The 144,179-nt window shown below is 40.9% G+C and overlaps 4 protein-coding genes across 6 annotated transcripts; 1 reads left to right on the top strand and 3 right to left on the bottom strand.

The window, feature by feature from the left end:
• Positions 1 to 39,186: 39,186 nt before the first annotated feature.
• On the bottom strand, positions 39,187 to 55,421 carry Mat2b (methionine adenosyltransferase 2B). 2 transcript variants are annotated; one of them, XM_005071942.4, is made up of 7 exons: positions 55,229 to 55,421; positions 48,692 to 48,886; positions 46,508 to 46,622; positions 45,446 to 45,598; positions 42,724 to 42,917; positions 40,686 to 40,799; positions 39,187 to 40,076 (listed from the first exon to the last, which is right to left on the bottom strand). In XM_005071942.4, the coding sequence occupies exons 1-7, from the start codon at positions 55,256 to 55,258 to the stop codon at positions 39,906 to 39,908; spliced, it is 972 nt and encodes a 323-aa protein (XP_005071999.1). In that variant the 5' UTR covers positions 55,259 to 55,421; the 3' UTR covers positions 39,187 to 39,905. The 2 variants fall into 2 exon arrangements, with proteins under 2 accessions (XP_005071999.1, XP_005071998.1); XM_005071941.4 differs by lacking the exon at positions 55,229 to 55,421 and adding an exon at positions 53,004 to 53,181.
• Positions 55,422 to 59,440: 4,019 nt separating this feature from the next.
• Positions 59,441 to 84,840, bottom strand: Hmmr (hyaluronan mediated motility receptor). 2 transcript variants are annotated; one of them, XM_005071983.4, is made up of 18 exons: positions 84,664 to 84,829; positions 81,076 to 81,174; positions 80,396 to 80,475; positions 79,113 to 79,160; positions 77,313 to 77,501; positions 75,516 to 75,602; positions 75,325 to 75,425; positions 73,510 to 73,584; positions 72,882 to 73,057; positions 72,279 to 72,427; positions 70,311 to 70,525; positions 68,805 to 68,921; positions 66,814 to 66,960; positions 66,349 to 66,501; positions 66,141 to 66,240; positions 63,976 to 64,152; positions 61,806 to 61,968; positions 59,441 to 60,922 (listed from the first exon to the last, which is right to left on the bottom strand). In XM_005071983.4, the coding sequence occupies exons 1-18, from the start codon at positions 84,707 to 84,709 to the stop codon at positions 60,903 to 60,905; spliced, it is 2,142 nt and encodes a 713-aa protein (XP_005072040.1). In that variant the 5' UTR covers positions 84,710 to 84,829; the 3' UTR covers positions 59,441 to 60,902. The 2 variants fall into 2 exon arrangements, with proteins under 2 accessions (XP_005072040.1, XP_021083963.1); XM_021228304.2 differs by lacking the exon at positions 79,113 to 79,160 and having other exon boundaries at positions 84,664 to 84,840.
• A 171-nt stretch (positions 84,841 to 85,011) lies between these two features.
• Positions 85,012 to 92,390, top strand: Nudcd2 (NudC domain containing 2). Its single transcript, XM_005071940.4, has 4 exons — positions 85,012 to 85,518; positions 87,501 to 87,549; positions 87,764 to 87,915; positions 91,568 to 92,390. The coding sequence occupies exons 1-4, from the start codon at positions 85,330 to 85,332 to the stop codon at positions 91,649 to 91,651; spliced, it is 474 nt and encodes a 157-aa protein (XP_005071997.1). The 5' UTR covers positions 85,012 to 85,329; the 3' UTR covers positions 91,652 to 92,390.
• A 10,748-nt stretch (positions 92,391 to 103,138) lies between these two features.
• Ccng1 (cyclin G1) lies at positions 103,139 to 110,012 on the bottom strand. Its single transcript, XM_005071939.4, has 6 exons — positions 109,744 to 110,012; positions 108,567 to 108,827; positions 106,775 to 107,028; positions 106,209 to 106,287; positions 106,030 to 106,128; positions 103,139 to 105,838 (listed from the first exon to the last, which is right to left on the bottom strand). The coding sequence occupies exons 2-6, from the start codon at positions 108,825 to 108,827 to the stop codon at positions 105,647 to 105,649; spliced, it is 885 nt and encodes a 294-aa protein (XP_005071996.1). The 5' UTR covers positions 109,744 to 110,012; the 3' UTR covers positions 103,139 to 105,646.
• Positions 110,013 to 144,179: the final 34,167 nt, after the last annotated feature.

Here is a 144,179-nt window from a genome sequence, read left to right on the forward strand (position 1 = left end):
GATCTCTGTGAGTTCGAGACCAGCCTGGTCTACGGAGCGAGTTCCAGGACAGCCTCCAAAGCCACAGAGAAACCCTGTCTCGAAAAACCAAAACAAAATGTACTACATAGATATACCAATGAAGTCTGTGTGGTTTACCACAGAGATAAAAACCATAAATCAGTGGCAGAGAATTCAGAGTTTAGAAGTCAGTTACTTTTTTAATAAGTGCACCAAGCTAATTTAATATGGAAATGGTCTTTTTAACAAATAATTCTGAGACAACCAAATATCTATACACAAAAATTAACTCAGTCTGAATCAAAGACCTAGCTGAAAAAACAAAGCTATAAAACACCTAGAAGAAAACATGTAAATCTTTGTCACACTGCATTACGCAATGAATGCTGAGATGTGACATGAAGAAAAAAAAACACAAACAAGAAATATATATGTGTGTGTATGTATATATATCATGAAACTCAGTAGTATAACAGTTGCCTAACATGAATGAGACCCTAAACTCTATAGTCCACAAAAATATAAAACCAAAAAATGAAAGTAGAGGGACAGCTCAGCAGTTAAAAGCATGGGTTGTTTTTCCAGAAGTCCCCGAGTTCAATCCCCAGCACCAACATGGCACCTCATAACCATCTACAACTATAGTCCCATAGAATCCAATGCCCTCCTCTGGTGTGCATACATACACTCATGCACACAAAGTACCCACACACATAAGCAGGTAGTATATTTTTAAATTGAAAAACTACATAAATTTGACTTCATCAAAATTATTTTGCCATAGTTTATTCTCTTGGAGTATCTACTCAAACTATCGTGGTCTGACCCAGAAACACAGCTGAATGTGTGCTGGCCCTGTCACTACTTGAAAGACAATAAGCTTCATTAAGTTGTAGTAAGAGACCTTTCTTGACTGGATTATTCAGATCCAAAACTGTCAACCCAAGAGAAAGACTGTGCTAGCCTTTGTAAATGAAAAATTTTAAATGCAAAATCTTTAAAATTATTTAAATTTTGTGCAGAAAATGATTCTATTCATCAAAAAAATAGAAAAATAGACTATATGTTGGGTGGTGGTGCACATCTTTAATCCTAGAACTTGGGAGACAGGGGCAGGTGGATCTACGTGAGTTGAAGCCAGCCTGGTCTACAGAGTGAGTTTCCAGGTAGCCAAGGCTACACAGAAAATTTCTGTCTCAAAAATCCAAAAGAAAAAGATAAGAAAAATAGACCATAGACTAGGAGACTATAGTTAAATAAACAAGGGCTAGTATATAGAATAAATAAAGATCTTTTAAAACACAACAGCAAAAAAGGCAAACTACCCATTCTAAAAATGATCATAAGACTGAAAAGGTATTTCTCAAAAATATATAGAAATGATGAACAAAAATATAAAAACATGTCGTCACTATTAACCATATACCATTTCATTTCACATGAATAATCATAAATGTTTACTTCATTCCTATAGATGGTTATAATGACAAATGCAGTACCAGACTTGCCAAGGATGTACAAAATTAGAACCAACATCCAGTGCTGACAGGGATGAAAATAGAGGTAGCAACTGTGGACAACAATTTAGCAAACTTAAATGCTGACCACAAACTTGCCACATGACCCAGTAGTTCTACTGCACAGTATAGATCAAATAGAATTGAAAACACATGACCATACAAAAGTCATACATGGGTGTTCAAAGGGGCTTTTAAGTAGAAATAGCCCAAACGCCAGCATACATTCAACTGTTTTTCTGGGTCAAACGGTGATAGTTTGAGTAGATACTCCAAGAGAATAGACTATGGCTAAATTTTCAAGGGTGATCCCCATATGCTGCTGATAGCCATCTTCTCTTCAGACATCAAATGTGAGTAAAGAAATTTTAAAGAATTTTAATGAAGTCAAATTTATCTACTTTTCATTTAATTAATAAATAAACAAAATGTCCTATGTTCCTGCAATGGAAGATGACTCAGTCCATAAGACCCAATGAAATACTAAGACATGCCACAACATGGATGAACCTTGAAGAAATTTTATAACATAAGAGAAACCAAGCAAGGAAGATTTCACTTGTATGAAATGTCCAAAGGGAGAGAAATTCAGAGACATAACCTAGAGCAGGTGCTATGGCAGATGAGGGAATAAAATATAGTGCTAAAGGATATAGGATTTTTTTCTGGATCTGGTGAAAATATTTTGGTTCAATAGTTAGGCTCATGGCACAACTCTGCAAGGATGCGCTGTATGGGTAAGCTCAAGTAGGCATAAAACCAGTATCTCACCTCTGAGACTCAATTGAAACAATGTGAAGCACATGAAAAGCTGTGGTAGGTGCATCCCTTGCTGGTAACCTAACTACAAGCCTACGCCCAAAGTCTGCTCTGCAGTGCTCCTCATGGGAGTTCATGCCACACTGGAGAAGGACTGGAAGGCAGGAAGCATACTCTGCCTCCTATCTTTTTCTATCTCTTACTTGCTTGTTGCTCTTGTCAGCTTCAAGGTAACAATGGCCTAGGCCCCACATCTGCAGTTGGCTTTACCCTCAGCCTCCAGCTTCTTAGCACTCCCTAAGGTTCCTGTAGTGCTCTTTTAGAAAGGACAGCAAAACCAGACAGTACTACCTCCCCAGGGGCCTGCCCTCCTCTGAGGCAGTGATAAACTCTAACCAAATCTGTTGCTTCTCTTTCTGAAGCAAGAGCACTACTTTCCACAGTGAATGACCCCTTGACACCTCAGCGATTCCTTCTTTTTGTGTGTGCTCTAACCTTATAAGCATATTTCCATGCTAAATGCCCTATATTGAAATATTTTGTTTCTGTTTCCTTAATTGCATTATAATAAAAACCCATCACATATGTTACAGTCTTTTAACATTCTATAACTCATATGGTAAATTATCTACTATTTTTCTTAATACCATGACATTTTATGCATAACATAAACTGTTTTATATTATGGACCTCTTTATCAGTATATTTTCACATTATTTTGTATACAACCAATATATCCTTTTTATGGTAATTGGATCCATTCCATCTTCCTGCATAATGGTGTTCATTGCTCTAAATTTGTCTGAAGTACACTAGTCTTCTGAGAAACTTTAATTGTCTGGATTCTAATTGAAGTCATTTATTTATCGAGTACGTATTCTCTGAAAACATTATACTGGATATTTTAGGAATGCAATAGGGTAGCCTGGGCCTTGCACTGAAAGAGCTGAAATTTAGTAGGGAGACAAAACAAAGCAAGGTTATGCAACTTGATTTTCCTAGTCATTTTCAGTTTCAAATAGCCTGACTTTTCCCTTCTGAAGGTCTCTGGCTCAAGGTTTTATTTGTGAGGTCAACATCACAGTAAACACAGACCTCCCATTCCTTGTTCTTAGGCAACTCTTTATCCTGTGCTTATCTGCACCAGAAGGACAGGACTTCTAATCATAGTCCAATAATGATTTTGAGATAGGAAGAAATCCTGAGAGCACATCTGAACTTAATTGTTTCCACCTAGGATAGTCATGGTTCTAAGGGGATAAAAGATTTATCCAGCTACAAAACAAATAGTAATAAAATTATACCCAATATTATACTAGTATTCAGAGAATTATGTGAACTAGATTCAACTTTGACTCTATTGCAACATCAATAGACTTCCACTGGGGCTCCAAAAGACATTTTTGTAGACATCCTAACAAGGTCATTTTTCTTGGTGAACATTTTACTCAAGGGTGAGATACCAATCCTACATTTCATTTACAAATGGGAGAAGCCCAGAGGCCCAGAACAATTTATTAAGGACATTTTCTTTAAATAAGTTCTCTTCATAAGCCCATAATATATTCGAAAGGGGGAAAAAGGGAAGTTGGGAATTAAATAAACTCATTGGTCATTGCTGAAGAGCACCAACTCATTACTCTGAAATTTGATAATGAAAAAGAAAGGGTAGGAAGGTCAGCATGTATTATGACTTTCTGGGTAAATAAATCTCAATGCAAAGCAAATAGCCTTAGTGGGAGAAAAAAAAGTTCTTCTGTTGAAAGAATTCTAGCTGGTAAGTGTAGAAAAATAAATATAATTCAGAAACCACCAAGTCTGAGTCTTCAAAGAGATAACCATAGCAGACAATGGTCTTTTAGTTTCCTGGTACTGGTATTACAAATTACTTCAAACTTGGATTGCTCAAAGAAAAAAAGAAACAGAAGCAAGTGTCCTAGGGTCAAGGTGACCACAGGGCTGTTTCTTCTGCAACTCTCAATGGAATCCTTCTTTGCATCTTTCTCCCTTCTGGCTGGACCATCTATCCATGATTGGTATTTCTGCTGTGTCATTCCAACATTCGACCCTCTCATCAGCTGGTGTTCTCCCTGTGTGTCTCTAGAGTCACATGACATCTTTTGTTGTAGAGATGAAGCCATACAGCATTTAGGTCCACCTGACTGACCTCACTTGAACTTCACCATATGAATTAAGACCTTACTTCCAGGGAGGGTTGCATGCACAGACATCAGGATTTAGAATCTCTACGTAAATTTTTGGAAGGGCGAAATTCACCTCAAAACATTCGTTAATAGATTTTTTTGGGGGGGGAGAGGTTCGAGACAGGGTTTCTCTGTGGCTTTGGACGCTCAGGCACTTGAATGCTTGGTCCTCTGTTTGGGGAGGTTTGGGAAGAGCAGCCTTGCTGGGGGAATTACATCACTGGGGGAAGTACATCACTCGGAGTGGGCTTTGAGAGTTTAAGGCCTCGTCCTATTTCCAGATCACAATTCAAGATGTGAACTCTCAGCTTACTTCTCCAACTACCAAGCTTCCTTAACATAATGAACTCTTATCCTTCTGGAATCATAAGTCTAAATAAACTCTTCCTTCCATAAGCTGCTTTGGTCACGATGTTTTATCATAGCAACAGAAAATTAACTAATACAGCTGCAGTTGTTAACAATTACTCACAATGCAGCCCAGTATGACTCTGACTGCCCAAGTGCTGCTATTACAGGATGCACCACTAAACCTACTTAGTAAATTCATCACAGAAACTAGCTCCAAGGATTAACAGATAGGACAACATGAAAAAAAAAATGATTGTACAGAAAGAGAGAGAGAGAACTACTAGGAGAGAAGACAGACCACAAAGTGGGAGAAAGTTTTCACAAGCTGTACTAGACAGGCAGCTAATACCCAGAATTTACAAATAACAGTGGGAATTAAATAAATACCAAGGAAATTAAATTGTCAATCAACCAATAGGCTAAAGAAGTGAACATGCAGTTCTCAAAAGAAGAAACACAAGTATCCGATAACATTTTAAAACATGTTCAGCATCCTTGGCCATCAATGAAATGCAAATCAAAAGTACTCTGAGATACCACCTCACCCAGGTCATTATTGTCAAAAATCTGACAAAAGGTCTCTCTCCTCTAGCTGAGCAAGATGTCCAAAGGAAAGAAAGCTAAGGGAAAGAGGGTTGTTCTGTCCCACTCCCACCCCACCAGTCATCATGAAGAAACAAGAGGCCAAAAAGGTGTTGCAATCCTTTAAAAAAAGAACTTAGCATTGGGGAGGACATCAAACCCAAAAGAGATCTCACATGCAGCATCAAATAGTCCCACTACATCAGGCTGCAGTGGCAAAAGGCAACCATCATAAACGGCTCAAAGCACCACCTGAGATTAGCCAGTTCCCCTGGCCCTAGACCAGAAGCAGCTATCCAACTGCTTAAGCTTATCTGCAAGTACAGGCCAGAGACAAAGCAGGAGAACAAACAAAAGCTATTGACCCATGCTGAGAAGGAAGCATCTGGCAAAGGGGAAGTCCCAACTAAGAGACCTCCTGTTCTTCGAATAGGGGTCATACAGTCATCACCTTGGTGGAGAACAAGAAGGCTCAGCTGGTGATGATTGTCCACGATGTAGACCCCCATTGAGCTGATGGTCTTCCTGCCTGCCCTGTATCACAAGATGGAGGTCTCCTACTGCATCATCAAGGGAAAAGCTAGGCTGGGGCAGTTGGTACACAAGAAGACATGCACCGCTCTTGCCTTCACACAGGGAAGACAAGTGTACTCTGGTTAAGCTGGTTCAAGCTATTAAGATGAGTTTCAATGAGAAATACAATGAGAAGTTCCACCACTGGGGAGGCAATATCATGGTTCCTAAATCGGTGGCTCACATTCCCAAGCTGGAAAAAGCAAAGGCAAAGAACTCACCTCTAAACTGGGTTAAATGTACACTGTTAAGTTTTCTGTACATAAATATAATTACAAAAGTTTTTTTTTAACCCAGAGGTGATGGTGCATGCCTTTAATCCCAGCACTTGGGAGGCAGAGGCTGGAGGATTTCTGAGTTTGAGGCCAACCTACAGAGCAAGTTCCAGGACAGTCAGAACTACGTAGAGAAACTTGTCTTGGAAAAAAAGAAAAAGTTAAAAAAAGAAAAATCTGACATCAAAGGTTGGAAAGGATGTAGGGAAAGAGGAGCTCTTATCCATTGCTGGTAGGAGTACAAATTAATACGGCCATTATGGACATCGATTTGGAGTTTCCACAAAAAAATAAAATGAAAATTACCATATGACCCAGGTATTCCATTCCAGGATCGACACGCAAAGAATTCCATATCATACCATAGAGATATTTCCATATCCATTTTTATTGTTTCTCTTTTCTTTTTTACCATAGCAAAGCAATAGAACCAACACAGATCCCAGTCAACAGATAATGGATAGCAAAAATGTGGCACATATACAAAATGGAATATTATCCAACTTCAAAGAAAAACAAAATCATGAAATTTGCAGGACAAAAAAAGTATGAACTTAAAATATATAATGTATATTATGAGTTGACCTAAACTCAGAAAGAAAAACCTACGTGTTCTCCCTTATGTACAGACCTTAGTCTTTAAGTATACGTGCAAATAGCTCTAAGTGTGGGCATAGTAAAATGGTTAGAAAGGTCAAGAGAAGATAATATTAGGTGATAGGGAAGGCAGAATGAAAGCAAAAGGAAACATGCAGTGTGAAGGAGTGTATAAAGCTAATTGTTTCTCTAGTTCCAATTCGGTTATGTTTTTTTTCTTTTTTATTTTTTGATGGATAAATCTCTAAGATTATAATTTATAGTGGAAAGATGTAAGCCAAGCTTCATAGCTTATGAATCATCATTGTGACTGTGTCTAAGTTCACATAGATCCATACATAGCATTTGATACTAAGCAAGTGTTTTAGTTGCTACATTAATCTTGTTTTGTGATGATTTATCTTGAGTTCATTAGAATAAAGTAACTTGTATTTAAAAAACAATAATCAGACAAAATTTAAAAATCAAGGCAATAAAAAGACCATTGTTTATATTTAACAAATTATAATCAAAGCAATTTGAATATGCATAGGAGATTCTCAAGTATTTCGTTATGTTTGATAAGACATGTATTAGATTTTAAATGCTTCCCACAGTAGGCATTTGTGCTTGTTTGAATGAGAATGACCCTCACAGACTCACATATATGAATATTTGGTTCTCAGTTGGTAGACTGTTGAGGAAAGATTAGTAGGTGTGGCCTTCTCTGAAGAGGTGTGTCACTGGGGGTGGGCTTTGAGCTTTTGAAAGCCCAAATCTAGCTGTGAAGTGGTGGCACATGCCTCCCACTCAGTAGGCAGAGGCAGGCAGAGCTCTGTGAGTTCGAGGCCAGCCTGGTCTGCAAGAGCTAGTTCCAGGACAGCCTCCAAAACTACACAGGGACACCCTGTCTCAAAGAAAAAAAAAAAAAAAGAATGAAAGCCCAAATCTCTCTGTCTCTCTGTTTCTGTTTCTGTTTCTGTTTCTGTTTCTCTCTCTCTCTCTCTCTCTCTCTCTCTCTCTCTCTCTCTCTCTCTCTCTCTCTCTCTCTCTCTCTCTCTCTCTGTGTGTGTGTGTGTGTGTGTGTGTGTGTGTGTGTGTGTGTGTCTGTCTGTCTGTCTGTCTATCTGCCTGCCTGTCTGCCTGCCTGCCTGCCTGCCTGCTGCCTGCTGCCTGTCTGAAATTTGCAGGTCATGTAAGCTCTTAGCCTCTTAGCTCACACTCTGAGACTGTAAGCAAGACCCCAATTAAATGTTTCTTTTATGTCCCCTTTGTCATAGTGTCTCTTCACAGCAATAGAATGACAACTAAGACAGTATTCTTCATTGCATGAAGGAATGAATAATAGCTGCAGTGTCCCTCACCTGTAGATTGTCTCATCTTGCTCTGGATGTCAAAGAACTATATTCAGGTGAGACCTAAATATTCCTTTTTATGGAAAGCCACAGCTCCCAAACAGTCTTAATTCCTAGAGTGTGATAGCCCTGTTGACCATTTGAGTCAGTATCTTCATTTGGAAAGATGAAGAGCATAAGGCTGAAAGCAGCCATTTTCTGACCACCTACTTTGTGATCAATACCACACATAGCCAATAATCCCTACATCTCAGCCAATCCTGAAACATTAATATCAAACTAGTACCTCTTCAAATCCCCATTCCACAGGTAAAGAAAGTGTAGATTGGAGAGACTGTGGTGACCATGTGGACAGATCATTACTGGAATACAAATCCATCTCTCTTTCAAACTTGTAAGAATCCTGAAGAAATATAGATGGAAAATGGAGGCAGAGGAAATTCTTCACATAGAATAAGACATTATCACAAAGAACTTCATCAGACAGAGCACATATGTCCTCTTCCTGGCAAAACCTAATTTTTTCAAGAGTAAAGAAATTTTGAAAGAAAATGAAGATAAAATTTTAGAATCTGGAAAACCAATTAACTAGTAATTGAGGTCTGGGAGTATGGCTAAGTTAGCAGAGTACTTATCTAGCATGCATGAAGCCCTGGGTTCGACCTCCAATACTGAATAAGCCAGGTATCATGGCAAAAAACAAAACAAAACAAAATAAAATAACTATACTATTGGCAACTAGGAGGTAAAGGCAAGAAAACCAAAGATTCAAAGTTATCTTTAGCTTCATGAGGAACTTGAGACCAACATGAGCTACCTAAGACCCTGTCAAAAATTGAATCAAATTAAATCAAAACTAACACCCCAGACACTAAAGAGATTTCTCAGTGTTAAAAGGCAGTTATTGCTTTTATAAGAGACCTGTCTTTGATTACTGGTACCCTCATGGTGGTTCATAATCATCTAGTTGCTGGGGATCCAGTGCCACCTTCTGATTTTCATGGACTACAAGCATGAGTAGGGCACACAAATATACATCACACAGAACACCCACACATAAAATGTAAAATGCATAAATTTAATTTAAAAATTAAAAACAAATGATCAAAAAATTCAGTACTAGTTATCTAGCAAACCTGAGAAAACAAAAATCCTAAAGATGCGATAGAAACATCCAGGAAGCAACTATCAGAGCCCAAACTCATATAGTCTATAGCAATAAATACCTTAGGTAGCATTGAATAAGAAAGGAACAAAAATGAAATTGTCAGAATCTGTTTCATAGTCACTTAGATACTCAGTCTTATTCCCTCTACACAGAGGGCCATTGAGAGCAACACAGTATCTGAAGCAGGAATTCTCTATCAAAAATGGGAGAACCCAGATTCTTGGCACCTTAACCATATCTTCTGGGAAGAACACCACCAAAGACTTTTCTAGGGACTCTGACTATTCAGGGGAAAAGCCTCATGATACTAATATTTGGAATAGATGAATGAAACAATCAAGTCACCTTGAATAACACTCACAGTTGACAATCTCCATTCTCTATGTGTTTTCAGACTTTTTTGTATTGTGTTCTTAAAATTTGAAATGACTTGGGGCAAGAGAAAATGGCTCATCACGTGCTGCTGTTGCAGAAGACCCAAGTTTGGGTCACAGTACCTATCTGGTGGTTCACAACTCTTATAGCTGCAGTTGTGTGGCGATCATCAAGATTACTGAGAACACGGTATCTTTTTGCAGAAGATATTGAAAAATACCTCCCAAAAACAATACTTGAAAAATACGGTACATAATTGGTCACGCAGTCACTGATAGCAAATAGACTTATTAATTACATTACTTCCATGTTAACCAGGATGATGAGGAGGATTAAAACTCATTCTTTTCTGTGAATCCAGAAATTTAGTAACAGCACAAAAGAATATAGATGACATGAAAAAGAGATGGGATATGCTCAGGTTAAAGATTAAGTGCAGATGGTGGCTTCAAAAAAGGTGAGGGCAGAGGGTGAGTTAGTCAAAGCTCCAGACACATGAAAAAGCTGTAAGGCACCACACATGGGTAGATAATGCTACCCCAGAATACATGGATTATTAAATGAAAATATCAGTGCTAGGCACAAATTACTCTCCCTACAAGTTATTGGTCAGGAAGGTCCCAGAGGTACCCAAAACTACACAGACTGTGTCAGTACTTCTAGCTGCCTTCAATGAGTAGATGATAATTTCCTATTACTTAAGGTAATAGGTATAGCTAAGGTAATAGCTATTAACTTAGTTTGGATAAAGGACAGAAAAATCAACCTTGAACTCTCCCTGCAACCTAGCATACATTGTGCTAGAAAGCTCAGTGTCGGGTGGTGGAGAAAAAAGAGTCAATGGTCTTACCCAATGCTTGATAATTCATGCTACATGGTGGCATGAAAATTGTGGGAATAACCAATTGATTTTCTGGTTAGATATAAGGTCTACTTCATAGAAGGGAATCATATCTAGTACTAAAAACCTGGCTAAAGACCCAGGACTGGGGAGGTCATAGGCCCATGGTCATACCATCAAAGTGTATTCTAAATATTTATGTTTATAACCATATATTTAAGCTGTTCTCAGAAAAGCCTCTTTTGCAGAAAGGAATGGTTAACGCAGACACTGGTCAAAATACCAACTATAAATAATTGAGTGGATGGGTCGTCTATACCAATCCTGACTATTCAAGGCACAGTGAAATTTGCGGGAATAATGTTAGAGCCAGTGGGCTTGGGGGAGAGCTGTGAAATGCTGAGTTCTGAACATCACATAACTGGTATTAGTCACCTGGAACCCTACCCTCATACAGGCAACACTAACTGGACATAAACCTGGGAGGAGCTGGGTTGGTGGGCACTAGGAAATTTAAGGAGGTGGTAATGGATGAAAACGATCAATATACACCATATGAACATATAAAATTTTCAAAGACTTTAAGAAAAAGTTTGCAGCCAGGTGGTAGTAACACATGCCTTTAATGCCAGCATTTGGGAAACAGAAGCAGGTGGATCTTTGTGAGTCTGGGGCCAGCCTGGTCTACAGAGCAAGTCCCAGGACAGTCAGGACTACACAGAGAAACCCTGTTTAAAATAATTAAATAAACAATAAAATACATAAACTCTTGAAGGCAAAAAGCCTCACCAAATAGAAGGCATATCGAGTCAGGCACAGTGGCAATGCCTGTAGTCCTGCACTTGGGTGGTGGAGTAGAAGTTAAAGTAGAAGAGTACATGCCATTATCTACTAAGCCTTCTGAACTAGCTCACGAGAGGCAGTTCAAGGCCATCCCAGGCTACAAGAACACAAGCAAAGTTTAAAAGAAAGAAAGAAAGAAAGAAAGAAAGAAAGAAAGAAAGAAAGACATGCATAGACTGGAAGAGACATATGCTTGTGCATATACATTTGTATATAGTTGTATACACACATATATGCACTAAAAGTTCTAAAAGAGCATAAGAAAGACAGCTTGAAACCTTGCAGAAGTCAGCCAGAAGCTATGCACTAAATCCTCAGTTCAGAACATATGTGGAACATACCTTGACTGGAAATTACCACAAAGGAAAGAGGTACGGTTGTTCAAACACGTGTTTTGTACCTTAAATACTGAAGAATACTGGTTGTGTAACCCCCTCAGGTTCAAAATCTGTCCACCTCACCTTCTAGACTGAAAAGGTACCAACTAGCTCCTGAGCAGGGCTGTGTGTTCTGTGCCAGCACTGATGAATAGCAGGTCTGAAAGGCAAGCTTCTGAAACATCTGTCTCTGCCTATAATTGCCCTCTCTGCATGTTGAAAGAATAGAGGCTAGAAATTTTTTTTGTACTTCAGACAATTTCTTCCAGAAAATTTCTACACAAAAATTTTCAGAACTGATCCAACAACTTTTGTGAAACAGAATGGTCCACATAACCAAGTTTGGGCATGGTACTTCCTCATCTGTGCCATGGATAGGGCTGAAAAGATGCTGTCCTCGAATTGGGGTTATCCTGACAGTTCTCACCTTATTCTGACTTTACCCTGCCTAAGAGATGATTATATATAATCTGAATAGCTCTTCCAGCATCTTTGGGCAGTGGGTGACGTCAAAGCAGACAGAACCATCAGTCATCAAAGTGCTGAGAATAACTGACTGCTGAGTGCCCCACCACAAATGGGATACCTATGTCCCCCACTCTGAAGCCAAAGTGACATGTCAGAAAAGGAAGCAGGAAGGATGCAAGAGCTCCAGCACAGGGAAGGACTCTGCAAAATGCTGTCTTCTGAATATGACACTGACATTGCCATCAAGAACACACCACAGCTGTAACCACTTGCACAAGACTTGCACACTCTATAAATGGAGTTCTTAGTTGGTCTAGATAACAAAAAGCCAGAGTCAGATATAGATGGAAATTCTGAGAGATCAGAGAGAAGGAGAAAGCCACAGTACACCTAACATCCTAAACGTTTCCGCTGAGAAGAGCACGATTTCCTGTTTCTCCCTGCTTATATCCTGTTCCTGCCCAGCTATGTCACTTCCTGTCTGTCTGTACAGACCTCCAGACCTCTATGGTTAGCTAGTGGCAAGTTCCATTCTCTGATTCCCCCAGACAGGCTTTATTTGTGTAAGAAAGATATCACCACAACACACTTGAAAAAAGATATAAAGACTTGAAAGTAGAAGGGGAACTTGTTGGGAATAAGAAGGAGTCAACAGGTGTTATTCCCAGGACGCAGGACCCCTGAACAGGACCACTACAGAGCCAAGTACCGATGCAAACGCTGTTAATAAACAGTGGGGTTTATTAATAATGAATCGGGCCATCCAACAGCACTCTGATGCAGTGGGTAAGAGGACTGAGGAGCAGACCAGAACAAGCAGAAGAGTGGTTTTATAAAGAGAAAAACCGTAAGCTAGGAGAATGAGAGCCTTGGCATTTTCTGATGGGTTCAGTGGGGGGAGATGCTTCCTGGGTCGATTGACCCTGGGGTTAGTAAGCATTTGGAAATTTCCATTAGAGCATCTGGTGACCTACTAGGATATCTGGTGACCATGATAAGATGTCTTGTGTCCTTGGCGTCAGGTTAATTCAGCGGGATATGGGGGTCCTGGAGTGACTTTTAGCTGTTTGGTCTTTTTCTGGGAACTGGGTTCAGGGTCCAGACAGCAGCTTCTCAAGATGGTGTCCAGCCTAAAATGGCATTAGTCTTGCCTGCTGGTGCCTGGCCTCTCACAGGAGTGATGGGTGTGGGGAATATGACCATAGTATCTTGCATGCAAATAAGAGACTGACATGAAATTAAATTAAGAAATAACTTCTTTTGATTAGCCAAATAGATGTGGAGAGTGTAATAAAAAATATGCAAAATCACATTTATATGACCCGCACAAGACACAGGGAACATTGCAGACTGGGAGGTAAAAAGAATGTAAGAAGCAGATCTCTGTAAGTTCAAAGCCAGCCTGCTCTACAAAGTGAGTTCCAGGACAACCAGAACTGTTTCACAGAGAAACCCTGTCTCAAAAAAAAAAAAAGAAAAGAAAAGAAAAGAAAAGAAGAACACATTAAATGCTAGAGGATGGGAGGAGCACTGTGAAATGTTGTCTTCTTACATGGCATGGCTGCTGCATTCATGAACTCACTGAAGCTCTGGTTACCTGCTCAAGACCTCAGCAAAATCAAAGCAGTCAATAACCCTAGCATGGATGGGAGGGACTCACTCATGAGGTTCCACCTGTGGCTACTTGACGATTGCTGGGAGGAGTCATATTTCTTTGGGAGTGTAGCTACTGGTGCATTGCCTAAGTTCATGCAGACAGCATTGATTGGACTCTGAGTTATTTTAAAAGAAAAAGAAGAGGTCCTGAAGGTGAGAGGGGCATTAGTGTAGAAGCACTGTAGGACATAAGAAAGTAGAATTGGCAGTGGATACGGTCAAGATGCATTTCATATGTGTATAACGTTGTTAAAAATGAAAAATATATTAAACGAAAATATCCAAAATATACATGAGTCAATCTTAGGATAACATTCCTCTTATTCCCTTTATGCTTGCATTAGTTTCTATCAGAAAAAAAAAATGACGAGAAAATTCCCTACAGTGTTTATTCATGAAGATTTTTGTCTCTAGCAGTCACAGATAAGAATTTCCATTAGAAAATAAAAATGCTTCAGTATTTCTAAAATGACCCAAAGTCACTCTAAAATTTACTTCTGCGAAAACATCAGAGTTTCTCTGACCTAACCTGAGTCAGAGGTCTGGTTAATTTGATGCTCATGTGTGAAGTGGCATGGGAAAGTCTAGCAAGAACCTACAGTTACTTTTTCGTCCAGTTTCTCTCTGCCTGTTATCCACAGTGCAGATAGTATTGGGGGTCTGTCTCTTGGCCTTGAGACACCAAGGTCAAGACCTTCTGCCACACTATGCACACAGTGAACCTGAGCCTACTCAAGGGCGGGCTTTTGTTGGCCTCTTTTATTGATTTGTTTGACCCCAGGAGCACACAGTAAATAGCTCTCTGTTCAGCTTGAAAAGAGAAACTAGACACTGAACACTGCCTAGACCAATATGAACTCTTCATTGATTTAAAAACAAAGGAGAGAAGAGGTAATGTGGAAACAATAGGCATCAAATCAAAGCCAGAGTAAACAGGATGATGGGCTTCAGAAAAAGACAGTGTTCAATGATGAATGCAAAAATTGTCATGCATCAGACTATAATCAGTCTCTTTATGTGCTAGGTTATTAGTAACTAAACACTAGGAGTTCAGAATACCTGGAACCATCATGCTTAGACTACCTAGTGTGACCTCAACTAGCTGCCTTATGTTTTTAATATGACAGTTGCCCTTCATACTGAGTTCTAAGCCTAGATCTATGTAAGTGATTCTAGCCTTTACTTAGTATTATATGCTTACTTCTTTCTACCTGTGTATTCGCCCAGAGCTTCTACAGGGTAAATGCCAGGGAAAACAGTACTTGGAATCCACCCACCACCTTCATCTTAATATATCCTGATAAATTAATGATGAATGAATTTCCAGGGTTGAGATAGTTACATTTGCTTTCATCTAGGCTATGAAATAAAGACAGGAGTGACCCAAAGAAAGGGAAATGGGATAAGTCCTGTACTGGCAAGGACCAGGAAAAGCTATTCAGAAATCTTATTGGAAATCTTGTAAAGACACTACGTCATCAATTACTTTATTTGGGAGCTATAACATCAACGCAATGGGAGACTGTATGCTGTATGTTTGCATGAAAAGTTCTTGTGTAACCCAGCACTACATACAATGATATACACTAATAAAAATAAAGTATTATTTATCAGAGGCTAGGTAGATGTCTCATTGGGTAAAGTTATGTAGGCACTGGGACCTGAATTCAGATCCCCAACACCCATATTGAAAATTGGATGTGTTATCTCCCGTTTGCCCCGGGCACTATCCCCCCACCTAACCTGCCTGTGTCCATGGCAAACCCTCTACATCCTAACATGCCTAACATGCCAGCAACCACCACCATGCCATCTTCCTAGCCTCTCCGGCCGGGGCTCGGATCCACAGCAGCCCAGAGCCCTGCCGTTGTGGCAGCTGTTCAGGGCAACCTCCTGTCCAGTGCCAGTCACTGCCAGATCCAGCCACCCCCTGCCTCCAGACCCCACAGCTCCGATCCCAGGCACAGTCACCCCTGTGCCACCTCCACAGTGAGGAGCCAGCCAGCCATCTCTCGCCCTCACTCCCTATGGAGATCACAGTTCAGAGTTCGGCACTACTGTAAGGAAAGCTCTTCCTGCCCCTTCACCGCCCCCACCATGCCCAGCAGAGGTGTGCAGTTTTATATCTAGTTCTTACCCATGAACTTCTGACTAAAAGATGTTTCTAAGGCCTGGGAGAGAGGATAGGATGGAGATGGTGCCCTCAAAGGAAAGGCTAGGGAAAGATGTTTATACGAGGTCCTACTAATATAGGGAAAATGGACCAGTCAAAGAAACACCCTGAGCAGAGCCAATGAAACACACTTTGGCCCAGAACCAAAGAAATGCACCCTGACTCTGAAACCAGTGCCAAAGAAACACACTTTGTCCCTGGAATCGGAGTCAGTGAAAGAAATACACCCTGGTCCTAAAACTAGAGCCAAAAGGCAAAAAAAAAAAAAAAGGACCAGAGAAAAAAAACACACTTTGACCCTAAAACCAGAGCCAAATTTGACCCTAACCCTGTGCAGAAAATTAACCAATCCTCAAGCAGGAGCTCTAGCCAATGTGAGCTCAGCATTGAAATCTGACCAATCGCCACCCTGAAAGCCCTATATAAACCCTGTGTCTATTCAACTCCTGGCTGTTCATACTACAACCCTGTGTAGAAAACTAACCAATCCTCAAGCAGGAGCTCTAGCCAATGTAAGCTCAGCATTGAAATCTGACCAATCGCTACCCTGAAAGCCCTATATAAACCCTGTGTCTGTTCAACTCCTGGCTGTTCATACTACCAGGCTGTTCTCTCCTGCTGTGGCAGAGGGCAGCCCATCTCCTGGATTCTTTCCTCCCAATAAACCCCTTGGATGAGCTTTGGGTGAAGGCCTTCTTTTGCACCGGAGCAGAGACGACCCTGGGCAGAGCAGAGTGAGCAGGGCTGTAACACTTTTGCTACGGAAAAAGGCAGGGCTGTAAGCTGCTCCGCTTACTGTGGCCTGTGTTAGTCCTTGGCTCCTGAGCTCCAGGATACCTTTCCATTTGAGCTGTGTAACACTTAGTATTCTGTGACACCTGAGTGCCAGAATACCTATCCCAACGGATCTGCCTGAAATGCCTACACTACTAACCACCTCTGAGGGCGTACCCCCTTCACATTTACTGCATTCTTGAAAAGGATAACATGAAAATGAAGCCTTTTAAAGGGGAGGTTTTAAAGCCACATTGGAGCCCACAAAAAATATATAAAATAAATGATAATAATGATAATAACTTTTTTGAGGGGAAAGGCCAGGTTTTAAGAGGAGTTAAGGTTTGGGGGTGAGCTGTGGGCATGGAATAGGGTACCAAGCCTGTCTCCTCAGCCCCTTGGTAGAAAGAGTAGGCCCCTCCTCACCCATTCCAGTCCACGCTAATCCCTCCTGCTGCTTCATCACTGTTACTGTTTTAGGCCACCCCAGCTCAGCCAAGGACTTTTCCCTCTGAATGTCAGCTTTGTGTTTGTTTTTAAAAAGTCACCTGCTTAGTTGATGTCAGCGTATGTGTATTTGGTGGGGAAATGTATGTTGGGGTGTTCTGTGGTAGGTCATAGAGGAAGAGAGGGCCGCAGTGTGGGCTGTTCTTCCGGCTTTTTCTGCTTGTTTCTGGGTGTTTAGAAGGCATGGAAACCATCGGGAGCTCTAAGAGGATGGGGAGTCTGCAAGTCCTGGAAATTTGAAAAGCACTTAAGCACCTACTTTTGACAGTGGGACGGACACTCCGCTAACTTCTGCCCTCTTCCGTCAAATCTGCCGGAACTTCACTGATAGCTAGGAATCCCCGTGAGGACAGAGAACCTCACTGATAGCCAGGAGTCCCCGTGAGGACAGAGAGCCTCACTGATAGCCAGGAGTCCCCATGAGGACAGGGATTTGGGAGCAGCCTGCCCAGCATAGCTCGGCTCTCTGGCCATCAGTGCCTCTCCACTCCAGCCTTCCTCCTCATCCTCCTTGTGAGGCAGACAGGATTCCAGGCTCTACACCAGTGCTTGGTCCTCCCATCAGGCCCTTTGTTTCTCCTGTCCGTGTTTCTTTTCCTCTACATCTTGACACCTTTCTTCTGTTCAAAGTTTTCTGTAAAATTTTCTTTTCTTTCCTTTTTTTTTAATAAATTAATTTGCTTTCAAAAAAATTGGATGTGGTGACACACCAGTGGTTGGGGGAATTTAGACAGGTGGATTCCGGGAACTCACTGGCCAGCCAGTATAAATAATCAATGATCCCCAGGTTCCGTGAGAGATCCTACCTCAAACAATAAGGTGGAGAGAGATGCAGGAAGATGCTCAACATCGGAGGGGGGAGTGTGTACACACGTATGCATGTATGCATACTCCTCCCACCCCCAACACACAAATTTGGTGAGTCATCCCCCACTCCCTCTGGGCCCTGGCATAGCTTTACTGCCTAGGCAAGTCAAGGCAGCTACAGCATCCTGGCATGCTTCCCCGGCACTCAGAAAAAAGTCAGGTCATTATTAGCAAGCACACTGAACAGGTTTCTAAGGTAATTCTACGAATGGTGCACTGCTCCCAATCTGAGACAGTACTTTCAAAGTTTATGTAATTACGCAAAGCCACTGGCAAGGTCTAAGTTTATGTAATTGCATAATGACGACAGGGAGGTCTGTGTTTTTTCTCCTTCTATGCTTGAACTCAAGTCGGCAGTTTCGGCTGCAGCTGGTTGTAAAAGAGTTGAAGTGACAAAGCAGTTCTCCTCAGCGTTTGGGATTTAAATCCCAATGTCTCTTTGTAGGGACGGGACTTCAATCTCACCTGGGAACTTCAGGCGCTGCTATTTTACATTTACAGTTTGTTTTGCTCAGTAATTATTCGCAAAGTGCCTTATAGGGTCTATTTGGTCTCCTCAGCTTGCTCTTAAACTCCTGAGGTAGTTAGAAAGCTTTTGAAAATTAAAGGAACCTGGAGAGAAATTTTGCTCAGCACAGTGTTGATGGCTTAGTTAAGTTTTCTATTGCTGTGAAGAAACCCATGACCAAAGAGAAAGTTTGCGGAGGAAAGGATTTATTTGGCTTACACTTCCACATTGCTGTTCATCATTGAAGGCAACCAGGACAGGAACTCAAACAGGGCAGAACCTGAGAAGGGAGCTGATGCGGAGGCCATGGAGGGGTGCTGCTTACTGACTTGCTCCCCATGGCTCGCTCAGCCTGCTTTCTAGAAGAACCCAGGAACCAGATCAGGGATAGAACCACCCACAAGGGCTGGACCCTCCCCCATCAGCAACTAATTAGGAAAGTGCCTTATAGGTAGATCTTAGGAAGGCATCTTCTCAATTAAGGTTCCCTCCTTTCAGTATGCCTGTCAAGTTGATATAAGAGTAGCCAGAACAGTTGGTTACAGATTTGCATCAAGGTCGTGGATAAAGGTTTCCTGCTAACTCATCCAGCTCTAATCTGGAAAGCAGCTCCCTAAATTGCCACCACTAGTAGGAATTTGAATCATAAGATATTAACTTTATTTTTTCTTTTAAGAAAGCAGGTTAGGGACTGGAGAGATGACTCAGAGGTTAAGAACACTGGCTACTCTTCCAGAGGTCCTGAGTTCAATTCCCAACAACCACATGGTAGCTCACAACCATCTGCAATAAAGCCTGGTGCCCTCTTCTGGCCTGCAGGCATACATGCAGGCAGAATATTGTATACATAGTAAGTAAATCTTTAAAGAAAAAGAACAAAAACAGGTTAGACTGGATAGCTCAGTGGTTAAGGGCAATTATTGCTCTTGCAGAGAACAAGGTTCAATTCCCAGCATGCCCACTGGTGGCTCACAACCATCTGTACCTCCAGTTCCAGAGGACTTAATGCCCTCTTCTGAATTCTGAAGGTACAGACATGTATATAGTGTACATACATATATGCAGGCAAAACTCTCATACACATAAAACTAACAAACCTTTAAAAATATTAAAGCTACCATTAATCAATATGTATATTCTTCTTGCTAAAGGAAAAAAAAACACTAGTTGTAAAGTATCAGGCATGCCTTAAATGTGAACACATTCCCTCATATATTTATATAAACCAAAGAAAAGCTGCCCAAAATTAATAAAAAGAAAATTCTCGGCATTTTCTAAAGTGCTTTGTCTCTTTCATCTCACAGAGTCTTCTAAGTTCCCTTGGATAAAGAGGAAGCGTGCCATCCTTCTGCTTTTCAGCAGGAGATACTGAGCTCAGAGCTGGCCTGGAAAGTCACATAGGTACCAAGACCTGCCTTCATTCCGTGTTCTTTTCCCACCCCCAAGGAACATTGCCTTCTCGTATGAAAGCAGGTTAATCCCTCTGTTCTCCTCACTCAGCTTTCCAACGATCCGGGTCAGTGTTAGCTCACAAGGGCTCCTTGCTAGTGTGTTTGGTGTCGGTAGGCCCTTTTTTACACTCGCAAATGAACAGCTTGTCCTCATATCATCCAGATGGATGGCTGCACCTGGTTAATTGAAGCTGCAAGATACATAAATAGATTAAAGAGTGCAGTGGCTGGAGAGCTCACTGCTGGCCAGACATAATTAAGAAAGGGGGAGTCTGCAGGGTCTGCTGGGGCATCAGTAAGAGAAGGACCCAGCTGACCAATTTCCTAAAAAATGCTTCAGTTGCTAAGTTGTGAGCTGCATTTGCTACTGCTTCATGGGCAGAGCATTGACATTGCCTTGCTGACAGGGTGCACACTCTGCTCTTTGTCTAGAATGCTCATTTAAAGCAATGTTGCTCAGGATCCATCCATCAGTCACCTGTCTCAGAAACATCTGGGTGTTTATTAAAAATTCAGATCGCTTAATCTCTTCCAGGACCCACTCACTGATTTCTTAGATGCTGGCGACTCCGCAGTATCTAGCAGTCTTTCTTGAAAATTGCACTATTGACTTGCTATCCTTTAATATGTGGGATTTCTGACATCGCCTTTTAAAAAACTGCATGAGCCTGAACTTTCTGAAACAGCTCTAGTAACATCTTTGCCTATCATCAATCAAATCTCCAAAACTACAAAATCCTAGATTTGATGTCACAAGTCAAGAGATTTTGTCTCAGAAGGCCCCTGAAATACTTCTTTGGGATGCAAATTCTCGGCCTCACACAGAGACTCCCTAGGGTGCTTTCCCCAGGAGTCAGGTGCACCCTGAAACTCAAGGACCACTGCTCCAAACTCATACTGCTCAAACTTCACTGAGAATTTGAGAGGAGCTTGAAAAACTGTAAATTGTAAATTTAGGAACTGTAGTACCCTGTGTCATATTGATGCTGCTGATTTGTAGACCATGCTTTGAGTAGCCCATCCCTGGGTCTTCTCTTTTTATCTAACATCATGGTGGAAAAATCTCATACTTGCAAATGAGAGCAGGGAGGTGGTTTAGTGGGTAATAAACACTCGCTGTGAAAGCAAAAGGACCTGAGTTCAAATCCCCAGCATTTAAATGAAAAGCTAAGGATGGTTCTATGTGCCTATAATTTGGAACTGGTGGGCAGAAATAAGCAGACACAAAGAACTCATTGGCCTGTCAATCTAGTCCAAATGATAAGATCCAGAGTCAGTGATGGACCCTGTCTAACTAATGAGAATAGTAAGAGAGGAATACTTCGTGCATTCCTCTGCTGACTTGTACATGCTCTTACATTAGTATGTACATCCACACCTGCCCCCAACACACACACATACCACCAAAAAAAAAAGCATTGAGGAGGGGAATGAATGTAACAATAATTAAAGAAAAAGAGGTGGTAAATTTGAGATGGCATTGTGGGGAATACAGGAGGAATATGGGAAGATGGAGGAGGAGGGGTGGAAATAATTCCAATACAGGTATAAAATTCTAAAAATAATAATTAAAAATGAAAAAGAGTATGAAAGGGCTTCTAAGCCTGGTGTGATGGTCATTCTTTACAGTCAGCTTGAATGGATTTAGAGTCATATGGACGCACACATACACGTTGATGTATCTGTGAAGGTATTTCCAGAAAGGTCTGACCACAGGGGAAAGGCTCATCACTTGTGAGCATGTGAGCAGCAATATTCAAGGGACTGAGGTTCCATAATGAATAAAAGGGGTAAAGTCAGTTGAGCATGAGCATCCAGCACTCTCTGGGTAGTGGCTGCAGGTGTCATGTGACCAGCTGCCTCCTGCTCCTCCTACCATGCTGAACTATATATATCATGGTGAACTATACCTTCTCTAAGCCAAAATAAACCTTTTGTCAGGTATCTGTTCAGAGCTATGTGAAAAATAACTAATGCACTTGGACAGAAATGGTTGGCTGTAGGATGTAGACCTAGAAAGTGTGGCTGCTAAAATGCATCAGGTAGAGGGGTGTGGTGTGTTCTTGTGCAAGTTTGCATAAGAAGTTTGGAAGCCCTAACAAGGGAAACCAGCATAGGACTGACCCAGACTCCCTGAACATGGCTGTCAGCTAGGAGGCCTGGGCAATCTATGGAGCCTCTGGCAATGGATCAGTATTTATCCCTAGTACATAAATGGACTTTGGGAGCCCATTCAACATAGAGAGATGCTCTCTCAGCCTAGAGGAGGGCCTAGGCCCTGCTCCAAATGATATGACAGACTCTGAAGATCCCCATGGAAGGCCGTACCCTCCCTGGGAAGCAGAAAGGGGATGGGATAGAGGGTTGGTGGGGGAAGGAGGGGAGGGAGAAGGAACTGGGATTGACATGTAAAACAAGACTGTTTCTAATTTAAATTTTAAAAAGAGAGGAGAAAAAAAGAAGTTGACATTGGCATGTGTCTTTTTCAATCGATCCTCTACCTTTTATTTTTTGAAGCATTAAACCTAGAGCTTGTTAATTGGCTAGACTGGCTAGTAGCAAGTCCCAGGGATCTCTACCTCCCCCTGCTACCACAACACTGAGCTTTTAACATGGATACTGGCTATCTGAGCTCCAGTTCTCATGCTTGCAAAGCAAGCCCTTTACCGACTGACTGGCCTGTTTCCCCAGCCCCCATCAGTTGACTTCTAGTTTTAAGAATCAACGATGTGAGCCGGGCGTTGGTGGTGCACGCCTTTAATCCCAGCACTCGGGAGGCAGAAGCAGGCGGATCTCTGTGAGTTCGAGGCCAGCCTGGTTTACAGAGCCAGTTCCAGGACAGCCTCCAAAGCCACAGAGAAACCCTGTCTCGAAAAACCAAAAAAAAAAAAAAAAAAAAAAGAATCAACGATGTGTTGGCCGGCTCCTGCCCAGAACCATGTCTGGGTTTATGGTCCTACTGCAGCTGGGGTCTGTGTTGATGTCTATGACCTGTGTTCCCACCAAAGGCCACAAGAATGACTAGGTTCTGGGCCACCACCTGTGTCCAAGTAGGGGGTCAAGGGACATGCCTCTGCTGAGACCAAGCCCATCTGAGTGGTCTGTGCTGCCACCCACCGGGCCATGGTGTTATCTAGGCCCAAGTTGCTGCCAAGTGCCATGTCTTTCTGTAGCCAGGGTTTATGGCTCCTGTTACCACTGAAGTCTGAGCAGATGCCAGGGGGCCTAGGTCAACTCCTGAGGCCACATTGTTCCCGGAGGGTCATACTGCTGCTGGAGCTGTACAGATTGGGGTGGCCTGTACGGCCATCTGGGACTATGGTGACGTCCAGGTCCAAGCTATGGCCTGAGGCATATATCTGGGTCTGTGGTCCTGCTGCAGCTGGGGTCTGTATCGGTGTCCCTTTCCCCTGTTACCACAGGTGCCCGTGTGGACCAAGTGCGGAACAATGTGCTGAAGTACAGGGCGGTGCCTAACTGGACCCGCCCCTCAATGGCCCAGCCAGAGGCACTCCTGGCCCCTCGCCCCGCCCCCCTCAGCTGACCCCACCCTCACTGCCCTGGGATAACTTACCCCAATGGTCCTGGCACAGGAGGGTTGGTCTCACTCTCCAGAATAGAGACCCCCCCCCCCACACACACACACACAGACTCCAACTTGGGAGATCTGTCTCACCTTAAAGGAGCAATCCTAGCAGCCAGGCAGACCAACTCAGCCACCAACCAGGCACACATCCAGGGCTTTGAACTGGCGCTCCCCAGCATCCTACAGTACCACAGCGACAGGATAGAACCACAGCGGCAGGATCTCCATCACTCCCTAGGGGCAACAGCAGGATATCCAGGAGGAGTTTCAGTGAGGCTCCCATTGATGGTGTACCAACAGCCAGAGACCTCGAAGCTGACCAACAACGCACTGCACAATGAACATTTTCAAGTGACAAAAGAATATACTGCATGATCCCACTGAGACTAAGGAAGAGGCCGTGGCGAGGCGGGAAAGACAGAGGAGCAAAGTGTGCTTTGTTGTTTTCTTTTTTCATTTGTTTTTAATTAATATTGTTATCAGTATTATTTTTATTTTCATTATTTCTTTTTTAAGTTTTCTTTTGGCTGGGTGCTAAGAGAGTGAAGAGCAGATACAGAGGGACTGGGAAATGAGTGAGATTGGGGTACGTGATGTGAAATTCCCAAAGTATCAATAAGAGTTTGTGTTTAAAAGAAAAAGAACTAAGGATCTGTTTACTTTACCTGATCCTTACCACCATCCTCCAAATCCCTGATTTCTAAGATCATAAACTTTAACGTGCCTGGGGAAGGAAACCAAAAATGGCTCAACAGGGATCAAACTTTGTCTTTTTGCCCGGCACAAAGAAACAGGGTACCACTTAGTTGAAGGAGTCTGATAAATTGACCACCTCTGTCTATAGAGAGACAGTGTGTTCCGTGTACGACTCTGGTCTAGGGCTCAGGGAGTCTTACTTCTCCCAACACTGCCGACTACAATGTTGACTGAGACCACCTCACACGGCATCATTTCACCAGGACTCTGATAAGTCGTGATCCCTCATTCTGCTTGGTCCTTGGTGTGATCACACACTTGGTATTGCATCTGGTGCCTGACGAAAGCCTCTCCTGCCCTCTGCATTCACGAGTAGGTGAAAGCTCCAGAGCTCTGCTCCTCCGAGTCAACTTCTGTTGCTGACTCGAGGATCACAAGCCTTGGTGACACGTGTAGGAATTTAGATGCTACATGCTTCCTGAGTTGTACTTTCCACCTTTACCTTGATGTGTTTTAAATTATTCATCCTTGATGTTCCGGCTCACCAAAATTACTAATTTGAAATATGGTCACATAACAGATTAGTTTGCCCGGCTGTCAAGGGTTTACTAAGTAGCTCACATCCACTGAGATGAGGTATGTATAAATTAGAGAGTGAGGATTTGTTCGTAATCGGGACCTTCCAGAATAATTTGTGCAATAAAGACTTTGAATAGCTAGTAGGTTTATAGAATTTCTCTAGTGTAATTAGGAGAGGCATTGTTTTGTAATGAAGAAAATTAATTAGAACTAAATGTTTAGGGAATGTGTGGCTAGGTAACCAAAGGCATATTTGCAGCCTAATTGTTTCTTGGCAGCTGGAGGCATTTTACACCCTTTCAGAATGTTTAGTTAATGGATATTTTAACATGACCTACTGTTTGCTTTCCCTTAAACCATTTCACTATGGAAAAACAGTTCATCAAAGACTTAATCCCAGTATATATCCCATTGGAAAAAATGCCTTTTATCTAGTTTATTTGATCATCCTCTCTGTCAAGTGTTAATTATTTCTAAAAGTCCAAATGGAGGCTAATTGGCATGGCCCTCTGCACCATGCAATTATGGAGTTCTTCTGTATGCTTGCAAGACGTAAACACTGAAATGGTTTCTAATGCTTTGCCACCATTTCACCTTACCTACAGCTCACTTTTAAGTGTTCTGCTTTGAGTCCTTTATGGAGTCAGGTAGGGTTTTGAAAAACATGATTAAGAGGCTGGAAAGACGGCTTGGTGGTAAGACGTCTGTAACTCCAGTCCCAAGGGGACCAATACCCTCTTCTGGCCTTCTCAGATACCAGCCATCCACATGGTGAACAGACATACATGAAGGCAAAAAAATAACATTTTTAAAGGTTTTTTTTTTCATTTCAAAAGCAGGGTTGGTTCCGCAGGTAAAGGACTTACTACCAGCAGGTAAAGGACTTGCTACCAAGCCTGAGAACCTGAACCTGAGTTCTATCTCCAAAATCCATGTGGTAGAAAGAGAGAATCAACTCCTACACTGTCCTCTGACCTCTCAAGTATGTTGTGACATACACACATACACACACATATACACACATGTATACACATACACACATGTATACACACACACACACACACACAAAGTAAGAGGGATTACTTATCAAGTCACCTGATTTTTTTTATCTTATTAATAATATTTTGAAGGCAGGCATGGAATCAAATCCATACTCTATTGTTTATTATGTGATCTTACTTAAGTTATTTAAACATCCTAAGACTTAAATTCTTGTTCAGTAATTGAGGGCAGTAAGTTTTATACAATGGTTAAAAATTCTGGGGTTGGAGAGATGGCTCAGTGGTTAAGAGCACCGACTGTTTTTCCAAAGGTCCTAAGTTCAATTCCCAGCAACCACATGGTGGCTCACAGCCACCTTGAATGAGATCTGGTGCCCTCTTCTGGCATGCAGGCAGAAGACTGTATACATAATAAATAAATAAAATATTTTTTAAAAATTCTGGAGAAGTACATTTCCTCCATGAAGACATTTTTGAGTCCCAGATGAAAGAAACTCAGCCTCAAATTATTTACAATAGCATCAGGGAATAATATTTTTATTTACAATGATTTTAGATTTCAAAAAAGAAAAATTACTCCAAATATAAACTATTCAATAACTGCATACAGTTGGTAAATCCGAGACCCTAATGTTGATAAAGCATTCAATGTGAAGACTTGACTTGAAAATTTGCAATTGTCCTAGTCTGCTTTCTAGTCTAGATATTACAGTAAATTTGGGCTTCATATTCCCCTTAGTTTCATCTAATGTTGGACAATTCTTAAGTTTTTCTCTTTCTTTTTAAACAATGAGCAGCATCAGGACCCAAGATACTTCTGCATCAAGGCCTCGCATAGATTCGTAAACATAGTGAGCTGTCTTAGTCACTTTTCTATTGCCTTGACAAAGCACCATAGCCAAGGCCCCTTATAAAAGAAAGTATTTAATTGAGGGCTCACAGTTGTAGAGGGTTAGAGTTCATAAGTATCATGGCAGGAAGCATGACAACAGTCACACGACTGGACAGTTGTGGGATGGAAGACCTTGCTGTACAGGACTACCCTCCTGGCCAAATGGCAAGTATCCGCAGGAGTTCAGCTAGGACTGCTCATGAAAGTTCACTACCTTCCTTCACAGAAAGAGGGGGTGAAGACAGTCATGGGGCCTTCATCTGAGCACCCAGAACCCCCCCCCCGCCCCCGTAACCAGATATTTAAAATTCTATACTAATTGCAAGTAACCTAACTATGAGAAACCCGTCATTGCCACTGACTAAAGATGTTTTGGTGCAGCCTTTTGTGGGATCCGTGTGACACCCACAGTACTATAAGTTACCCTCCAGCTGTGCTCTTTAAGGAAGCCTAGTACATTCATTGGATCCCTAGAGTGAACTCCGGTGGAATCATGCTTCGAATTATTGTCGGGACCTTACGAGGTGAAGAAGTAGACAATGTTGAGAAGGAACTTTTAGCAACAGATGTTAATTTGGGTTTGTCTTGGATTCCCTCAAGATACAGGTTAATAGTATATATTCTTGTTAAGAATGCTACAGAAAGTATTTTTCCTTCTTATAGCATCATTTCAAGAGGCACACGTCTATATGTCCCATTGCTGGTCATGATAACTTTAATCCACTTAACAAAGATGGCACTGCAAGGTTTCTTCATTGTGAGGTTACTATTTTTCCCCATGTAAACATTGATTATTTCTGTGGAGTGATAAATACATAAGATATAAATATGTGGTTTATTCCCATGTTTTCACCCACTAATTCCAGTTTCCTCAGTGGTAACTGCCTGTAGCAAGTGTTACTGTGGTTAGCACAAACTAGCAGCAAGTTTCTGCTGCTACTCTACAACTGGAATTTATGTCCTGGAATTCTAGCATAAAGAGGATTTGTCCATCTCCATGACTTAATAATTCTGTAAGCTAATTCATTGCTGTGCCATTATTTTTTATTAAAATTATCCTCAAGTTTGGCCATTGGGAGATTTTTTTCAGCTTAGTTCATGAGTACTCCTATTGGCTCTGCAGTGACTGTTCCCTAGTCTTTAAAGAAGAAAGCCATTGCTCTGTCAAATCATTTCAGAAGGAATTATGTAAACGATAAAGTCTACACAGTCTGGACTTCTGAGTGGGATTTATTCCACTTGCTCAGCTCAGGCAAAGGCTTCAGGAGGCAAAACACTGACTTTGATTCCTAAATGAGCATCAGTCCCTATGGCTCAGTTACTCAAAGCTTCCAGCAGCACGGGGTCTAATAGTTCGTGCTGCACAGCTGGGCTCTGAGCCTGGGGCTCCCAGTGACTTTTCAGAGAGCTTCGTGATTGGTTTGTTTCCATGGGATTTGGATCAAGATGAAAAATGAACCCAAGGTTATTTGGAAGCAGTTCACATTTAAGGGACCTTCAAACACCACAAATAAAAAAGCGATCTATAAATACTGTGTAATAACCCTGTAGTAACTCCCTACTTGCTAATATTCATCACGGGGGGTGAAAATTAGCAATGGGTATACCCATGTTTCAAAAGTTAGAAAATCAACTTAAAATCCATGTTGTCTGGAAGAGTTGTAATTACCATTTTACTCAGAGGGAAAATAGCACTGTGTAAGGGAAGGGGATCACATTTGAATGTCCCAGCATTATGATCAAAGCACTCTTTAGAGATGACAGCTCTTCAGAAGCAACCCCAGCCTCCAATACACACACTAATTCCTGCCCCCACAGGCTCATTATCCACAATCCGTGGAGCCAGCAATGCTCTGTAGTTACCAAAATAGGATTATGCAAACTGAAGAGCACATGTCTATCTTTAATGCATAAAGGAGCCAATACAGCCATCTCACTAAAATGCCTCTTGAATTGCCATTCATTGCCATCTTTTCGTGGCATTTGTGTTAACCCTGACCCTGCATTCTGGCCTGGAGCAGCCCTTCAGGACACACTCTGCCTTCACCAGCCAAATCAACCATTTTTCACTGCAGACCTGCTGGCTGAACATTTACCATTTACAAGGCAGCTTGTGATGCCATGAAGAGCCCAGACAGAAATGTAATAAACAATGTTGAATTGCATTTCGGACATTTAAGAAATGCTCTGGGCTCCATTTCATAAGACATTTGCATTTGTAATGAAAGAGAAAAAAGATCCATGACTGAGTTTCCAGTCGCAGGTTAACAGGCTCTTTTATGTTGTGAGGGTTTTTTGCAGGAGCAATTACAAATTGTGTACAGATTCATTATTTCTTGAGCACTTTATCAGGACATTTCCCTATACGTCTAATTTGTCCTGTCTGAAATGTAACTTGACATAAGGGATTTTCTTAATTGTTTTTGAAACTCTTCCAAGATAATCACTGCTTTTTGGAGCATGATAAAAGACAGTAGACGATATTGCCAGTCAGTCTGAGGATCATGCGCTGAAGTTTTGAGGGTAAGAGATAGCAAAAAATGGCGATGTTTGCCTCTTTACTATTTAGTACCTCTGTTTTAATCTCCTTTCAATTGAAACAGCTTTGTCAAAAATAGCAAAAAGAAGTTGCCCCATTTTTGTCTGCTGTACAAAAATGGCTATTTCTTTCAGGATAGATATCGTCAATAAATTTTAAAAAATTAAGACAGAGTCTGGAACTCACTCTATAGACCATGCTGGTCTTGAACTCACAAAGATCCACTTGCTTCTGCCGCCCAAGTGCTGAATTAAAGGTGTGTGTCACCATGCTCAGTCTTGTTTTTTGTTTGTTTGTTTGTTTTGTAATTATTTGTATTTTATGTACATTGGTGTTTTGCCTGTGTGAAGGTGTCAGATCCCCTGGAACAGGAGTTATAGACAGTTGTGAGCTGCCATGGTCAGTGCTGGGAATTGAACCCAACCAGTGTTCTTAACCCACTGAGTCATCTCTCCAGCCCCTTGTTTGTTTGTTTTTAAGTATTATCTTTGTTATTCTGCAGAATTTTAACCAGCGATTAAACTGAAAGTAAAATGATCAAATTGGGGAAGAAAAGGAAAAACATTAAGAGCTGTTTCTGGCTGGGCATTGGTGGCACATGCCTTTAATCCCAGCACTCAGGAGGCAGAGGCAGGCAGATCTCTGTGAGTTCGGGGCCAGCCTGGTCTACAGAGTGAATTCTAGGACAGCTCCAAAGCCATACAGAGAAACCCTGTCTTGAAAAACAAAAAGAAAGAAAGAAAGAAAGAAAGAAAGAAAGAAAGAAAGAAAGAAAGAAAGAAAGAAAGAAAGAAAGAAAAAGAGAGAGAGCTGCTTCTGATGTATTGGAATGCACACTATGCATAACAGTATACATCAATTAAAATAATTAATATACTTAATGCTGGTTGAGTTTATGCACTTTTCATTTACCATATTGACGCAAATAATAGTGCATTCATTCACTTTAGGGGAAAATTTTACTCTGAACTTTTCTTCTTTTTAAAGATTTATTATGTATACAGTGTTCTGCCTACATGTATGTCTGCATGCCTGAAGAGGTTGCCAGATTTCACTACAGATGGTTGTGAACCACCATGTGGTTGCTAGGAATTAAACTCAAGACCCCTGGAAGAGCAGCCAGTGCTCTTAAACACTGAGATATCTCTCTAGTCCCCCATCTTAAGTTTTAAAGATGTCAATTTTAGTTATTTATTTTTAAAGTTATGGATCAAGCTGTATTCATACGTTCATTCCTGTAGTCTAACAAGGCAAAATAGGCTTTGTAGGTGTAATCTAGTTTACTGACCTTGAGATATTGTATTCTTACAAGTTGCAAATTAAACCACATGCATCCTTGAAATAACCCTTTCCTGACTGCGGTCAAGGGAGGTGGGATAGTTCTATTGGAGAGAGCTGAGATCAAGACTCAACCTGTTACTGATAGCTTGTAAAATGAAGGCAGGGAGTCATGAATCAGGGAATCTAGTGGCTTCTAGCAGTTGACATTGGCTCTAAGTGTAAAACTAGCAATAAAACGGGGATATCACTGCCACGGATACAAGGAACTAAAGGCTACCCTCAAACCAGATAAAACTGAAGACAACTGTCATCAACCTGGATGAGCTAGGATCACATTCCTTATACACACACACAAACACACTCACACACACACACACACACACACACACGCACGCACGCACGCACGCATGCATGCACGCACGCGCCTTGATGCTACCCCAGAGAGACCTATACTGAACTTCCAACATACCAAACTTGTAAGGTAATACATCAGAATTGTTCAAGCAACTACATCCTTGGCAATCCTTTGAAACCACATAAAAAGCTACAAATCATCTGGTAACATCTTGTCTTCCTACCTTGATTATCCTGGAAGTGCCCAAATATAGAAGTTATTGTATTAATTGTAATGCATTTAGCATTTAGACAGTTCCATCCTAGATAGAATACAAATACTGCTTACTAAAACCAAATAAAAACATATTTTATAAATGGAAAAGACGGTCTAGTCTCATTTCAGAAAGTGGCAATTATTAAGAAACTTACTGGAACATTGGATAAATGATAGAAATTAATAACTTTCAAATCAAGAATGTTAATATGGATGCTCATACTTAATCATCTTCCAAGAATTTCTCTTGGAAGGAATCAAAGAATTAGTTGTTTGCTAGTTTGAAGCTTAACATTGATACTCTACAATAAGAAATCCACTAAAGTTCAAAAATATTCATGTTTTTGTAACTAAAGATACTTCAGAAATACTAGGAATCATAACTAAAATTAGCATCCACTTTCCAGGTGAAGGCAGTCAATATTAATGGACAAGACTAAAATGATTAGCTTAGCACTTCCTCTGAGTTAAATGATGGCCTTTTCTAACACCCAGAATATTCCGACTGTAGTTAATTAACTTTCCCAAAGACATATTGGCAAAGAAGTGGAATTCAAGTGAGCCCCGGGTTCACAAACTATTCTGTAAAGTATTGAGCTAAGGAAAGCAAAGACTTTAATCCCATATGTAGACACAGCACACAAGTCCACAAAAATCAATACCGGTGTACAACTGCTCCATATTAAGAAGCAGACTGGAAACATGGATCAAACTTTATTTCAAAAAAAATCCTTCTTGGGAAGAAAAATAAGACATGAAATAATGAGGACAGAAATAACAGGAAAGGAAAGAGAGCCAAAACAATTTTTGTTTTTGGTCAGCAGATGTTTTTTATTTAAATTAAAAACAATCATATTTTACATAGAAATCCCAGTTCCCTCTCCCTCCTGTCCTCTCATTTCCCCCACCAAACCCCCATTCCACCCCTATCCATTCCGCAGGGAAGGTCAAGCCTTCCATGGGGGATCATCAAAGTCTGTCACATCATTTGAGGCAGGACCTAGGCCCTCCTCCATGTATCCCTCCATAGGAAATGACCTCCCAAAGCCCATTTGTGCACTAGGGATAAATACTGGTTCCACTGCCAGAGGCCCCATATACTACCTAGGCCTCCCAACTGAAACCTATGTTCAGGTCACAACAAAATTTTCCATGGTAGAAAGCAAAGAGACTAGGCCGGGCGTTGGTGGCGCACGCCTTTAATCCCAGCACTCGGGAGGCAGAGGCAGGCGGATCTCTGTGAGTTCGAGGCCAGCCTGGTCTACAAAGTGAGTTCCAGGACAGCCTCCAAAGCTACAGAGAAACCCTGTCTCGAAAAAAAAAAAAAAAAAAAAAAGCAAAGAGACTAATGCTTAAGGACTTACCTTACTCTCCCACATCTGCCCACTCCCTGCCCTTGACAAAAGATAGCTTTTAGACAGCAGTGTGAAAACTGAGAAATAAACCAACTGAATCCAAAAACACTTCAAAACCTAGATCTGAATCTTGGATATGGGAAATGATGGTGTAAAAGAGGAAGCAATTTAATATTCTCTCCAGTGCTTCCAGCTTATTGGACTTTCTTCTACGACAGACTAACACAGGGGAGTTCTGCACTGATAACCTACAGACAGACAGGCTGAGGATAGAAGGACCACAATAGAACTAGGAAAATGACCTGCACATAGGAAGGTAGCATGTTAATGGCAGGGTCTTCAAACTGCGTGTGGAATATCAACATACTCCAGCAAGAAAACCAAACTTGGTGGTTCTGCATCGTGAGGCTAGGCCTCCACTACATTTACTGCACGCTCTTTAAAAATTTTTTTTAATTTAAATTGGAAACAAGCCTGCTTCATATGTCAATCCCAGCTTCCTCTCCCTCCCATCCTCCCCCTCACCCCACCAGTCCCCTATCTTACCCCCCCCCCGCTCCCCAAAAGGGAGAGGCACTCCATGAGGGGTCCCCAAAATCTGTCATATCATTTGGGGCAGGGCCCAGGCCCTTCCCCATGTGTCCAGGCCGAGAGCACATCTCTCCACGTAGAATGGACTCCCAAAGTCCATTTGTACTCCAGGGATAAATAGTGATCCACCGCCGGAGGCCCCATAGATTGCCGAGGCCTCCTTACTGACATCCACATTCAGAGGTCTGGATCAGTCCCATACTGGCCTCTCAGCTATCAGTTTGGGGTCCATGAGTACCTTGTTCAGGTCAGCTGCTTCTGTGGGCTTCACCAGCTCGGTCTTGACCCCCTTGCCCATCACTCCTCCCTCTCTGCAACTGGGTTCCAGTTCAGTTCAGTGTTTAGCTGTGGGTGTCTGCCTCTGCTTCCATCAGTCACTGGATGAAGGCTCTAGGATGCATATAAGGTAGTTATCAATCTCATTATTGGGGAAGGGCATTTAAGGTAGCCTCTCCACTATTACTTAGATTGCCAGTTGGTGTCATCCTTATAGATCTCTGGGAATCTCCCTAGTTCCAACTCTCTTCACACACCTATAATGGCTCCCTCTATTATGGTATCTCTCATCCTGTTCTCCTCTATTCTTCCCCTGACTCAAACTTCCTGAGCCCCCATTTCCTCCTCTCCCCTCCTTTACTCTCCTCCTTCTCCAAGCTCCCTCTCCCCTCCCCCCAAACTTCCAATCTGCTCAGGAGATCTTTTCCCCTTCCCCTTCTCCGGGGTACCGTGTTGGTCTTTCTTCGGTCCTCACTGTTTCCCAGCCTCTCTGGAGATGCGGATTTTAGCCTAGCACTCCCCTACTCCCTGTCAAAAATCCATATATGAGTGAATACACACCATATTTGTCTTTTTGTGACTAGGTCACCTCACTCAGGATGGTTTCTTCTAGTGCCATCCATTTACCTGCAAATTTCAAGATTTCATTTTTTTTCCTGCTGAATAGTACTCCGTTGTGTAAATGTACCACATTTTCTCCATCCATTCTTCACTTGAGCAGCATCTAGGTTGTTTCTAGGTTCTGGCTATTACAAATAATGCTGCTATGAATGTAATAGAACAGACATCCTTGTTGTATGAATGTGTATCTTTTGGATATATGCCTAAGAGTGGAGTTGCTGGGTCATGTGGTAGACTGATTCACATTTTCCTGAAGAATCTCCATACTGATTTCCAAAGTGGCTGTACGAGTTTGCACTCCCACCAGCAGTGGTAAGAGTGTTCCCTTTTCTCCACATCCTCTCCAGCATAAACTGTTATTGGTGTTTTGGATTTTAGCCATTCTGACAGGAGTGAGATGGTATCTCAGAGTTGTTTTGATTTGCATTTTCCTGATGGTTAAGGATGTTGAGCAGGTTCTTGAGTGTCTTTCAGCCATTTTAGACTCTTCTACTGAACATTCTCTATTTAGTTCTGTACCCCACTTTTTAATTGGATTATTTGGCGTTTTGGAGACTAGCTTCTTGAGTTCTTTGTAAATTTTGGAGATCAACCAAATCGGTACTAATTCGTTCAAGGGTACTTCCCACTTTCTCTTCTAAGAGGTTCAGTATGGCTGGATTTGTGTTGAGGTCTTTGATCCATTTGGACTTAAGTTTTGTGCATGGTGATAGATATGGATCTATCTATACTTCAAACTCTTAAGAAATACAGACTATCATATAAAAACTAAGGGTGGTTCAAGCAATGACCCTCTACATTACTAATTATGGAATCTCTAAGATGTGATCAGTGGAGCAGGAAGAGGATGGCTTGAGAGAAGCCCTCCCTCCCCAGGCTGATGGCCCCTCTGGTCCTTCTGTCTCCTGCAAGACTGTGAGGCAGTGATGTGCTCAGCCTTAGCCTTCTTCCAACTTCACTTTCCATGATGAGCTTTCCTCTTATTGGCTTTCACTGAAAAGGCCTCACACTGCAGGCCTGAGGCCGTTTCTTACACTCTACCACCTTCAGGCAACAGGCTGAAGGAAGCCAGGGAATGCTGATCCTACCTACCAGGAAATGAATAAACTGGTAACAGTGTGTGCTTGTTATAGACTTCGAAGCTACAGAATGTGGGCTGGAGAGAAGGATGAGTGGCTAAGGAAGTATACTGCTCTCTCGAACTTCAGTTCTCAGTGACTACTTCTGGTGACTTACAAGAGTCTGTTACCCCAGCTCTAAGACACCCAACAGCCTCTTCTGGACTCTGAGGGCACTAACACTCACACTGCACTCACCAAGTCACAGACATACAATTTTAAAAAGTCAATCCTTTTTTTTTTTGTTTTTTTTGTTTTTTTGTTTTTGAGACAGGGTTTCTCTGTATTGTTTTGGAGACTGTCCTGGAGCTCGTTCTGTAGACCAGGCTGGCCTGGAACTCACAGAGATTCGTCTGCCTCTGCCTCCCAAGTACTGGGATTAAAGGCGTGGGCCACCAACGCCTGGCTCAAAAAGTCAATCCTTAAACTAAAAACTGTATAGTTGGAGACACAAAGGCGATAAAAAATTCTACAGACACTAAAGACACTGATATGAAAGTGAGAAGACCATCTCCTGCACACCAGGACTGCCATTGTCAAGAAATGTATCAAATGATGTTAAGGAAATTGAGGAATTGGGACTTTGTATTCTTTCAGTGAGAATGTAAAATGGCGTAGCTACAATGGAAAATAATCTGATAATCTTCCCAAAATTAAAAATAGAATTACCACACAGTCAATCCAACAACTCAGTTTCTGGGTGTTTACATAAATTAGGTGGTAGCAAGGTCTCAGAGGAAAATAAGACAGGCACATTTGCAACAACATTGTTCACAATAGCCAAAAGGTAGAAGCAACCCAAAATGTTCATCAATATGTGATATATAGAGAACAGAGTATCATTTAATATTTGGAAGGAAATTGATACATGCTATATGGATGACCACTGAGGTTATATTATATATATATACCTTCTTCCCAAAATTCTTTTTAAAGTTTATAAAACGGGATAAGAGGACATAATGAACATCTGGGAAGGTTGGTACTGTAATGCTTAATTATATTTTATCAGACAACTTGGCTGGACAGAGAAGCACCCAGATATTTGGTCAAGCATTATTCTTGGTGTTTCTTTGTGGGTGTTTTGGATAAGTTATGTCAATGGTTTGAGAATCTAGCATATTTCCCTTAATAATGTGGGAGGGTCTTATATAATCTGTTGAAGACTTGAGTAGAATCAAAAGAATGACTTTCCCCAGGCAAGAGAATTCCCTTTTATAAGAGCATATTTTAGAGGTTTGAATGAGACTGGTCTCCACAGGCTCTTATGTGTGAATGTTTGGTTCCCAGTGGTTCGAACTGTTTGGGAAGAATTAGGAGTGGCCTTGTTGTAGGAGGTGATTGGGAGTGGGCTTGGAGGTTTCAAAAGACCAAACCAACCCAATTAGTTCTCTATGTCTCATACATGTGGATAAGATGTAATCTCTCAGCTACTGCTCAAGCACCATGCCTGACCACTCATGTTCCTTGCTGTTATGGTCATGGACTTGCCCTCTGAAACTGTGAGAAAGCTCTCAGCTAAATGTTTTTTTGTAAGTTTTCTTGGTTATAGACTCTCTTCCCAACAATATAAAACACACATGAAGTTCAAGAGTGACATTGAACAAGGAGAAAAGGACAATTATTCCGAGCCCTGCAACATGACAACCTGCTTAACTCATCACTAAGCTTCAGCATCCTGTATTAAAATATTCAAAAACTTAAAAAAACAAATACATGTTTTAAAAATGACATCTTTAGCAATCTCTTATAACAAACTAGGAGAAAGTGGAAATTGCTCAGTGGTATATATTATGTATGTATGCTATAATATAGAACCAAGTGGGGGACAGAGGAAACAACTGTTGGGAGGGATGAGCAACTTCATGGCCATCTTTTGACACAACTCGTTGTAAAAATACATAAACTTGAATGTAATAGTTTCCAAGGATAACTATATGACCTTAAATCCAATTATATTGACATTTATGTGGTTAAAATACAGAAACAACCTTTCAGAAGTCATTTGGCAAAACACCAAACAGAATAATTTCTCTTTAAAATCTACTTAAATACATTCCCAGAACTAAGTAAGTATGCTCATGGCAGAAAATTGGGGAGTGGGTGGGGTGGAGGATTGATGTCTACATGTGTGTGGGAATGTGCAGGAGTTTAGGTTCCTGCTGGGCCAGAAGAGGGAATCAAAGTCTGTGGAACAGAGTTACAGGTAGTTAACTATAAGCTGTGCTGGTAACCAAATCTGGGTTCACTGTAAGAGTGGAGTGTGTTCTTAATTGCTGAGCCATCTCTGCTGTCCTCACCCTTTAAGGAAATATTTTTTAAATGACAGAAAGAAAACAAAACCCACTGGCAGTCTTATCAAACTATCTTTAAGCCAAAAATGAAAGCAATATTGGTGGTAACAAGCACAGCATCTGGTCCCAAAAGCATTTGATAGACAAAGATACTCGAAAATTTATGTTCCAGAAGTTTCCCCAGAACTTGTGAAATAGGTGGCATTTCCTTCACTTAACTCTCAAAGGGCTTGCAGCTCCAAAAGAACACCTGCTTGTTATACTTAGGATGCCAAATATACCCCAAATACACTCTGCTCAGAGGGTGTCCCTATTCTGCGGTGGGCTTCCTAGGAAGTAGGCCAGTGATGGGAGGTCCTTGGATCAATTGCTGTGACATGCCTATACAACCCAGCACTGGCAAGGCTGAGGCAGAAGTATCTTAACTTTGAGTCCAGCAAAGCAAACTTTTTGTTTTTGTTTTTTGTTTTTCAAGACAGGGTTTCTCTGTGGCTTTGGAGGCTGTCCTGGAACTAGCTCTTGTAGACCAGGAGGTCTCAAACTCACAATGATCCACCTGTCTCTGCCTCCAGAGTGCTGGGATTAAAGGTGTCTTTATCTGGCACCATGCAGCTCATGCAGCCCATTTATATGCAGGTAAAACCCACTCACACACTTATTTTTCTTTTAGAAATCAGAAACCACAGCAATTTGAAGACAACCCCCAAATTATCAATTTCAATTTTTTATTTAGCTATGTAATACAGGCTGGCCTTGAACGTAAGAGTATTCCTTCTACTTTTGCTTCCCAATGCTGGGAATCCAGGACCATCATGCTCAGCTATCAGGCTTTAAGTTTTTATACTCCATTTCAGTGCACCAGCCCATGATTAAGATGGTATCAGAAATTACCCACAAAATTCCAAAACATAATGCAGTCTGGGCATTGCTGCTGTAACCAAGTGGTACAAACAAGAGCCACTCTAATACCCAAATTCTAGGTAGGCAAACTTTAAAAAGTTAAGGCAGTTGAGGCTAAGATCATCTGAAAATGAGACACTCAGACACTGCACAACCTTCTGGTAGCATACCCTAAGTGGAAAAAGTAACAAGAATACAGTGTTGTTTCTAATCATCTGGTACAAGAAGATACTTCTAGATCTCAAGTGTCACTTTATACCACACTGCAGACTGATACTACTTGGTAGATATTGTAAGCATGTAATTTAAAAACTAAAACAAGGTCTTACTACGTATCCCTGGGCAGCCTGATACTTGCTATTTAGACCAGGCTGGCTTCAAAGGCAGAGATCTACCTCCTTCTTGTGGGATAAATGACATGTATCACAATGCCTAGCTGTAATTACAATGAAAAAGAAGCAGATTAAAGAAAGAGAAAGGCGTTGGTGGTGCACGCCTTTAATCCCAGCATTCGGGAGGCAGAGGCAGGCAGATCTCTGTGAGTTCCAGGACAGCCTCCAAAACAATACAGAAAACCCCGTCTTGGGGAAAAAAATTCTCAAAGAATTAAAAATTTATACATTCTTAAATGAAAAGAGAAACTGAAGTTTTACATGCTAGCAGTATTTATTGTAAGTGATCAAAAGACATACAAGGCTCATAATCACATGTATGAAATATCACTTGGTGACAGAGTGAAAGAGACAGATATGTATTTATATTAAAAAAATACACACACGCACTCTCCCAAGTGTGTGCCACACGGTGCTATGAAGGTGAGGTGTCAGGCTATACAAGTTCTGATATACATAACACATTAAAGAATCAAGCGTAAAAACCATACTCAAAGTTGCAAAAATAAAGTTTCCTTTTTTTCAAGCATTTTGATCTGGGCTCAAGCAAAGCAAGTAATGAACACGGATGATTTTTATAGGATTCTACACACGCTGAAGCTATCAATACACAGAAGTCAACAAACAAAACAAAAAAACAACAAAAAAGAAAGTCATAGGAATGGACAATGCATTTCATCCAAGGTCTAACAGTCTATTTCATCCCAGCTCTAGGACATTAGGAATCATAATTTACATTACTTCAACAGCAAGGTAAGCCAGAAAAAAAAAAAAAAAAAGATCAACAGAAAGTCAAGACGGCAAACAAGGCATGGCTGCCCCCGGTCTGTCCGACGTTCCCCTAGTGCAACAGCATCATTTCCCTGAAGGTTCATGAGTCACAATTAAGGAGTACTCATACAAAACTATTTCCTTTATTCTTGAAAAAGTGCCACACACTATACTTTCCATTTAAAAAATACACAACACATAAACTAATGAAAGACAGTCTGTCTCCATCTCTTGTCGATGAGGAAAGGCCAGAGCGACTCTTTGATTCCAATCCGGAATGGCGTCCGCTGGCCAATGCCCAGAGTCTCCAATTTGGAGCAGTCGAGCTGAGCATTTTTGGGGCGTTGTGCTCCTATAACAGGGCTGTCAGTAATCTTTAAAGATAAAGAAAAACAAATCATGAGTAAAGGAAATAACATCTTGAAACTTAATAGTTCTATTTCAGCTTTCCCTTAAGGCAAAAAAAAAAAAAAAAAAAAAAAAAAGAAAAACATCCTATTAGATCTAGAAAAATAAACATGCCACTATCAAGACTTTAAAAAAAAAAGATGTGGTAGCACACATCTTTAATCCCAGTACACAGGAGGTAGAGGTAGATGGATCTCTTGAGTTCAAGGCCAGACTGGTCTACAGAATGAGTTCCAGGACAGCCAGAGCTGCACAGTAAAGCCCTATGTTGAAAAAAAAAATTCAGTGTATGTGTGTGTGCATGCACATGACGGTTTATGCACATGCAGAGGTCAGAAGACAGACAATTCAAGTCAGTTCTCTCCTTCCGCTATGTGGATGGAGTCAGGTTGTTGGGCTTTGCAGCAGGGACCCCCACCCCCATACTTCTCTATAAACTTCATCAACACTGACTTCTTTAGGGGTTATTTACTGCCAGATACTGTGAAGATCCAAACCAAGTTCACTCAGATTGATGCTATCAATAACATGCAGCAGCCTTAAGTCAGGAGGGAGGTGTCAGTCGGTAGACTCACAGGTCTTAAGTGACTGCTCGGCAGGTTGAAGGCATCTGCAATTGCACACGCCATTTCGTACTTGGTCATCTGCTCATTGCCAGACCAGTGAAAGGTCCCCTTAATGGATGGATCCTAGAAACAAAGGGGGGGGGGTACACATAATAAGAAAGGAGAGTGAATGATAAGGTTTGACAAGGAATTTAATTTTAAAGGTCCAAGATTCAAAATGTAAACCTATCTTTTTTGGAATATTCTCTTCAAAATCAAATGTCCACAAATATTCCAACACTAAAAGCCATTTATAGAAATAAGTTTTTGAAATAAAAATACAACTGGCTCCAATTTAGATAGTGACTAATTCTAATTACCATATTAAATTATTCTAAGTTAAAATGAAAATATAGTTTTGAGATATGATCGAATACAGCCTAGGCTGTCCTCCAAGTCAAGTAAGTATGTAGCCAAGGCTTACCTCCAGTTTCTGAGTCTCCCAGGCTCAGGGAATACAGGCACGGACCATCACGCTGGATTTATGAGGTACTCAGATTCAATCCAGGACTTTGTGCACACTAGGTAAGCACTCTATGGTCTGAACCACAGCCTCAGCCTCACTCTGTTTTAAGCAGAGTTTCGCTACGCAGCCTTGGCTCAGTATACAGACATTGTATACTTTTGATCCTGCTGTTTTTACTGGCATTATCTCAAATGCTGGTATTACAAGTGTGCACCACCAAGATCCATTATAAAACCATTTTAAAATATATCCGGTAAGCAGTGACACACACCAGTAATCCTAGCATTTGGGGAAGATAAGGCAGAAAGACAGCCTCAAATGCCAGGGCAGGTCTGAGCTACACAGGGTTTCGAGGCCACTCTGGGCAACAAAGTGAAGCCGTCTCACAAAACCGAAGGTGATGAACTAGACAAATACTTTTAACAAGACCATGTTATGATATTAATTTTCAGTCTTGTTGAAGCTTCCTCTCCTATAAGAGATTTCCAAAAGCTCCTTATATAGAATTAAGGAGCGTGTGAACTATATGCACGTGAACTCAGGTGTACATGCTATGTATATGGAGGTCAAAGGACAACCTCTGCTCTTGGTACTTGCCTTGCACCTGTGTGAAGAAAGGGTTAGTTTACCCACAGCATACACCATTGCTGTGGAATAATCTTTTCATACACTGTAAATATGTATCACTCCCATTGGTTGATAAAGAGCTGACTGGTCGATGGCTAGGCAGGATTTTCAGGACAAAGATAACACTAGGAGGAAGAAGGGCAGAGAAGGCAGGATGGGAAGTATGTTCATGAGGTAAACAGCCTCGGGTAAATACCAGAGTATTAGAAATGGGCTAATTTAAGTTGTAAGAGCTAGCTAAAAAACATGCCTAAGCTAGTGGCCGAACATTGATAATTAATATTAAGTCTCCATGTCAGTTATTCAGGAACTGACAGGCAAAAAAGAAAGTCCACTTACACCACTATAATTTTCATATAGTGAAAAAAATGTAGTCATGCTGTGGCCAATACTATTCATACTCTAAGTTAAACTGTTCCCAGTCTTCTTATGAATATTCTTTTTAATTCTGACTTGCTCAAATGCTTAAAATTAATTCCCATTCTGGCCTGGAAAGACAGCTCAGTGGTTAAGAGTGCTCATGCTTCTTTTAGAGGACCTGGGTTCAGATCCTAGGGGACCCAATGGCCTCTGACTTCCTTGGACACTTCCATGCATGTGGCTCACATAAATTCATGGAGACAGACACATGTGTAATACATTTTTGAAAATAATTACCTCTCACTGGGTATGGTTAATCACTGGGCGTTTACCCCCAGAACACTAGGAAGTCAGGGACAGGATCTCTTACATATTATAGACCTCATGACTACAGCCTCTACTCTGAAGAAACTGCTTTTGTTTCATTACCTACTTTTTACAAAGCACATTTAACTTCCAGTCTGTGATCATCTATGATCAGTCATAGAAGTTCACGCACAGACAGCAGAACGCTCACTAAGACAGAGGTCAGGCCCCACCCGTCTCCAGCCTCACCAGCATCCTCTTCTCTGCCAGCTGCCGGCACACACTGGCTACATCCTTCACGTGTGTGGGGAACCTCTGCTGCCAGTGGTCCATGTTTGCTGACTTGTTGCTGAACTGCACCTTGTCAAACATGACAGTCACAGCACTTTCTTCGAGCTTTTCAACTTCCCCATACAGAACTGGAATTCTCAAAACAGCAGCCCCTAGGGACAACACGCAGATAAAAATGGTGGCTCTTTCCCAAGCTTGGATGTAAAAAGAGAAGCTGTGGATTTAAATAATAGCAAAGCAGAAACCTTTCCTTTTAATAAAAATATACCAAGATAGGATGTAGCTCATAACTGAACAAACTTAAAGGTGATCATGGATATTTTAATTATCTTTTGTCAACGTGTAGAATTCTTATCTAAATGGTCATTAGGCCCATTAAAAAGAGCCTATTTGGACAACCAAATGAAATGAATACTCCTGACTGGAGGTCAAGTAAAAGACAACAACACTGAGGAACAATTTTGGGTCAATTGGGAAACCATCTACACAGACTATGTATTTGAAACAGCAGGAATACATCAGTGTAACATTTCCTCCTGACTAGTAAATACCACGTGATTATGTAAACAATACTCTTGTCCTATAAGATGCACAACCAAGTGTTTGGGGACTGAACCCATCATTGCTGGATTTGGCCAAGTATACACACATAAAACAAAAGTAGCAAACAAAACTGATCAATATGGGGGGTAGGGTTAAGTGGTCATACAACTGCGGTTGAACAAACGTTCAGTATTAGATTTTATACTGGTACTTGGTGAAGGGTTTGATGGCCTTTAGATTATCAGCACTTTAACAAAGTAGACATGTATTTTCTTTTATAATTACCAAGCAAGCAATGATTGGTCTTTGCTGTGGTTTGTATGTTGTACCTACTCCACAATTTTATATTGAAATTTAATTCCCACCCCAACAATGTGTGTGTGTGTGGGGGGGGGGAGGTGCTTTGGGAAGATGTTTAGGTGATGAAGACAACATTATGAAAGAGCTTAGTGGGTAACTGTCTCGTTTGGTTGAGAACAACCAGAGAGGAAGCCTTTGCCACACGCAGGCTCTTGGATGTTAGACTTCCCAGCCTCCAGTAATGCGAGATGTAAGTCCCAACCAGTTTTTTACAAGTGACCCATTCTGTACACTGCAACAGCAACATGAAGCAGAGCAGGAAGGGGAGAGGTTGATGCTAGGGAGACCTCTGCGGGATTGATGGTTCATTCATGTATTTACTTTTTCTGGTGTCACTGGAGATTTACCCTTGAGCATCATGCATGCTCAGCAAGTACTCTACCACCCAGATAGAAGAACTTAGGATATCTAAAATAACACACAAAAAGCTGACAAATTACATGTCCGTAAATGAGGGCACTACAAGTTGGTGGTTGCTTTTCAGAGGCACACAGTGACCTAATGGATCGGTTCCCACAGGGATTGTTATGTTGAGCATGGTGCTGCCAGACAGAAATCAAGTTGAGCATGATGCTCCTACACACAGGAAGATGTCACATCAGAACTGGCAACACATATAATGAGATGCAAAGATGTGGGAAGAAAGTCAGACTATGGATCAAAATGCAAACACTTGGATGAAAAGTATACAAAAATATCTCTCTTAAGAAACCACATTTTGCATTTGTCTTCCTGAGGGATCAGCACATAGGAGATTTCATGCTCCCAGCTTTAAATTTCCTTTTAATTTCTTTTCAGAAAGTTGTTTTATGTATGTACATATGTACACATAAATGCACATGGTAAAAAAAAGATCATGGTATGAGATGCCTCAAAATTGTTATTACATCTGTTTATGTCTGTGTGTGGGAGGGAACACATGTGAAGGTCAGAGGACAGCTAATAAGAGCTGGTTCTCTCCACCCACAACGTAGGCCTCAGGAATTGAACTCACTAGTTGGTAGCAAGCACCTTTATTTACCTAAGCTATTTTACCAGTCCACAGTCTCTAATTTCCAGTAATCTATAGTCCCTGTTTTCCCTTTTCTTTCTTTCCTTTTTTTTAATTAGAAGAGGGAAGGACAGAACCTCACCTCCCAGAGTACTGTCTGCTCTTTCAGAGGCTCTGGGTTCAATTCCCAGCATCCACATGGCAGCTCTCTGTGGGGACAACAGACCTTGGCCAGAGACCCACTTCCCCATTAGCCTGAGACCAGGCAACAGTAAGACAATGTTTACTGAAAACAATACAATGCCCAGGGTAATAAGTTCCTGAAAAGGGTTTGCCCACAGGGACGCCCTGACCTCGACCTTTTCCAAGGACTAACCGCCTCTTCTGACCCACCCAAGTCAGTCTCTGGTGTCAAAGCAGGACCAGCCAGGGAGAGGGAGCCAGGGAGAGGGAGCAGAAGCTTTTCTGGAGGGAAGCCTTTCTTGGGAAGTCTTCTTGAGCCTTTTTGGGGCCTAGTTAAAGTTTTCTTTACATCGTTGACTGGTCTCTGTGTCATCAATCCTGACACCCTCTGCACATTCTCACATACAGGCTGCACAGTGGGCACGGCAGCTCACAAATTTCTGTAACTCCAATTCTAGGGAACTGGCTGACACCCACACAGACATACATGCAGGCAAAAACACCAATGTACATAAATAAAATAAAACAAAGTAATATGTCTGTTCATAAATAACACAGCATAGTCTTCAAAAATCATCAGTAGCCAAAGATGCTAGACCTTACCTAAATTATTCTCCAGGACGGCCTTTTCTCCATCTAATTTTGTTTTGCCATAAAGGTTCAGGGGACTTGGTATATCTTCTTCTGTGTAAGGGGGATTTGTCCCATCAAACACATAATCTGAGCTAATGTAGATGAGAAATGCTCCAATTGAAGCTACAAAAAGAAAAGATAAATCCACTGCATTACTTTTTCTTGCAATGTTTCTGCTTTGAAGTCTTTTTTTTTCCTTAAACAAAAACACATTTAAGAGAGCAATAATACTTTCAACTTAAGCCGGGCATTGGTGGCACACACCTTTAATCCCAGCACTTGGGAGGCAGAGGCAAGTGGTTCTGTGAGTTCGAGGCCAGTCTGGTCTGCAAGAGCTAGTTCCAGGACAGCCTCCAAAACAATACAGAGAAACCCTGTCTCAAAAAAACAAACAAACCAAACCTGTCTCGAAAAACAAAACAAACAAAAAGACTTTCAACTTAAAAAATCCAGTGAAGCTGGGCAGTGGGGGTACACACCTTTATCCCAACGCTGGAGGCAGAGGCAGATCTCCCAGAGTTTGAGTACAGCCTGGCCTACAAAGCAAGTTCCAGAATAGCCAGGGTAATACAGAGAAACCCTGTCTTGAAAAACAAAACAAACAAACACACAGTGACTGAGGCTAGGGAGATGACTCAGCAGCTAAGCAAATTGGATGCTCTTCTGGAGGACCATATGGATTTGGCTCCTAGCACCCACATGGGCGCTCACAACTATCTGTAACTCCAGTTTCGGGAGTCTGAAGTCCTCTTCTGACCTCCAAGGATACCAGGCATATATATGGCGCACAGACATACATTCAGGCAAAAACATAGACATAAAATAGATACATCTTTAAAAAAAAAAATCCAGTAGCCAGGCATTGGTGGCACACGCCTTTAAACCCAGCACTCCGAAGGCAGAGGCAGGTGGATCTCTCTGAGTTCGAAGCCAGCCTGGTCTACAGAGTGTGAGTTCCAAGACAGGATCCTAAGCTACACAGAGGAAACCCTGTCTCAAAGAAAAAAAAATCCAGTGATGATGTAGCATTACCTGCCTCCTTTGCTAAATTCCCAGAGGCACCCACATTCAGCTGGGAAGCAGCATCTGGCTGACTCTCAACAACATCTGGTCTTCTCTCTGCTGCACAATGCACTATGACATGAGGCTGAAAGTTAAAAAACACTGTTTTAACTCAAATAGAAGCAACAGAGAACTATGGTTTCCTTAAGAGTAACTTCAGATAAAGCAAGGTTCCTTAAGCCAACATTCCTTCAATTAATAATAAATCATTTAATTTTTAGCTTCCTCAAAACACACACACACATACACATACACACACAGTCTGCAAAGAAAAGAACAATTTAAGATTTGGTTTTTTGGGGGAAGGGCTAGGGATCTCAGAATCTTGCATACTTTGGACATCATAACCTAGGCAGGTATGTAACCCTGAGCAAAAGTGGCTATTATCTATAATCAAAATAAGACTGCTATTCCAGTATGGTGGAAAAACGATTACCACGTACATGAGTATGATTTTATTTACTCATCAGACCCCAGGCCTCATGCATACTAAGTACCCTGCCACTGCAGAATTAGCATTTAATGAATACATGACAAAAGGCCAAGTAGCATTAGTTACAAATTCAAGTCGTTTGCTCAGTCATTTAACCATAAATGCAGGAAGCCATCATGTCCTATTTATTTTCCTACTATTATGAACCAAAAGCAACTTTGGGAGAAGAGGGTTTATTTCACTTACACACCAAAGTACATCACTGAAGGGCATCGAGGTAGGAAGTGGTCTAGAGGCCATGGGTTCACTCTGCTTACTGGCTTGTCCCTTTGGCATGTTCAGCCTGCTTTCTTATACAACTCAGGCCCACCCACATTAGTCCTAGTAATCAAAATGATGCCCCATGGACCAATATGGCCGAGGCATTTTCTCAAATGAGATTCCCTCTTTGCAGATGACTGTAGCTCCTGTCAAGCTGACAACTAACCAGGACACAGTAAGTACTGTGAAAAGAACAAGTCACCACACTCGAGTAAAAGAGACACATTTAAAAGCCCAATAAGTACCAAAACAGAGGGATGCAAGAGATCTTCTACACAGAGAAGGATTTTTTTAATGCAAGAGGAACAGAGCAATAACTAAGACTGGTGTTAACAGTCAGTGTGCTGAGGACTGGAACACACGTGATGGCTAACAACCACTTGTAACTTCAGTTTCAATGGGCCAGTCTCCCTTTTCTGCCCTCTGTAGGTAACACACACACACACACACACACACACACACACACACACACACACACACACACACACACGCGCGCGCGCATTGCACAGACATACATGCAGGTAAAATACCCAGATGTGGGACATTTCTTTACATTGTGTAAATATATGCCACTGTGATTAGATTAAAATAAAGAAGCGGAACGGCCAATAGTTGCACAGATACAAGTTAGGCAGGACTTGCAGACAAAAAGAACACAAAGAAGGGGAGGAGTCTCAGAATCGTGAGAAGACGAGGAGAGAAGGGGATGAACTTGCTGTATTGCAAAATCAAGCCACATGGCAAAGCATATATAAGAAATCTGGGTTAGTTTAAAATGTAAGAGTTAGCTAGTAACAAGCCTGAGCTATCAGTCAAGCATTTATAATTAATAAGTCTCTATGTGGTTATTTGGGAGTCACTGACAGGACACAGGAAAACTCCGCCTATGCATATACACAGAAAGTAAAAATAAACACACACACACACACACATACACACACATGCAGAATCAGGTTTCTAGTACCCTTGCTCTAGGGCTCACACCTTTAGAAAGAACCAAAGCTAAAATTTTGATAACAAGGAGAACTGTATCTCCATTTCCCTCTAACTTTTCTTGGACCGTGACAAACAGGTAACTGAAATCCCTCTGACTGTACTTTCTTGGCTCTAAAGCAGAAATAATAATGTTTTTCTCCAGTTCCCAAATAACACTGCATAAACGCAAGCTGTGTCACTCTACAAGGCTGAGCAGGACATGGAGGAGGATCCAGCTTTGGGACAGAGTACCTGCCTGGCACCCTGGGGACCCTGGCCCCACTGCAAGTAAAGTGCTCTGTATTGTTGCTGCTCTACAGGCTACAGTTTTCAAGCACAACTTCCAGTCAGCACGCACACTTTCTGTATTATTGAGAGATCTCTTAATAGAATGCATATGCAACTTCAAATATACAAACCCACACCTGAAAATCATGAATGAGGTGATGAACTGCTTCAGAATCCAACAGGTTCACTTGTTCAAATTTTGGTCTTGCTCTTCTGAAGCCACAGCCAACGGTGTGCCAGTTACTTTGCTGAAATTCTTTGTAAACAGCTCTGCCAAGAAGCCCAGTGGCACCGGTAACTAGAACACGCCTGCTAGGGATGTTTATTTCCTCCTACAAGTGGAAAGGGGGGAAAGCCAGTGTGAAAACAATTCTCCTAAAGAAATGAGCTGCCATTATTGTGTACCAAACACCTGGCATCTAAATATTTTTTTAATTAATGCCACATACCTAAAAAGTCAGTTTTACAGCCAGATTAATCAAACTTCATCAACAACTGCATGACTTCATGAGTTTGTTTAACTATTTTATGTGTATGAGTGCTCTGCCTGGTGCATGTGTGTGCACCATCCGTGTTACAGGGAGATGAGAAAAGGGGATAAAGCCTCCCGGACAGCAGGCTAACAGGTAGGTAAGGTACTAGGGACTGGGCCTGGGTACTTTGCAAACCAACAAAGTACTCTTAACCAGAGACATCTTTCCATCCCCCCTTGATAAGTCGTAATAATCAGTCTCAGTTAAGAATACACACTGGTTTTGCAGAAGACAGGCACTGAGTGGCTTACAACTACCTGCAACTCAAGCTGCACATCTCGATTCTGAGAGCAACTGCATTCACACACACATTCCCACAAGTAGACACACACACACACACACACACACACACTTAAAGGAGTTTGAGATAAAATCAATTTGATCCTTAAAACATACATTCTAAATGTGAACAAACTAATGTATGCCCCCAGTCAGCACTAAGTTTACTTACACAGAATAATTATGACTGATACAGACAGTAAAGAACATTTTAAACTGATTTGTGTTGCTACCGAGAAAAATATTCGTGCTTCGTGTTCACAGAAATTTCAAAAAGCTTAAGGAATAATTTAAATTCTGTATATTCAAGGCAAAGTTCCAAAAAATCAAGCAACACTTTCCTGCCAAATTCTTAAGTAAAGCCAACTTTTTTGTTTTTTTTAGAAATATATATATATATATATATTGATTTTTCGAGACAGGATTTCTCTGTATTGTTTTGGAGGCTATCCTGGAACTTGTTCTGTAGACTGGGCTGGCCTGGAACTCAGAGATCCACCTGCCTCTGCCTCTGCCTCTGCTGGGATTAAAGGAGTGTGCCACCACTGCAGACAGGGTGTCACACACCTTTGGTCTAGTATGAGATCCACAGCTGGAACTTCCATTAAAGTTTATTGTGAGGCCCTATTTCTGTTACAGTCACCTAATTCTCAGCTGGCAAGAAATCTTTTACATAAGCAAAAGCCAAAGACATTTTGAGCCCTAACTTCATGTAAGGTAAATGATTCAGTAAACATACTTTACTTCAGGGCACTAAAATCAGGTGTTTCTAACATATACAAAAGCTGCAATCAAAAGGGGATGATGAAGGGTGGGAGGATGCAGTATACAAAACAATATCGAGCATTTTAATTCAACCTATTTCAAAAATTTTTTCAAATTAAAGAAATTTCATGTGGCAGCAGCTGTGGCACCACTTGGCTCTCCACCAGGAAATTTATGAAAATGAAGACTCAAGCCAGCAAAATATTTTCTTTGAACTTTGGCAAGAAAATAACTCTCCAAAGGCTTAACTGTAAAGCAGGTGTGGTGATGGCCTCTAATCCCAGCACTCAGACGACAGAAGCAGGATGGTATCAGCCCACTGGGAATAGCCTGGTCTACAGAGGAGATTTCAGGTCATCCAAGACCACATAGCAAGAGCCTGGTTTGTACACACATACACAAAGCTGAAATAGAAGGGGTCAAAACATGTCAAGTCTAGTATAGACTCAGAAAACACGTTATAAATACCATAAAGATGCCATACCATGTATGGGGAAACATCATACAAGAAAACATATGGGCTTGGAGAGGAGGCTCAGAAGTTAAGAGCACTGGCTACTCTTCTGGAGAACCCTGGTTTGATTTCACATGGTGGCTAACAACCATCTGCAACTCTAGTTCCTGGGGCACTCACACCTTGTTTGGAGGTCCAAGAGTATTGCAAACATATTTGCAGGCAAAACACCCATACACATAAAATAAAAATAAACAAATTTCAAAAAAAATATTGCTTTTACAGAGGATGAGAATTGGGTTTTTAGCACCCACACTGGGCAGCTCACAACCCCCTGTAACTCCAGCTCTAGTGGAATGGATACTCTCTTTTGGCCTCAGTGGGTATTGGACACATATTGTACACATCTATACACATAGCACACACATATAAAAAATTTAAAAAGAAACTGGGAAGTCCACATGTGTGATGTGCTCCTGTAATTCTAACACTGGCACTGATCATCCCAGGCAGGATTCTGAGTTCAAGATCAGCCTGGTCTCCAAAAGGAAAAAAAAAAATGACAGAAACCTTCTATAACATCCCTGAACACCGTTGAGATTCAATAAGACATCCAAACTGAGCCGGGCGTTGGTGGCACACGCCTTTAATCCCAGCACTCGGGAGGCAGAGGCAGGCGGATCTCTGTGAGTTCGAGGCCAGCCTGGTCTACAGAATGAGTTCCAGGACAGCCTCCAAAACAATACAGAGAAACCCTGTCTGGAAAAACAAACAAACAAAAAAAGACATCCAAACTGCTTAAGTAGGAAAGGAGTTCGTTCAGACGGGGATATCACAACTCCCTGTCTCCCCACTGTACCTCAGGCAGTATTCTTTATAGGAACTGGTAAGGCCTCTCTAACATCCACTGTGCCAATCCTCAGAGTTACAGGAGTAAATTTCAAATTGCACAGGTTGAGAGAGCAAAAAGGACATTTAAACCGCAGCTCTCTGCATCTTTTTGTGGCTGTTTTGCTTTGACACAGGGAAATCCTCCAGCCTCAGCCTGTAGAGTGCTGGGCTTAAAGCATAAGGCACCACACCATGCCCAGCTACTGTAACTTTTTTTTATGAAAACCATTGCTTATGTGCACATACATGTATGCATGCTAACAGCAGTCAGAAACTACAAATAAGTTTGAACTTTAGCTAAGGCCCAGTCATTTGGAGACAATACTGAATATACATCACCCAGATATAAAAACTTTAGCATTAACGGCTGAACATGGTGGCCCCTGCCTTTTATCCCAGCACTCTGGGATGTAGAGGCAAAGGAATGAATAACTGTTGAAGCCAAGGTCAGCCTGGTCTACAAAGTGAGTTTCAGGACAGTAAGGGTTATAGAGAGAACCTATTCTAGTTATGACCAAAACAAGTTGAGGAAGAAAGAGTTTATCTGGCTCACATTTTCACTTCACTGTTCATCACTGAAGGAAGTCAGGGCAGACTTAATAGGGCAGGAACCTGGGGGCAGGAGCTGACACAAGGTATGGAGAAGTACTGCTTATTGGCTTGCTTGCTCAATACAACTCAGGGCCAACTGCCTAGAGCTTGCCTGCAGCTTTTTTGTTTTGTTGTTATTGTTTTTTTTTTTTTTTTGGTTTTTCGAGACAGGGTTTCTCTGTTTCTAGGCTTTGCTGTCCAAGAACTAACTCTGTAGACCAGTCTGACCTCGAACTCAAGGGATCCGCCTGCATCTGCCTCCCGAGCGCTGGACTTAAAGGCGTGCACCACCAACGGACGGCTGTATATATTTTTATCTCCGCAAGACACACTGGTTCGGGATTAACAGTTTTATCAACTGTGCTGGATACATTCTGTAGGTCAGTGGATGCTAAAGGGGATCGAGCCGGATGGTGGGTAGGATTTGCAAAGAGGGGAAGTTTACCAGACACTTATCTCCAAATCTCAGCCATGTTCCACTCCAACGTGCGAGGCTTGAAACCCTAGGGTGCCAAGGGCCGAACATATCTGTATTGGAATTCCTGCTCAAACCTTACTGGATAAACTCGAGGCAAAGCCTGACCCTTTTTAACCTATTTTCTCAGCCGTGAGACTAAGCGCTAACAGGATCGCACACCGGGGAAACCCTGACATCCACAGAAGTGGCCGAAGTAGGTGCCCTGTGCAAACTATGAGTTCATCAAGTTGACACCCCCAACGCCGTCACTTACGAAGAGCCACCCTCCCTTCTCTTTAAAGATCCAGGACACAAAACAGAGGCGATGAGTACAGAACTCAAAAAGGAAACAAGCCCTCAGGGCCGGCGGGGGCCTCCACCTCCCCGCTTCCCGGCTGCAGCCGCGAAGGGGACGCCCGCAGGGAGCGAGGTAAACAAACTCCGAGGCGCCTCCCAGGTTCCACGCCCCGTTACCTCACCTCCACCAGCCGGCAGCTGCCGGGAACGAAGTGGATAGAGAGCTCTTTCTCCCGGCCCACCATGCCAGCCGTCTTTGCGCCGCCGCAGTCGCGACCGCAGCCCACTCCTGCGTAGCACAGCCGGGGGCCACAGCGCCCGCGCCCTTGGCCCTCCTCCCCTAGGCCCTGGCCGACCTGGGCTGCCGCTTCCGGCTTCCGCCGCCATGGTCGCGGCAGTTGATTGGCTGCCTCCCGCCACGCATTCAAAAGGGGGCGGAACCCCAAGGGACGCTCTCAACCCACGTGCCAGTTCTTAAAGAGATAGAGCAAACGCAGGCACCGATGCCAGGCAATGACTGCAGGCTTCCTTGGGTTTAAGGGAGTGAGGTTTTTTAATCTCTCTGCTTCTTCCTTCTTAGTGAAGGGTGTAAGGAATCGGGTAGCCTGGAGTTTTAAGTTTACAGACTGTGAAATGCCTAAGAGTCAACTGCGCATGTATTATACAAAGTAGGCTACATCTATAACCTTAGGGGCAAGCAAGACCTAAGAGTGAGTGGTTCCGTAAACACAATGCAACGGCTGGTTTTGGTTGGGTTTAGGCAGTTTCAAGTTCGGGCTGTCAGGGGATGATTTTGAACTTCTGATCCTTCAGCTTCCGGAACCTCCCAAGAGCTGTGGACAAGCAACCTTGACAAGGTGTGGTTTGGTCGTTTGTTTAAGGCAAAGAGAAAGAATCAAAATGGGTTCTGACCTCTGTTAACATTACTGGAACCTACGTCTTTCTGGAATACTAAAAAAGATGAATTATTTTTAGCTAATTGAGAATAAAAAGGCGTGGGAGCGAAGATGATTTGGGTACTTTTAAAAAGGCAGATTCTTCGTTCTTTCTCAGAATGAGGGAATGAGAAACAACTGTGCTAACAAGCCCAGTAGATTTAACAGGTATCCTGACTGCCTTTTGGACAGTCATTTAGGGGACTCTGCCAGGAGCTGCTACAACCAAGCCTTGGAGGAGCTGCAAAAACTTGGAAGGGCGCGATGCCGCGCACTCTTCCAAACTTGTGTGACTGTTTAAAAGTTAATAAGAAAAAAAAAAAAAAAAACAGTCCTACTGTCTGACTCAGCACTCAACCTAATTACCTGCAGGTTAAAAGTTACTCCAAAGCACAGCGCCAGCTAAGCTTACACTGAAACAGCCCGCACCCAGGAAAGGACTGGCCCACTTTCTACCCAGACACCCACGACAAGGGATTTCAAAACTAGACCCAAAACGTGACCGCTGCCTGGATTTCCCCCAAAGGACTTCCTTTCACAATCCTTTTATTTTTAAGCTGACAAATAAGCTGCCCTTTAGGAAAAGTTTTCGTCAGAGTCCCAGGTGATTTTCCTTCCTCCCTTATACACTAATGACTTATTCTTCGTTCATGTAATTCTTCCGAAGAGAAAACAAAGGCAGCCGGAAGAGAAAACAAAGGCAGCGGGAGGCCTGTCAATTTTTTCCCCCTAATCCAGGCCTTAAGGTTACTAAAAGAAAGGACGACCCAGTACTAAATTACAAGAATAATTAGAAAGAAAAAGTCTGAGAAGAAAGATCCAACATCCCTCATCGTCCTTCAAAGTGAGAATGTTTCAAGTTGCTAGTTGAAATGTATGAAGGCGTCTCTTCCTAGAGAGGATTATAAAATGTACTCAATAGGAAGATTCAAGGATTTCTGCAAGTAGCAGTTTGGTTCTCAGAGCAACCTTGTGAGTGAGGAAATGTTTGCTTGCCTACATCTTAAGAACACGGCTTGACACTTGTCCGGCAAAAGTTGAGCATAGCTCTAGGGGCACATATTTAAGTGCAATTTTTAGCCAGTTTGATAATAACAAAAGATTCTGTGTGTACAGTCGGTGTCCGACTTCCGACGGGGTTCACGTTTTAAAGGAGTGCAAACTGTAACTTTAAGTCCAATTAGCAGATTCAAGCCCTACAAGACAAAAGCCGGGTTAAATCTTATACTACACAGAACCTTCAACCACCGTTGTGGAGAATGAAACTGTCGTTCTGCTTCACATTTTATTTCTGCCAAACCGACTTGGATTTCCTGGGTCGGAAACCCAAGATAGTTTATTCTGTGTCTCAACCTTATGTTTCTTAAGGAAATAAATGGCACCGGCTAGTATTTTCTCTACAGCCATCCTGCTCTTACCAGTCGTTCTGAATACGCCGAGTCGATACTATGTCTTGAATTGCAAGCTCTTACCTGTTCCATGTCCTCCGGCATTTCAGGCATGATTCCAGAACTATTTTGGGGAAAGAGCAGCGAGCGGAATCCGGGCGTCTGGCTTCTCTGCCCGGGTCTTTGTTTGCTCCGCCCGTACCGAGCACACGGACGCCAAAAACGTGAGGCGCAGCTCAGCTTGACCTTTTAAATTAGCATTTCCATTCCAATCCTGGAATCCCGTGCAGCTTTCCACAGTGCAGTAAACTGGCAGCTGATTCCTCCTACTAGTTTTGAAACTACCCAATGAGAAGTTTCATGCTAAATTGCAAAGTCAAGAGAGGATCCATTACCAAAATCCATATGGCAGAACTATTAAAACAAAACAATAAAAAACTCGGCAATTTCCCCGGTAGAACTTTTTAGTGTCTCTTGTACAGGGAACGGGCCAACGGTTGGGAAGCACACTGTGCAATTGATTCCTGTTGTGAAATATTCCCCGTTTCACAGTTAACAGTAACAGAACCGTCAGTAAAATTCCCCTGTGCTTTGCAAAAAAAAAAAAAAATTGCGTGTGTATGAGTATTTTGTTAGCATGCAGGCATGTGCACCATGTGTACCCTTGCGTTCCCTGGAACTGGAGTTATAGATAGTTGTGAGTCATTATGTGGGTGCTAGGAATTGAACCCAGATCCTAGGGAAAAAAACAAATGCTCTTAACCACTGAGCCATCTCTCCTGCCCCATCCCATTGTTTTATTTTTAAAAAAATTATTTAACGATCTCAAAGGGCAAGTTTAAAACCCTAGAGACAGCAACACACAAATGTAGAGTGAACCTGGTCATTTCCACTGACTGTGTTGTTTATATTTAGCCAAGCATTAAATACTGCTCATCAGTGCTTCCCAGACCTGTCCCTAACATTGTCAACTGTGTAGAACCATTTTCTAGGAGTGAAGCACTGCTATTTTTAAGTTTCAAGGGTGATTTAAGCTTGCTTCAGCTTTGAGACGCTGTTTGAGGGCGTTGTACTATTTTAACTTTCAAACTAACAGAAGCCGGTATTGAATTGAGCTTTAAAGTATCACTCAGCTTTACAGTCTACCCAGAGGGCATATGGCACGTGGCAAACTGGAGGAGGCATTCACAGAGGATCCACAAACAGTCAAGAAATCAGGGAGGGTGGAGGAGTGGGAGGTGTTGCATTTAAAAATAGATCTTAAAGATTAGTCCTGTCAAAATGCAGAAGCTACAGTATCATGGAAGAAAATATAGGGTGATATCTTCAAGTATTTCATATACAACAGTGAAATTAAAACCACCCAATTTTTAAAAAACCGATAACTTGAAATTCCTCAAGGTAAAACACTCTTGCTTAGTAAAAGGGAGTATTAAGCTGGGCAGGGGCTACTTCCAGGACAGCTAGGGCTACACAGAAAAACCCTGTCTCAAAAAACAAAACAAAAACAAGAGTATTAATAAATTCAAATAAAACTACAGACTGGGAAATTATTTCAATACATGTACCTGAAAAGGATATATTTAGAATATTTAAAGAACTGTAACAATAATTTGACAAAGCAATTTTTTATCATTTATTTTTATGGGCATTGGTGTTTTGTCTGCATGTGTATCTGTATGAAGGTTTCAGATCTTGGAGTTATAGACAATAGTTAGCTGTCATGTGGGTGCTGGGAATTGAACTGTGGTCCTCTGAAAGAGCAGGCAGTGCTCCTAACTGCTGAACCATCTCTCCAGGCCCCAATTTTTTAAATGGCAAAAATGTTACCAGACATATCAAAGGAAAACACAGGAATGGTCAATAAACAGTAACATATTGACAATGGGGATATGCATATTAAAAACACACTGAGTTATCACTGCACACCTACATTGATTGGTAAAGTTGAACAGATTTTACAAATTTTAAATGCTAAAAAGCAATGTTCACCTGTCTCCTTAATGTTTTTCATCTAGCTCTGAGAATTAAATTGTCATGACAAATCAACTGATTAAAAACATGTTTTACATGTCATATGTGCCCAAATAAGGCAATAAAGACCCAAGCAATAAGGATCCAAGAGTTCTGAATTAGACCAGCCCCCAAAAAAATTACATGGTGAGATTGGCAGCTGGGAGTATTTTAGTAAGGCTTGCATAACTCTCTTGGGTTCAACTCCCCATTCACGGTAATAAGAGGGCGGCTTTGTTTCTAGCAAAGGCAGTACATCCATAGCAACTTCATCTCCTACCTTCGGAGAAACAAAGATCAGTCATTTTTTTGCACTTGTTTCTTTTTTTTTCCTTTTAATTTTTAAGATGTATTTAGAAGTTGTTTCTTCATTTAATAAATCAATCACAGTTGCCCCTCCTTCTCCTCCCACCCACTCCTGTAGGGAGTCAACAAGGTCTGGCATATCTAGCTGAGGCAGGACCAAGCCTCTCCCCTTATTTCAAGGTTGAACAAGGTATCCCACCATAGGGAATGGGCTCCAAGTCAGTTCATGAGCTAGGGATAGATGGTTGTCCACTGCCAGTGGCCGCACGGACTGCCCCAGCCACAGAACTGTTTTGAGTCTTCAACTCAAAATAGTGAATATATTAATGGGGCTCATTAACTCCTTCACTTGCAAGCATTTTGAAGAATGCTCACCGGCCTGGCTGTGGTGGCACATACTTTTAATCCAAGTACTAAGGGTACTAGGGAGGCAGAGGCACAAGGATCTCTGTGAGAAGAGTTCAGTCTAGTCTACAGAGTGAGTTCCAGGACAGGCTCCAAAAACTACAGAGAAACAGTGTCTCGAAAAACCAGAAAAAGAAAAAAAAAAAAAAAAACATTTGCAGTGGGAATACAAATGTTGAAACCATGGGGTGCAGTGCCTATGAATTGAGATGGGGTAATGGGAGCCCCTGGAACTGAGCTAGACAGTGCAGGTGGCAGGGAATTGAACTCAAGTCTTCTAGATTTCTCAGTTCCTTAGGAACTTTTTCTCATCACTTTTTTTTTTTTTTTTTTGGTTTTACGAGACAGGGTTTCTCTGTATTGTTTTGGAGGCTGTCGGTCCAGCCTGGCCTCGAACTCACAGAGATCCGCCTGCCTCTGCCTCCCGAGTGCTGGGATTAAAGGCGTGGGCCACCACCGCCCAGCTTTCTCATCACTTATGATCTGTCCTTTCTATCTTGCCTGTTTTCTGATTCTTTGCTGCTGTCCCAATGCTATTGCCACCGTCTTTTGTCATCATCTTCTTTTCTATTACCAGCTCAATCCATTCTACTGATGTTTAAAAGCAGCGAGGAGATGCCATTCAAGAGAAGCCTTTTGCTGGTTTAAGCTTCAACATGGAGGCAGCAATCAATCACAACAGTATACAAGGAACTGTGCCTTAGTTGGCATGAATTTCCCTTCTTCTACCTATATATGTAAGCAAGCTACTCAGCTTTATTTCATCGGCCAGCCAGGAGACTCTTGGAATACTGGGAATTGCATGGAGTTTGGAAACCTTAAAGACCACCCTCAGTGACAAAGATCTGTCAAAGTCACTCCTCTTAATCCCTCCTTAACAGTGTCACCAACTGTTGATTAAGTATTCAAGTAGTTAGATCACAGGGCTCATTCAAACCACCACAAACAGTATGTCCCCAGGGCTCTCATTTCTTTCCAGGAGACCAGCTTCAAAGGATTCCACCTCCCGTCCACACCACACACTTCAGCACAGGTCCTTTGAGAGAACTGCCACTTTAAGATCCAAATCATAATACTATCCCAGAATCCTTTTCAGAGTTCCAATCTTCTCTGGAGGCCAGACCTCATACTTAGAGCTGTAGCCATTGAACCTGGAAACTTAAATGCAATGAGAATAACAGATCAGGGCCCCAGGGAAGACCTGGTTTTCACAAAGGATAGCAAAGCCAAAGAACAATCAAAACAGTATGACTGCATAAACCCACATGTGCTTGACCTAAATAAACCCTATGAATTAGTGTTCTCTCTCGATGAACTTGGGGCTTGCTGCCTTTGTGACTAGGTCAGGAGCCAATGAGTCCTAGTGATTTTCCTGGGTCCACCTGTCTCGGGCCTGAGCTGTCAGGCATGCACCAGACACCTGGCTTGTAACATAGGTACTAAAACTCAAACTCTGGTCCTCATGATTGTGCTGTAAGCACTCTTAATCCCTGAGCTCTATCCTCAGTCTCACAAATGATAATTTGTAGATAGTGTCATCAAAGCAGTAGTTCACAACAGACCTCATTATTCTGCTTTTCTTGTGTATATTTATTATGATTAAAGGCTATAAACATATACAGAATACCAGAGGGAAGGAATGACTAACATACATTTTTCAATGTTTACACCTAAGTAAAATTAAATATATAGTCTTGGTTGGTCTGGGACTAGCTACGTAGACCAGGCTAACCTTGAACTCATTGTCTGCTTCTGCCTCCATAGTGCTAGAGGATTAAAGGTGTATGTAATTAACCATGGCATAAATAAACCTTAAAAAATAAATATAAGAAATCATTTATGATTCTGGGGACAAATTAGGAGGGGAGGAAGACACAATTAAATACATCTTAAACAGAAAATGCTGTAACTTCATTAAATGAAAACTGATTCCCTGGGTTTTATGAGTTTCTAAATAACTTTATATTATTACATATACATTCAGAGAATACACAAGTGACAAATTCTCTAATAACATAGTATATACAGTTTTTCAGATTTCCTTGAGCCTGGGCATAGTAGTGCTTGCCTTTAATCCTAACAACTGGGAAGCAGAAGCCGATGGATCTCTTCTCTGAGTTCAGGGCCAGCCTAGTCTACTAGTCTTCATAGGGAGTTCCTAGGACAGTCAAACCTGTACAAAGAAATAGTGTCGCACATACATGCACACACACACACAAAATCAGATTTCCAGTATATCTAAAAATTAACAGGCTAATCTTTTAAAAATCTAGATTTATAGGCCAAGCTACATGCTTTAGTTTAGAACTGGGGTAGAGCCAAGGAATCTGGAAATGATTAAATAACCCAGTGACTTTCATTAAAAAACAAAAGAAAGCTGGTCGGTGATGGCACACACGGATCTCTGTGAGTTCGAAACTAGCCTGGTTTGCAAGAGCTAGTTCCAGGACAGCCTCCAAAGTCACAGAGAAACCCTGTCTTAAACACCCCCCCCTGAAAAAGCAAACAAACAAACAAAAAACCACAGCAGGTTTACTGTGGAGCTAAGGGTGCCCTTATTTCTATTGGAAGTGAAAAGTAGACAGGGAGATCAGAGTGAGCATGATAAATAAATCAAAGCAGATGCAAGAGCAAGCCAAAGTGCTTGAGCCTCTCTACTCTTCATCAGAATAGAAAGAACTCTCAAATCAAGCTAAAAACATTGGGGGAATACAGAATAGGGGGGAAATTTTTAATACTGATCTTGAAAAAAATGTTGATTTGATGGTAATGCAATGTAAGCTGCAAAATAATTCAGACGACTCAGAACGAGATGATAAAGGTAAAGATTAAAGAGATACATAATAGAAAATACAATGTCAAAAAGACATTTTCATAACAAATGATGAATGTCCTTTCATATACCTAAGAATAGTCAGTAGAAATTAAATATATACTATATACTATGAACATAATATCAGGAATAATGAAGAAAATAATCTTCAACATGCATTTCAGAGATATACTTCCATGATTCTTGATGTTCCGTCAGAATTCAGCAGCAGTTTGTGTTGCCTGAAAAGAGTATCACAAAAACCTATAAGTACCTTATATTAAAACTACTAAGCTATGATCCAGGCTGTAGATGTAGCACAGGTATAATACTTGTCTAGCATGTTCAAGGGCCTACATTCAAATACTTGAAAACCAAACCAAATCCCTAAGTCATTATAAACTGAAACAGGCCTATGTTCTTTTTTTTTCTTTGGTTTTTCGAGACAGGGTTTCTCTGTGGCTTTGGAGGCTGTCCTGGAACTCGCTCTGTAGACCAGGCTGGCCTCGAACTCACAGAGATCTGCCTGCCTCTGCCTCCCGAGTGCTGGGATTAAAGGCGTTCGCCACCAACGCCCGGCTCAGGCCTATGCTCTTAAAGACAGAAGAAGCAATGTTTACATTCTCTACCACAATACAGTACACATATATGTAGTATATGAATACACACACACACACACACACACACACACACACAAGCAGTTAGGATTTATTTGTGAAATATATAAAGATCTGTCAAGAAAAAATTGTTTTTCTAAAATTGAAATGTAAACAATTATTATGGATCTAAGACACACTTAGGTTACATTGTAAGTTGTGTGGAGAGGAATTGGCCCTTGACAAGGTAAATGCTATACAGGGAGATAAAGAAGGAGGGATGTTAGCAGGAGCAATAAAAGACTAAAGATGTAGTGTGAACGGGGCTAGGGGACCTAGATATATAGAAGCAGAGTAAAGGAGGAAAGTGGCACTGATACATCAATCTCAGAAAGAATTTCTTCTATATTAGATTATCAACAAGGTTCCATAGTTTATAAAGAAGTTAAATCACCAACTGCCATGGGGTGGGACGAAGACAGGTACATAAATACACTATTTCATTTTATTATTATTATTACTTTTTTACCTTCTTTTAATGGGGTCTTGAGGGCAAAATTCTCTTTAGATTCATGATGAAAAGCCTTGGAAGGGTCGAAGTGTTTGATGCCCAGAGCTTTATTCAATTCTCCCTGAAGTCTGAGCTCATTTTGTTTCCTTTTAGCAAGCTGAGATCGGAGTTTTGACACCTCCTAAGAAAAATAAAAATAATCACTAAAAAATAGTAGTAAAATATGCTATCATTGTTGCAGATACTGCAAATAGTTGCTTATGTATCATAGCTAATGGCAAAAATAACTATTACACATTCAATAAGACTGAATTGCAAAGTTATTTGGAACATCTCATGCAAAATAAACAAAGCATTTTAAATTTTCTTGTCCTTCTAGAGTCATGAGTATACTTTTCTGATAAAAAATGGAGTGAAAATAAATTGCCACCAAATCAACTTTTTTTTTTGGTTTTTTGAGACAGGGTTTCTCTGTAGCTTTGGAACCTGTTCTGGAACTTGTTCTTTAGATGAGGTTGGCCACGAACTCACAGAGATCTGCTGCCTTTGCCTTCCAAGTGTTGGGATCAAAGATGTGCGCCACCACTGCCCAACTCCCTGATCAACTTTGGGCTTAACAAGGTAACAAACAGTCTGTGCAACCAATTACATCCTTCCCCTAGAAATAGCCCTCCTAAAAGCACAATAACAAAGTAAGAAGTAGCTACTCAGAAAGATCCACAAATGCTTGTCTGACATTTGAAACCAACAAAGAGCATCCTCTCTCCCCACTAGAAATCCTATAATTAAGAACACAGGTTTTCCTTCTCCAACTCCCAAAGACCTCATTTTGCCAGCAGCTCCTACCTGCTAAAATGATGTCCATTGGCAAATGTGTTAATGGTCCAAGATGTCTTTTGCTCAGCTGCACTTGTGCAGCAGTGTTCTGCAAACACTGTGCACCTGATCACCCTAGCTCTAGTTCATAACACTGGTTCCAAGGAGATACGAAACTAAGGCTATTTCTCATCCCCTTTCTCTGAAAGTCACTAAGAACCACTCCAAGGGTAGGAGGTGGCAGCAAAAGAGAAGACCACCTGTCCCTAGCCTCTGTTCCACAACGCCTGGAGTCGCAACATAGCTTACAGCAGGAGGAAGCAAAATAAACATATAATAGAGATCTACATGCTCAGGTCTATAGCAGCACTATCCATAGCAGAGAGTGAACAGATTTAAAAAAGTGAAAAAAAAATATGTAGAATTTTATTTAAGTATAAAGGAGAATAGAACCATGTTAATACAGGAAAGAATGCAACTGAAGACTGTCATGTCAAATGAAATAAGCCATATTTATAAAGACAAGTATCTCATGTTTTCACTTATATGTGGATTCTAGAGAAGATAACAAAGAACACTGTTAGAAAAGAGGAAGATTTCGGGGTGGTAGCGGCACATGCCTTTAATCCTGGCACTCAGGAAGCAGGGGCAGATGGATCTCTGAATTTGAACCAGCCTGGACTACAAATCAATCAAGACAGCAAGGGTTCCACAGAGAAACCATCTTGAAAACAAAACAAAACACCAAACCAAACCAAAAATACAGAACAAAACAAACAAGAAAGAAAAAAGGAACACCAAGGAGCACGGGGAAACTGGGTGATGGTGGTCCATGCCTTTAATTCCCAGATCTAGGCAGAGGCAGGCAGATTTCTGTAAGATCTCTTTGTAGATGTCTGGTCTAGGCTAGGCTCCAAAGCTACACAGAGAAACCCTGTCTCAAGAAACAAAAACAAAAACAAAACCAAAAAAAGAAAAGAAAATGCATGGGGAAAGAGTAGAGTAGAAGAGAACATGGGAGGCTAATGAGGGATGAATATGAGCAAAGCATATTATATACATATGGAAATTACACGGTGTAGCCCATTAGTTTGTATGATGTATTCCATAAAGTAAAATATAAATTGACCTTGTAGAAGAAAAAAAATGTTTTGAAAACAACGTCTCTTCCTGGTATTTACAAAAAGGAATGGCTATTTTGTAACTAGAAATGGACGTGTAAAACTTTATACAGTCTTCCAACTATAGCAGCAATTATAAAGCTAAGTAAAACTGAATAATTCCATCAATTCTCAAATGAATTCCCCCCTATAAATTGTTCATTCTTTTTAGTTTTTAGTGTATCTAAAAGAACAAGTGTTATTTTACAAACCGACTTGAGCTGGCTATTTTCATCTTTCAGTTTCACAACATGCTTGATTTTCTGCTTTAGGTTCTGGTGACCCAGCAGCTCTGCATAAGAGTCTCTGATCTTATTTAGCTGTTCCTGTGTTGCACCACGTTCATTCAACAATGCCTGCTTCTCTGCTTCAAATGCATCCAGTTGTTGCTGGAAAAGACATACATACAAAATTATGTTTCTGCTTTTCATGACACTAAGAATTGAAACTGTTGAACTTGTGTGTCCTTCTGTTTCTGCCAACAACAGCAATTAAAAGCATTTGTGACCAGGTCTGGACTAAAACTGTTGAATCTTATTAAGTTTATAACTATAACGCATTAAAAATAATACAAGCAGCCGGGCAGTGGTGGCGCACGCCTTTAATCCCAGCACTCGGGAGGCAGAGGCAGGCAGATCTCTGTGAGTTCGAGGCCGGGCTAGACAGACAGCCTCCAAAACAATACAGAGAAACCCTGTCTCGTAAAAACAAACCAGACCAAAACAACAACAAAAAAAAACCAAGCCAAACCAAAACAAAAAAAATACAAGCAGTAGCCCCATTTTTTATGACTATTTTAATTCCCTAAGAAAACCTTTTAAGCTTTGCATTTTTCACCTTAAATATTATTAAAACAGAAAAGTAATAAAGAACCGGCCAGCTGGGTGGTGGTGGTGCACGCCTTTAATCCCAGCACTGGGGAGGCAGAGGAAGGCCGATCTCTGTGAATGCAAGGTTAGCCTGGTCTACAGAGCGAGTTCCAGGACTGCCTCCAAACAATACAGAGAAACCCTGTCTTGAAAAACCCAACCCCCCCCCCAAAAAAAGAACCTGCCAGCTTTCTTAATTTATCAGCAAAATGTCAACTCTATAATATCTGCTTCCATTCCAATTCAAACCTTTTTGCTTTGTAGGCATTTTTGTTGTATTTTTGAGACAAGGTCTCACTAAGTAGCCCTGGGTGTCCTGGAATGAATTATCAGGCTGGCCTTGAACTTTATCTGCCTGCTTTTGCCTCCTCGGTGCTGGGATTAAAGGCATGTGACACCCTGCCTGCCACCTTTTCCTTATAAAAAGATCAGAGTATTAACATGTATGGTGGTAAGAAGGATCAGAAATTCAAGGCCATCTCCAGCTAGACACAAAGTTCCAGGAGAGCCTAGGGTTTCAAGAACACAAAGATAGTCAGGCATAAAGGCTGATATTCATAAGGCTAGAACTAGGGAAATAGAAGGAGAACTACTTCAGACTCTAGGTCAGGCTACTTGGTACAAGTACATGGCCAGCACAGGTTATAGAGCAAGACTCCATCTGAAGACCAAAGGACAAAATATAGTGCAAAGATCAGTGCAGTGACTTGAGAAACACTGAGATGGATCATGTAAAAACACACATCATAAATTAACAGGTAAATGACCAATGTTCCTATCAGGAGAGCCTTAAGGACCCTAGTTTCAAGTTGTTTATTAGAAAGCACTTCTTATATTGTAACTATGTTAAAATTTTATGTCTACTAAATTTGTCAGCTGTATTTCAATAGAACTGGAGAAATGATAAATTGTAATTTTTAACCCTTTACTTTAAATTTTATTGTTTCTATGTAGTGCTGGGAATTGAACCCCCGGCCCTGTATGGGTCAAACACACTCTACCACTGAGCTCATCCCCAGATTTAAAACAAAACAAAACAAAACACAACTTTATTTTGAATTTCAAAACAGAATTTCTGTTTGTCTCTTGGCTGTTCTGGAACTCAGTCTATAGACCAGGCTGGCCCCTGCCTCCCAAGTGCTAGGTACCAGATAAAATCTGAAAACTGTTAATATGTGGTTAAATTGTAACTATGTCTACATAGTGAAGAGATACTGCAGAAGCACCAATTCATAGTCAAAATTAACAGGAAAGAAATATTCTTAAAATAGATCCAGTAAGTTTATTTACTTATGTGTATGGTATTTTGCCTGCATGTATGTCTGTGCACTACCATGCCCATGCAGCCTGAAGGAGGTGCGGGATCCCCTGGAACTGGAGTCACAGCCAGTTGGGAGGCACCACGTGGGTGCTAGGGATTGAGCCTGGGTTCTCTGGAAGAGCAGGTAGTACTCTTAATCACTGAGCCACCTCTCCAGCCCACAAAAAGTTTATTAGAAGCAACAAACCTGAAAAGGCTTAGTCTTGTTATATAGTTCTTCATAAAGGAGATGCCATTTATTACTTTCCAAAGTCAACTCTGCCACTGTATCTTCTTTCTCTGCTTTTCTGTATGGGAAAAATAATATATACATACATATATATATCTTTTTTTTCAATTTATTAGAAAAAAACCCAATGTATTTACATGGCACCCAAGGTCTAAGCCTGAATTACCTCGCTTCTTCCTCTTCAAGTTGCTTCTTAAAGTCCTCATCCTGTTGTTTGAGTTGATTTTGCAAGTCAGTTATTTTCTTAAGAGATGAAGATGTGATTTCTTTAATTTCTGCTTCTTTCAATGTTGACCTGTTCTGCAGATCTAGAAGCATCCTTGGGTTTGAGAAAGAAGAATCCACTAAACATCTGACAGACATTCCAATTTTTAATCTCTTTCTTTTCAGGAAAAAAAAAATACAAAGCAATAGAAGAAATTCTTAATAATTGTAATTCTAACTGGATGTGGCAGGATTTGCCTTTAATTGCATCACTTGGGAGGCAGAGTCAGGCAGATTCTCCATTGGAGGCTGAACTGCTCTACACAGCAGGTAACAGCCAAGACTACACAGTGAGACCCTGTTTCAAAACAAAACAAACAAAAAATTGTAATTTTTTTTCTTTAACTGATATGTTTGTGATACACACCTTGCATACTCTTGATTTGTGCTCTCAGCTGTCAGTATCTGCTGTTGAACATCTTCTACACTTTTTTCAGCCATGGTTACTTTTTCTTGTAGAGTCAGGTTTTCCAGCTTAAGATCTTCTATTTCTTTAAGTGTTGATGTTTTATAGCTTATTAGAAAGAAAAAGTTAACACTTCTTTATTACTACTGTATACGTAGTTTAGATTTTATATGCTTCTTGGCAGAAGAAAAAACTCTGTAATATTTTCATGCACTCACATAGGTAAGAATTCAGTACTCTGGTATGAATACAAATGAGTTTACATAACATTTTTTGTTTAGGAGTCTCTTGCCTGCATGTATGTCTGTGAGTCACATATATGTAGCGTTCAAAGATCCAGAATATGACATCTGATATCCTGGAACTAGAGTTAAAGATGGCTGAGACACCATCTGAGTAATGGAAATTGAACATGGGTCCTTTGGAAGAGCACTAAGTGCCCTTAACCACTGAGCCATCTCTCTAGTGCCCTTGACCTTAAAGAAAAAGAAAAAAAAAAAACAAAAAAGAAAAGAAAATAGGGTGGGGGGTGGTGGTAGCACATCCCTTTAGTCCCAGTACTTGGGAAGCAGAGTCAGAGTTGAAGGCCAAACTGGTCTACATAGAGAATTGTAAGATAGTCACAGTTACAAAAAGAGACTCTATATCCCTTCCACCCCACACCATACTTCCCCAAAAGGAAAACAGGAAGTAGATGGGGTAGAAGTCGAGGGAAATGAGAACATATGAAATAACAATATGGAAAATACTGTTATCTGAAGATGAACTTTGTGCTAAAGAAGGTGCTGGGATGAACTTCAAAATAAAATCATATTGACTGAAAACATTTCTAATTTTCTCTTTTGTTTTCTGAGATAGGGTGACACTCTGTTGGACTAGAAATCACTTTGTAGTTCTGTCTGGACTCAAATTTACTGTAATTTTGCTTTAGAATTTCCAAGCAAAGGAGTGCAGGAGTGAGTCACCAACCATACCAAGAAAAATTAAGAGACAAGAAAGAAATCATACTGCTGGGCATTGGTGGTGCACGTCTTTAATCCCAGCACTCGGGAAGCAGAGGCAAGCGGATCTCTGTGAGTTCGAGGCCAGCCTGGTCTACAGAGCGAGTTTCAGGACAGCTTCCAAAACAATACAAAGAAACGCTGTCTTGAAAAACCAAAAAGGAAAAGAAGAAAAAAAGAAGGAATACAAGGAGAAGGAGGAAAAGAAGAAAAAAAGAAGGAATACAAGGAGAAGGAGGAGAAGAAGAAGAAGAATAAGAAGAAATGATACTACATGGTCACTGAAGGTTTTTTGGTTTTTGGTTTTTCAAGACAGGGTTTCTCTGTGGCTTTGGAGACTGTCCTGGAACTATCTCTTGTAGACCAGGCTGGTCTTGAATTCACAGCAATCGGCTTGCCTCTGCCTTCTGAGTGCTGGAATTAAAGGCATGCAGCACCACCGCCCGACTACTGAAGGTTAAAAAGACTAAAATATTAGCTTCCACACACAGTGGAGCATTCCTGCAACATCAGCACTCAAAGGATGAGGTAGGACTGCCATGCGTTTGAGACCAGTCTGGGATATAAAGGTAGTACCAGGCTAATCAGTGCTATCATAACAAGAGAATTGAAGGAAGAGGGAAAAAAAACAACAAAGAAACATAAGACTAAGAAATCATTGAATAGTCCAGGAAGATAAATGTCAGTGTTCCTATGTTAGATAAAGATATAAAAACTTTAGATTTTATTTTTTAAATGATGCTATGAGGAAAGTAAGATAGGTAAGAAAGGGAGCATCGGCATAAGTATAAAAAGATTACTAGGTGACACTAAGTGCCCATTAACAGCCAGTCAGTGCAGAATTTATGGCAATGCCAGTCATCCTCTATGGATTGCTTTGTTCACAGATTTCTGTAGGTAAACAGTTCTCCCCAATCATATATTCCATGGTGAACACTACAAAGAAAATACCTTTCCAATTGAGCAGTAATGTCTCTAAGGTCTTGCATTGTATCATTATACCTCTCCTGTAAAGTCAAGGTGGCATGGATATGAGCAGTATTACATTTCTCCAACTCAGCTTCTTTCCTAAAAACAAGGAAAAATTACAAAAGACTAGAAACTGTGTACCATATATCTCATACAATCTTTCATAACAGCTGCAGTATAATTAAAAGTACCCACTTATGACAATCTAATAGCATGATGGTTTTACTAACTTATTTACTGGCTTCTTCTATATATACGTTCTACTGGATTTCTTTTCATGTCTCCTGCATTATGTAGGTAATTTAGGGAAAAGAACAAAAACCCATACAACAACCTGTAAAACTGATGTTCCAGAATAGTCAGGTCTAAAGACTGAATGCAATGCTAGATAAAAGCTCCTAGATTTATTGAGTTTAATTCCCTGTACTGAGATAATAAATACTATACAAAGTTAAAGACACTTCACATTAAAAGCTCTTTTGAAAAGTAATTATGGTACTATGTGCATTTTTGATTATACGATTAACCCACTATGCTGTTATCACTCAATTTTGTCTGAGATAAGATCTTGTTGTATTTAGAAGCTGCCCATGAATTCTGGATCTGCCTGTCTCAGCCTATTAAGTGAAAGGACTGCACATGCCTAACACTAACAAGATCCTGAACAGTTTTATATAGTAACAAAATAGGTTTTAAGACATTTTTCTAAATGTATACTACAAATTTCAAGTCTCTTTTTCAAATACTGTACATTATTAAATGCTATAACATGTCTGGATGAGAATATGAGCTTGTGAAGGGTCTCTAAAAGAACATGGTGAAATAAAAATGAGCACTGCACAACTCTAAGTAGAAGCCTCAAATAAGACAAAGAGCAGATAACACTCTGCACAGTGAGGAAGGAGGGCCACAGCAAAAACAACCGAATGCTACTAAGTGGTTTGTAATAATATTTCCCATGTCCCTTAGAAGGGTGACTTTCAGTTCTTGTTTTTTAACATAAGCCTCAACTAAACTGTCTAGTCTAAGAAGGGCCTGAGACCTCATCTCACACAGCACCTAACGAAGCAGAATATGAAGGCATCAAAACTACTTTTCTCAGAATTGCACAGCTCACTAATTAATCTCCCAAATAAAGCTCATGTGAAACCAGAACTCTAAGCTAGAGTGAATGACTGTCTCTCCACCCTTCAGGAAATAGGTTATCTACTCAATTTTTTTCAGGTTCCTGTCCTCCAAAATCAGTTGCAATTTAGGCCAACCTTAAACTTATCATCCTTTGCCATAATCTCTTGGGTCCTGGGTTGACTGCCATGCCTGCGTGTAGTGTATGTGCATATGCATACTCTTATGATGTGTTCCTCTGTATCTCTTCCTTACCTTGAAAGATAATTCTAACCTCCATGCATATACATAGGTGACACGAGAATCCTAAGAAAACAGTTTGTATTTCAAGTCCCACATAAACAAGACCCCAATAATACGAACTCTCTCAGCAGTTCGTCTAGCCGCTTCAGTTGTTCAGCGGTTGACTTCGTCTCTTCTTCTAGCTGTTTAACCAGCTTTTCACTCTGTTCCTCCTTCTGCTGTACCGCATCCAACTCCTCCAGGGCAAGCTTTAGCTCTTCTCTAAAGACATTCTTCTCTGAGGTCATTTCCTCTTGAAAAGAGGAGAGCTGCTGCTGAAGACTAGCAGACAATTCCTGCATTCAGACAGGAAAGCACAAGATAGTTAGACGTGGCCTCACGACTCTTCTTGGTGACAACAGATGCAATGCAGATAATGAAGTATGACAACTAAATTAGGAAGTTTAAAGGAAACACAAAAATATATACCATGGTTCGAGGCCAGGCTGGACTGACAGCCTCCAAAACAATACTGAGAAACCCTGTCTCGTAAAAACAAAACAAAAAAAAAACATACCATGCTTACTTTCTCTATGTTATATAATTTAACAATGTAGAAAATGTAATTTCGGACTAGAGAGATAGCTCAGTGGTTAAGAGCACTGGCTGCTCTTCCAGAGGTCCTGAGTTCAAAGCCCAGCAACCACATGACGGCTCACAACCATTTGTAATGATTCTGGTGCCCTCTTCTGGCCTGCAGGCATACATGCAGGTAGAGGGGGATGGAGTGGGGTGGGGGAAAATGAAAAAAGAAAATGTAATATCTAGATTTTTGTTTTGCTTTGTTTTTGTTTTTTTTTTCGAGACAGGCTTTGGAGGCTGTCCTGGAACTAACTCTTGTAGACCAGGCTGGACTTGACTTCACAGAGATCCACCTGCCTCTACCTCCTGAGTGCTGGGATTAAAGGCATGTGCCACCAACGCCCCGGCTGTAATTTCTAGATTTTTTTTTTTTAGTGTTAAATTATCACACTACTTTCTTTATATCTGGCTTTACAATTAGCCTACATATACTTCAATCTACTCTGTTTAGCTATGATAAAAAAGTATATTATGATCTCACTGTCACATAAAATATTTATGTTATAGGATACACATTTCGAAGTTCTATAAAATATTATTACCAAGAAAAAAAAATCTAGATTAAGTGAAGTGAATATTAATTTTCACTAGTCCCTATTTCAATCTGTATTTCCCTTCCAAAGATAACTTTTGGTTTAGAGTACATATTGCCCATATATTTTCATACATGCATACATTTGGGGAAGCTATGCGATATATTCTATGTATTTATATTTTAAATCGCCAAGCGGTAGTGGCACATGCCTTTAATCCCAGCACTGGGGAAGCAGTGGCCAGTCTGGTTTACAAAGCTACACAGAGAAACCTTGTCTTGAAAGACCAAAACCAACCAACCAACCAACCAACCAACCAACCAACCAACCAACCAAAACAAAACAAAAAACCCAAAAACCCAAAAAGAAAACTATTTTAAAATCATAAAAAATAGTTGAATTTTTTCTAGGTCAATGTATATTAACCCCTTGAGCCCCTTTCATTGTCTATTGCCCCAAAATATTTATCACATTAGTGCATGCCCATTCCTATTGATTCAGCTTTCACCCAAGTAGCACAGTGAAATGGTTTAGTTTCTAGATACTCTGTTAATGAAGTGCTCTATTCCACTGGTTACTACAGAGAGATCCTCTGTCCATGTTTACAAGTAATCGGGATATTGTATTAGAATTATCTACTTCTATCCTATGACCATGTGCTTTGTTTGTTTGTATTTTTTACTGGGCTTCCCCCCCTTACTATTATGTAAAATGCTCCTTATGTAACTTGCATTTTCAAATTATTTTGCTTTTTCCTATTGTTAGACATTCTTTTTAAGATAACTATAAATATCTCTCTTGTCTACTTGATACAAATGTATACCAGTATCATCTGTGACTAAATGTTCAAGATATACACACAGAGATTTTCTGACATAAATGAAAAATTATGATATAAAGTAGTTAAAAAACAAAAATAAATGTAGTTAACTACCTTCTCTTGTTGTAGAAGTGACTCAATTTGCATTTCTTTTTGTTGCAGCTTTTCATATTCTTGTTTTTCTAGAACAAGCTTCTCTGTTACAATCTGTATCTCGGCACTGAGACTTTCAGCCCTTTCTCTGTCCTTGTTGACAAGATCATCTATAAAAGGAAAGCACGAGACATTCCAGAACTAAATACTAATGTTAAGGGGCTCTATTCACCTAGTATTTCACCCCACTGCTTTAGCACACTATACAGAGCAAGCGTTTCCAAAGACGGGGGAAGAGTACATTCATTACCTTATTATATATGCTATACAAATAGGTTAGTTTTCAGTTTGCAATAATTACAAACTAACACTAACCCAGGGTAGACGTTTGCACTAACACTACCCAGGGTAGAAGTCCTCAGCTAATATATAACTCTTTTTATTTTCAATCAACGAATATAATGTGTTGAAATAAAAACAAACATTATAGCATTAAAAAACATCCCAAATAGCACATGGACTTTTTGGTATTCACATAATGGAAAATGTTGCCATAGAGCCGTATATTTTTTACAGACAGTACCTAAGCCTTATTGAAGCAAAATAACATAACCAGCATAGTACCTCTTTCCTTTTCAAGCAGCTGACATTTAACAGTCAGGTCTTCTACTTGCTTGGAAAATTCGAGGGTTTCCTCAAGAGACTGCTGAAGGCTTGAAATCTCACGATCCTTCTCTTTCAAATCTTCTTCTAACTGGGCAATATCAACTTTATATTTTTCTACTTGTTCAGATGCACAACTGCATTAAAAAGTATTTTGAAGAGAATATCTCTTTAGGTACTGGAAAAACACGTTCAACAAAATAAAGTACTCTTGTTTTGTTTGAGCAAAAACAATATTGATGCCGAATCCAGGGCTTACCAAATGCCAGGCAAGTGTTTTACCAACAAAGTTATATCCACAGTCTGTAAGGTCCATTTTATTTATTAACTTTTCATTTCAATTACTTATTTATTCAATGTGTGTAAGTGTTTATCTGCCTAAATATTTGTGTACCTCATGGAGTGCAATCCCGACATGAGATAATATTCCCCTGGGGGTGGGAGTTACACATGGTTGTGAGCCACCATGTGAGTGCTGGGAATTGAACCTGGGACTTCTGGAAGAGCGGCCAGTGCTGCTGAGCAACCACTGAGCAACCTCTCCAGCCTGGAAGTTAGGTTTAAAACTACTATGAGGTATTTATATTACCTAATTTCTTCGATGTATTCTAAGAGTTTTTCTGTTTCAGATTTTTCATCAATCTGTTCTTTCTCCATGGAAACACTGAAAAAAAAAAAAGAAGTAAATACATATGGTTCATTTACTTTATAACCATGCAGACTATGTACGAGATACTAAATACTATTATGTTAGGTAAGGTAACTCCAGAAGTTTAATTCTTACCTATAATTTCAAGTGATTTTTCATGTTAACACTTAGATTAACACAGGTGACTAGATTTTTATTTACATGAAAAAGCTTTCCAAACATGCTCTGATGAAAGAGCTATGATGAGAACTGCAGTATAAATTAGAAGCTAGTTTTCATATCAACTCAAATCACATTCTGTGTGCTAAGAGGCTTCCATCCCAAGTTGTACAGTATTTGATTACTTATGTGATTGCCAGGTCATATGGTACAGGCGTGTAAATTCTACCAGTCTGGGAGGCTGAGGCAGGAGGATCTGAACTCTAAAGACTTCTTGGGCTACATGACACACAGGACTGCGTTTCAAACAGGAACAACAAAGACAATTGACAAATTAGCATATGACACCATTAGAAAGGCTGAAATAGGCAGGGCGGTGGTGTCACACACCTTTAATCCCAGGACCTGGGAGGCAGACAGAACACTATACATAATAAATAAAAATTGAAAAAGAACTCTTGTTGCTCTTAAAGAAGACCTAGGTTCAATTCTCAGCATCCACATGTTGGATCACAACCACCATCTGTAAATACAGTTCCCGGGGATCCAATGTCCTCTCTTGATCCATACACCAGGCATGCATATAGTACAAATACATACATATAGGTAGAGTACTCACACACATAAAGATACATAAATAAACTTAAAAAAAAATTCTGAGCAGGGCAGTGGTGGTACATGCCTTTAGTCCCAGCAATGGGAGGCAGAGGCAGGTGGATCTCTGTGAGTTCCAGACCAGCCTGATCTACAAGAGCTAGTTCTAGGATATCCTCCAAAGCCACAGAGAAACCCTGTCTCAAAAAACTAAATAAATAAATAAATAAATTCTGAAGTTAATAAGGCTGATAAGGACACTGAGGAAAAGGAACCCTGTACGCTGGTGGCAGGAAAGTAGGTGGCATAATTACTACAGAAAACATTAAAGAAAACAAACTAGCATAAGATCAGCAATCCTATTTATGCAAAGAAAATCACCATGTGCAAGTAATGGCTACATCCCTGTGCTAGCCTCAGCAGTACTCACACAGCCATGACAGAGAAGTCACAGACACCTATTCAAGAGATGAGTGGATCCAAAGACAAACTGCAGAAAAGCACTTAAGCATATAGAGAAAGGGAAATCCTTTCACTTGTAGCATCATCATGGATGGAACTAGAGCTCATTATGTCAAGTGAAACAAGTGAGGCTCAGAGACAAATACCACACATTTCACAAGACAGTGGAGCTAAGAATTGAACAGAAGCTGAGGGTAGAGCAGTTACTGAAATTGGAAAAAATGGGGAAGGCCAGCATGGAAATGGTTGGTCAAGAGGAACGTTTGGTCAGTGAGTTCTAATACAGACAGGAGGTAGAAGTTGGTGTGCTACAGTAAGATGACTACAGATTGAGTTGGGTATAACTCAAAAAGCTAGGATTTTTCACTGTAAGGAAGTGAGATTCTTATATTTGATTTCCTCATTAAGCAATGTGTATTTACATTAAAACATTACAGAACCTCATTAATATGAATAGCTTGATAAAACCGTTCGTTAAGGAAAGGAAAAAAAGCTAAGGAATCATCACACTTAACAATCTTTTCCCTTTTTACTACTTACAGTTTGCCCTCCAGTTGGACTATTTTCCCCTGTGACTCTACGAGGTCCCTCTGAGTGGCCTGCAGCTTCAGCTCCATGCCTTCATGTTTAGCCATCACACTCTGCACAACAGAGATAACTACTTTAGGAAATGAGAAGTTCCTAGGTCCCCAGAGTCAAGAGACAGTAGACACACCAAAGGCAGCACTCACCCTCATCTTCGCTTCTCTTTTGTTTCTAAGTTTCATCAACTCCAGGCTTAGAGTTCTCATGCTCTTTTGATGACCATCTTCAGAAAACTACAACATAAAAATTCAGAAATATTTTCTGCTAAGCCATACACATAATTACTTAAGTCTGGATATGGTATCACATGCCTCTAATCTTAGCACTTGACAGAGGCAAAATGATCAAGAGGCCAAGGTCAGCCTGGGCTTCATAAGACCTTGTCTCAAAAAAAAAAATAATAAAATAAAAAAATAAAGGCAAAAAACAAAAGAATTACTTATAAGTAATACTGATTAATATGCCCGTCAATGGAGCTAATGGAGCTATTAGTTGTGTGCAATGTACTTTGGCAAAGAAAACAGCCTTGACCACAAGTATTTATTGTATGCCAGTACTGTTTTCCTCTTGATTTCCAGGTTTATTTTTGAAACAGTCAAAGTTGATGGTTCTCAACCTTCCTAATGCTACGACTCTTTAATATAGTTCCCCATGTTGTGGTAACCTCCAACCACAAATTTACTTGGGGCTGGAGAGATGGCTCAGTGTTTAAGAGCACTGGCTACTCTTCCAGAGGACCCAGGTGATGGGAGATGTCATTCTGTAAATAAGTTTCTCTTATTGGTTAATGAATAAAACACTGATTGGCTGATTGGCCAGGTAGGAAGTGATATAGCTGGGCAGAATCAGAGTATAAGCAGGGACAAACAGGAAATCACTCTCTTCTCTTCTTGGTGGAGATGCTTAGGAGGCAAGGTGTGCTGTGGCTTGCTCCTTCTCTCCGATCTCTCAGCATTTCCTTCTATATCTGACTCTGGCCCTTTATTATCTAGACCAATTAAGGACTCCATTTACACCCAGGTTTGATTCTCAGCACCCACAAGGCAGTTCACAATGGTGTATAAGTCTAGTTCCTGGGGATCCAACACCTTCACACTAATGCACATAAAATAAAGTTAAAAAATTATTTTCATTGCTACTACATAACTGTAATTTTGCTACTGTTATAAATCATAATGTAAATATTTTTGGAAATAGAGATTTGCCAAGGAAGTTGCAACCCACAGGTTGAGAACCGCTGGTCTAAGTGGTCACTTACTGTTACACACTAGAAAGGTCACTTGCAGGGTTTAAGACAAACCCTAGAAAAACTTGTGGAACTATGTTTGCTAAATTGTCTCAGCTGCCTAGGACACCTGAAGTATATAAGATGTGGGGCCTAATCCAGGCCTTCCAGGTCAGGATCTCCCTTAGGCTTTAATACACTTTTTACTCCCTACATAAAGAGCAGAGCCTATCACAGGCCCTGAATAAATGATTAATTCAACTGAACAGTGACTTACCTTTTCCCTCTATTTCTGTCAGTGGTTTTTGGAACCATACTACATTCCTTAGGATCTATTACTACATTATTTACTTATACACACAATTTATGTGTTGAGTACATTCATTTCACTAATGCCCTATAATAAAAAAAATAGCTAAAAACAATCCTACAGAAAGTAGGCTAATATGTAAAGCAGTTAATAGTCCCACCAGGAATAATGCTTTACAGATGTCTACTACATTCTATTCAAAACCTTACTTGCCTTCTTGAAATAGACCACTACTTAACATGTCAAACCACCACTCTAGTTTGTGTGATTAGGACCAGTGAAAGCAAGAATGCCTATACCAATGGCAGAAGTGAATAAACAGCCTCAACTCCACATGCAACTTGTAAACTTGAATGTGAAGGTAAGTAAACATCATTCAATTTTGATGTTGTCACGGGGTTCAACTACCTTAGATTTTAGTAGCTCGTTGGCTCTGGTTAGCTCAATAAGCTTTTTTTCCAATGAAGCATTACTTGCAGAAAGAGATGTTTTCTCTCTGACTGCTACATTTAGCTTTGCTTCTGTCTTCTCCAACTCAGATTCCATATCTTGGATCCGTTTGTCCTGAGCACCTCGCTCCTGCAAAAGAACACGAATCTGGAAGAAAACGAGGGGATAAATATATGATTGATCCTACTGGTACCAGAAGCCTCAAACCTTCTAGTTAACTTACAATTTGATACGGTGTTCAGACATTCTTATTTTACTAGCTATTTGAATAATTATATTTACCTTAAGATACAACTTAAAGATATGCATCATAAATACAGAATGATTAGTATTTGAGAAGCAGAAGCAGGTAGATTTCTGTGATTTTTCAGGCCCAGCTGGTCTACATAGTGAGTTCCAGGCCAGTAAGAGTAACATACTGAGATCCTATCTCAAACACACATACACACACAACAAATCCACCAATGAAACACAATGATTTTTAACTTTCACAAACTTTTAGTCTAAAATAGCTAGCTATTGCTGGGCAGTGGTGGCATATGCCTTTAATCCCAGGACTTAGGAGGCAGAGGCAGGTGGATCTCTGTGAGTTCAAGGCCAGCCTGGTCTACAAAGCAAGTTCCAGGACAGGCTCCAAAGTCTGTTTCAAAAAATCAAACCAAACAACAAAAAACAAAACAACAACAAAAAAGATAGCAAGCATTTAGTCAATTAAAAGTTGTAAGAATTCTTGTTTTCTCTGGTGCTAATTACACAAATTTAAATTGTAGTTTGAAGTGCTATATGTTTTTTATTTTGGGAAAGCAGAGTCCTAAGTAGAATTTAACAGGAAACAGTGAGTCATGTTTTACTGTCTATACTCATTAAACAAAAAAACAGCAAAACAAAGAAGCTAGTATTTGTCAATAGTAAACAGAAACAAAGAAACAACAAATTTAAATGTTTGGGGAGGGCTAGGGAAATGACTCAGGTAAAGGGCTTACCACTCAAGCATGAGGATTGAGTTTGGAGGCCAGGATTCACGCAGATGCCAGTAAGGTGTTGTGGTCCAGTATTTCAGGTAGAAACAGATATCTGGAGCTAGCTAGCTGAGCAGACTAGCTGAAATGGCAAGCTCCGGTTCTGTGAAACTCTGCCTCAATACTGAAAGTTAAGAGCAACCTAAGACGACACTGGTTTCCACATCTTTTTTTTTTTTTTTTTTTTTTGGTTTTTCGAGACAAGGTTTCTTTGTGGCTTTGGAGGCTGTCCTGGAACTCACTCTGTAGACCAGGCTGGCCTCAAACTCACAGAGATCCGCCTGTCTCTGCCTCCCAAGTGCTGGGATTAAAGGCGTGCGCCACCAATGCCCGGCTGGTTTCCACATCTTAGTACAGGTAAACATACATACAAGTATGTATACCACACACCCATGCAAAAAAATAAAAAATTTAAAAAAATTAAAAAAATAAAAGTGGGGGTAAAAACTTGCCAACCCAAAATCTGATGCAAACAATCAGCCCTAATCTTGGCAGTGCCACTCACTCATCAGCAATGCCATGAACTCAGTTGTATCAATCATAATATCCTCATTGCCATGGATCCTCAACGAAGACAGTATTATATTAAATGAGAGACTAGCGACAAAACTACACACATGCTATGTTTATCTCACTGCAGAACTACTCAAATTGCTACAGAACCTTGGTCTGCAAATCTAAGCCATTCTCTTTCCATTATATAGCATTTATTCCCCAGTAAGCTCCAACTATGGCTTACCTCTTTTTCTAATCTCTTCAAATCTTTATCATTCTTCTGAGGTTCCTTCTGTTTAAAAGTTAAAAAAATTATGAACTTACATGCCACAAATATCACAGCACAATCTGATTATTTATTTTTGGTCCTTTCCCAAATTAATAAAGAATTCATGTGTGTGGGTATTTTGCCTGCATATATATGCTCAGACCATGTACATGGCTGGTGCCTGCAGAGGCCAGAAAGGGGTCCTGAATCCTCTGAAACTGGAGTTATATAAACTGTTGTGAGCCAAGTGGGTACGAGGAATTAAACCAAGGTCCCCTGAAAGAGCAGCCACTGAGCCATTTCTCTATCCCCTAATTCTTAGTCTTTTGAGTCAACAACTCCCTATGTAATTAATACACCTTGGCCTTGAACCACAATCTGACTTTCACATGCTGGGATTGAAACAACGTAACGTACTAACACACTCATCTTCATGTGTATTTTAAACACTGTAATATACTGTTCAACAATTTGAGTAACAACCTCATTTTGGTCATTGAAATTTTATTTTTCTCTTTTCCAATACTTATCCTTTCCACAAAAAGGCAGACAAGCAAACAATAAACAAGCAAACAACAAATAAATAAAATAAAGCAACTCAGATGATGGTAACAGATCAAAGCATGACACCTTAGTAAAGGCTTACTTACTAAAGGTAATTACCAGATTTATCTCTATACAGAAATGCCTTTGTAAATATGAGCTAAGAGACCATTCAAAGTGACTTACTAATACATCAGGTAAAATGTGAAGCCTGCTAGAGTTCTGATGATACTTAACATTATTGATAGATTTAAAAAGAAAGAAAAAGATTTACTCTTATTTATGTATATGGCGATGTGTGTATGCCCTGTGACTGTGAGTGCCCTAGGAGGCCTGAGAAGTTATCAGATCCCCTGAAACTCCAATTCCAGTGATGGGACCTGAACTCTGGTCCTCTGAAGAACAGTACATGTTCTCATTGAGCTAACTCTATGTAAGCCCTAACTTACATAAATTTGATTTACATGCTTAGCCATTTAAATAAAATGCAGTACGTTGTAGGTATGTAGTCAATGACATAAGGAATGTATCAATAGTCTTTTTTTTTTTTTTTTTTGGTTTTTACGAGACAGGATTTCTCTGTATTGTTTTGGAGGTTGTCGGTCCAGCCCGGCCTCGAACTCACAGAGATCCGCCTGCCTCTGCCTCCGGAGTGCTGGGATTAAAGGTGTGCACCTCCATCGCCCAGCATCAATAGTCTTATAAATGTTTCTCACCTTTGACACCAATGTCTTTGATTTTTTAGATGAAGCAAGCAAGGTAGTATCTTTGTCAACATTAACATTTTGTTGAGATTCTGGAAAAAATAAATTAATATGACTATGGTTGATGTTTGCATGTTATAACCACAAAAATAAAAAATTTAAACCTTTCATTGCAGATAGTACTTGAAGCAAGATAAGCTTTTCCTTTGGGTTGTAAATTTCAAATAATTACTTGCACAATTATTTGTTATAGACCCCAACCTTTCCTGCTATTCTTTATTTTAAAAAATCATTTTTTTAAAAAATAAGTATGTCCATGTCTGTGTGGAAGCATATGTACTTGAATGCTTGTAAGCCAACTGAGGTCCTCTGCAAGATCAGTATGTGCTTTTAACCACTGAGCTAACTCTCCAACTCTGCTTGGCAGATCCAATATTCTGACAGAAAGTAAACGCAATTATCAAAAGGGAAACTACCTATCTGCAAATATCTTAATTTCCCTTGTTACATATAGTATACTATGAAAAAAATCATTGTGTACTCGATCCTTTTATAAAAATGCCAAATAATGATATTTAATTTTACTTCTGGCCTTGAAACTCTAGGAGTGCAAAAGCATCTTAACATTTCAACACTATTGCTTATATCAGGCTATAGGCTGTACAACCATTGTTTGTTTAAGGACCCATTACCTTTTTGGTTTCTAAATCTTTGTGATTTCTGAAAAGACACCGGTCCTTTAGACACTTCTGAAGTTTTAACATCATAAGCACCTGGAGACGGCGCACAACCTACAGAAAACACAAAATAGCAACGTATCATCACTTAATGGCATTATTTTGTTACTACTATTAGCATATTAGCAATACCTGTAAGTAGCTATGCTTTTAAGCTAAACCCACAGAAGAGGGACCCTCCGTGGAGGAACTAATTTCATCAGAAGTTGCTGTGGGTATCCCGCCCCTGGGCAAGTGGTCCTGGGCTGTGTAACAAAGCACGCCATGGAAAGTGAGCCGGTAAGCAGAATGCCCTTCACTTCCTGCCTGGGTTTGCCTTAAGGACAGACTGTAACCTGGGAGCCAGACAAACCCCTCCCACTCTGCTCCCCACACATGCAAATACTGACTGGCTGAGTTTGTTTTCAGTCATTGTCGACAAATTAATATAAATTGTTCCAGAAAATTTATATTTCCCAAGATATACCAATATACTATGATGCTTTTGCTTAATAGTCTTCCTTCCCTAGTCTTGAACTCTGTTCTCAGTGTTCCACTATGGAACTCAGGCTCACCTAGAACTCACTAAATACTCTAGGCTCATCCTGCATCCATGAGCCTCTTACTTTAGCTTCCAGGGTGCTTAGACCACATGTAGCATGATGCCTAGCTTCAGTGTACCTTCCTTTAGCTAGCAGTTTGTCCTCTTTGAAAGTATGGGCCAGGTGGTAGACCTGGCTGCTTGCCAAATCCAAAGCAGTATGAATTGAGGTTTTCCACACAAGCATCTCTTAGAAGCAGAGAGCAAAGAATAGTCCTATTTTTTGTATTTGGAGTGGAAACTAGTAGTATTCATAAGATCCCCATCAGTGCAGTAAAGCCAAGCTGCGTGAGAGAAACACTTTCTCCCTTTTCATGTTAGCCACAAGGAAAGAACTACATGGGGGAAATACAATTTTAAACTTCATAATTTTATCATATTATAAATACAAGAAACTGGAGGCTTTATAGAAACAGAGTTTAGGCCGTTCTTATGCCTTGAACACTGAAAATCTGCCAAGTTATCACACAGCTGCAGCTAATGTAGACAACTGTGTTGGAAGAGACTTTTAAATATATCCATTTCATCTCTTTGATATCCACATTTATTTTGGTCCCACATGTATCTGAATCTCTTAACATACAAATCTGTTCAGCTCCAAGCAGGCTTTCCATAGCAGAAGATATTTACTCTTAGAAATGTGCTTGCTTGTAATTACTATCCATGTTTTTCATTAACTCTCAAGAATTTCAAATAATCCCCTTTTATCCATTATGAACTCCAAGTATTTAGAGATAACTATCTCATTATCTTGGACTTTCTCTGCTTCATACTAAGTGTCTATTACTCCATCAGCTTTTCTTATGAGGCAGTCCGCTGATTCCCGTGTCTCAATTTTTTTTTAGAACTCTCATCTGTTACCATTCTATTTAAAATTCTACATGTGTGTGTTCTGAGAAATCAGGACTATGAGACCATTACTAGAAAAGTCAGAGATGCTGGGTGTTGATGGTCCACACCTTTGATCCCAACACTTAGGAGGCAGAGGCATGCAAATCTCTGTGACTTCAAGGCCAGCCTGTCTACAAAGTGAGTTCCAAGACATCCAGAGCTGTTACACAGCTGAAACCCTGTCTCGAAAAGCAAAACAAAACAGAAAAGTCAGAGGCAACAGATGATTTCTATGAAGTTAACCTTCTCTGCTGTTATGGGTACAATTCATTTGTAAACACAAAGTGGCTTCCAATTACTGGTTTGATTATTATTTTTCTTTCATGTATTTCTTACTCATGTTGGTATCGCCTAACTTAAAACAAATCACCTAAGGAAATGTGTTTCTGTATGGGGTTTTTATTACATTAAAGTCTTCAAGCTTCTCAACTTCTGTATATTCTAGTTAGCCATTTAGAATTCATAGGCCACTTCCAATTTCTTTCCCAGCCAATTCTCATTTACCTTCCAGATCTCAATCTGGATATTTTTCCAGCTTTTGCACAGTCCCAAAATCAGACGAGAAAAGCCTCATAGCATCTTCTATCTTTCCTACCAAAGAACCTCCCAGGCTTTCATAAGGATTTATTTACTCCATCTCCACATTGGGGAGCAGATGCATCATGTCTACTGCTCTAGTATTTAGCTTATGGTTGTGTTGAGACGTATGGAAAATTTGTTTGGGGTGTGGGATGAGGACTCAAACCCAGCTCTGTGTAACACGCTACAGAAAACTCTGTGCCAGATATTTAGTACAAAGAGAGCACAGTAAATAAAAATATTACATTTCCTCCTTTTCCCCAGGATGCTTTAAGTTTCCTTGAGGTGGAAAAAAAAGAAGCCTGGTTTTGAAGATTACTGGGTTAGAAGAAACTGCCACTGATTCACAAATATTAAATATCTCATAAATGTTATTCTTGGAACTGTAAGACTTAACAACTACTCCTTAAAACCAAACAGCAGCTGAGTCATGTGGGGTGATACAGGTCTGTAGGTTTCAGTACTTGGGAGATGGCAGCAGGAGTTTAAGGCCATCCTGAACTACACAAAACCCTATCTCAAAACAAAAAAATTAGTGCTGCTCTGCAGAACCTGAATTGTTTTTGAATACCTTGGAAATGGTGTGTCCCTTGAGCTGGATTAATCTGATTGCTCACTTGACCTTGTGAATAGTGGGGTTGATGACCCTAGAACAGTTATACAGCTAGGTCTGATCAAATCATACCTAAGGCTCCCTAGTTATTGTGGGTATACACCACAGTGGTTGGGCACACAGGATACATCAATGGAGGCCTGGGTTCACATCCCAGTTCTGTCAATTTAGTTTTATAACACTGAGAACATTTCAGTCTTGTTTTTCATTTCTTCTCCTTAAAACTGTCTATTTGTTGGGGGGGTGGGTCACTGACAATCTTTCTATGTAGTTCAGGCCACTGGGCCTGGAAACATCTATTTCTTAATGTTGAAAACATTAGAAATTCCTTTCTCCTAACTTTTTGGACACTACCACCATCTACAGTCAATTTCTGGTGCCATCGACACACCAAGCTCCAGTGTGTTCAGTCACCAAAACACTGAATAGTAAGTACTTCAGTGTTTAGAAAATGGGGAAAAAAAATTCTGGAGCAGCTGTTATTAGCTGATTTCTCAGTCCCCGTGTTTTTACACCCAAATGCAATGTCAAGACAAGAAACTTTCTAACGAAAGTAACATTTTTTTTCCTTTTAATGAACAAAATGCCTGCCGTTTCCATATCCCTTCAACCAGCTACTGATTTCACCACGGCGATGACGGCATATTGGTAGACTTTCCTGCTTGAAGGCTTGCTGTGTGGGAAACGGACTCGATTTTAATCGAAGCCACATTCCTACCATCCTATACAGCACTTGCCAAGAAGTGTTTACTGTTTGTATTTTGAACAAAAAAAATCCAAAACAAATACCATCCCAACCCTAACCTGGCGTCCCGCCGACTGAGGAAGGAGGGGTCGAGGGCGCGTCCCCTCCCCACCCTGCTCCCGCACCCGTACGCACCCGAAGGGTCATTGAATCTTTTCAGGGGCGCCTTAGGAAAAGACATGGCGTGTGACACCTGGATCCCCGACGGCCACCGAACTCCGCAACTGTCTGCTCGCCTGAATTCAAATTTACCCCACCTTCCCCGGGTCAACCAATCAGAAAAACCTAAACCTAGCTGACGAATCCTGAATGGGCCGAGGAGCATGCGCACTAGATTTGTACGCCTGTCCAATAGGGAGGTCCGTAAGTTTAAGCTGCTAGCCAATGAGAGACTGTCCCTGTGGGCCGCAGCTACGGCTCTACCCAGTCCCGGCTGGATTTACTCCAGTTGACTCTCAGTTCGCGCAGGCGCATTTCCCAGGCGGCCCGCAGTAGAGTCCGTATTTTGGCGTCACACAGGCTGTAAGGTCGCGAGCGCCGGTCCCCTTTGTTTCCCGCCTCACCGTTCTTAGGAGGTCCCCATCTCCGGGCTTCGGTTCCTTCACACCAGCTCTCGCGAGTGTCCTAGATGGGCCCTGAAAGGGAAAGGTTTGCACGCTCAGGCACGCCACCTCGGACTTCTGCGCATGTGCAGTGACCCCAAGGCGCCGAGGGCAAACTCTGGAGTCGCATCCCGCCTGTGCCGTGCTCTCCTCTCTCTCTCTCTCTCGCTGAGCGTTGTCCGTGCGTGGCATCTGGAGAATGTCCGCCCCGTTTGAGGAGCGTAGTGGGGTGGTTCCGTGCGGGACGCCGTGGGGCCAGTGGTACCAGACCCTGGAGGAGGTGTTCATTGAAGTTCAGGTGCCCCCGGGCACGCGCGCGCAGGACATCCAGTGCGACCTGCAGAGCCGGCATGTGGCTCTGGCCGTGGGTGGCCGCGAGATCCTCAAGGTAGCAAGTCAGGGCTTGTCCCGAGTTCCTCCTCCTGCCCCCCCCCCGCACCCCGAGTTCTAACAGTTCACGGGTTGAGAGCGATGACTGCTGGGTGGGAAGGTCAGTTCCTGGCTGGCAGAAAGAAAGCCAGTCAACTGGTCTGGCGAGGAGGGTCTCCTCGCTGCCCCCGCTCCCAGAGCAGACCTAGCGTGGATGGCAAAGAGATTTCGTCTTTTTCGAAGACAGATAATGTGCTACTTTAATTCCCCTGGGGTTTCCTCTGCTGACGGAAGACTTAACTAGATCAAAAGTACAAAATGTATCTTCTGGGCACTGATCTGAGTCCCAGAGACTTTCGGCAAAAGGTTTCTGAATTCTTCATGATGTGTGGGCAAAAGCAAGGGTAGGGTGATGGATGAAGATGATGTCAGATTGGCTTTCTAAATTGCAAGTTTCATGCATGCTGATGGTCATTTAGATAATGAAGACGTGTGTGTGAAGGAAACAATGCCTCTTTTAGTTGATTCCACCAATATATTTTTGAGGCTGGCTCAATCTACTTTTTTTCTTAAGAATTTTCAGAAGCCGGCCAGTGGCAGCACACGCCCTTAACCCCCAGCGCTCAAGAGGCAAAGGCAGCCACATTTCTGTGAGTTCGAGGCCAGTCTGGTCTACAAAGCAATTTCCAGGATAGCCAGGATTGTTTCATAGGGTTGGGGGGGGGTGGATTTTCTTTTCTTTTTGGTTTTCCGAGACAGGATTTATCCGTATTGTTTTGGAGGCTGGAACTAGCTCTTATAGACCAGGCTGGCCTCAAACTCATTGAGATCCGCCTGACTCTGCCTCCGGAGTGCTGGTATTAAAGGCGTGCACCACCAATGCCCGGCTAGGGGGGGGTGGATTTTCACATATCAATCTGAGATTATATTTTACCCCTGGATTAGATGCCTAGCCTGTTGGATGGCCATGCAGTGTAGTGGGTACCATGTTTTCTAAACTTGGGCAGGAGGAGATGAAAACTTAATCACAGCTAATTTGACATCAGACCTACAATATGTGATTAGATATCCTTAAGAAATTGGCTTTTCCTAGTGCCAGCTTTAATCATTTTTTATTTAAAAGATAGCATTTTAAAGGCAGGTATTGTGGCATACGCCTTTAATCCCAGCATTTAAGAGCCAGAGGCATGTGGATTTCTTCGACTTTCAGGCCAGCCAGGTTTACGTAGTGAACTCCAGGACTACACAGAATAGTGAGTGTTTCTTAAACTTCCCAAATGCTGTGACCCTTTAATACAGGTCCTCATGTTGGGGTGATCCCCAACCCTAAAATTGTTTTTGTTACTACTTCATTAAATATGGAGGGTTTTGTTGTTGTTTTTTGCTACTGTTACAAACCATAAAATATAAATATCTGAAATGGGACACCTAGAGGAGTCTCAATCCACAGGTTGAGAACCCCTGACTAGAGAGAGACCCTACCTCAAGAAAAACAAAAATAAAATAGATCATTTCTAGTTTTAGCAGAAGTCCCTGTCTTGTTCATTTTGATGGGTAAAGCATTTTATACATTAATTTCACATTTATTCTGTCAGTAGTAGTATGTCATCACCTGTTTTGTTTAGAGGGTCTTGTGTACTTATGCCTGCTAAAGATGTCAAATTTTGTAACCTGGAGTCCCTTTCACTCATAAGAGGAAGTTCAAAGTTGAGCACCCACAGTTAGGCTGAGCTAGTCTAAGATGCGGCTTTGCTTGAAATGAGCCAAATCTTAATTATGGAGAAGGTATAAAAACATTTTTTTTTCTGAGACAGGGTTTCTCTGTGGCTTTGGAGGCTGTCCTGGAACTAGCTCTAGTAGACCAGGCTGGCCTCGAACTCACAGAGTTCCGCCTGCCTCTGCCTCCCGAGTGCTGGGATTAAAGGCGTGCGCCACCAACGCCCGGCCCTGAAGGTATAAAATTTAATGTTGTATCTTTAGTACCTTGTGTTTGTTTTCCAGGGCAAGTTGTTTGATTCTACAATTGCTGATGAAGGAACATGGACTTTGGGTAAGAATAATCTATTATGATTCATAAACTTTTAAAAATTAGATTGTGATATCATTTCTTCTTTGTTTTAAATCTTCTTGTGCTTATAGCTGTGAAGGATGGAGAAAAGTCTTAGGAACAATTGTACATCAGAATTACCTAACATTCTTTAGAAAATACAAGGATTGACTCTTCCTGTGATTTCTCTGTAACTTGTTTCTTATTTTTATCTTAGAAGATAGAAAAATGGTCCGCATTGTCCTGACAAAGACCAAGAGAGACGCTGCAAACTGTTGGACTTCCCTTCTAGAATCTGAATATGCAGCTGATCCCTGGGTGCAAGACCAAATGCAGAGAAAACTTACATTAGAGAGATTCCAGAAAGAAGTAAGTCAAATACAAGCATGATTATTTAGTTAACATGTTCCAAAAATCACATGTATTCACTCATACCGTAGTATACAAAGTAGTAAAAAAACCTTCGGGGGCTGGGTGTTGGTGGCACATGCCTTTAATCCCAGCACTCAGGAGGCAAAGGTAGGCGGATCTCTGTGAGTTCGAGGCCAGCCTGGTCTATAGAGTGAGTTCCAGGACAGCTTCCAAAACAATACAGAGAAACCCTGTCTTGAAAAGCCAAAAACAAAACAAAACAAAAAAACCTACTGGGTGACTTTTAAAGTGAATGGCAAGAAATTAGCCTAGTATGTGGGTTTTAAATTTCACAAATATATCCGTTACTGTGAGACTTCAACTTACTGAACACACATCAGTAATTCATGGATAATAAACCTAAAAAACTGGACTACTGTGGTGTACACAGCATAAAAGGGTGAGAGATCTCTTCATTGTTATTCCGCCACCTCATAACCTCTGCCTCATTCTTATTTACTAGCCTTTTTGTCTGATAAATGTTTAACAAAGGTGGAGGTTCATACCTTGCTTATTTTCATGGTGCTTTTTCCTTTAATAGTGTATCTCCAGCCTCTTCTCCTAATCGTATACATGGCTAAAACTCATCCCTTCTACTTGATTTCTCTCATTTGCATGTACACAACTATTTATCTAGTTCTTTCCCTATGATATTGTTTTAATATCCTTGTTTTTCTCTATTTTAAATAAACCTGTATATACATCTCTGAATGTTCCAAGATAGATATTTGGGAGAGGAATTGCTTAACCATTGGACTTTTAAAAGTTCAGTGGATAATTTCCATCTATATCATGCTTATTTCCAAGTATATTTCTGTAACCTAGACTTTTCCTTGTAAACTTTCAACCTGCATTTCCATTTACTTATTGAACATCTCCATTTAGCTGTCAGACTATACATGTCCAAAGTGAACAAACTAATTTCACTCCCAAATGTTGGTCAAGATTAAGGGAGGGAGTGGCTTGGAGATTGCACAGTGGGTATGGCACTTGAGCTGCAAGCATGAGGACCAGAGGCCTGCTGGATGATCCCCAGAATCCATGCAAAAGCTGGGCCGGTGTGGTGGCCGCCTTTGATCCAGCACTCCTGAGACAGAGGCAAAGGATCCCTGGAGCAAGATGGCTGTCTAAACTACCTAGAATTTGGAGAGCAATTGAAGAAAACATGTGATGTCAACTTTAGTTGTACACAGATACACACGTGTAAACACACCTGCCCTCCTGCCCATTAGACAGGTTATTAACAACTCTTAGGAAGTCTTATTAGCATTGTCTTCCACTTAACATCCAGACTTTTCCTGCTTTACCCTGCCAAACCTGCTAGTACTTGGTTTGGATTACTTCACAAAATTCCTAACTAGCCTCCTTGACTCTTCCCCAAGCTGTTATCTCAAGAGTAGTCATTAAAGATGTCTTTTGATAGTGCAAGTTAGATCAATGCATTTTTCTTCTCAGAATACTCTCAAGTTCTTCCTTTTCTTTATGGGATAATCTGTCAGTTACTTCTTACCAACCCTTCCTTTCTTTTTTTGTTTCTGTCGTGTAATTTTGTTTTGTTCTTTTGAGACAGTGTCTCACTCTCTAGGTCTGGCTGGGCTCGAACTGTTCAGGCTGGCCTTGAACAGAGATCTGCCTCTTAGGTATTGGAATTAAAAGTGTTTACTGGCATGCCTGGCTCTCTACTGATTCTGGCTGGACTGTTTATTCTCCTGTAGCTTTTTTTTTTTTTTTTTGGTTTTTCGAGACAGGGTTTCTCTGTGGCTTTGGAGGCTGTCCTGGAACTAGCTCTTGTAGACCAGGCTGGCCTCGAACTCACAGAGATCCACCTGCCTCTGCCTCCCGAGTGCTGGGATTAAAGGCGTGCGCCACCAACGCTCGGCTTCTCCTGTAGCTTTAAGCTCATCACATTTTAACTATCCCATTCAAGTCTGTAATTTTCTTTCTTTATTCTTTCTCCTGCCATGCTTCCTGTTTACCTTTTTTTTATAGCACTTGCAAGCTTTAACACACTAAGCCAGAGGTTGGCAAAAATGCAGCCTGGGGAAATTCAGCCCCAGGCATGCAGGTAAAGTTTTACAGAGACATACCTTTGTTCATTTATTAGTATGTCATGTATAGCAGTTTCTTATAATGAAGTATTTATGACAGAAGTTTATGCATAGTCTCAAGTGATTATTGCCTGACTCTATACAGGCTGAGCTCTGTGTTCAGTATTCACGGTTTGTTATTTGTTTTCCTGCTACAGTATAACCTCCTCTACAACAGAGGTCTTTACATTTGAAATCCACATGTTTTTAATGACATTTCCCAAGTAGTAGGAACTCAATAAATGTCCATTAAACAAATGAAACTGCCCCCAGAAAAGTCTAAAGCTTGAAGCAGTGCTTCATAATATTTAATGTGTATCTACATGGTAATATACATATAGCTATTAGTATATGGCTGTATGGCTTATAGTAAGCTTCAAAAGGACAGGACTAGACAAAACCATCCTGAGTGAGGTAATCCAGTACCAGAAAGATACAGATATGGTATGTTTTCATTTATAAGTGGATACCAAACATAAAGCAAAAGATACCCAACCTGCAGTTCACAGTCCCAGCAAAGCTAGAACCCTCTTCTAGAAACAGCTGGAAGCAGATGCAAAGATCCACAACTAACCATTGGGTTGAGCTCCTGGAGTACAGTCGAAGTGAGGGAGGAGCGATCATATGAAAAAAGGAGTCAAGACCATGATGGGGAAACGCACAAAATCAGCTGACCCGAGCTGGTGAGAGATCACTGACTCTGGACTGACAACTGAGGACCTGCATGGGATGGACTAGGCCCCCTGAATATAGGTGACAGTGGTGTGGCTTGGACAGTATAAGGCCCCTGGCAGTAGGACCGACATCTAACTATAATGCGTAAACTGGCTTACTGGAGCCCCTTCTATATGGAGAGAGACCTTGCTTAGCCACGGCATGGGGGTTGGAGGTGCTTGGTCCTGCCTCAACAAGGTGTTAGGACAGCCTTAGTTGACTTCCTAGGGGAGGCCTTACCCTCTCTGAGGAGTGGATGGGAGGTGGAATGGGGGAAGGTGGAAGGAGAGGAGGGAGATGGAACTGGAATTGGAATGTAATAAATAAATAATAAACAAGTAAACAAATAGAAAAAAATGCTGGCTATAGCTGTGCTTGGTGACACCTTTAATTCCAGCTGCTTAGGAGGATGAGTCAAGAGCACTACAAGTTCAAGGCCAGCCTGGACAGTATAGCTACACCATGTTTCAGAAGAAAAACATTAAATTTAAAATTGGTGTAGTTCAGTGTATAGTCCTTGCCTAGCTTGAATGAGGTCCTGTGTTCAATCAGTAATGCCCCTGCCCACAGAAAAACTTTTAACCCTTTTATGCAGACGGTGGAACTGAAATACATGCTTCACTGTCCAGTCACTAGCCCTGCAGCATACACAGCACTCGTGTAAATATTGACAGCTCTGACAGTTGAAAGGGGCCTCTTACTTTTCATTTTCCCTTTGGTGCTTACAGTAAAGTTTGCTATCTTTTCTTTCTGTTCTTAATTGTGAATCCAACAAGTTCTTATAAGTTTTATTATTTTATGTCTTTCAGAATCCTGGTTTTGACTTCAGTGGAGCAGAAATCTCAGGGAACTACACAAAGGGTGGACCAGACTTCTCAAACCTTGAGAAATGACTGCTATTCTTTACTTTTGTTCCATCTTGTGGATCCCAGCAGGTGCTGGCAGCTTAAGGCAGCAAATGATATGAAGAATGAAAAAATATGGATGTCTGCAGTTAACATATTGCAAATGTATTTCAGCATGGTTCTAAAAGATTACATTCAGATATGATTTACATAGAAGATGTAGCAGCTGTCCTGTGGATGGATGGTAACTTTTATTGCTCTGCATTAAGTTTTATATGCTACATTTTCCTAATTTCATATTTAATTATGTTTTTTTACTACAAAAGCATTGGAGTACAAATCATATGAAATGAAAAAAGTGCCTTCAGGGATTTTTTTTTGTTTGTGTGTGTGTGTGTGTGTGATGCAGGAATAATGTTCACTAAACGTCTGGGTAAGTATTGTGCATCCCTTTGTCCATACGAGGAAAGTACAGTGCTGGACAAACTTTAAGAAAGGAAAAAGTGATTATGTCAAGAAGTTGAAAAATGGTGAAACCCTATCAATGAAAGAGTTTAAATCATTAGTGTCCGGAAGCAAATTTAGGCCCCTCAGTGTAAGCCAGTGGCTTCATTTAAGTTTAATGACTCAGAGAGAAAGAGAATTATCTAGAAGAAATTGCTTTTATCCTGTTTGTGTCTTTTAATTCTTTAAAAAATAATATGAAATGTGTAGAAAGCTTATAAGTGAAGTATTAACAATTTAAGAATCTTGTACTATTTTCTAATAAACTGACATGATGCTGTCACCACTATCTTTTACTGTTTTGATGGTGGGGTTGGTGGTGATGATGGTTTGTTTTGTTTTGCTTCTAAGATGTCTGTTTTCTCAACAATACAATTATTAAAACTAGGAAACCAACATGGACATGGTACTGCTGTTTAGTCTTCAGACTTTATGCTATTTATGTTGAACTGATCCCAACAATGTCCTTTAAGTAAGAAAGCCATGCAAGCCTGTGGTGCACACCTTTAATCCCAGCACTCAGGAGGCAGAGGCAGGTGGATTTCTGTGAGTTCAAGGCCAGCCTGGTCTACAGAACAAGCGGGTTCCAGGACAGACTCCAAAGCTATCCAGAGAAACCCTGTCTCAAAAACACAAAACAACAAAGGAAGGAAGGAAGGAAGCCCTGCAGGTAGGACATGCTGCTCCATCAGAGGTGTGGAGTTCATTTCAGTCTGGCACGAGTTCCCATTTTTCTTTGGCTTTTACTGCTTTGGCATTTTTCAGTGATGGAATCTTGCTGGGTAACCTGGCCTCTGACCCATGATGATGTTGTGGCTCCAGTCCCCCAGCTGCTGTGATTATGGCTGTGCATCTGTGCCTGGCTTAGCTACTATACTTTTGGAAGTTATGAGAACTTGTCTGTTGATTCTTCAGGATGAGGTTCATTGTCTGGGATATCCCTGAATGCTGTCTATGGTTATGAATTAAGAGTTTCACCCCATAGCTGATGGCGATACTTAGGTCATCGAGTAAGGTAGTATCTGCTGGTTTTCTTATTTTTAGGTGTTTTGTGGGAGAGTAGTTTTAAAGTACCTTTTATGTTCTAACCAGGCTTTGAATTGATTTACTATTTTAAGTAATGGGTAAAAAGTATTCTCATTACTTTGATGTTTAACAATTGTATAATTTGGCTAGTGTAAAGCAGTTTTGATGGCTTCTATGTCCTTTGACATATTTTGATCATTATGCGAGCAATTTCTTATTCACCAGACTTAGGCACTCCTTGCCCCAGTCCAAAAATCAAAGAATCCAGTTCTCTTTAGTAGATAAATGTTTTTAAACAAGATGTGCGTGCTGGTGTGTGAACACTGTTAATGTTTGTTTACCATGCGTATGTTAACCCTATGCATGCATATTAGAAACCACGAGTTTAAAATATCCCATGGGATTTATTTTAGTTCTCTCTTGGCATATTTAGAATTTATTTCCGTAGCTCAGGTCGCATCACTCTTGATGTACTTGAAAACCTGCCTGAAGTTATCTCTACACACATGCCTTCGTGTGAGAGTGCTGAGCAGGGCTGTCTTCAGTGCCTGAACTCCAGTACTGAACTCTAGCAGTTGGCCTACTCTATGGTGCTTGCCTTTTGCTTACATTCCTTAATACCTTCGAATTCTTGGGAGGAAGAAACTTTTTAAATTGGTTCTCTTTGACATAATAATTTTAAATAATACTTTGAATAAATTTACAGGTAAAATATCATTTTTCATTATATAATTTGGTGAGTTTTAGCTCATGTGTAGATTTGAAAATACCTTCCTATTTACCCTAAAATAGTGCAGTCATCTGAGTAGTACTAAAATTTTCTTTGTAGTCACAGTATCAGGTTTCAGCTCTAGAAACCACTGTCTCTTCTTATAGCTCTTCTCTATGGTTTTGTTTCTTTTAGAATAAATAATGTAAGCAAAACCATATGCAAGTTTTTAAGTGTTTGCTGAGATAATTTACATACTAGGTTCACTCTTACTAAGAGCATGCCCAGAGTACACTGCCATCAGCTTAGTGGATTTTTGAGCATTTTCATCATCCCAAATAGAAACCTTGTATTCTTCAGTTGACATGTCTTGCTGCCCCAGCCAGCTCTTGATATACTCTTTGTTCAAGACATTTCATACACATGGCACCTTAGAATTTGTGGTCTTTAGAAAGTTCACTCATGCTTGTTTTATGTCTGAATGCTGTTCCCTTATATGACCATATCATACTGTTAGTTCATTTTTAAAATGTATGTTTAGGTATTTACCTGTTTGGACTCTGCTGAATAATGCTGCTATAAATGTTTGTGTACCTGGTTTTTATGTGTGTAAGGTGTTTTCTTACTGTTCTGCCCACTTTTATTTCAACTTGACAAGCTAAAGTTATTTTAGAAGAGGGAAACTTAATTGAGAAAAAGGCTTCTTAAGACCTGGCTATAGGTTAGCCTTTATGGTTTTTTCTTAGTCAGTGATTTATGGAGGAGGGCCCAGTCCATTGTGGGTGGTGCCACCCCTGGGGTCATAAGAAAGCAGGTTAGGCAAGCCATAAGGAGCAAGCCAGTAAGCAACACTGCCTGTGGCCTCTGCATCAGCTCTTGCCTCTAGGTTCCTGCTGGAGTTGAGTTCCTGATGTGTCTTCCCTAAGTGGACTGCAATTCAGGTTATGTAAGTCAACAAACCTTTCCTCTCCAGCTTGCTTTTGGTCATGTGTTTTTTCATAGCAGCATTAATAGTTATGTGCTGCCTCACGTGCTAGGGTTTCTGTTGCTGTGAAGAGACACCACTACCATGGCAACTCTTATAAACATTTAATTGGGTGGTTTACAGTTCAGAGGTTCTGTCTGTTTTCATTGTGATGGGACATGGCATCATGCAGGCAGACATGCTGCTGGAGAAGGAACTCCATCCTGACCCATAGGCAACAGGAAGTGATCTGAGACACTGAGTGTGGCTTAAACATATATGAGACTTCAATGCTCACCTCCACAGTGACATACTTGCTCCACTAAGATGACACCTATTCTAACAAGGCCACACCTCCAGGTAGTGCCAGTCCCTTTGGGGGCATTTTCTTTCAGTCTGCCACATGTGCTTTAATTTAATCATTTGAAGAACTTCCAAGCTGTTTTCTAAAGCAGCTGCACATTTACCTGTGGTGTTTAGGGTGTCCGTTTCTCCACATTGTTGCCCACACTTGTTCTTAGCTGGCTGTTTGAATCTAGTCATTCTAGTGATAGTAACTGGTATCTTTGTGGCTATGTATATGTGTATGTGAGGATATTTATGTTGTACATTTATCCACTGCGTGTGGGGGTGGGTGAGTGAGGGATTAGGGCATGCATGTTACACAGAGTATGTGTATTTCTGTTTTCACCATGTATGTCTCAGGGATTAAACTTTGGTCATCATGGTGACAAGTTCTTTTAACCACTGAATCATCTCATAGCCTCTTTATGGTTTACAATTCTGTGAAAGCAAGTTACAGCTAGCATTCTGTTTATTGAGCATTTGTGTGTCATCCTTAAAGATAAAGAAATGTTACTTGTTGAGCAGTGGTGGGGCACACCGTTAATCTCAGCACACGGGAGACGGGCAGGTAAATCTCTGAGTTTGAGGCCTGCCTGATCTATAGGGCAAGCTCCAAAAGAAATGTTTATTCAAGTCTTTCACCCATTTGAAAATAGTGTTATCTTATTGTTAAATAGTAAATAATCTGGGTACAGGTTATCAGCTGTATGATTTTTAAGTAATTTCCTGTGGATTTCATTTATTTGATTTTTAGGGACAGTCTTATGTGTAATACAGACTGACTGCGAACCTAAAAACCTCCTACATTAGGACTGCAGAGCAGGGATTGCAGACATGCCCCCCCACACCTAGTATTTTTATTTTCTGGTAGTGTCTTTGGAAGCACTTAAGTGTTTCCTTTTGACTAAGTTTAATTTATCCTGCTGTCAGTAGACTATGCTCTTGGTGTCTTGTGTCCCCATAAGAACACCTTTGGGGACTTCTGGTCATAAGAATTTTTTCTTTGTTTTTGTCTTAATATAATGAATTTTTAAAAAGCAAAGTTGAGGTTTTAATAAATAAAGGTGCTTTAATAAAGACTATGCACAAAAGTGAAGAGAAGTGCTCAGAAGGAAAGATGTTCCCAAGCATGGATATAGACTTCTCAAAGAAGAGTCATGAATTATTGAAAAACAACAAGAGAAGGCATAGAAAAACAGGAAGACTATCCTAGAGTGGATCTGGGACAGTCCCTGATTGAATGTCTTACATTTAACTGTTAAGCTATTTTTAGCATAGTTCATATAAGCTGGAAAGCTTAGCTGGAAATTCATTATGTTTTCAGATGGATACCTACCCACTGGTTTCAGAATCATTTGTTGAAAACACTGCCTACTGAATCATCTTTGCACTTTTATCAAAAATCAGTTGTAGCAGGGCATGATTGTCTATCCCTGTAACCCCAGTACTTAGGTGGACGGAGCGGGAGGATCCCCACAAGTTTGAAGCCAGGCTGTTACACATAGTAAGTAGACTTGCCTGAGCTACAGAATGAGACCCTGCCTCAAAAATCAGTGCTATATTTCTGTGAGTCTTGTTTGGTCCCTATTCCTCTGAACTAAGTGTTGATCCATCCCTTTACCACCTTGATTAGCATAGCCTTATAGTACAAGACTCAAAATTGAGGAGCATGATTCCTTTAACCTTACTGTTTTTCAAAACTTAATTGCTTTTTAGCACCTGTCATTTTGAGAATTTCAGATCCATCCAGTCAGTATCTATGAGAGGTCTCACTGACATAGTAATGTGTATTAGTCAGGTTTCTCTAGATTAACAGAATTTAGAGAATGAGTCCCTATATGTAGAAAAGGGATTTATAATGGATTATAGGCTGTGGTCCCACTAATCCAGCAATGGCTACTTCTGAATGGAAGGTTCAAGGATCCAAGAGTTGTTGAGTCCACGAAACTGGATGTCTCAGCTGGTCTTCAGTATACCCCAGAATCCCAAAGAAGTAGGCTTTCATGTCAGTGAGGGAATGGCTGTGCTAGCAAGAATAGGAACATGCAGCCAGGAAGAAAAGGGAGCTTCCTTTTTCTGTGTCATTTATATAGGCTGTCAGCAGAAGGTGTGGGCCGGATTAGAGGCGGCTCCAGATGAGAAGTGTGTCTTCCCACTTAGTCTGATATAATTAAGAAATCGCTCACAGGTGTGCCCATTCCTGTGGGTTGTAGTCAATAGCCATCGTAGGATGGAATTTTATGTCTTCCAATCCATTAGTAGGGATTCTACATTGAGTCCCTCTTTAGCTCCAGTTATTAACATTTTTATATAGTTTTTAATTTACAGATCCTTTATGTCTTTATTATCCAGTATTCATTTGTGTTAAGAGAAGCTTTTCCTTGCTAGCCACTTTGGTTTATCCCCGCCAGGTGCCTGGGCTCTGCCGCTTTGTAGTCCCCAAATAAACACACAAGACGCTGTATTAATTATGAAGCTGTTGGCCTTGCTTGTCTCTTACTGGCTAGCTCTGCTTTAAGTAATTACCCCATAATTGTTAATCTAAGTATGTCTCTTACCGGAGAATAGTTCCTGGCTCCTACCCCATGGCGTTACATGTTGACTCTCTTCTGTTTCTCCTTCTCAGAGTCCTCCTGGACTCCTAGTCCCTCCTATCTAGATTCCCTATAGGCCAGACAGTGCTTTGTTGACAAATAACAGGCAAATAACAGGACTTCCCCAACATATTTGTAGGTGCCATTGATTTTTATAATTTAGTATTCCATGTATACAGATATATTTGATATTTGTTCACTCCTTATTCCGTGGCCATGTTAAATTCAGTAGTTTGTGGGTTTTGGCTTTTGTGGGTTTTTTGTTTTTTGGCTTTTTTTGATTCCTTGAGTTTTCTAAATAAATTAATTTCATTTTACTCTTTTTGGGGGGTGAGGTCTATTTGCTTTGGAGAAAGAATTTCATGTACCCCATGCTGACTCTGACTCACTATGTAGCTGAGATGTCCTTGAGTTCCTGATTCTCAAGTGCTGAGATTAGACCTATTAACACCTTCATCTTTCCTGATTACACTGGCTAGACAGTAGAGAGATCGGCCAGCCCTGTATTATCTGTGCTTTAGAATTATGAGCTCATCATTATGTGGAATGTTATCCACAAGGTTTCCACACTTCCTTTTTATTAGCTGAAGTTCCCAACTATTAATTTGTAGCTAGCTGAACTTCAAGAAAGGATATTGAATGCTAGTATGGTGGCACACACCTTTAATCTCAGTACTTGGGAGGCAGAGGCAGGTGGATCTCTGAGTTCAAGGCCAGCCTGATCTACACAATCCAAATTTCTAGGACAGCCAGGGCTACACAGAGAAACCCTGTCTTGAAAAACAAAGATGTATGTTGGATATTTCCATATGATGTTTCTTTAGTGGTTGATTTCTTTTCTTTTCTTTTCTAGACTATTAATGTGATGAATTGTACTAATTATCAAATTTTGAAGAGCTTGTCAAAACCCTTCACCCAAACTCTGTCATCAATACATATTTTTACATTCATTTCAGATTTCTGTTCATTTGGGATACTGATAAGTTTTCTCTTCTGATATATTATCTTCCTCTGGGCTTGAAATGCTAATTCTCACCTTACAAAACTGACCTGTGAATCAGTTCTGTCAAGAAGAGAGCTTTTATTGAAGTCTGTTGAACCTTTTAAAGTTTTCCATTAAAGTTTTTAAAAATTCAGTTTTTTAAAATAATTTTTTATATTTTGGTTTTTTGAGACAGGGTTTCTCTGTGGCTTTGGAGGTTGTCCTGGAACTAGCCCTTGTAGACAAGGCTGGCCTCAAACTCACAAAAATCCGCCTGCCTCTGCCTCCTGCGTGCTGGGATTAAAGGCGTGCCACCACTGCCAGGCCAGTTTTTTTTGTTTTGTTTTTGTTTTTTTAAGTGAGAGGTTTTATTAGAAAGGGGAGGAGGGAAGAGAAGAGAGGTAAAGAGACACAGAGGCATAGAGAGGACAGAAGAGAAGAGGGAGACAGGAAAATCCTGTCTGCTCCAGGGGAACAGTGGGAAAGAGAGAGGGCAAAAATTCAGTTTTTAAAATACCAGAAATCATTCAGATTATGTAATTCATTTTAGTTAAATTTTGGCAGTTCTTTTTTAAGCCTATTTTTCATTTTAAGAATATTTTGTCTGTATGTGTGTGTGTGTGTGTGTGTGTGTGTGTGTGTGTGTGTGTGTGTGTGTGTGAGCGCGCAACACCTGTGTGTATTGTTCACAGAGGCCGTGACAGTGCATTAGATCCCGTGGAGCTAGAGTTGTAGACAGTTGTGAGCTGCCATGTGGGTGCTGGAAACGGAACCCAAGTCTGCATGAGTAGCTCGTTCTCTTAATCAATCACTGAGCCGTGTCTCCTGCCCCATGAAGCAGTTCTTGTCTTTCAAGAGCTGACTGTAGCCAGACTTTCTTTGGACTGCCAGCTCTCGAATGACAGGAGACTTCTTATTAAGTGTGAAAGCTTGACCTTAACTTAGACTTGTTCCCAACTAGCTCTTAAAAACTAAAGACCGGCAGTGGTGGCACATGCCTTTAATCCCAGCACTTGGGAGGCAGAGGCAGGCAGATCTTTGTGAGTTCGAGACCAGCCTTGTTTACAAGAGCTAGTTCCAGGACAGCCTCCAAGGTTTTGAGAAACCCTGCCTCGAAAAAACAAAACAAACAAGAAAAAAACCCGAAACAACAACAAAAAACCTAATCCCTTCATCTTAATCTGTATTCTGCTACATGATTGGTTACCTCTCCTCCATACCATATGTCTGTCTTTCTCTGCAACTCGATGTTGAATCCTCCTCTCAAGGTTCCTCCCCCCAGTTCCTCCTTCTCTCTGGAAGTTCTGCTTATTCTCTCTGGCCTAGCTATTGGCCTTTCAGCTTTTTATTAAACCAATTAAAGGTACCTTATACAGGTGAGGTAAAGCAGACATCTTCACACAGTGTGATCAGTTAGGCCACAATAAACTTAATCTAACTCTGTAGGTAGAGTATCTTCTGTGTGCCTTTTCTTTTTAAAAGCTTTTCTTTTGAATGTGCATTCAGACATGTTTCACAGCATTTGCAGATGTCAGAGAACAACATGGGAAGTGTGTTCTCTCTTCCACCTTGGGTCTGAGGAGCAAACTCAGGTCCCCATGCTTGTCGGCAAGCTCCTTTACTCTCTGAGCCATCTCACCAGCCCTCAATACCTTTTAAAGTCTTCCAGGTTCTGTAGCAGTATATTTTCTTTCTAATACCTGAGTTGATGGAGAGTATCAGCTATTGCTCTTTTTAAAGAACCAGGTTTTGATTTCTCTCTATGTTAATTTGTTTTGAAATTTACCACCCCGTGCTTTTTATAACATGCTTCTTTCTACTCGCTTGGGTTTCACTCAGCCTCCCACCCCAGTTCCTTAAAGTTCCTTTACTGGCTCTTCAGACCAGCATAGTCAGTAATGCAGTGACCATAATTTGCTTCCCAAGCACCAATTTAGCGCATTCCGCACATGGTGCTACTTCATTTACACTCAGTTTAAAATACTTTCTATTTTGAGGCTTATCCTTAGAACCACAAATTATTTGGAAGTCTGCAGTTTCATTTTTAAGTTCTGTTACCTTGCTTCTATTTTTTTTTCTGCAAACATACTTTGTATGCTTTCAGTTTTGAAATCTTTAGGACACAAGATAAACTCGTCTTGATGAATGTTTCTTACTCAACTGAGAAGGGTTTGCATGCTGTTTGAGGATACAGTGCTTTTAGTCAGTCAGTCATTTAGTGGCACTCAGCTTTATATCATCACTAATTTTCTAGTAATACCATGGATTTCCAAGAGTAGTGTCTAGTTTTCCAATTGTGGTTGAAGATTTCTTTCATTGCTGTGCATTTGTTTCATATGTTTTAAGCGGCAATATATAGATTCTCTAGCAATTTTGATTGTTCCTAAATCTATTGAACTAATGTAAAAATCATCTCATCTGGTTTTGGAGTTGGAGAATTGCAAGCTTCACAGTTAAAGCTGTGTAAGACATGACACATGTTCATTAGGTTGTTTTGTGATGGCACATTTGATAAAAAACTACTTTGTCATTATAAAAGAGAAACAGTTCTATATTATTCTATCATGATAGTACACAGGATATGGTTTGGATTGTAGGGATTATACAATTTCACCTGGATTAATTTTCCATTTGGGGACAGGATATGCAGAATCGCAAGAGCAAAAGGCTCTGGAGTCAGAAGTTCCTGAATTTTGTTACCCTGTATGTACCAGATCCAAATCACTTAACATCTTGTGTTTCCTGATGCATTTGTTAACTCATACCTTCATTCAGTTTAGGACTTGTATGAGGTGAGTTATAGTTATTCCAAACTCACTGACAGTTACATCAGAAATAGCAAGTATGTATGTATGTATGTATGTATAATATTTGGGAATATATAAAGTTCAGGTACCTGGAAAGGGGAGCTTATAACATCAAATATGAGTCAAGCGCAATAGTTTTGTTGTGATTTCCTAACAATGCCTGCTTTATAACTCTTTCTAGCTGCTCTAAGAACTGGGCCCATTAACATTTCATCTTGGAAAAGCAAAGGGTTCATGAGGCTCCACCCATTCCTGAGGGACTGTTGACAGTGGTGACTAGGTGACAGGGTTTGTGTCTTTCTTAGGATTCCTATTGCTGTGATGAAACACCATGACCAAAAATAAATGATGGAGGAAAGGGTTTATTTTACTTCCCCTTCCACATCACAGTCCATCATAGAAGAGAGTCAGGGCAAGAACTCAAGGCAGGACCAGACACAGAGACCAAGGAGCACTGCTTACTGGCCTGCAACTCAGGAGTTGCTTAGAGCTTTCTTAAGGATCCCAGCACCACCAGCTGGGGAGGCACCACCTGCAGTGAGCTGGGCTCTTATTATCATGTATCAATCAAGAAAATGCACCATAGGCTTGCCCACAGGCCAATCTAGTAGAGACATTTTCTCAGAATGACTAACTTGTATCAACCTGACAGAAAACTAGCCTGCACAGGATGTTATTTTCTGATTTGTTGCATCCATTGACAAGCCACCCACGTTCCAGGAAATAACCTCTCACACTTGCTCATGTGAGCAAACCTAATACATACACACACACACACACACACACACAAACACACACATACAGTAGTGAGAGGGCCTTTACCAGGAAGAGGGAATGCAAAGAGTAGAATTAGAATGTGACTAGAATTCATTATATACATCTATGAAACCCTAAGAATAAAGAAATTTCAAATACGGAGTTCAAAATTATAGATTCTCTTCAATAATGATTACCACTTGATCCAAGCAGGTTAACGTAATAGCATCAGTGGCACCCACCCTGCTTGGTTTTATTTAAGTAGGTAAAAGGGTTTGTACAAAATCTTAAGATGTATGAAATGTAAGGGTAAATTTTTATGATGAATAATATCCATAGCAGTGGTGTACCTGAATGTAAAACTTGATTAACAATAATGGGTAAACACAGCTTTTTAGTATACATTTAACAAACATATTTATCCTGTGTTGTTTTTTGTTTTTTTTTAAACTAGAAAGTGATTGGCCAGGCAGTGGCAGCACACACCTTTAATCCCACCAGCACTCAGGAGACAGAGGCAGGTGTATCTGTGAGTTTGAGGCCAGTCTGGTCGACAGAGTGAGTTCCAGGACATCCAGGGCTACACAGAGAAACCCTGTCTTGAAAAAAAAGAAAAGAAACTAGGTGATAGTAGAACTGTATTTTTTGAGATAGGATCTCATCGTGTAGCCTTGGCTGGCATCGAACTCCTGGAGATCCACCAGTCTCAGCCTTCCCAGGACTACCATGCCCAGCTTAATATCTGCACTATTTTCTTTCTGCCTCCTTGCATCTTAAAGTATTAAGAAAGCTTATTTTATAATATTGCCAAAATACTTACAAAGGAAACAGAAACACCCAGGGAAGGATTGCATTTCAATAACTTTATTGAAAGGTGTATTCCTTAGTTTAAAACATAATGGTAGTTGGTTAGCTTATTTCTGTTCACTCAAAATCAGCATTGTTTCCAAATTGAAGCATTTCAGCCTTTAGGAAGAATTGAAAAGTTATCCATGAAACATGGTTTACAAAGGTTAACGATAAAATACTCTGGTTCTTTGGTTTATTTTTCAGTGATCGTTATCCATTACATGTCAAAATGGTTACAGCCACTCCAGGTGGATGCAGGCTGTACACTGCACTGAGGAGCAGCTGACAGTTTAACAGTGTAGATCTTACATTCAAGGTCAGCATTGAGAATCTGAACACAACCTTGGTGGTCTTATGGAGTGCCCCCTTACTTCCCTTAAGACACAGTAGACGTTTTTGCAAATTATTTTCTTTCTTTTAAAACAAAATGCATTAGAAGCAGTGGCAGTTTTATAAAAATTGTAGTTAAAAAAAAAACTTCTGGAGTGCTTTATCAAGCCTGAATTAATTTTAATGCAATAAATAAGTTTTCAGGGTGACAATTCATCCAGTTATTAATATGTTTTCTCAAATGGGACTAGAATGAAGCAGCAATTCTGTAGGATTTTTTTATTGTGAATAAAAACCACCTGTTCTCTAGAAGAAATATTAAAGGTAACAAAGTTTCAAAACTTATGAGATCTGCCTTATATAAAACACCCACAAGTTTAAGTGAAATCTCATATAGCAATAAAAATCTCACCTCTAAGTTAACAATTACTTGGTTATGGGTGCCAAGAAATCATTTACTGCTTAAATTACCCCTTACAATACCTTAAAAGTGCATTTGTGAAATGTTGGTTTTGATGTAAACTTCGTAATTTAAACTTTGAGATTTAAATTAAGTAGTTTACCATTTTCAATACCACCTAAGTATATATTGATCCAATCTAGGAAGTTAGATCATGTTAAAATGAAGGTTCACAGTTTTATTTCACATTTATGTCTTTAGCCTTGATTTGAATGTTTCATGGGTGAATTCAAATCTAAGCGTAGCTCTACCAGGCCTGGAATCAGGAATTTTCCCAACACTGAGACCCTTCTATTAATGTGGTGATGTGCTGAGGTTTCATAACTTAAATCCTGCACCATGGGAAACTCATGGTCAGAGTGGCAGAGGAAGACTTCAGGGACAGTTTTTGTTGCTACTGCAATCCTACTGCCTAAGCAGACAGCACAGACCCAGTTCAACAGAAATCTGCCTACATACTGCAAGCTGCTAAAGGCGAACTGGATATCTAAGATGCATGATCATATATTTATTGCAGAGATGGGGAGGGTGCGAGGCACATGCATGCCAGAGAATTTGCGGGAGTTTGCTCTCTCCTTCTGTCTTGTGAGTCCTAGGGAATGAAGTCAGGTTGCTAGACTTAGGGGCAAGTACCCTTACCTGCTGAACCATTTTCCCCAGCAACGTTTACTTTTGGGTGTGGCGGGGGAGTTGGTTATTTTCTCATTTTATTTTGGTGTTTTTGAGGCAGGGTCTAGAATGTAGGTCTCTGGCTATCCTGGAACTCACTGTGTAGACCAGACTGGCCTTGAACTCACAGAGGTCCACCTGTACCACAACACCTGGCAACATTTTGTTTTAATCATAGAAAAGATAAATCTTTGCTATGATGAAGAAATTTAGATGGCAAAATGCATATGTATCAGGGACCAAGTTTATATTTTTTAAGCATGTAATTACTGTGTAATAGACCAACTGTTAGAGATAAAATACTAAATATAGAATTGAGACACCCCAGCAATTTCCAGAAACCTAATGTGGAGACTGTCCTATATTACTTTTTTTGTTTGTTTTGTTTTTTTTATTAATTTATTTTTTACATTCCACCTACATTACTTTGTAAGTATATCACCCATGTGCATAAATATGGATCAAACTTTTTGTTTCGTCCTTCTGCTTGGGCTTATGTAACTTTAAATAAGCTACAGTGATGTGATAAGTAATTTAAAGAAATACTATTTCATTAACTACTTTGTTTGTTTTTGTTTTTTGAGACAGGGCTTCTCTATGTAACAACCCTAGCTGTCCTGGACTAACTCTGTACATCAGGCTGGCCTTGACCTCAAAGATCTGCCTGCCTCTGCCTCCTAAGCGCTGGGATCAAAGGCATGCGCCATTATCGCCCAGCCTCATTAACTACTTTTAAATCCAGCCTCATTAGCTACTTTTAAATTTTCATTTTGGAGGATTCTCTTTTCCTAAGCTAATAATTTGACTAAGAAAGTGTTAACATGTATTTAGGGGTTTGCTAAGTCCTTTCTCTGGAGACTGCTGTGCGCTGTTCACAGGAAATGGCTTCCAATATTCACTAACTAGATCAACAAAGTCACCTTTCCCTTTACCGTTTCAATCCCATACTGTTTATACTGAAGATTGTATTTCAGTTCTTCAGTTGTAGAAGAAAATTACCACACTAGAAAATTTTCTGTACACAGAGAATAACAACCAGATGTGCCAACTAAGAAACCGTTTCAGGAATTGTTGGGAGGTGAGTTATTCTGTAATAACTATGCTTCAGTTGCCGTGCGGTGCGCCCAGACACAATCCATTTCAACTTCTGAACATTTGGTTTGGAACACTTGTTTGATGAATACTCAGTTAAACACTTGGATACAAGCTCTTGCCAGAAGGTCAAATCTCTGCCATTTATCTGTACATAAATAAAAATTATTAAAAGCCTCACTGTATTTATAGTAATAAATATAATCCCATTAACATGTTTCCTCATCCAGAGAGAACCAGGGGAGAGCCACTTAATCTTCAAATCAATACTTTAGGAGTACAGTGGATACATTTCTGTTGTAGCTAGCTAAGGGGATGGATGCTACAACCTTGACATACCTTGGAATGTTTCTGAATACATTCGATTCCTTCTGTTAACTCTACATACTTCAGTGCTTGGATCTCCAAAGCAATGATAGACAATGCCAACACAGAAGGCTGAAAAAGACAAATATAAAGTAAATGTCAACTGTAAAAATAGGTTTCTGTAACTAAACTTAATCTTAAAAAATATTTACCTTTGCCTTAGAAAATATGATCCTGCAGTGGCATGCCTTAAGTTGGGCTTCTAGTCTTTCAAAATTAAGATCGTTTTTCCTTTAAAAAGAAAATGAGATTGATTTTATGTAGACAGTATTACATCTAGTTGGCAGACAGCTTTATAAATGTATTAAAGTCAGTTTTAAAAATGAAACTCATACACTCATAGAAAATTATTTGAAGAAAAGGAATTTCACTTCTAGCATTTGTAGGAACTGAAGTATGAGTTTTAAATTATTCTGGCAAAAAAAATCATTGAGTGAACAGTAGTATGCCACAAATATTTTATTTCTGAATATCTTTCCCAAATTTGCATTAAATGCTTATTTTCTAGGTTCTATAAAGTTGAAATGTCCTTTAACCTTCAATAAACTGTTGACAGCTGTCTTTTCACTTTAGGCAGCAAAATCCAAGGGACCACAGGTGCCATAAATACACTTATTTTGGTAAGAATTCTACGAACATGCTAACTTTATGCAATAGCTAAACAATATCCTTTTGATTTCCAAACCTTTTTTTTAATTCCAAAATAAAGTTCACATACCTTTCAAATGGCAAGCTCTCTTGAATGAGTGAGTAATACAGTTGCAGAAATTGAAAGGCAGTAGTAGCTTTGACTTTCCAACATACTTTCTCCAACACAATCTTTTCCATTCTCATCAAGTCTGAAACCGTAAACCTATACTGGCTTATTCGGATCAAATCAGTTGCCAATGGGACATTCCTTTCCTCTTCTATCGATTTTACAGCCAAATAAAAGCAGCTCAGTCCGACACACCCAAGATGCTTCGCCTGTACCTACAAACACAAACACAGCAGTGCATCTTAACCATGTCTCAATAAATAGAGCACAAAGGGATATCTAGGGCTCAGAGCCACCCACTATGGAAGTATATCTGCAACAAATAGCTACAATGGATATAGCATCATCAACCCTATTTGGACAGGTGCCTGTCAGTCTGGTGGGCCCTACTTGAAATCAGTGAGTTAGTGGATAGGGAAGATCGCTTCAGTTTATGACAGTTAAACTTTGAAAACCATACAAGTAGTTTGTCAGTTACTGGGGAATAACTGTAGAGATTATCTTCCTTCAGGCAACACTTCCTTTTCTGTTGCATGCACACTGAAGCTGGAAATGCCAAGTGGCTAAAGGAATTAGAATTTTTATATGTGGGTAGTGATTAGGAAATAGATCCTAATTCTTAACCACAACCTAACATTCTAACTTTAATAAACATCTTTAAATCTATGAACATGTGTAAATGAATGGAAACATCCAGGCTATCAAGAAGGGTTCTGATTAGGGCTAGTGAGATGGCTCAGTGGGTAAGGATGCTGGTCACCAACCCTGATGACTTGAGTTCAGTCCCCAGAACCTAATCCTGCAGTGGTCCTTACCGCCTCACATGATGTATCATGAATGTACCCATACACATGCAAACATACAAATATATATAAAACAAGTTTTTTAAAGAAAGATTTCTACTTTTTTAAAAAAAATTAGTTTTTGAAACGGTCTCACTGAGTAGCTTTGGCTGGTCTAGAACTCACTATGTAGACTAGACTGGCCTCAAACTAACAGAGAGCTACCTGCCTCTGAATTCCAAGTGCTAGGATTAAAGGTGTGAGCCATATGCCAGGCCCTTAATTGTTACTATTATTACTCTTTCTCTGTGTGTGTGTGTGTGTGTGTGTGTGTGTGTGTGTGTGTGTGTATTTCTGAGTGTATGTGTCTGTGTGTAAGGGGGAGAGGAGGATGGTGAATGTGTGAAGGTCAGAGTAAACCTTTTGGGAGTTGGTTCCCTCTTTTCACTGTATGTTCTAAGGACAGAACTCACATTTGACTATCTAAGGCATGTGTAACAGGTACTTTTACCCGATCATTTTGCTGGCTCAAGAAAGGTTCTTAAATACAGCCAGATTTCCTACGAGAGTCTACATATTAATCACTTAATGTTAGACAGTTTTCTACTCCTGTATACAACTAGTAAGTGATGTATTACTACTCTTGATTATGAAAAAGCATTACCACAACATCTGAAAATGACATTTGAATGCCAGCTCTTTTGACAGCTTTTAATATTAGTATCAATTGTAATGTGTATCCATGTGTATGTGTGTGATGTGTGCTACATTTGAGCAGGTGCTAGAGGAAACCAGAAGGCATCAGAGCCCAGCTGCCCACCTGGGAGCTTGAAACTGAACTCAGGTCCTCTGGAAGACCAGCCAAGTATTACTAACTCCGAACCATCTCCAGCCCTCCGTCCGCCATTTGATCTCTTCTTAAACACACGCTGAGCAACATTAAGAAAGGGGACATCGTAGCTTGAACATACCTTCATTTTAGACAAGAATCTGTCCAGTAAATTCACAGCTAGGGAAAACGTCTCCGTGTCGAAGCCAAAGAACTGAGTTAGACTGAGTAGATCTTTTACTTCAAAGTCCCTGAGTCTTGCAGTCATTCTGAGGCCATTATCATGTGCAGACTCAATTAGTTTCAAGCCACAGACCTTTGGCTGACATCTAGACTCCTGTTCCAACAGGGTGTTCAGCTGGTGCAGCAGTTTCTGAGAGTCAGTTGTCAGTACCTCTATCATCTATATATAGAACAAACCCAGAAAAGAGTGTAAGAGCCCCTTGCTGCCTGGCCCTCTTTGCATTGTGCCAAGAAGTGCTTTATAGTGCATGATTCCCCCACCTCCACCAAGTCTAAGGCACTGCAAAGGGCTCTAAGTTAATTTTTACCTTCTCCCAGTTAGTCACATTTCTAAATTGTGAGCTTGTACAGGATATGAACCATGGCTTAAAAAACAAAAACAAAAAACTTTCCCAGCTTCACTTATTCATTGCCAGTACATAGTCACAGATACTGCCGCACAAGACACCCAAATCAAAAAGTCAAAACGACAGTACATACATACTCTGAATTATATATTAACAACGTGAACCTTCTTAGTTCCTAATCTGTGAAGCAGAAATAAGATTATTACCTAAGCTCATAGATTGTGGGTTAAATGGAATCATACAAACCGCTTAGCACACAGATAGGTGCTAAATTATTGCCAGATAATGAGCTTATATTTCTACATCTGTGAGATGAGGCTAACAGCATCTGTTTCTTGGAACGGCTGTGAATAACACGCGATATGACTCAGTGTGGTGCGGTGCTCAGCACACAGAGCTCTTAATAGTTTAACGTCATTTAAAACCCAAAAGAAAAAGTTAGGTGAAGCTGGGAATCGCACTGGTGTAATCACTTCCCCTGCATCCCGGTCACAAGCTAAGATCTGGATAGAGAGGATGGCCCTAGTTAAATTAAAGACAGAACAGAAGAGCTGCGAGTCGTCCTCGCCAGGAACCACTAAGTTCAGGGGTGCAAGTTGGAAGTGGGAGGCACGACACAGGATCATCCCAGGACGCACGCTGTGTGGCACCTCTCCAGGAGCAGACTAGCCCGGGCTTGCACACCCCTCTTCCCGCCCCCCGAAGTCCACCCCACTAGTTCCCTCTCACCTTGACAGCCACAGTTCTTCCGCGGTGGTCACCACCCTCCCCGGGCCTGCTCTCAGCTCGCCCTACTTCCCCGATCTGAGAGGCCGACGAGGGGAACGGACTCGCCGGCGGGCAAGCGAGCAGAGGCCCGGGGAGGGGCGGGCGTCCCGGGTGGAGGGTCCCGCAGCGCCCTGAGTTGGTGCGGCGTTCCTGGGGGTCAGCACGCAGCGAAAGAGCTGCGCCCCGCAGCTGGGAGACAGGCCGGGGACCGGGCTGGCTCTTGGAGGCTCATCTTAGCCGCTGATTGGTGCGGTCCTTTTGATGGATGCCTTCTGAGAAAGCTCAACCAATCAGCGTACACTTGCCATTGTCCAGACTCCAATTCTCCGCCCCCTTGGTGCCACGCCCGTATCTCCCAGTCTCTCTCATTGGAGCATTTCCGTCCTGCCATAAGCTGCGGAACTGAACACTCGGTGCCAAGGCTTGCCCGGGCAGGTCTGGCTGCTAGTAGCCAGAGTGGCCTGGGTAGCGTTCCAGAATGTACTGGGAGGGTTTTTGTTTGATTGTTCTCTGCAGTTTAGCTGTACTGTAGTGATTCAGACCCCTCTTTCTAAAAACACAATGACAAGTTAAAAAGAAGAAGAAGAAAAAATAAGAGGCTTATTTTCATTGTCTTTACAGATAAGGGGCAGTGATTTCTCTATCGGGTGGTTTATTGCATTCCAGAGGGTTCTCTTTGGGTTTCGGAAATCTGTTGACCTTTTCTTATTTTGTTTTTTTGTGAAACGTATTACAGTGAAGTTAGACTATGTAGTGTTTCTTGGTCCTCTACTAATGTCCAGAATTTGTTTCTTAAACAAATTTAAATTACAAGCTTCATAGAGTGCCCTCATACAACCACCAGTGGCTAAAAATAAAGTGTGTGACACAGACAAAATCAAGACCAATACCGGAAAACCCAGCTGCAGAGGTGGCTCTCAGACTCCAGAGTAGAGTGTGAAGGGATCTTACTCTCATTATTCTTGTGAACTTAATCTCTATAAAGAAACCTTTTCTCTGCCAGGTTAACGGGAAAACAATCATCCCTCTTGTTTATATTTTTAACTTATTATTATAACTGTCACTCCTTTCTCCCCGGTTGAGAAGGGCGTGCCCTCAGAAACAGTGCAGCAGTTCTCAGCTCTCAGAGATATAGCCCTGGGCGCAGGACTTCCGTGGCTTTCAAAGGACAAGGCAAGTCAGCTGGCCACCCATAATGATTATAAACTAGATATAAACTTTCAGATTTTCTTTTTCTTTTTCTTTTTTTTTTTCAAGACAGGGTCTCTACATAGTCCCGGAACTCTCTGTGTAGACCAGGCTGATCTTGATGAGAGAGCCTCTCTGGCTCCTGTAGTACTGGGATTAAAGCCTGGCCTTTTTCTTTCATTAAAAAAAGTTTTGTTTTTAAAAATTATGTCTGTCTTGATGAGGATTGTTCTTCTGTATTATGTTTCTTTTATTGGTTGATGAATACACACTGATAGTCCAGTAGCCAGGCAGGAAGCATAGGCGGGGCTACCAGACTGAGGAGAATTCTGGGAGGAGGTGGCAGACACAAGCCCCTAGCCAGGGAGAGAAGCCGTGTACCTACAGGAAGATAGGATGCCGGCATTCTCTGGTAAGATAAGGTCATGTAGAAATACATAGATAGTCATGGGTTAATAATTAAGAGAGCTAGCCAATAAGAAGCCCGAGCCATTGGCCAAACAGTTTCTAATTAAAATTAAGTCTTTGTGTCTTTATTTGGGGCTGAAGGGCAGCTGGACTAGGCAGAAAAGAAACTCGGGCAACTCTTCCCTCTCCCTCTCTTTCTCCCCCTCCCTCTCTCCCTCCCCCTCCCCTTCCTCTTCCTCTCCCCCTCCCTCTCTCCCTTCCTCTCCCCTCCCTCTCTCTCTCCTCCCTCTCCCTCTCTTCCCCTCCCTCTCCCCCTTCTCCCTCTCCCCTTCTCCCTCTCCCCTTCTCCCTCTCCCCTTCTCCCTCTCCCCCTTCTCCCTCTCCCCTTCTCCCTCTCCCCTTCTCCCTCTCCCTCCCCCCCTCTCTCTCTCTCTCTCTCTCTCTCTCTCTGAGAGAAAGAGAGAGAACATGAGTGTGGGTATTCACAGAAGCCAGAGATGCTGGATTTGAGGTTTCAGGCTGTTGTGAGTTGCCCACTGTGGGTGCTGGGAACCTTAATCATAGATAAATGGGAGGATTAAATAATGGAAAGCATGTGGTAAATGGTAGCTTTTCTTCTTATGTTTATTTTTAAATGCCTTATGTAAAAGTTGGTCCTGTTTATTCTATTTTCAGTCTTCTCAACCTAGAAGGGAGATCTGATTATTAGAATTGCTTAATACTAATAAGAATTTCTAAGCTGCATCTATTGCTTTCTACATCTTACATTTAAATTTTCCATTGAGAACTGTTGGCAATATATTATCATATGTTAAGAAATATTTTCTCTCAGGATCCCCTTTTTTAATTGAACTCTCAATTGTTTACATAAAAATATTTCACTGGCATTGAAGAAACAAATATAAATCAAATCTAGTAGACATTCTTTGCTTATTTTTCTTTCCTATTTCAACTAAAAAACCTCACTGCTTTCACTTTTGATTATGAATATATGTGTGTCTATGGGTGGACCTGTGCAGTGCCCTAGGAGATGGGGAAAGGGTTTTGGAAGCCCTGGAGTTGGATTCAGATGATTGGGAGCTATCCAATATGGGTACGATTAACTTTGGAGACATCTTTCTAGCCCTCTGTTGCAATTTTTAAATATAATACTTCGTTTTGACCATTTCATATACATATAGTATACCACAGCTTCACACAATGGCTTCTCTAGGCCTCCATTCAGGGACACCCCTGACACATGCCTGGCCTCTCAGCTTTCTTAGGCACTGAGGCAAATTCTGTAGCCCGTTTCTTCTATCCTTAACTCTAAAGCCCAAACCATGTGACTGAAGCTGCCAAGTTCTGCTGCTTGCGGGGCTGAAACATGCTCCCCTCATTCAATTACATCTTCACCAGCTTTCTGTTTTGCATAGTTTTCTTCATTACCTAACCTTGGCTATTTTTGAACTTGCTCCGTATGCCAGGCTGCCCTCAAACTCAGAGATCCAACAGCCCCTGTCTTCTGAGTGCTAGAATTAAAGGCGTGCATCACCACAAACTGCTCTAAGTTTTTCACGAGTTGGAAATTTAGAGGATGGGATGTTTCCCTGAGGTACTCAATTTCTTAATCTGCTTGTCCCTTTGAACATAAGATTTAGCTCCATTCCACTTTCTGGTGCTCTTTTTCTCCTCAAATATTTTTCCTTGCTCTGCTTGCTCTTTTTCATTATAGAATTTTACCAGAGTTAACACTAACAGAGTCTATACTAGGGTGTTTTGAGATTTCCTCTGCCAACATAATTAATCCAAAGTTCTTCACTTTAGCCTCAGGCAGACTCTTCAGACAAGGGCAAAAGGCAGCCACTTCACCAAGAATGTTCTCTAGGCAACATACTAAAATTCTCCTCCTCTGTAACCTCTTGAACAAGCCTCCCACAGTTCATCAAATCACATTAAACACCACTGTTTTCCATGCTTCTGCTACTATGGCCCACTAAGCAGCATTTAAAACATTTCGCTGCCTTTCTAACCCAAATTCCCCAAATCCATATTACTCCAAACAAAATCATGGTCAGGCCTATCACTGCAATACCACAGTCCCTGATACCAACTTCTGTCTTCATTAAGGTTTCTATTGCTGGGAAGCAGCACCATGACCATGGCAGCCCCCTAGACCCCCAAAAAAGACCCTCTGGAGGAGGAGCTGACCCTTGGTGGACTTTCTGAGAGGGTGGGGTTTGGAATGGGGCCCGGAGCTGGAGATTCCCAACAATATTTATACTGAGTTCTTATCAAGAGGTTTTCAATTGTCTGACTTTTAGGATGTTATCTTGACTCACACACACACACACACACACACACACACACACACACACACACACACACACACGAGACAGGCTCCCTCTACTGTCTATCATGTATCTCTCTCTGTCTTAGAACTTGTTATACAGACCAGGCTGGCAACTCACAGACATATATACTTGCCTCTTAGCCTCCCCCACCCCCCCACCTTCACCACACCTTGCTCAAGGGCACATGTAATTCCCATTCTCCTACTTGCTTCTCAGTGAACAGCTAAATACAAGTCAGAAAAATGACTGTGATACAGGGTAAGAATCCACTCACTAACAGGAAGATTTAATCACATTGACTATTGTAGTCTCAATGCGTGTGAAGTCGAGGATGTAATTGTATCACTAGACCCAAGATAAATGATAAATGGGTGTTTATTGGGGACAATTACACAGAAAAATACAAAGAACCGCTGAGCATTTTCCTGCTCTTTCTACCAGATCCTCTGACCCACCAGAAAGAGCCCCCAAAAGAAAGCCAATCCTCAAGCTTCTTCCCCACTTCCTTCTGCCTGAAGCCACACCCAAAGGGGTGTGGCCGCCATTTCAGGTCTACAGACCAGATACCTACAATTACCCTTTTAGACTAAAGAAGGATTTAAGCCTGATGCAAAACTATACACAATGATAACAGATGTCAAGTACGCTCCAGGAGAAGGAAAGGTAAACATACCCAAATTAAAACCTACTATCGGCAAGGAGAAATATTAAGCAATTGATACTACATGTCCAGTAGACATACATGCCTTTGAACAGCAGGAATTATAACAAGTAGGTCTGACAGTGATGGTTACTGTGATGGGTAGTGATAGTTGTCATCCTGCCCCCAAATCTAGAATTTTCTGGAAGCTAGGTCTCTGGGCTTGCCTCCACGGTATTATCTTGATTGGGTTGACTGAAATGCGAGGACACAAGTAGGTAGCACCATTCCATGCCTGGGCTCCTGAGCTATGCAAGTGGAGAGAGGGAGCTGAGCCTCAGCCGACACTCACTGCTCTCTGCTTCTTGACTGTGGATGCTATGTGAGCAGCTGCTTCAAGCTCCTGCTTATTGTCTTCCCTGTCATGTTGTACCATGATCCGGAAGCCAAAACCAACCCCTTTTCCATTAAGTCGCCTTTTCAGAGTTTTGGGTTTTTTTGTTTTGTTTTGTTTTTAGGTTTTTTTTTTTTTTTTTTTTTTTTTTGAGACAGGGTTTCTCTGTGGCTTTGGAGGCTGCCCTGGAACTAGCTCCTGTAGACCAGGCTGGTCTTGTACTCACAGAGATTCGCCTGCCTCTGCCTCCTGAGTTCTGGGATTAAAGGCGGGTGCCACCATTGCACAGCCAGAGTTTTTCTATAACAGCAACAATAACAACAGCAGCAAAAAGGAAACAAAAAGGAAGGAAGGAAGGAAGGAAGGAAGGAAGGAAGGAAGGAAGGAAGGAGGGAAGGAAGGAGAAAAGAAACCAAGACAGAATGTCAAATGTTGCCCTGACCCGTAGGAAAATCTCTGGTTTTGCCTGCTTCTGTCCTAGAAGGGGCTCTTCCTTCCTCCTGCATACACAACATGCGAGTACCTTATGGTCTATTCAGACCCCTTATCAATACCCAAACTTCAGGCTATAAGCTTGTTCATGTTTGATGAAGGCTAGGGAAACCAGGGTCAAGACTAGCTCAGCTGAGCCCCGTCCTTCCACTTCCTGGCTCATGTTGTCTCCTCTGCAGCCCTGGTTTTCCTCAGTCTGTCCTGTTTTATTTCACTAGCAGATAGCTGACTGACATGGGCTCCCTTAGTTTTTTTTTTTTTCTTTTATCTAGCTTTCTCATCCCTTTGCATTGTACTCAAATAAGGGATCTGATAGTCTAGAACTTCTTGTTCCCTAGGTTGGTGGTAAACTGGTGAGGACTTTTGGGAGTCAGGTTACCACCTTTATTATCTTCTTAGTGTTTTTGCTCTTCTTTCTGTCTCTGGTTTTGGCTGCTGATGTTTGGTTTTGTTTTGCCTTTGCTGCTCTTCCCCGCCCACCTCCTCCCCATTTCTTAATACTTAGTAACTGGAGTCACAGACAGTTGTGAGCTGCCATATGGGTGCTGGGAATTGAACCAAGGTTCTCTGGAAGAGCAGCCAGTGCTCTTAGCTGCTGCACCATCTCTCCAACCCTCCAAGTTTTACACATCCTAAAGTGGCCTTTTGAGCCTCTTGCTTCCACCTCAGTTTGTGAGTTTTGATTAGAAGCTTCTGTCCCAATACTACTTACAACAAAATAAGTAAACTTGTGGCCATCCTTTGCCTTCCTTGTGTTAGATGAAGTCTCTGACTGATGGGGCAGTTACATGCTTCGCGTTTTGTTTGTTTGTTTTCACGAATGGCTTTCTTGACACCATTGAAGCAAATCCCACTTATCTTGGAAAAGAAAACTGTCTCTCATTGCATGCCCACCCTTTGGCTCTTGCCTCATTCCTTACAGTCCAGTTCCCTGCAGAGTGGCTCATACTTTCGTTGACTTCTTTTACTGTCTTGCTCTTACATTTTATTTTCACCACAGAATCAGATATTGTGTTCAGTTTTTCCTTGAAGTGTCCCCCCATCCCAAGAACTGATTCCTCTCTGAGACTCCTCCCCCTGACTTTTTAAAAGTCTTCTCACGTTTCCCTTTAGCATAATGTGCATAGCTCTGCATAGTATTTGCCACGTGGTCTGTTTCCTTGAAGTTTAAAAAGATATTTACTCACTCTTTGAGAAAGTCAGACGTGTACGCATTTTCATCATTGTGTGTTGCTGCTTTCTTCTTAAAACTCCTTATGTGACCAAACTCACAGTAACCCCCCTGCCTTAGTCTCCTAAGTGTGAGGGTTGTGAGCACAGTCGCTATGCCCAGCTGATTGATTATTTTGAAAACACATTGCAGTGGAATGTTGCTCTAACTCAGGGTCTTCTCCTCTACTCTCACTTACCAGCCACTGGCATTTTGAGGGAGAGGGTACCCCATTGGTCCCAGCCAGCAGCAGAAACTCACAGCTAGAGAAAGACTGGGCCCCACAACCACAGTTTGAAGCAGTGAAAGGGACTTGCTGAGTATCAGGCAAGCAAGGAGTGAACAGACATGCATGCAGGCAAAACTTCCATCACATAAAATAAAAATTAACATTATTCTACTTAGACACTAAAAAATACCACTAATTGCCTCTTAAATGTTGTTTCCTGTAACATCTTATAGTTATAATTTCCATTTTCAAATTATTCAAAGTAGCATTTTTATTTAAAATCTTTTTACTTGGGGCTCAAAGCGAAGGCCCATCCATTAAGAATACATATTCTAGCAGAGGATCCAAGTTCAGTCTAAAACCAGTCTCAGCTCACAACTACCCATAACTTCACTCCAGCGCCCCCTTCTGGCTACCATGGGCACCAGCACTTAATTGTGCACATATCCACTCTCCCCTTCCTCCTCCACCCACCTCCCACCAATACCTGTACATGTAATTAAATATGGAGAGAAATAAATCCTAAAACCCCATTTGAAGAAAAAAAACCCTTACATATGCTTAGTAGGGGATGCAAACTAGCACATCCCTTTTGGGAAGCAGTATGGAGAGACCTCAAAAAATTAAAACTTAACTATGGTGTGATATTATAGCCAAGATAAGTGAAATGAGTATGCCGAAGACACATCTGTATGTCCATTTCATTTCAGTATTAGAATGAAATCTCTAACTGTCCACCAGGGGATGAGCAGATAAAGAAACACAGTGTACACACACACACACACACACACACACACACACACACAGTCCATCCACAAAAGGCTTAAATCCTGTGATTTGTAACAACATGGGTAGACGTGGAGGTCATTATACTAAATGACATAAACCAGGCACAGAAAAATGAGAACTGGCTATTTCGTTCACATGGGGACTCTGAAAATGTTAACCTTACACAACATCAAAGTGGAGTTGGTTTGAAAGGGCTGGGGAGGACTGCCCTTATACAGGAAAGTGAATGATGACTCTCACCAAGGGTTGTGCCTTCTATTTTTGGTAAAGTCTAAAGCTTGCAAAGTCCTTTCACATATGGCTTTCCATCCAAAATCTCTAGAATACTGGACACAATTTTAGGACTGAGATTGTATTCGTTTGCTAGGACTGCCATAAGTAAACATAAAATCCTTTAGACCAGACAGCATAAACAGAGGTTTATTTCCAGAGGTTGAAGGGTTGAGATACAGTGTTCTGTAAGCTTAGTCCCTCTTAGCTGGTATGTGTCTTTAAATGATCTCTGTGCACCCTCTTTCTCCTCCTTCTTTTAACATTTATTTATTTTTATATTATGTATATTGGTGCCTTGCATGGCATGTATGGCTGTGTACTATGTACATGTATGTCTTGCATGTATGTCTGTGTACCGTATGCATACAATCCCTGCAAAGGCCTGAAGAGTGTCAGGTCCCCTGGAACTAGAGTTACAGTCTGTGCTAACCTCCTCCTGAGTGCTGGGAATCAAACCCAGGTCCTTTGGAAGAGCAGACTGTGCTCCTAACTACAAAGTCACCTCCCCAGCACCACCTTCTTTTTGGGGTAGTGTCGCACCTGCTGTGTGGCCTGCATCCGAGAATGTAGCGAGGTGGTCGGGATAGATGACACAGAGACCGGTCGGTTGCTTTAAGAAAACTTTATCTTCCCAAGTCAGCTTAGGAGAGAGCTCTCAGAAGAAATCTCAGGAGAAGTCTCCCCAAGAAAAAGGGCTTCCCTTTTTAAGGACTTTTGCCATCCATTTACATACCATTCTTTCCACTTCTCACCCTCCTGGCTGGTGGTTTAATCTCCGGCCCCAGAATCGGGGAGACACCACAGGGGGCAGGAAGAGGCATCTAGCCATAGGAGGTGTGGAAGGCATGGTATTTCAGTGAGCCAGCCCTTATCTGAGCCCTATCAAGCTTTAAAGCACTGAATTGTTTTCAGTAAACATTACATAGATGCCTGCTCCCAGGCCGAAGGGGAAGTGGGTTTCTGCTCAAGGTCTGGTGTCCCCACAGGGTAGGGTTTCATATGGTCCAGAATTGCCTTCAACTAGCTACAAAGCCAAGGATGACCATTAGCTACTGATCCTCCCACCTCCTGGGTCAGTTTAATAGGTACGCATCAGATGCCTGGTCTATGTGTGCTTGGAATCACACATGCATACTAGAAAAGCACCCTGCTAATTTCTAAGGACAAATCCATCCACACTGGAGAATAAGGGCTTCAACATAAAACTTTTGAAGCCCACAGTTCTGATAACAGACTGACAGGCATATTCGGTGGGGAGAAGACAGTAAGACTAGAGACGTGAAATGATTTTTTGAGGGTCATTTGGCTCTTGAATTACAAGTTTGGACGAACATTCAAACATTCTTCCCATCACTCCTTCCTCCATGACTTGTGTTCATGAGATAATTTCAACTTCATGGACAAAAGAGCATCGTTTATTCACATAGGGAATCTACACTCAAAACACTCAAAATCATGACTTGGTCATAGTTTTTTGATTTTTGTTTTTTCTATTTATCTAAACTCACTCTCTGACTTGTCCTTATTTGTAGATGGTCACTTCACAGAGAGACATTAAGGATCAATCGATTCAAATATTCCCTGCTGGGCGGTGGTAGCATACGCCTTTAATCCCAGCACTCGGGAGGCAGAGGCAGGCAGATCTCTGTGAGTTCGAGGCTAGGCTGGACCGACAGCCTCCAAAACAATACAGAGAAACCCTGTCTCGTAAAACCAAAAAAAAAAAAAAAATTCCCTAGCACACAGCTCCTTAATAGCAAACATTTAAAGAAGGAGCAGTCCTAATTGTGTAATTCTTGCCGAGGAGCCCCTTAGGGGTGAGATCATTGCTGCTGTTTTTAAATTTCCTTTTGAATGGGGGAAATTCATAAGGACATCTTGTGTGTGCCAAAACAAATACAGGATTCACTTAGGAACACAGAGTCTCGGATCTGCCTCTCACCACCATGCAGTTCAGCAGGCGCTGGCTGTGTTGATTCCTGCTTCACAGAAGGCACACACACATTTCAGAGCTTTCACTTTATAATTGAAAGTTTGTATCTGTGATCAACATCTCCCATTTCCCACACACTCTAACCCTTGGCAACCACATTCTACTATTCTGGGAACCTAATGTACAACATGGTGACTATAGTAAGTTATGTAAAGAAAATGGAGTTTACATAAGCCTGCATGAATACACAAAAATTTGTCTGCACTCAATTAACACTTTTTATTGTATCAAGTGACAGAACTTGGTACTGTTTCAATTCAAGTCGTTTTTCTAATCAGGTGTTAATTACACTCCTTTTCTTATACTCTTACACCTTGATTCATTGAATAAATGAAACGATGTTTAGTAGAAGCTTCTCTCTAATTCACTGTAAATTTTGTAGTGTTTTAAAAATATTTTATTTTTAATTATGTATATACGTGTGGGTAGATTGTGGGAATGTGCATGTGTGTCCAGGTGCCCATGGAGACCAGAAGAGGGTGTCAGATTCCCTGGAACTGGAGTTACAGGTGGCTGTGGGTCCTGGGTGCTGGCCACTGAACTCAGGTTCTCTGCAAGCCTAGCAAGTGTTCTTACCACTGAGCCTTCTCTGAAGCCTGATTCACTGTACATCGTAAAAAAGGAGACATTTACATAGTCCGTATTACTTTATCCATCATTCTCCCCCAAAGCGGTAATACATAGAGAGATATAAACACATGCACCAGTAGGAGTGCTGCAAAACTGCAATCCTATTGTGAATGCTAAGGCAGAGGAGTGCAAGAATGAGTCTAACCTGGACTGCATAGCTAATTTGGGCACCATTCTATCTTTAAATACCAAATCAAAAACCTAATATCAACAACAAAACAGAGAGAGACAGAGAGAGAGAGACAGAGAGACAGAGAGAGACAGAGAGGGAGACAGAGAGAGACAGAGAGAGAACACCCACACCCAGTGTGGAGTTGCCTATCTTCTCTCTTGAGTTCAAAACTGAAAGGAATTGCTGACTCTATGGACATGTGTGCTTCCCCTCACCCAAATGTGCTGCCCATAAATATCACATTCTCCATGATCATACTGATCTTTAGCTTTTCAAATCATCTTTTAAAGAGTTCATTTGACATAGTACAAAACTCACTTATTGAATTACCCAATTCAGCAGATTTTAGTATATTCTCAGAATTGTGCAACTCTTACCATAGCCTCAGTTTAGAGCATCTCAATCCATCCAAAGAAACCTAACCTCCTCCTATATCTTAGATGGAGGTTACCAACAATCTACTTTGTGATTCTGTACATTTGTGTGTTCTGGACTTTTCTATAAATGGGATCGTATAATATGAAGTCCTTTATTATTGGGTTGTTTTACTAAGCATAGTGTTTTCAGGGTTCCTTCATGTTGTAATATGCTCCAGTATTCCGCTCTCTTAAACTCCCATCGCACATTATACCACACCCTGTATATTCATTCACCAGTTGATATTTATTTTATCTAGATTTTATTATCTGTAATACTACATTTACACACAAGTTTTTGTATGCTTATACATTTAAAAGTATTAGTGTATTTTTATTTATGTGGATGTGTGTGCCTGCACGTGTATGTGCACACTACTTGAGTGCAGTGCCCAAGGAAGCCAAAACAAGGCACTGAATCCTTTGCAGCTAGAGTCATACAGTAATGCGCCATCTGACAAGGGTGCTGGGAGCAAAGCTTCTGTCCTCTGCAAGAGCAGTATGTAGTCTTAACCACTGAGCTCCCTCTCCAGCCCCTATTTTATTCCCTTTGATACTATTAGAAATAGAATTATTTTCTTAATTTTTGGGTCATTTGTTGTTAGTATCTTGATCTTTGTTGTTTTTTTTCTTTTTAAATCTTGCAACTCTAATAAATTTATTATACTGATTTTTCTTGTGTGAAACCATCAGGAATTTTTTCCAGACAGTGTCATCTGCAAATGCACATTTATTTTCCTTTACAATTAGAAAGTTGTGTTGGTCAGGATTCTTCAGAGAAATGGTGGCCACTGAGTCTACAATGTCCTACAGTTTGCTATCTGCAGGCTGTAGTAGTAAGAAAGCAGATAGTGAGTCAATCTATATGTTAAGGTCTGAGAACCAGGGAGCCAAGGGTTGTCTGGTGTAAGCCTGGAGTTCACAGTCAATGACAGGGAACTTTTGTGTTCAGGGGCAAGAGGAGATCGATGTCCTAAGAATGCATAAAGAATTTGCCCACTCCCCTTTCCTCTCTCTCCCTCTCTTTTCTCCCTCCCTCCTCTCTCTTAATTTTTTTAAAATTGAAATTCCATGTATTTGATCATATCTGTAGGTATGTATGTACAGATGTCTGTAGAGTCCATAAGCTGGATCTCCTGGGGCTGGACTTACAGGCAGCTGTTTGTTCCCTGAGGTTCTGGGAGCCTCAGGTTCTTTCAAAGGGGCAGCAAGTGCTCTTAACTGCTGAACCATCTCTGGAGTCCCCTTAGCCACTCCTCTCCTCTCCTGTTCTTTCCCTCATCCCCCTTCCTTCTCCCTCCCTCCTTCCTCTTCCCCTCCTTCCTTTAGTTCTTTCTTCGGTCCTCCTCCCTCCCCCTCTGTTGTGTCCTGTCCATCTAACCCCTCAACAGAAAGCATGATGCCCACTAGACCCGGAAGTGCTGATCTGTACTCCGTATCCTGCTGACACAAATGCCAGTCTCTCCTTGCTTTGATTGTAGTTCCCCCCTTTTTAAAAAATATTAAATATTTTTGGGAATTTCATACGTGAATAAGGTACTAATTTCAAACTCTCCTCCCTCTTTCTAACTCCTCTCACATCTGCCCTACTCCTCTCAATTTCACAACCTCTTCTTTAATTATCTTTTTTTTTTCATTCCTCAGAGAGCTCAGGCACTCACTCACTTATGTGTCACTGGCTCTGTGCAATTTCCACATCGGCCAGAGTACCTAGTTACCTGTGACCTTTCCCTGTGGCTATCTGGCTTCCTCACAGCATAGTGGCTGGATTACAAGGTCCAGCATTCAGACCATTGTGACAAGGGTTGCATGGAACCAGCCAGAAGTTAAAGTTTGTTTTATGAGCTAGTCTTGAACATGACATATGGTCCTGTGTTCTCTACTGATGAGTCAGTGAGACACAGCCTAGTTCAAGGGGGAAGGGAAAGAGGCTCCACTACTCTAAGTGAGTGACAAGGTTCTGGAATAGAATGTGAGACTCATGAATACTGCGGTGATTATTTTTAGAAAACACACAATCTGTCACACACCTCAATGGTAATATATGAATTTTTAGAAAGGAAAGTATGAATTCCAGAGAAATGAATGTCAAAGTGGTGGGCATTTCAGACACCTATGGGGGAATTATTTACACAGCTCATTCGATAATGGTCAAGTGCTAGGATGGAAAACACACACACACACACACACACACACACTAGTTCTGTTTGAAAGCATTAATTGACACAAGTTTTCTATGCAGAACTTTGCAAAGTACGCGCACACACACACACACACACGTGCGTGCATGCGTATATTTTCAAATTCATGAATACCAAGATATGAAGGGGATGTTCTAATAATTATTTTGTGCCATTGCTTTTTGAGTTTGTATAGAAACATTTCCAAGTGGCCATGGTATTGTTCAGTGTGGACTCTTTTTTTTTAAAAAAAGATTTATTTGTTTAATATATATACAGTGTTCTGTTTGCATGTATCCCCACAGGCCAGTAGAGGGCACCACATCTCATTACAGATGGTTGTGAGCCAATGTGGTTGCTGGGAATTGAACGCAGGACCTCTGAATCATGTGGAGTCTTTTAAAAGGCTCTGAAACAACCTAATTATAATGTTAGTTAAACCCAGTTGTCATCAGAGTGACACCATCCAGCAACTGATGGGAGCAGATGCAGAGATCCACAGTCAAACACTAGGCAGAGCCAGGGTGACTAAGGAAAAGAGGGAGAGGAAGGAGTGTAGGAGCTGGAAGGGTGGAGGACGCCATGAGAACCTGGGCCCACAGAATCAACTAAGTAGGGCTTATAGGGGCTCACAGAGACTAAAGCGACAATCACAGATCCTGTATGAGTCTGAGCTGGGTCCTCTGCATACATGTTACGATTGTGTAGTTTGGTGTTCTTGTGGGACTGATAGCACAGTGAGTGTGCTGGGGAGTGTCTCTGACTCTTTGGCCTGCTCATGGGACCCTTTTCCTCCAACTGTGTTGTTTTGTCCAGCCTTGATATGAGGCTCTGTGCCTAGTCTTATTGTAACTTGTTACGCCATGTTTGGTCAATATCCCTGGGAGGGCTGCTCTTTTTATTTTTAAAGGGAAACAGAGAAGGATTGGATCTTGGGCAGAGGCGAGGTGTGGAGGAGTGATAGGAGTGGAGGGAGGAGAAACTGGGATCCGGATGTAATGTATGAGAGAAGACTAAAAAGAGAAAAAGTTGAGACAATTTAAGAGATGAATGTTTCAGATATCTTTGTCTCATCTTTACTAACATTATAATTAGGTTGTTTTAGAGCCCTTATTACCTCGTGAATTCAAAATAGATATAGATATATTTGGGCAGACAAGAGGGCATTTGAGGAGAGTAAATTGGACAAAGGAAGGTGATGCAGGGTAAATATGAGCCAAGTGTAATGCTATACATGTGTGAAAATGACAAAGAAGCCCATTTTTCTGAACACTTCCTAAAAATGATTACTAAAAATAGGAAAAAAGATGAATGTTAAAAATAGTACTGTGTCAAGGAAGACTGAAGAAATGGACTTAAAAGTCATGCAGGAGTCCACAGAGAATGGTTATGTTGCAGTTGAGTGCCGAGACTATTGGCAGTGACTTAGTGCTGGGTTTGAACTTTAGCTGGGTGATTGGCTTTTGAATTTTCCTCATTAAATACACACCTATTGAGAAAGCATTTCAGGGATGGGTTGGTAGTGGGAGGAGGAGAAAGAGACACTTTAAATGTCATGCCTAGAACTTTAGAAATGTACACATTTATGTTTTTATACAAACTTTAGTCTTGCATTAAAAATCTGAAATTACCTGGACAGGAGAAATAAATGAATATTGGGTTGTGGGATAGTTGCTGTTCTGGCTTGAGAAATAAAGTGTATTGCTCTTCATAATATTACTGTCTGTTTTTATATTCCGTTTCCTCTCATGAACTGTATGTTAAAGAGAAGAAAATCTTAACAGTGTCAGTTAGTCAGGACATTCCACCAACTCTCTTTCATTATTCTCCTGGGCAAATCTCTCTCTCTCTCTCTCTCTCTCTCTCTCTCTCTCTCTCTCTCTCTCTCTCTCTCTCTCTCTCCCTATCATGTATCTATGTACCTATCATCTATGTATTTATGTATGTACATATGTATGTATGTATCTATCTGTTTTTATTTTTTTTGTTTCTCTGTGTTTGGTGTAAGTGTATGTGTACACAAGTGTGCTGGCATGCTCATCTGTGTGTGTATCCATATGTGGAGACTAGAGGTCAATATTAGATGTCTTTATCATTCTCTGCCTTATTTTTTAAAATTTTCTTTCACTTTTTAGATTATACTACAGTCACATAATTTCTCCCTTCTTTTTCCTTCCCTCAAGTCCTCCCATATACCCCTCCTTGCTTTCTTTTCAAATTCATGTCCTTGTGTTTCATTAATGGCTATTACATGCGCATATTTGCATATCTGTGTATTCCTAAATATAACTGTCTATCTGTATAATGTTATTCGTATGTATGTTTTCATGGCTGAGGACTTGGCATTCAATAACAAGTTGGTGTGCTCTTCCCTGGAGAAGACTCTTTCTCCCTCTCTCAGCATCCCTTAGTTGCCTACAGTTGTATGTGTAGGGCTGAAACCTCTTTTGCTTTCCTAGTTCACTTTGGCATGTCTACTGGTTTTGTCCTTGTTCACGTCATATTTGGGTAGTCATGTTGGTGAGACTTTCTGCGTGTAGCTTCTGATATTACTAGGAAACAAGATCCTAGTAAGCAAGCTCCCTGTTTTCCAGTCTTTAAAGTCTTTCCAACCCCTTTCTGGGAATGGTGGCATAGGCCTTTAAACCTTGTGCCCAGAAGACAGAGGCAAGCAGATTTGTGTGAGTTCAAGGCCAGTCTTGCCTTCATAGCAAGTTCTAGGTCAGACAGGAATCAGTAGAAAGACCTTGCCTCAAAAAATCCAAACAAACAAACAAAAACAACAACAAGACTAAACTAAAGCCAGGCAGTGGGGGCATACGCCTTTAATCCCAGTGGGTTATGCCTCTCTTCATTTTGATTGGCTGTGGCTTTCTGTGGTGGTCTCAGTCCTTTGCAAAGAGACCAGACTTGAGAACACATATGTGCTAGCAAGAACACTGAATAAATAGCAGGATTCCCAGAGTTGGAGTGGACATGAGGAAGGACTAAATCATAACAAATCTTAAAAGGCATGTTTGGATTAGATCCTGAAGCCCGTGAAGTTCTAACACTGATTCTCAAAGTTGGGACATGGGCCACAAATTATTCTGTCACCCAGGACCCATTATAATATTGCATTTCATAAAGCATAGCCACGGAGCCCAGTGTTGGAAGCTTTCCAGAATATGTTGATGTACATAAAAGTTTGAAAGAGACTACTTTAAGGATGTGTCTCCTTAATTAATTATAGAATCAACCGGGACAAAAACTGAGATAGGATCTAAATGAAATCAAACCAGCATGCAAATCCTCATGGAATGACTTTGGAGTATAACTTTTCACCAAACAACATCATGAACTAACTTTGACAGAGTAAAAGAAGCTACTTGAGTTTTGTTTCTTTTTTTATTACAAAAACTTTTGGAAGGTTCTAAATGACCACTAGATGGCAGCATAGCGCCACTTCCTGGGAAATCAGCACCACCCGAATTTAGGAGGAAAAATAAGCCTAGGCGTTAGAAAAGAATGCTAGCTCATACCTTTTTACTGAGTACATTGCTAATCCGTTTTTAGAACATTTTGTTTTAGAAGAGTTCTCCATTAATTTTGACTCTGAAAATTTTTGTTCACCGAGAAGAAAGCCAAAGCTGTAATTAAACTCCTAGGGGCATGGATTCAAGCTGGAGGAGGGATTTGATAACAGGCAAAAATCTGTCTGTCTAGTCTTTACAACCTCACCCTGAGACAACTGTTATCACTTCCCATTTCATGCTGAGAGACACCAAGTGCCAGGCTTAGTAAGGAGTTCACAACCACTCACCTAGATGGCAAGCTTGAGTCTGGGGCTCCTGTTTGTTTAACTTGTCAACAGACTGTACACACTAAATCCTCATATGCACTGGATTTATTAACATCCCAGTAAATTACCATGTTCAAATCCAAGCTTTTAAAGACATGAATCACACTTAAGGTTTCAAAATAACCCGCCTGTATGTTTCAACATAATATATTCTGTTAACTTGTTTTTTTTTTTCTAGGTTTAGCATTAATGTCATTGATTAGTATTGATCATTATTTGATTAGTAGGACTTTGAATTAAAATTTATTCCTCTTAACTGCACAGAGGTTTGGTCATGATTTTCTTACAGCGTGCATCACTTTCTATTTCGTACAAACACTATTTTTGTATTAAATTTTTTCCCATAAATTTGGAGTGATCGTATTTGTCCTTCAGTTCATGCCTTGTATTCTTGTTTTCTATTGATTTTATTGAATTTTACCCAAAGAATTTAATTTATTGTGGAAACAATGCATTCTCTCTCTCCTGTACTCATTTTTCTTAATTGCATGTATTTAATTGTACTATTTAATTATATGTGAACTCTTAGCAAACCTAAAACTGAGCTGAAGGGAGCAGAAGTGTGTGGGCAGTCTGTAAGGTCACAGGGGAATCTCTAACATTCAAAACGTCCTGTTTACAAGGCTGCTATTTCTCAGAGAGGCAGAGCTCTGACTTGTGCAGTGAGTCTAGTAAGAGAATTTATGTTGGATGTGGGCTGTGTGTATCCAGTTGGTAAATGAAACCACAGGGTATATGCCAGGGATTGTGGAAGTCAGTCTCACATGCAAAACAATATTTGGCAGCTCTTTCTTCTAAAATTTCTGAATCGCATACTGACCTGGCATCATAGTGACACAGTTTCCCATTGGGAGAGAAATCCAGTTTGAATGCCAGGTAGTATAGGGAGCACTTGATCTCCTTAGATTACAGAAACAGCTGAATGAGAGGCTGAGCCACATAAAGAAAACACTTCACAGACACTCCTATCCCAGGGGATGGAGGAAGCCTCATATACTGAGTAGTAGTTAATTCCAGCTGCTGAGCCAGGGACTGCACATCTGTTTGCTCACTCATGTCTTACGACAATTGGATGCATTAAATGCTTTATACCCATGAAGAACTGGAGTAGCATCTGGGATGTTTCTCTTAACCTCCATGTGATCAGCCAGCCAGCAGGTGGTGGGGCAGCAACAGCATGAGCATGGGATGTCAGATCAAGAAAGACAGCAGCGCAAAGTCATCACAGTGAGAAAAACAGCAGAGTTTGTGTAAGTGCATGATCCCTAACAGTGCTGTGCAGAACCAGCGTTGGGCAAAGCAATCTTTCAAATTCTCCTTCTCCTTCTCCTTCTCCTTCTCCTTCGTCTTCTTCTTCGCATAATGAGAATAATAAGAGTACATAACAAACTATAGGAGGTTCTTCACACATTTCATAAGTATAGATACTTGGTAGGTGTGAACTATTAGTAGTAGCAGCCATTCCGTCATTATGGATGTGATGCTGGGTAAATCACTAAATTACGTGTCTTACCTGAAGCTCAGTTATCTCAATCCATAAATGGAAAAAATGACTGAACCTGCATCAGGAGACTCTGGGGGAATTAATGTAGTAAATGGATGTCAGAGTTTGGTCTAAAAAATTTCTAAAAAAAACTGGAGCTCTTTTTTTTTTCAGTGTATCTGTTGAAAGATCCTTGGAAGTGCCTGTGCCTGACATGTGACTCAATAAATGTTTGGTGAGATAATGTGGTAATTATGCCTCTAAGCAGTTGAGGTATACATACAATTTTTTAAAAAGATCATTCTGGTAGTGTGTGTGTGTGTGTGTGTGTGTGTGTGTGTGTGCGTGTGACAGAGAGAGAGAGACAGACAGAGACAGAGACACAGAGACAGAGACACAGAGACAGAGACACAGAGACACAGAGACAGAGAGAAGAGAGAGACAGAGAGAGACAGAGAGAGAGAGATAGAGAGAGACAGAGACATACACACACACACACACACACACACACACACACACAGAGAATTATAGCACACAAGAATCCCACAGAATTCTGATGAGCCTTTTGGTGCTTCCATGCGTTATGGTTTGAATATGTCCTCCCCAACATTCAGATGTCAAAATCTAACGGTCAATGTGATGGAAAGGGGTGGAGACATCAAGAAATGGTTGGGTTACCAAGGCTTCTCCCTCCTGAATGGGATTAAGGTCTTCATGAAAGGCTTGAAGCAAGTTGGGTTCTTCTGCCTTTCCACCTTCTACCACGGGATGAAGCAGTCACAAGATTCCACCTTGGGAGCAGAAAGCAACCCTTACCAGATAGCCACACTTGCTGAGCCTTGGTCTGGAATCTCTCAGCTGATAGAACTCTGAGAAAATCCAATTTTAATACCCACAAATTTCCATGCCTCAAGAGATTGTTAGGGTAGTGCCAAAAGACTGAGGTATGGGTTTATAATTTCCAGGAAGGAATGGATATTTTCACACGTGGGTATCAGTTTCCCCTACAAATCACCCAGCTTAAGATTCAATTATTCAAATAGACATTATAATAGATGGGTCATTAGAGAGATTCTTTTCTTCCTTGATCCATAGCTTCTTGATCCCATTCTCAGCCTAGCTTACTCCTTCATTTTCCTGCCACATCTTTTTCAAAAGTTATAGAAAACACTGGCTCTCAATCAATCTTTACTTTGGAGATAAAACAGCTCCATCTTTCTGAAGGTATACCTTTTAAGATGATGCAGTGGATATGAGGGTGTCTGGCTGCCTTGTTGGACAACCTGAAAGCTTTTTTTATCTATGTTCATTATCAGTTGAATAATTAACAGTAAGAAATATTGAACTCAGTCATTGGAATTCCAGGCTGTAGAGCCTCATAAGAAAAACAGATCCATCATCTTAAGAGATTTTCCTTTACTAGAAAATAATCACTACATTAAATGCTCCAAATGCTGATTGTCCAGCTTTACCTTCCCACTGCACTATTTCTCAGAAGTGAAACTTTATTAGCTTGTTTTTCTGAGCTCCAGTTCTCTCAGCTACAGAATGGAGATAAATATTTGTCATATAGTATTGCTGTAGGAATTAAATGAGGTGTGTTAAGTGCTTGGCACTGTGTTGGCATATCTTAAGTGCTTAATAAATATTAATTTTTACCATTGTTATTCAGCCGATTGATCATCAGATAGCTGCAACCACTGATGAAGTCAATTCTGGAAGGGGAAAAGTTAGAGCATATACCCCCTGTTTGCTGTTATGCAAACTTTAATATTAATGCACTCAATTCACAAGATGAGCTTCAGAAAAAATTGATAGCTGAAGAGGAAAATTACCTAATCACCAATGTGCTTTAAGAAGTTTGTTTCAAATCACACAAAATGCTAACACCAAACTCCTAGGGAATACAAAGATGGATACCTCATTCCCAGTGTTATTTACTCTGAATTGTACTCCACATACTTATAAAAACTGCAGTTGAAAAGAAACCCAGTGTATATGTAAGAATATGTTTCCCATGTAAACTGTTTCTTTTTTTTTCTTTTTTTGAGACAGGGTTTCCATGTGGCTTTGGAGGCTGTCCTGGAACTAGCTCTTGTAGACCAGGCTGGCCTTGAACTCACAGAGATCTGCTTGCCTCTGCCTCCCAAGTGCTGGGATTAAAGGCATGTGCCACCAACGCCCGGCTATAAACTATTTCTTTAAAGCGGAATGTTATGGTGTTTGCAAAGAGTTTTAGTACATAAGAATTTTCCAAATGGTTGCCTCCCCACACACATACACATGCACGCTAGGACAAAATATTTTAATGTCACTATTTCTATTACCAAGTGAACAAATGTAATAATTTGGTTTAGGTGGAAGAATTGCTGCTTCTGGGCCATTCTATATTTAAAGCTAACACAAATAAAAATATTTGAGTGTTTACTACTGGAAAGATCCAAAATCAGGGATGCTCAAAATACCCTATTTCTCTTGTTCCCTGAAAGGAGTCAACAGTTTATTCACTTATCTATCCCATAAATATTACTTACTTACCTAGTGCATATTTTCAAGATAATCACCAGCAGTCTTAAAATAGCTCAGAAGAGAATGTTACTTAGTTTAGTGTGTATTTTCAGCATAGTCTGTCAGCAGCTTCGTGGCATGCCTTTCTACTGAGACTAGTCAGCCCTCAGTGTTACTTCTTTGCGGATTGTTTCCATTAGGCTGATTTACTGTGAGGCGCTCCTGGCAGAAAGAGTTTGGTTTAAGACCTTCAAAGGGAGTCATGTTAAAGATGTGACCAGAACATGTACAGGCACTTCTCAGAAGAAGAAACACAAACGGCTGGTGTGTGTTTTAGAAAATGCTCGAGAGACCTGATCACCCAAGAAATGGAAATTAAAACTGCTTTGTGATATCACCTCATCTCAGTCAGCGTGGCTGTCACAAGGAAATCTGACAACACATTTTAAGACAAAATGTGGGGGAAGAGGAACCCTTATTCACTGCGGGTGGGAGTGCAAATTAGTACAGCCATTATGGAAATCAGAATGGAGAGTCATCAAAAATTAAAAATAGAGCTACCATATGGCCCATCTATTTCACTCCTGGGCATATACCCAAGGGAGTCCATCCCCTGCCACAGAGACACTAACACGTGTTTATTGTTGCTATATTCATGAGAGCAAGGAAAAGGATCCATCCTAGATGCCCATCAACAGATGAATGAGTAATGAAGATGTATACACATGCACAATGGAATATTATTCAGCTATGAAAAAAGGAGATAATGAAATCTTCTGGAAATTTCAGTTCCCAAATGCGTTTGTTTCTTCTTGCTAGTGTTCTCTTGGAGGACATAGAAAGTAAGAAAGGATACAATAAAAATAAAAAAATAAAGAACATTTTGTTGATCTGCCTGTTTGCTCAGTTCCTGTTATAATCTCTTCATATAATTTAAGACTTTTTTTTTGTTTTTTTTTTTTGGGGACAGGGTTTCTCTGTATTGTTTTTGAGGCTGTCCTGGAACTTGCTCTGTAGACCAGGCTGGCCTCGAACTCACAGAGATCCACCTGCCTCTGCCTCCTGAGTGCTGGGATTAAAGGCGTGTGCCACCACTGCCCGCTTACTTTTTTTAAAAAAAAAAACGATTTATTTATTATGTAAAGTGTTCTGCCTGCTTGTATGCCTGAATGCCAGAAGATGGCAACCGATCTCATTACAGATGTTTGTGAGCCACAATGTGGTTGCTGGGAACTGAACTTGGGAAGAGTCAGTGCTCTTAATCCCTGAGTCATCTCTCCAGCCCTTAAGTTTTTTACTCTTAATGGAGTATGCTATGGAGGCCCCCAGTCTGCAGATGAAGTAGCTGCATCCCAGCATCCTAAATCTAGTAAATGATAGATCTGGATTCTGCAGCCTGGTTTGTCTTCCTTTTACTATTTCTGCAGAGAGCTTATCACAGGTAGACCAATGGTGACGCATGGTGCCCCCTTGTCTTCTGCACAACTTCTTTTTGGAAGAACCAGCCTAAATTGGATACTTGTTCTATTTGAGAGTGATGACTAAGGAAGTTGTGGCATCTCTTTAAGACTTGAGTAATTTTTAATTATGTGTATATGTGTGTTTCTGTGTGTGGCATGTGCATTTGAATGCGGTGCCCACAGAGGCCCAAAGAGATTATAAAATCCCCTGGAGCTGGGGTTATAGGTGGCTGTGAGCCACCCAATGTAGGTGCTCAGAACGAAATCTAGTTTCTCTGCAATAACAACAAGTGCTTTTAACCATTGAGCCACCTCTCCAGCCCCCCTGCTCAGCTCATTTTAGCACATTTTTCCTTTGGTCCTTTGGCTGTCTATATCTAAAGACTGATTGCTGCAAAGTTAACAGTCCTGTAGTTAGCATATTAAATAGACTTTTATCCCTCCTGCCAATGTTGAAACAACTAATTATCTGCCGTGGTTGGGAGCAAGGAAAGTTGACCTCTGATAGACCAACAGAACTCTTCAAAGGGGAAAGGAAGAATGGGGTCCCCTGTTCCTTCAGTTCCTGTTATCTGATTTAATTGTCTGAGAATAGAACTCAAGTGCTTGGAGTCTTCACCGATGTGCAGCCTTAAAAATAATGATTACAGCAAATCAGGGGTCATGAATATGCAGCTTATGTCTGCTTTGAGACACTTCAGTTACCTAAATTAAAAATACAAAATTATGAATCGCAAAGAAAGCAATACGGACTTTTGTATTTTAACAATTGGAAAATATCACTGGAAGTGAAGTCTTCCTGCCAACTTGAAACACATAATCATTGTGCTAGGAAAAAGATGCTTTTCTAAATGGTTGTTTTAAATCCCCCCCAACATATGTAAAGATAGCCTACAGAAGCTTTAATTCATGTGTTTTTTTCTTGTGAATTTCAGTTTCAGGGCTATCCATTTCAGTATTGAATCTAACACCAGCTCGTTCCCAGGATGTTCCCTACACACAACATCTACTCTCAGAAATTCAAAAATAATTTTGAATCGATTTTTCTGCCTTTCTTTCTTGAGGCACTTTACTTTAAAATATTCTGAAATGTTGTAACACTTATAATCTCATTTTCTGAAGACTCTGCATCCTATTGATTTTGACCTGATAGACCTTACACACATGCTTGAAAACACCTCTTTTATCTACTGCTTCATGGAAATGACTCATCTGATTTTGTCTTTATTCAACGTCTTTGGAGACAATCCGGATAGTAAGCATGTGGTAATGTTTCACAATGTGTCAGGTTAGCATTGACTTTTGTAAGCTAAATTTGCTAACCTAATTTTCAAAGCTCCGAGCAACACCAGGCAGCTACTACATGGATAAAATAGACTCGATCACGTGACAGAGCAAGTAGGCATAAGAATATATGTCTAAAATGACATGTGTGTTTGAGGTAATAATTGAAGGAGGGTATAGAGTTCAGTGATATAGAGGAGAGATGCAAAGGCATAGCAGGTCGTTCTTCCATTTCGTAGTGAGAATGGCTCATTCGTGTGCTGCTCTTTCCCTCTAAGATCTGCCCTCTTTACATCACAGCGGAAGCAGCCGCTGCCAACTGAAACACGGCATTTGGGATAAACCACTTATTTTTCTGAAAACAGGGCAAGTTTAGTAAAGCAACAGCAAAGACTTTGGTTCATTTAGTTGGTAATGGGAGAGGGTAGAGATGACCCTCAGTTAAAAAGGTGTGAGTTTGAAACGAACAAAACAATTTATGTGAACAGAGTTGCAGAATCAAAAGGAGAGGTCCAGTCCTGAATCCCAAAGGCACAGAGAAAGGCATAAGCAATCCCGAAGCAAAGCACGCCTGCTGGTTGGCTGGGGCAGGTTTGGAATGAGAAAGAATGTGCTGAAATGGAAAACATTCCTTGAGGCTTTGCAGCCTTATTTCTGCTTAAGCCATATGTATCTCAAAGTCTACTTACAAGAAAAACAGCTTGGCATTTGTCATTGTAAATGCATATGCTGGCACATTTGTCGTGTTCTTTACATTCCTGAGTGCGCCTCTGCAATTGGTGAAGTGCCATCTTTTCTAATAAAAAAAAAATAAAAACCGAACCTGTGTGCTTATTTCTTGGGTGATGCTATACCCCTGACTCTGTTTTGCTTTTCCATTTGTTTGTGGCTTCCAAATGAGATTGTAATGACAACAATCTGACATTCCCCAGACTGTCTTGGGACTAGTTGACAGCCGCCTTCACTGAATTCTTTCTTGCTACCTACTTACTACTGTAGAAAAAAAAATTGTGTTTCATGCCTAAATTCCCCACTGAGCAGGTCGCTATGACTCCTACTATTCCACCAGTAAAGCAGCCTTTAAGAGAAACTGGTGGCCACTGTGGTATTAGGAACTACTTTTATCATGTTTGTCTAATGATTTATCATCTCAGTTTCATAGCTAGGTGGGTTACCAATACAGTCAGAGCAGAAAAGATGAGAAGTGTCAGAGAATTTCCTAGGCAGACGCAGTATCCCAAATGTTACCTGACAAGTGGATTCTCACAGAGGCTGTGCTATTTTCGCCTTTCCAATGCTCTCTTCATTATTACTCAGTCCTGAGTATAAAACACATAGGCCCATGCAGCATCGAAAGGGAGGATTATGGTAGACATTAGAAGTACGGCCAAGCTATTTACTAAGCAGGAATATGCTAGAAGAGGGAAAGCCCAGCCTTTGTCCATGTCTCCTTGGACCAATAAACACAGATAATTAAGGAATTAAATCATCTTGGGCCAAAGGTGGTCCAAACTATTTTACACGAGGTTGTGTGTACTTCACAGTGAACAGTCAAAGTTGGCAGCTAAGGTTTTTATATGGATAATCCCTAAGTTGTATCAGGAGCAAATCTAGTTTTACCCAGTGAAACAAAGATGAATTTTGTGTCTGTGTTACAAAGGCAATTTTCTTGCTTAATGATTTTTATTTGATCTCGAGAGAGAATAGATTAAACTCCTTGTGGAAAAAATACAATAATATAATAACCAAGTTGTTCTCACAGGCAATCTTCTTTCTTTCATTTCTGACACATTTCTTGGTCAACATAGATTTCCATGGCCACTGTACCGAAGCAGCACAAATTCGGAGGTTTATACAACAGACGTTTATTGTATCATTATTCTGGAGGCTGGATGTCCAAGGTCAAGATGAAGGCAAGCTTGGCCCCTGGTGTGGATTAGGAAGAACAATCAGTCCCATGGCTCTCACTGCCTTCCAGTGGTCTGCTAGCAATCTTTGGTGATTCCTCTCTGGGGAACCATCTCATTACTCTCTTTCTTCATCTTCACATCATATTTCTCTCTGTATATGCTTGCTTCTGAATTTCCCCTTATTATCATACACCATTCAGAGTAGAACCCATGCTAATGTCCTCATTTTGACTTGGCTTCTTTCACAAGGGCCCTATCTCCATATAAGATCACATAATGAGGGGTGTATGTGTGTGTGTGTGTGTGTGTGTGTTATGATTTCTAAGCTGGCTATGTTGGTACACTCCTATAATTTAATTTTGGCATCTGGGAGGCAGATTCAAGAGAATTATTAGTTCAAAGATATGTGCGACTATCTAGCAAGTTTGAGACCAGCTTGGGCTGTATGAGATCTCGCTTTAAAACAAACACATACAAATAACCCATTTTTGGGGTCCCTTTCAGCTCAATGGAACTGCTGTTTCAACAAACAAACAAACAAACAAACAAACCCAAAACAAAGGGACAAGACTTCCATATTCAGGTTTGGGGGCAGAAACTAATCACTCTTGAATGAATTGCATGGTTCTCTGATACACACATAGCGTCTATACATGTAAACTGCAATCATGTAATCAAAACACCATTGCCTTTGAGAAGACTCCGGCTGAATAAGAGTTTTTCATTTGCAGTTGAAATTGATCAATATCTATCCAGCTCTGTGTTGGAACTGGGCAGTAATCCGTTTCCCTATCTGGGAAGTAGAACCGGATGGACAGCTGGCTGTGGAGTTTGCAGGAAGAGCACATAATCCTACTTATATAACCCAGCATGTTTGCAAAATCTGCACTGCAGTTTGGGGGAGGAAAATGAGATGTTTGGAAATAAAATCTGCTGTGCAGGAGTGGAAAATTTATCCTCTTTCCACATGGTTCTTGTCTACATCTTTTATTTGCATCCTCGGGAGTCACATGTCCTTGCTTGAACATTCTGTCTTTGCTGTTCACGTTAGGGCTGCAGCAAGGGTGAGCTGTGCTGCTTGTGCTAATCCCTGACTATGGATCTAACAACAGAGTTGGTTAACCCTCTATAAGGCTGGGCTTCCCTACGTCAGCTGGGGCCTAGCCGAGGAGACGAGGAAAGAATGCACAGTCCTTCAAAGTTTGAATGTTGCTTGAACTATAGCTCTGCAAACAAGGTTGCTCATTACACTCATTGCATCCTTGTAATGGAGATAGCTTTTTTTTTTAAATGAAGCCAGTATTTTTATTGCTCTTTTGTGTCACAGCCCTATTCCCTGCTTTTCACGGGAGCGGTCATTTCCTCATTACAGGTTCAGCTGTCAATATTGGTTATAAGAAATGGGGAGTGCCAGCCTACAATCCCATGGCCAGAGAGTCTGGGAAACAGAACCTTCATTCAGTGGCTGATGGAAGAAGAGGCAGACTCCCACGGCTAAGCACTGAGCTGAACTCAAGAAAGCCAGTAACAGAGAGGGAGGACTGATGACCAAAGGCATTAAGACTGGGCTGGTTTAATCTCCAGAAACAGCTGACCTGGCAAGGGTTAGCTCTTGAATCCCAGGCTGATGCCTAGGAACCCAGCATGGGACTGATCAAGACCCCCTGAATGTGGGTGTCAGTGAGGAGGCCTAGGTAAAATCTATTGAGCCTTGGGCAGTAGATCAGTATTTATCCTGGGTATACAAAGGGACTTTGGACTCCCATCCAACAATTGAGATGCACTCTCACCCTGAACTCTTGGGGGGAGGGTCTAGGCCCTGCTCTGGATGAAATGACAGACTATGGACATCCCCATGGAGGGCCTCACCCTTCCTGGGGAAATGAGGGGATATTGGGGGGATTAGGGGGAGGGCACGGGAGGAGGGGAGGGGAAACGGAGAGGGACCTGGAACTGACTTGTGAAGCAACCTTGTTTCTAATTTAAATTTAAAAATAAATAATAATAATAAACAAGAATGTACATGTTGGGCCATCAGGAAATCTTATGATGAAGCAGTTACAAGATTCCACCTTGGGAGCAGAGAGCAGCCGTTACCAGATAGTCACACTTGCTGAGCTTTGATCTGGAAACTCCCAGCTGCTAGAACTATAAGAAAATCCAGTTTTAATATCCATAAATTCCCCTGCCTCAAGTGATTGTTAGGGTAGTGCCAAAAGACTGAGGTACTGGGTTTATAAGTTTCAGGAAGGAATGGAGATTTTCACACGTGGGTATCAGTTTCCCTGGCAAATCACCCAGCTTGTAACAATAACTATACTAATGACATGTATATAAAGCTGGTCAGCTAATCAGAAACACACCTTGTATTTTAAGTACCACTAAATATGGGCTTTGGAGAAGAAGCTTCCACTTTCTGCTGGGCTCACTAAATGTGGATGGTGAGTCTTATGGGAACTGTCCCTCTACTCGGTGTCTTTTTGCAGAAGCCTGTGAGTTACAGTGACAGGAAAGGAAAGGATTAGATAATACAGGGACAACACTAATACAGAGAGGAAAAGAGACAGGGGGAGGGGGAGGAAAGAGAGACAGAGAGAGAGAGAGGGAGAGAGAGAGAGGGAGAGAGAGAGAGAGAAGAGAGAGAGAAGAGAGAATAAGACTATGATAGGTCAAATTCTTGAGTCAATAAGGTTATCTCATTGCTTAAGCTGGATTTTGCTGGTATTCTGTCAGTGGCAAAACATCAGTCTGAATAATAAAAGCTCAAGACACTGGCAAGGCAAACTTTCCTTGGGGAACACCAACTGGTATACTAATTTAGTATTGACATTGTTTCTAATGCAGTTTCTCTTCTTTTTTATTAATTATTCCATTATTGCGCAGGTTTTGCTTTTCAGTGTGTCATTGTAATCTCCGTGTCTCCTTATGTTTGGGGAGTGAGGTTCAAACTGTTATCTGACCTCTCAGTAGTCTGAGAGAAAAGTTTTAATTTTTACCTTATTATTGTGTGTGTGTGTGCATGTGCATGTGCGTGTGTGTGTGTGTGTGTGTGTGTGTGTGTGCATGTGCGTGCGCGCTGGCGTGTGTGCCATATACATGTGAGTGCCTTTAGAGGTCAGAAGAGGGAGTCAGATTCCTTTGCAGAAGGAGTGACAAGTGATTGTGAACCAACACCCATATGAGTGCTGGGAACAGAATGCATGGCCTCTGAAGAGCTCCAAGTTGTGCTGATCACTGAAGCCATCTCCCCAGCTCCACAAGAAGCTCCATTTTCTGACAGGGATACTCTTTACTTTGGTCCCTCACCAAGGATAAGTTTTGAGTAATGGTCAAGCCATTTATAAAGCAGCACTGTCATTCCAATAAGTCATAATCACAATAATGACTGTCACCTTGAGAGCCGTTACTATGGCGCTAAGAACATTGCTAACTAAGTGCTTTAGATTCATTGCCACAAGTAATCCCAAGTGGGTAACATCAGGTGACACCGCTGTAATCTTCCTCCACAGGTTAAAGGGGATGTTGCTCATGAAGTTTGAGTGACTAGCCTAAGGCTAAGTAATAATGAATCCAGGGAGGAATAGACCAAGTCTGACCCAGTTTGCTTCAGAGAGGAGAATTTTGTTGGTGGAGAGGGAATCTATGAGATTCTCCTATTGCACTTTATTGTAAATGTGTTGGTGAATTGTCCTTTGCCCTGACTTTTGGAATCTCATTTGTCTTTGGCCATGCAATCAATTTGTGACATTAAGCTCTGTAGGGGTGAACCGACAATATTGTCCATGTCCAAAGGGGCATGGACAGGGGATGGGCACAGGTGAGATAGTTAAGGAAAGTAAAAGGAAAACTTCTCTCTCTTGGAAGCCTGCCATGATTCTGATCTCCCACCTTGTGTTAAGTGCTTTCTCCTGTTAATAAAAATATTTGTTTTCACATTGCATTGGTTCACTTACAAAGCTCTCCCCCTCTTCTGCTTTCCTGGTAGCATAGCAACTCCTTTCTTGTCTTCGTGGGTCATTTTTGCAGGCTTGTTGGGAAATTCTAATTGGGGGATAGAAGAGAGCTAGTTAACCCAGAAAATACTGACTTTGTCTCCATTCTTCCACGGAACAATGGCAAGCATTTCTCGTCTGCAGGAAGAAAGCCAGAAGAATTCTCTGTGTTCATTGTGCAAAGCAATTGATTCGCCCCTGGAAAAGCGAGTTGATGGCTGAAGCTGCTTTGTGCAGTGACGTAGCTCCAGTCAGAACTTAGCTTCCTGGCTTTCATTGTCTTTACTTTCTTAGGAAACAGATCAGGTTCTTACAATCTGGTGAGATGGCTGCAATGTTTGGAAGTCTGCATAAAAATCCCAGTTAATACTGAGCATTAAGAAATTGCCAGTATGTCCAGGTGGTGGTGGCTCACGCCTTTAATCCTAGCACTCTCAAGGCAGAGGCAGGGGGATCTCTGTGAGTTTGAGGCCAGCCTGATCTATAGAGCGAGTTTAAGGACAGCCAAAGCTGTTACACAGAGAAACCGTGTCTTGAAAAAACCAAAACCAAGCCAAACTAAAATAAAACAAAGATTCCCAGTATGAGTTCTTTGCTATTTCAACCATCTGTTCTAAAAGAAAAAAAATCAGTTTCCCTTTCTTATTTAGTAACCCTCTGAGTCTATGAAGCCCAAAACACACTCACAGTGTCTTCTAGTCTGTAATATTTCTCTAGCTATACATGTTTTTTCAAGTCTTAGTAATCAAGTTTATTTTACAATATGAGGCCAAGCCTGAAAATAAGAGAGTAGGAGTGTCCAGGGAGCTGGAGAGTGAGGAGAAGCTGGGGAGAGATGCATGGAGGAGCTCAGAACTGAAGACCTGGAACGTTGGCTAAGTTTGGGCTGTAAAGACCGTTTCCATCAATAGCTTATTTATTTCTTTCCAGTTGTTTCCAGTCACCAAGGAGGAAATTGCAGTATTATTATTATTATTATTATTATTACCATTATTTAATTTTATTAGAGATTGAACCTAGAGCATTTCTTACACTAAGAAAACACTGTTATCACAGAGATAGCTTCATCCCCAGGTAGGGATGACAAGATGAATTTTACTTATTAGCTCTTTATGCTGTGGCATTGTAAAAATAAACTTCCAAGTCAGTAGAAAAAAATGACTTGCATATCTTTAGTTTTGATAGTTTTCTTTATCACAATTATTTTCAAGTAACTGAGTTCTTTTTTCATTATACTTTTACATGTAAGGAAAAAGTCTGGGGGAACTGAAGAGAGCTCAACCAGAAATGGTCCTTTCATAGTGACATATGCTCAAGGCTTGGAGTTAGGAGGCATGGTTATCAGCTTCACATCTACCACTTGTAATGTGACCTGGTCACATAACTTGATTTCTTTGAATCTATGTCTCCCAATGCACAATAACAATAATCAGAATAGAATGACATTGCTGCCAGTAGTCATACTTCATACCGTTGTTGGAGAACGGGAAGAAGAGATGTCTGTGGTGAAATGTTTGAAGAAAGCATACCATCATGTTGGGTTGTGAGGTGTTTATCAAGTCATTCTCTAAGGACAAAAAAGAACACTCACATATTCAATGTACTGGTTTGACTAATGCTTGCTAATTAAAAGAGCCCCTGCTTAATGGTTTGCAATTTTCTGCAGTGTGTTGATTAAAACAAGGGCTTATGATAGGAAATGTGTGTCTTTGGCAGCTTGAAAGCATCCCTTAAAGATCCAAGGGTCATTCTCAGGAATGTAACCATCAAAGGAACAAGATCTCAGTCCCACTTGATTTTTAGTTGTAGTACGTAAAATGTTTAATCATGTAAGGGATACGGAAAACATTTTTTTCTTGTATTCATTGTAATTGTTCATTGGAAAAATAGAATGCAACCACATTGTAAATTTTATACTGCCTTAAAGATGCTACCGGGGCCGGGCGGTGGTGGCACATGCCTTTAATCCCAGCACTTGGGGCCAGCCTGGTCTACAAAGCTACACAGAGAAACCCTGTCTTGAAAAGCAAAATACCAAACAAACAATCAAAATAAAGAGTCTACTGGGATATACAAGCTATAAGGGAAAAATAAAGACATAAGAGGGGGAAAACACTGGAGAAAATATAGAAGGACAGCATCAAGAGAGACAGAAGGGATACATCAAGGTAGAAGATCAAAACAGAAAATAAATAGGGTAAAGCAAAAAACAGTAAGAATAATACAACGAAGAACTAAGTTTTGGTTCTCAGAAAAGTCCTCGTGTGTCTGTTTGTCTGTCCAGTAGTTCACCTGCTCTTCATCTCTTCAGTTCCTCAGACCTGCTGAAGACTTGCCATTCATTAGTACCCTAGGAGAGATCCTGACATGTTTGAGATGTGTGTGTGTGTGTGTGTGTGTGTGTGTAGCCTTTTTCAACAGCCCCAGAGAGTGAAGTTTTAGCCCCCTCACTTGTCCCAGAGAACTAATTTTTACTCCCTCAGAAAGAAAATGTTGGGCCTAAAAAGGCTTGAATGTGAGGCCCAGTGTAACCCCCTGAGCCTGCCTAAAGTTTGTGACCTGTCTCTGGCCTGTAACCTCCACGTGGGAGTGACTCAGCAAGGCCTGATGTAAGACTGCCCCCTACCTACTTAACTGCTAGCTGGGTGGAATATTATTGGGCCTTATTCCTCATATCACCTTATACCAGCCTAAGAGTCCCATCTCCTACCTCAGCCCTATATAAGTTCCTGCCTGTTGGAATAAAATGAGATCCTGCTTCGACAGGTCTCCCGACTCTGTGTGTATTTCTCCCTGGTAACTAGGAAGAGGGAGGTCTGAGTCCTTGGCAATCACCATCTTGCTCAGCCCCGGGAAGAGACCAGCTGGACCAGGAGATTGAAGATTTGCATCTCCAGTTGAGTAATGGTGGTACACACGTTTAGTCCTAGCACTCAGGAGGCACAGGCAGGCAGATCTCTTTGGGTTGTGACTAGCCTGGACTACAAAGCAAATTCTAGGACAGTCAGCTGGGGCTACACAGAGAAACCCCTGACTTGAAAAACAAACAAACAAACAAAAAGAAAAAAACCTAAACAAATAAACAAAAAAGATTCGGGTCTCTTCATCTATGCTGTTAACTCTTTTTCTCTTTGTAAAGCTCATTGTTTCAGTGATGGGCATACTATATGACAGGCAACACTAGCACACTGTGGATTTGAATTACAAGTCTGATTTGTCAGCATCTCCTTCTTCTTTTTAAATAATCTATTTAACTTTATTTTATGTGCATTGGTGTGAAGGTGTCAGGTTCCCTGAAACTGTAGTTACAGACACTTGTGAGCGGCCATATTGGTGCTGGGAATAGAACTCTGGTCCTTTAGAAGAGCAGCCAGTGCTCTTAACTGCTGAGCCATCTCTCCAGTCCCTGTCAATATCTTCTTAAGTGAACTAGAAGGTTGACAAATAGGGACTGGAATGATGGTTCATTGGTTAAGTGTGCTTACCACTCTGCTCTTTCAGAGGACCAGAGTTTGCTTCACATCATGTAGTGCAGCCCCAGGGAATCATTTAGGGAGGCTCAGCTGAGATGCTGTCATTTGAGGGCAGCTGATACAATGGATCCAGGGGTTAAAATTGGGTGAGTGGTGCTGGGCGGTGGTGGCACACACCTTTAATCCCAGCACTAGGGAGGCAGAGGCAGGCGGATCTCTGTGAGTTTGAGACCAGCCTGGTCTGCAAGAGCTAGTTCCAGGACAGCCTCCAAGGCCACAAAGAAACCCTGCCTCTAAAAACAACAACAACAACAAAAGCAAATAACAACAACAAAAAAATTGCGTGCGTGGTGCATTTGAACAACTATGGTCTAGAAAAGTTTTGAGTTCAAGCCCCAAAGGCCTTTACAAACAATGATATTGTGTACTTGGGAATTTATTTTGAGAGAAGTTCACACATTTTAAAGCAGAATTGTATGTTATAAATTTTGTAGTCATATGGGAAAAGTCATGAAGAATGCTACATGTAATATTGTTTCAACACATTGGATCTTACACTTCCTATTTATTTCTTTGGTACTGTTGACTGACTCTGGGGACTTACACATGGTGGACTAGACAAATACTCTGCTACTGAGCTGCATTATAAGCCCTGGCTTAGAAAGATAAAACAAATGTTATTGCTTACTCTAGATCTGGGTTATCATTTTATTTTTGAAGCAGGAAAAACCTGAGAAAATAAAAATAAAAAAAAAAACTTGTTGTGTGTGTGTCTCCATGTGTATTTCTGTGTGTATGTGTGTCATTCTGTGTGTGTCCACAGAGACCAAAAGAGGATCCTAGATTCTCCTGGAGCTGTAGTTATAGATAGTTGTGAGTTGCTCATCATGGGTGCTGGGAAACCCAGATCCTCTGAAAGTTCACCAAGTGGTGAACTTTCTACTTTCTTAACTACTGTCTCCCCAGTGCCTAGGAGAAATCATTTTAGAAACATTAGAGACTTCATCATGAAATTCTATTTTTATTCAGGTCATTTAACATTAGAAATTATTGACATATTGGTTCATATTTAAAATTAAGAAAAACAAACACATTCAGT

This window comes from Mesocricetus auratus, unplaced genomic scaffold (genome assembly GCF_017639785.1).
Source record: "Mesocricetus auratus isolate SY011 unplaced genomic scaffold, BCM_Maur_2.0 Super-Scaffold_100007, whole genome shotgun sequence".
NCBI lineage: Eukaryota > Metazoa > Chordata > Mammalia > Rodentia > Cricetidae > Mesocricetus > Mesocricetus auratus.

Bases quoted from the DNA above. Each gene is read 5' to 3' on its own strand.
- Mat2b (XM_005071941.4), bottom strand. From the start codon at position 53,066: ATGGTGGGCCGGGAGAAAGAGCTCTCTATCCACTTCGTTCCCGGCAGC. The intron at 48,887-53,003 runs GTGAGGTAACGG...TTCCACTTGTAG, and splicing joins GCAGCTGCCGGCTGGTGGAG to GAGGAAATAAACATCCCTAG. The intron at 40,800-42,723 runs GTGAGGCTGGAG...CTTTGTTTCTAG, and splicing joins TGGCAGAGAAGAGGATGCTG to GATCCATCCATTAAGGGGAC.
- Hmmr (XM_005071983.4), bottom strand. From the start codon at position 84,709: ATGTCTTTTCCTAAGGCGCCCCTGAAAAGATTCAATGACCCTTCGG. The intron at 80,476-81,075 runs GTAATGGGTCCT...TATTTTTTCCAG, and splicing joins AAGATTTAGAAACCAAAAAG to AATCTCAACAAAATGTTAAT. The intron at 77,502-79,112 runs GTAAGCCATAGT...GTTTTCTTCCAG, and splicing joins TGAAGAGATTAGAAAAAGAG to ATTCGTGTTCTTTTGCAGGA.
- Nudcd2 (XM_005071940.4), top strand. From the start codon at position 85,330: ATGTCCGCCCCGTTTGAGGAGCGTAGTGGGGTGGTTCCGTGCGGGACG. The intron at 85,519-87,500 runs GTAGCAAGTCAG...TTTGTTTTCCAG, and splicing joins GTGGCCGCGAGATCCTCAAG to GGCAAGTTGTTTGATTCTAC. The intron at 87,916-91,567 runs GTAAGTCAAATA...TATGTCTTTCAG, and splicing joins TAGAGAGATTCCAGAAAGAA to AATCCTGGTTTTGACTTCAG.
- Ccng1 (XM_005071939.4), bottom strand. From the start codon at position 108,827: ATGATAGAGGTACTGACAACTGACTCTCAGAAACTGCTGCACCAGCTG. The intron at 106,288-106,774 runs GTATGTGAACTT...TTCTTTTTAAAG, and splicing joins GAGAGCTTGCCATTTGAAAG to GAAAAACGATCTTAATTTTG. The intron at 105,839-106,029 runs GTATGTCAAGGT...ATTTATGTACAG, and splicing joins GTATTCAGAAACATTCCAAG to ATAAATGGCAGAGATTTGAC.